The sequence below is a fragment of the Mytilus galloprovincialis genome, chromosome 10 (assembly GCF_965363235.1).
Source record: "Mytilus galloprovincialis chromosome 10, xbMytGall1.hap1.1, whole genome shotgun sequence".
Lineage (NCBI taxonomy): Eukaryota > Metazoa > Mollusca > Bivalvia > Mytilida > Mytilidae > Mytilus > Mytilus galloprovincialis.
In genome coordinates this window covers 61381369-61525547 of record NC_134847.1, presented here as the reverse complement: position 1 = coordinate 61525547, position 144179 = coordinate 61381369, and the positions used below count along the sequence as shown (strand labels likewise).

Genomic DNA, 144179 nt, shown 5'->3' with positions numbered 1-144179 from the left:
TTCAGACGAAAAGAAAACAATGAACGAAAGATTGGGGAAATGAAAAGAAAAGATACAAGGAAAAACAAGGCCGTACCATTCCCTATATATAGTTTTTTTTAACTTTTTAGTCATTTTGTCTCTGGTGGAGAGTTGTCTCATTGGCAGTCATACCACACGTCCTACTTTTATAAAAGAAAACCCATTTCATAACGTCTTATAATGTACGTATATATACCGTAGGATCGCATTGTTTCTTTTCTAAATCGATTCAAAGAATAAACAGAAAGACTTTTAAATAGAAATGTACATAACTTTCCAAGTTTTACTGGAACTACAAAAAGATTTGAAAGCAATCGAGTAGTACAGAAAAACATCACATGTTTAAAGAGAAATGCAAACGCAAAAGCAATATTCCTTGAATGTAAACAATAAACAAAAACACTGATACTGGGAAACAAGTGAAAGACCTTTGTTTGTCTTGTCCATGCATTTATTCTGTATGCATAAACTGACTCATGTCAGTTGAAATATTTTCCTAAAATTATTGTTGCATTTATATCAGGCTTCTTATGAACTAAAAAAGGAGATACTATTTTTCGCCGGTTCATTCAAAATTTCCTATCTTATTAAATATATATACGCGCTTGTCATTATTTTTTTTACACATATGTGAATCATTTATCATGTAAAAATGAAGCTGAAACGGATTTAATATACCTAGATGAACCTAGTAAAAAGCCCAAAGGCTCTAAAACTTAAATAAAAGTCAATTACTTGTCACATACGATAAAATATTGTCTAAAAATCTCCAAGAGCCCCACAGGGTCAATGTCAGTAAAATAGGGTGAACGCCCAATTAGAGAAACGAAAGTAGTAAACAACGGAATATACTTTTCAAATACTTATTATTTAGGAAAGTTTAATTATTTTATATTATCATTTTTACGTCGGCTGCTATTATTAAATGTGTTCTAATTATTTAACACTGAGATACTTAGAAATGATGTATACAGTATAGTTAACTTACAAGGAAGAAATTTATTTAACTTAAGAATTATATAGTTTTCATTTGTTTATGAGATAGCTTACATCAACCTTCCCAAATGTCATAAATTTACTAAATCTACAATAAATTTTGAACGTCATAACAAAATTAAGTTTCCCATGTAAATAAGACTGCAGCTCAAAAGCCGTAAATTATAAAAGAAATCATTAAATTATTGAAAAGGATTTTTGAAGAAGCCCCCTCCCCTCCCGAAAAAGCTAACCCCTCCTAAACAATGCTGGTGAGGACAAGACAATATTTTTGTTGATGGATGTACACACGTATAAATCTAGTTTGTAACATAATAGATAGTGTGTTGTACTAATTAATCAGACGTAATGAATTGCCCTTGACAAATCACATAATCGTATAGGTTAATTCTTACAAAACCAAGATAATGTGAAAAAGACAAATCTTCATTCAAGGAAAAAAAATGATGATTTGAAATTTTTGTTTTTAACCGGTTGTGGTTTCAAAACATGTAAAAAGCCGTTAAAACACGGGTTAAGAATACTTAACGGGGAGAAACAATAACAGGCTTTGCTATCCAAAACTGTCTCTTTCAAAATGAAACCATACTTGAAAATATTATTAAATTTAGTTTCTTTATTGTGTCCCCAAAATAATTAGATAAAATAATCGGCCTGTAATTTATTTTATGAGTTTGCAAATCTACATGTAATTATAAATACATCAGTTAATATTAATATCAAAGTGAAATAATTAGAAGAAAATGAAATATACTAGCAATAAAATTACATCCCAGCTGTTACTACGAAAATGACTTCACGGTTTAATATCAAGTTAAAACACGGCTTAGACATCTTAAATCGGTCTATAGTTTATCAATTTTATATCGTTTAAACCTCATTAACTCTGAAAACTTTACTGGTACCTAACACATAAACCTTATACCGTAGATTCATCCGTATTGTTCATACTCAGGTGACGTTAAAAAACAAATTAAACTCTCATTAACGTCCCAAGAAATTACCGATTATTATCAAAATATAAAAATAAGCAGATATTTATAAAAGTTATAAGATCAATTTTCATCATTTTTGTTATATTCATTAAAAATAAAGTTACAAGAATAAAAAGATTATTTGAAATTTTATCAACTGATTTATTTATTTTTAATTTCAGAATCTGACCACAAGCCTTCATATTGCAACAATAATAATAGGAAAATATTTTGTTCAATTATTTTATAAAATGTGTGGAATTCGTGGGTGTGTGGAGGATACGAGATTAAACATAATTCACCTTAATTTGGAGCAATTTACATCAGAAAAAATATCTGATATGAAATTGATATAAGGTGCAGTCAAGGGGTATAGTCATAGATACAGACAATTCTTTCACTTTGTTAAAAAATATTTATTATTAATGTACAGGCAACTTCAAACCCTGAACATGGACATGTAATTTTTTAAATTAATGAAAATCACAATATATTCTTACAAATCAAAGAAAAACAATAACAAAAACACACATATCAATTAGGGTCCAGTGACATTATGTCATAAGGACATTTATAAATAACTGTTCAACAGTGTAAATAAATAGTGTTACAAAAATGGAATGAAAAATATTCTCAAGTCTCTCAATTTTTTTTATAAATTAACAACCCAGCTAATAAAAAAATAACAGCACACGGAATGATAAGAGTTATCAATGGATTTGATATTCTTATTAATATCAAGCGACAAACGGTAATTGGTAGGTCAAACAAATTCTCCTTATCATAAGAATAAATTAGTCTTAAAATAATTAATGTAACATTATCAAATTACACACAATGAACAATTTGTAATTTTGTGTATTGAAATATTGTTTCATAAATTGAATTAGATTAAATGTATACTTTTGGTGTTTCCAAATTTAAACTCAATTGACTGTAATATACAGAGTAGAGTATGTTAATTTCAAAATGATAAGAAAATAAATTCTAAAAATTAATCATTCAATTATGATTTGTAAAAGGATCTAAGTACATACAGTTTTTTCGTAGGATAATTAATTGAAGTTTAAATGTCTTTAAAATCTCACTTAAACAATTTTAAAGAATCTTGTTTAATATTACCGACTTGATTTGTTGACTTTCTGGGATATATAATATAAATGCTAACTTTAAATATTTGAATTGTAAAGAGTTGATCAACTTTCTTCTTGTTTATTTAGAAAGACGATCGCATTATAATTTTTTTAATTCTTTTTGGAATAGACAGACATCAATATATAGGCACGTATTTGGTAGAATTCACAAATTGCACTAATCAGACACTTTCCATAATATTATTAAATAAAACTCCCTAAAAAGTCTACTATTATATACACATACCAAATCATTCGGAGTATTAGACAACATATTTTCTGGCCCCTTTCTTTTTTGACACCGTTAATATAAAGTTCTTATGAATATAAGAAAATGCATAATAAATGTATATGGTATACATCACCGTGTATTGAAGCGGAGGTGACACTTTCCTTTGGACGATTGAACGGCAACACTTTCTTGGTACATTGTTACGAATAAAACCTTAGGTGTTTTTCACACATAGTTTATCAGTGGGTCGGCGAATGGTTTTGTGTATTGTAATGATGAGCTTGAGGCTGTTGAAGGTGAGAGTTTAATAATTGACCAATTTCTAAGTGACCACTGGGTGACATTCCGTTTATAGACGATGCTAAAGACATACTCATACCGTTCTGGTTACCAGGGTGGTTTAGTCCATTATGACTGACTGGAGGTGACATCGGACTCCTATCACTAGAGTTTTCACCCTGATCGGAATCAGTCATTAAAAGTTCACCATTAGCTCCTACACCCGGGGGTGTCATTCGTTTCTCTTTCTGTCTTCGGTTACAAAACCAAACGCGCACAACTTCTTTTTCTAGCTGTAAAGAGTCCGCTAAGTGAAGTATTTCCTGTGCTGTAGGCTTTGGTTGTTTTACAAAATGTTGCTCCAACGCACCTTTGACTGTCACTTCAATGCTTGTGCGCTTCTTCCTTTTTCTACCCTGAGCGGCTATTTTGTCCATACTAGTAGTTGATCCCGTAGTTGAGTCAGCCTCTTCTAACCACTTTTGCAACAAAGGTTTGAGTTTACACATATTTTTAAAACTTAATTGAAGTGCTTCAAATCTACAAATTGTCGTTTGAGAAAAAACATTACCGTACAATGTCCCTAAAGCTAAGCCAACGTCTGCTTGAGTGAATCCTAACTTTATCCGTCTCTGTTTGAACTGTTTTGCAAAAGCCTCTAGATCGTCCGACGATGGTGCGTCCTCGTCCGAAGGATTGTGATGGTCCAGTTCATGTTCCGGGTCCCTCATAGCCGGGTGCATGCCATGGGGAGATAACATACCATTCATTGGCATTCCGTACCCATGATGCTGCATCTGACCACCCCCTCCATTTGACAAGTTCAGATGGGGTGAAGATAACTGTGTGTGCCAGGCATGTGGAGAATGTATCTGTTGAGGCCTATGATGTAATGTAGCTAGCTGACTTCCATCATTTCCTTGATTTTGTTTAATGTCATATTTAATGTCCCTCATCACAACAGATTCTCGCATGTCTCTCATATCCTGAAGTTGAGGCATAGCTGAATTGTTCCAAGCGTCTGTACACGGAATGCCCCATGGGTTATGGTAGTCCAACCGATGTCCATTTTGGTGCTGCGGGGGCATATATTTCATTTCCTGATATTTTAAGTCCATATCATTTCTGTGATGGTATTGAGCTTGTTGAGAAATGCCACACTGCATATTGTGAATTTGGTCTAGAGAGGATGAATTAAGTGAAGGCGGTGTGCTTGAGGCCAGATATAGTCCTGCACTAGTAGCCATATCTATTATTCTCTTTTGGTACACATTAAATTTGTTGTAATAGTTTTACACATAAGTTTCGCTGATCTGAATTGCAAAACGACTCTACTCTAACGACTCTTATGAGTTATGCATTAACCTAAACTAAAATTGTCCTATTCACGTTCGAAGTCACAGTTTCATTCCGTTGATTGATGTCCTCAGATAGGCTACTCGTGATTGGCTGAGAGGCGTGTGATTGACATTCAATGGCCGATTAAATTACCACAAGTCGTTTGAGGCGCTCTTTGATTGGCTGTTTCTATTTACCACTATCTGACAGAATACATTTGGGATCATGTTATGATCGTATAATTAAAGCATCTTAAACAAACACTTTCTTTTGTTTGTTTTCTTACAATATGAAACGACAACATATGAAATTAGATCCACTCAAAACATTAACTGGAATAATCTTTGAAATAAATAAACTGATTCACTTAAAGTCGCCTCTTGATTTAAAATTATTTTTTGTTAAATGTCATTTACTTTAATCTTTATCGCGGCATATTTTTAGATATTAAAGAAAGGACAAAATATATATATATATATATCAAAATGTTAAAATGAACAGTATAACATTTCAACGCATCAATGAATTTTTAGAAAGTTATTTGAAACTCTTTTGAGAATTTTTAATTAAACCTAGCATCGCATCTGTAGGCAATTCAGTGATGTGTATCCACGCGTAAATAGATAAGAAAACATCACCTTGATTTGACAACAACAGGATGGTACAATGTTTAAATAAAAAGGTGCGAAATGTTCAAAAATATATTTATATATGGATCATCTTAACTGGTGTTTATATCACAGCCTAAAGTCGGTAGAGTACTGTGGACTTTAACTGTGGGATAAAAAAAACTATCCAAAAGTTTAATTATAAGAGGCGACTTCAATGTTGGTCTTGCCTAAAAAGTTAATTATGTTTTTTGACAGGTATTTTAGTTTTATTTTATTCCTTTGTTGGATTGGTATCCTAATGTTTTGAGGAAAGAAATTTGATATCATTTAAAGCTGTTATTAAGAAGAGATGTACAAAAACAAAGTTTTATAGCTGTATTTTGTTTCTGTATTATTCCAATCTTGTTATTAAGTATTCTCACATTTCTTTATTTTTTATAGTGTTAAGTTAAAAATACAGTATGATAGGGTCGAATAAGAAGATATTAAAATCTATAGTGCAATACAATGCTGTGGGTATGCATTCCACTGTGTCTTTATACAATAGATGCAGCGCTTTTTTGTACAACATGACACTCAAATTTTTAGATAGATTTATGCCTCATCGACTTTATTTTAATTAATAACTCCAAAACTTTATAGCAAGTTAAATCCTAAATTAAATTCACATTAATAAACAAATTTTGAAATCACTTTAATAAAATAAAAATTAAGGAAATAAACATATTGTGTACTTTTCGAAAGAGTCTCATTTACCAAAGGTTATGAATTTAATAGGTTTATAGAATTCTAATGTTGTCTCGGGAACTGTACGTCGTATTTTGACGAAGATTTATTTACAAGAAACAGCTTGAAAAACTCCAATTTTATGCATTATCTGGATCATATTTCCCCTGCATAAATTGGTTTGATAAGGGTTTTCTAACAATACAGAATAAACAAAAATGTACGATATATTTCCCCTCGATTTTGTTAATGGGATGATTCCTTCGTTTTTAAAAGAATTTCAAATCAGAGTAGTTTGCTCTTATTGCAAAAGACTAAATTTGTCATCAGTTAACACTTCAAACAAATAAGAACAGTATACTTTTAAACTTTCTTAATTCGAAAAAGTTTTTCTTTTATCTACCTAAACTATAGATTTAAGTAATTTTCTGCACTAACGATGAATTTTAAATCCGGGGCTGCTCTATTACAAAAAAAGAGAGACTAAATCTTTTAACAGTAAGCGCATCAAACAAATTTAATTTAAGAACAGTATACGATTCAACGTTCTTAACTTAAAAAGTTTGAAATATTATATTTAACTTACTGCACTAACAATAAAAAATAGCATGGGAAAGATGGAAAGAAAAAAAAAACATTAGTAAATCCTAATATACAAATGTCATAAGAGATCGTGAATCTGGAATGGACATTTTGTGTAATGACACATTTCATTAAGACCGTAGCCCTGTGTAGTGTCAAGTAATTTCCTGGATCTTCAGCCTTAGTAAACACAAGAGACGTACGGCACGTGGTGACAGGTCGACAAATTCACAGTTTCTTCTATCAACCAATTCCATTACACAATAGAGATGTCAACCCAAATTTACAAATTGATAAGAAGATGAATTTATTTGATAGTGATGTTGTTGAATTTGGCAATCAGAAAAAAAGATAGTTTGTCCAGAAAATCTCCGGACTTTTTTTCAATTACTTTTTGTCATAATGGAAATGACAGGAAGTTAGACTGCACTGTTTTATTGTTTATCTGGTACCTTAACTTTTTTCAAGATTCTGAGTGCACGGGTTTAAGTTGGGATGTTAGTATATTTTCATAGAAATTGATCCAATATCCACCCATTTTGGTGCGAATCATATCGCTTGTCTCATATATGAATCTTTCAAATGAAAAAAGTCCATATTTAGAAGAACAAATTCTCGTTCATGTATAGCTATTCTATATGATATATATTTCGATTAATCATTTTATGATTTACATGCATATGTTTCAGCATCTGCTGAATGTATATTTAAACATATTTGCATAGGGCAAAGTCTGTATTATTGAATGGCAATATTTATTAAAAGATATTATTATTCACATTTTTTGTAGATGAACTGCACGTAACGAGAAAAAACATCTTACTGTGGGTAACGCTGTCCCAACATATTTGAAGAAGAATGTATAAGTTTAATTATCTTGTGTCTTGTCCCTCTTTTTCATATTTAAGCAAATAAAATATGTTGAAACCAACATATTTGGCATTGGAACTGAGATGTACCCGATATTGTCAACTTCATCACAATCATCTATTGAATTATATTAAGACTCTCTCTCATTATTTGTAACTGCTTTTTCTGATGATGAGGTATTCTTTTTGTTTTAACTTTTGTTTAAACTAATTTTCAGTATTTTAAAAGGGTGTAAAATAATACGTACTTTTTATTCTACAGAATTTATGAACTATATCAGGACAAATTTGAAATAATGAAATTCCACAAACATTCAGTAGAAAGGGAGAAGCAAGATCATTCGATAGTGTTTTTTTCCGTATTTTGATAGTATGTAGTTATGCTACAAGATAGTATTATAAAACGACTCTTAAATTAAAGATAATTTAAGACAACTAATACTAAAACAATTTAGCAGGAAGGGTCAATTCGGCATGCATTTACAAGAAAAGTATATCTGATTACCTTATTAATATAATCTTTCTTAAAATGTACCGTAAAATTAATTTCCAATAAAACCTATTATTCAAAGGAAAGTATAACGGTCTATTCGTGTGTTAGTGAAAGAACTGGTTATCTCAACCAAATAGAGTACTGGAAAAACAATGCTTTTGAACTCTTGATTGAAGAGAATTAATTTGTTTTAGTACGAAATTGCTCAAATGATATCATAATCGATTATTAACATGAACATAGGATCAAAGTTTGGCGTAATGAATCTAATATCCCATGCTCTCCCTTTTGTGGACAGATCGATAACGAAATATATTCAAAATTTGTATACCTTTCTTGTTTTGGAAATATTCAAAGTCAAATACAAGGTCATGCGTGCATGGTAGTTGCACTGTATACACACTTTGAACCAATTGTTATCGAGGATGGCGCTTTTTATGAGAGGTAAAAGACACAGAAAGATATGTCGATAGCGTAATAGAATATTTTTGAATAAAATATGCTTCAATCCCACTTCAGGAAATGCAGAAACTAGCTACAAAGAAAGTAAAACAACAAAGAAACAAATTTCAACAAAGGATACTCTCAGAACTCTTCCACCATAAGTTTGAAGTCCTTCTCCTTGATTTAACAATAAATTATATTTTATTCTATTAATATATTTTATTTCTAAAAAAATAAATAAATGAAAATTCAAAATAAATCATCTTTAAAGTTTTATGAATTTTATGAATATAACAAAAACAATGCTACTTTTTGTTTATTAATTCAATATATTTTACAATATTTCATAAAAGGAAAATGTTATTGGAATTTAAAAGAATCAATGACTTCAAAGAGCTACAAATTCCGCAGGTGTCCGAGAAGTTACTAGACACCTTTTAATTCTAAAACTAAAAATACAAATAAAAATAATTAATTACATAATTCATCTGCATATCGAATATATTTTGTTTTTATTTAAAACCTGAAATGAGGCATACAATAAATTTAATTTCATTATTGAGTTTGACGTGCGACAATTAACACTTGAAATCCGACTCTTTATAGGAAATAAAAGATAATACTTGTTTGAATACGAAGGTATAGTGTATCGAGTAGACCCACACAACGATTTAATTTAATGACAGAATGATCATCTTCCGTCTGACATTTGTGTAATAGAATATACTTCTTAATGTTATATTGTTCGTTTTACATTGCAATCCTAAATACGGGCCACACCGATACTAACTCTGTGCTCTGTAATTTAACTTAAGAAAAAGATGTTATTTTTTCATCATCTGGTTCAAGTCTCCATTCTTCATTACAGGGTCCGGATAGGGAGGAGTCAGGTATAGTATTTACACTGTATGAATCACAGGGACTGCACACAACCCATTACTCCCATTAATATCATCTTTAAAAATTTGAAATGTTTTGTTTGACAGTGGAGTTGAAATTAAAAATCTATTTTAATTTGAAATGTTTCATATTTGTAATACTACCACCTTGTATAGCTTACTATATATAATATATGAACTTTGTCAAAGTACGCACGGTGATCTGTAGATGTTCACAGAATTGTTCTTTGGTTTATGGATAGTTGTCTCCTTCATCGTTTTGCATTTGCGCCAACCAGCATTCCATTTTCGCAAATTTAAAAATATTTCATTTACGCTATTTTTACCGATTAACATGCGAAATATCAATATATAACTTATTTCATATGGTTTATACAGTTAATACCCTTTCATCTGCCACTTACCCCTTTTCGAACTTTTCACCACGAAAAGATGGAAACTTAAATTCGAGCAGGATACTTCTATTGGAAAAAAAACTTCTATTGGAAAAAAACAATTGACGAAAAGAATAACAACATTTATAATTCGCTTATTGTTGAAAAACGACGATGAGCAACACGGACCCAAACAAATAATTAGGGGTGAACACAGTTGCTCCTAAATTAGTATGTGAAAATGAACCATATCTAGACTTGAAAACAACCATTTTCGTCTTTCATAAGAAGCTCATGTCTCATGAAAACAAAGAGAAACGACAAGCAAAAGGCACAATAGGTTCCCATACGAATTACGGTTTATCTTATTACATAAAATAGCACTTACAATAAAGTACCAATATAAAAAAGAAGATGTGGTATGATTGCCAATGACACAGACATTAACAACTATAGGTAACCAAACACATTTGTATTTACCTCCTCATATAAGCCTCTGTGAAGTTAAAACTTATATAGAATTGATTCCTTGTTTATTTTGTATTCATACGAAATGAAATCAAAGGATGAAGCGCGGTACTTTCTAAAACACGTCACTTGCTTTCATTTCGTGTACATGTTCAAAACACTTTATTCTTATATTTACAGATCTTCAAATTAAAAATATACATGCTATCTACGTTTGAATCTGTGAGTAAATCTTTAAAAAAAACAAAAAAAAAAACACGAAATTCGTCAGAAATTGTCAAGTAAGACGAAAGTAGTATCAATCCACGCGAAATCATTTATACGTAACATAGCTGAAATTTGCATAATGAAAATGTCGATATCAAATGGAAAGCTCGTAAAATATTTATCCAATTTCAATAATTATTAACCATATATATCATAGGGTAATACATGTTTCTTCTGCATATTTCTATCAATTGTTCATATTCATACAACACGTTATATATGTTAATCGCTTTTTCAACTTATAAAAATTTGCGATTTTCTAAAACAACAAAATACACGAATAATGTCTGTACACAGTTTTGAATAAATAAATATAATCTTGGCTTGTTTTTATTAATAAACATACAGTAATCGGTAGTTTTCATACAACTTAAAAGCATATGATGGTATCATCTGATTTGTCGTTCAACCAATAAACGATCACTGTATTTATATGTATTGAACACATATCTGACTGTAAATATTTTAAAAACGACTGCGACATCGACTGTTGCTGTTTTTAATTGGCGCAATTGCAATACGCCCATTTCATTTGGAATCATACCACATCTCCTGATTTTTCTATTAAATAAGTAAATATGTAAAAGCATTTTTTTATTTAAAAGATATAAGAAGATGTGGTATGGGTGCCAATGAGACAACTCTCCATCCAAGTCACAATTTGTAAAAGAAAAACCATTATAGGTCAATACGATCTTCAACACGTAATATCCATTACAATTAATGAACCGCTAATCGTTTCCCAGATGATCGTTCTCTGAGATTTCCCATTGACTATCCATTTAGAACATGGACAATACTTTCCTTGAATTTTGAACATTTTGTTATTCTATGGTAAAACAGCAGCATAGTAACGGCATTATGCATACTTTTTATAGTGAAATGAAATTAATTAACGAGATCTATATACCTACATTTTCCATTTCCCTTTGAATCTATATTCCATTAGGTATTTAGAACTTACACATACGACGAACCCACTAAGAACATACACAATATACTATATAGACTTGACTTGCTCTACAATTAGCATATTACATAAGTAAGGCCGTTAGTTTTCTCGTTTGAATTGTTTTACATTGTCATTTCGGGACCTTTTATAGCTGACCATGCGGTATGGGCATTGCTCATTGTTGAAGGCCGTACGATGACCTATAGTTGTTGATTTCTGTTCCATTTTGTTCTCTTGTGGAGAGTTGTCTCATTGGCAATCATACCACATCTTCTTTTTTATATTCACTGTAAAAACTCCCAACCAGTGGTCCTATCATCAAAGCAGAGACATATAATACATATATAATAATTGTATTTTATGTCTCTGATCAAAATGTACCTGCATATGACGATTCATCTATACCAAACTAATTTTATTTCAATTTATATTAGTTCTCAAAATGCTCTTTGACGTTTTTTTTATACACCCGTTTACAGGACGTATTATGGTGTACCGTTATCCGTCCGTCCGTCCATCCGTCCGTCGTCAACATCTCGGACATTAACTCAAAAGTGCTCTCACCAATTTCCATGAAACTATATCTATTGAGGTAAACTCCCATTCGAATTTTATAAATTTTAGATGTTAAGTTTCCGAGTTTGGGATTTAATTTATAAAATACAGGTGGATTTTCCAGTATTTCGGACAATAACTAAAAAAATACTCTTAGCAGTTATAATGAAACTTTTGTGACTTGTTCATACCTTAGGGGAAAAAACTCCACCCCCTTATTTTAATATAAATTTGTGGTATGACATTGATGAGTTATGAAACTTAGTAGTTTAGTTGTTTATAACTGTGAAGTTAACGACAGGTGTATCATGCACTCAAGGGGCAGCTCTTTATTAAAGTAAATGTTGTCTCATGCACTCAAGGGGCAGCTCTTTATTAAAGTAAATGTTTTCTCATTACTTTGAAGAGTTCCTTGGTAAAGTTAAGTACCAAAATGGAACCTATATTGGTCAATGAGAAATAACAAAACAATCAACCAGGGACAAACATAAATAATTAACTTTTTCCTCATATTATACTGGGTTAACCAGTTAGATTGTTTTGTCGTGCATGGATATATAATATATGCAAATAAGTACGTCTAAACCAGTGACAAATTTAATGACCAGTGATGGTGAAGTAAGGCTGTATAAATACATTCTATAATTCGTCTAAATAGCATGCAGCCCAACAATGTAAGATCTGTAAATTTGCTATAATTATGTTCTTCACATATCGGGATTCGAACTCATGCTACCAAGATATCGTGGCACCAAATCGCTTGCACTATGCCCGACGCACCAGACCACTCGACCACATAGGCTCTTAAATTTGCAAGTAAGTATATATATACAGACACGTGAAAGACCTAGCCTAGAGTTAATTACTCAGTCACACCTAGCCTTTTCGACAGCAGTCGTTTTGCGGAAGAGGGCTGAGTTAATTACACAGTCCGACTTGGCCTTTAAGATAGCGACCAAGTCGTTTTACTGAAGAGAGCTAAGTTAATTACACAGACCGACTTATCCTTTTAGACAGCCACCAAGTCGTTTTGCTCAGACAGCTAAGTTTAAACACCCAGTCCAACACAGCCTCTCCGATGACGACCAAATAGTTTTTATGAAGACAACCGAGTTACAGCACTCAGTCAGACCTAGCCTTTTAGACAGTGAGAGATTCGTTTTGCTGAAGACACTGGTTTTCAGCATTCAGTCAGACCTAGCCTTTTTAACAGTGTGACTTCGAAACAGAGCACAACCAAGGCTGTTGACACGTGATTCTTTTTTTTGTTTTCAAGCTTTTTCTCGCCATGCAATATAGACTATGTAAAACATGTCAAAAATAAGTAATAGGACGCAATCTGTTTCTTGCATAAATTATAGTGAAATAAATTTATAGCTACCACATTGGTTGACCGATCAGAACCAACACAACTATCTAAGATATAAGCATACAAGGATAAACCAAACAAAAAATCTTATGTCAAAACTGCCAAAAACATTTATATTTTTATGAAGAAGTTGACATCAATTTTATTGTTATCCAAAGAGCACCTTGCCACCTTTGAAACAGCAATATGAACACTTTGCAAAAGAAACATTATGCTATTAAACATATTATCAAAATTTACAGATGAAAGAGAACATAGTTATAAACAAAACAAATCTCAAAAGCATGTAAAAAATCACACACAAACCACAGTTCGATTTTTAATCTTTGACGAGTTGTTTTTATATTAACTGTTGACATTTTATCGTTCTGACTTCTTGTAACAAATTTGGAATACCATCACGTTGCTAAGCATGCACACGACATCTTTTAGATTCTGAACCCTGTATCTTTATGACTCTGAACCATGTTTCTTTAAAATTCTGAAGCCATATTTCACAATGCAGTTGTAATGCAAACTTTACCTTGACAAGGATTATAATTAGCTATGCTCCGGTTTATACTCTGTCTGAAGGAGCTTACATTATTTAAAACTTACCGAACGTTCTCTCTGGTTGACTCGTTTGTATATAGGATTATTTAAGCTGAAATTGAGGGAGGATTCAATGAATTTTACTTGACACGGTAATATGTTTTACTCCGTCTTCACTCTGTTTGAACGGTTAACTAATTTGTTTGAACTCAATAAATTCTTGAAAATCATAAAAAAATGAAGCATATCCAGCCATGCAGATTTTAAAATAGTTCAACAAGGCAAATTGAAAACAAATATAAGAACTTTAGTCATTTTAAGGCATAGTGACTGTCTCAGTTTAGCTCTAAGCTTCGAATTTGTTGAAATGTGCTACATGTAGATTTTCTTTTGGTTGGTCTTTGATTGTAATATCATAAATATAATTTCGATGGACAAGGAAACTCTGGAGGTTAATCCATCTTATTCATAATGAATATTTACATGACTCTGACTTTGACGACAGACTTACAAACAAACTGTCACCATGTTTGTGGAAATGGTGTCGTTACAACGTTTGATTAGTAAATATTAACCTAATGTGTAATAGAAATCTCTACATTACATGTATACCTGACGTAACGGAGTGTTTTAATTAAAATTCAATTAACAAAGACATGTGCGAGAAGAACACCATGTCTCCGTTTAAGGTCAAGTTACAGCAAATGTTTTGGTAAAATTTACAAACAACTTTTGCTTGTTTAGCTTTAACGGAATATCGAAAATTAACAATTGCCTACTCGGTTGCTCTAAATGTATATATATATATGTAATCTAGCAGCATCATGTCTCGTCTGAATTTTGGCAAAAAATAAATAAATAAAAGAAAAAAAAAGAAAATAGGAAAAAGTGAGCCATGTAGAGGTGAAAAACATCTCTGCATTTTGATATCATTCAACAATTAAGTAATGCATAGTAATTAATGCTGACGTTCAGCTTGTATTATATTCATTTCGACTACGTTACAAATGTATATGTATCTAACTCTCTGTTTGATTAATATCGCTAGTAAACCGGTATTTGGTTCTGCATTTATTCATTTCCCGCGAAAAAGTTGAACGGTCAGAATTTTTGGTTTCTCCATGAGAAGTAGAAGCTACTGTTGAAATTGCCGGTCGGCTCCTGCCTGTGCATATAATATTTTTTATATAAATTTTAACAGAGCATCTTTTATTACAGCTAAAAAAAGCTGCTACCAAAAAATGACAAAAGGATTCCTCATGATATATAAGTGTCACGATATCTCAGTAGCATGGGTTCGAATCCCGGCGAGGGAAGAACAAAAAATTTGCGAAAGCAAATTTACAGATCTAACTTTGTTGGGATGATGTTTAGACGAGTTGTATATATATATATATATATATATATATGTGTGTATAGAACTTTCTGAATGTACGAGACATACAATACGTATATTTTTGCTTAATTTTCTGTTATCAATTTTAACATCGGACTCGGACTTCTTTTTAAACGAATTCATATACTGTGAGTATATTGCTGTATTTGTTAATTTCACATTGATAAGAGGTATAAGGGGAGGGTTGGAATCTCTTAAAACATAATTAACCCCGCCATGTTTATGCACTTGTGTCAAGTCAGGAGCCTATGGGCTTTGTTAATCTTTTTAAATTTTGCTTCATTTAGTGTGACGTCCATTTTGCTCAGTTACTACACATTTTGTGAAGGGGCCATGCAATATATCAGCCTTCGGGTGTGGGATTTTTCTCCCTGTGTTAAAGACCCATTGGTGGCCTTGGGCTGTTCTTTGGTCGGGTTTTTGTCTCTTTGACACATTCCCGGTTCTCATGCTCATGCAATTGTTTCCACCTGTTCTCACTCTGACTAACGTATACATCATAAAGACTTATGTCCATCTTACAGCTACTTTTAAAAGTTGTTTACTCTCTCAATATGCCTAAACATATTGGATATCTCAAGGTAAACTTCATATTCAAATTATTATGTCTACACCACGACTGAGATGTTCATCTTCCTTCATCTTATGCAGTAGACATTTATTTTTCAGTTTGTTTGATTGCCATGTGTTTGAAATAAGGGAGCAACCATGCATTCTACTTCAAGGGGTGTTATGGTTGTATTTATTTAGTGTGTTGACGCTATCAATCAAATAAATTTTTTTTTCAAAATTTAAACACTTTAAGGTAAGGCGGAAATCTGGATTAAGTATACATTGTTTTGGTCATCTGCTTGACCACAATATTTTAATCATCAAATTGGGGATCCGAAGTTTTTGATACACTATTCCTTAAGGATTTATTGGGATTTCTATGAATAATCATGTTTTGTATATTTGGGATATATAGATACATAGCAACGTTGAATATGGACACTAGGAGAGTGAGTACCAGGCACTTGATACATACACTTACCCTCCATTGTAAAACTCTGTGATACATACACTTACCCTCCATTGTAAAACTCTTTGATTGGTCCTAAGTAACATTTTGCAATTCAAAATGGTTACTATATTTCAAAACTAAATCCTGGATAAACAGTTTTTCAAGACATGGCTTTTTTGGTTTATTTTTTATTTTGTTCTCAACGTATGCGGTTTTTGCCACGAAAGTTACGTAAACAATGTTTACTTATATTTAACATTTTATAAACAACTTATGTTGTACTGCTACAACACTGCAACAGGTTAGGGTGGGGTTGGGATCCGGCTAACATGTTTAACACCGCCACATTCTGTATGTGTGTGCCTGTCTTAAGTCAGCAGCATGTAATTCAGTTTGTCGTTTATTGCTGTGTTATATATTTGTTTTTAGTTCAATTCTGTACATAAATTACAGCTGACTACGCGGTAAATGCTTTGCTCATTGTTGAAGACCGTACGGTGAAATAAAAGTTGTTAATTTCTGTGTCATTTGGTCCCTTGTGCAGAGCTGTATCATTGGTAAGCACATCACATCTTTTTTTATATAACAATATTGTTACGGGACTGACATCAATTCGGTTTTTATATAATTATAAGAATATATATTCTTTTTTGTTATCAATACTAAAATATTGAATAAAACTGCTGGTTATTTATATGATAATGTCTCTCCGTATTGTTTATGACTTTGGTGTACTTCATTCACTGCCATCAGTCTTTGATTTCGAAGGATTTGAACGTGTTATCGTTTAGTCTGACATTACTTAAACAAAAACACACTTACATACCTGAGAGTAAGTGCAGCTAGTTCATAGCCAAAACAAATTAATAAAAAAAACCTTGTATTTAAGACTAAACTATCAATCAGTACACACCCAACATCCAATGGATTTAATATAAATACGTCATCAACAGTCAAAGAAAAAAATGACCGTGTGTAATAATAAACTTTTTAAGTATCGACAATATAAAAAAGAAGATGTGGTATGATTGCCAATGAGACAACTATCCACAAAAGACCAAAATGACACAGACATTAACAATTATAGGTCACCGTACGGCCTTCAACAATGAGCAAAGCCCATACCGCATAGTGAGCTATAAAAGGCCCCGATAAGACAATGTAAAACAATTCAAACGAGAAAACTAACGGCCTTATTTATGTAAAAAAAATGAACGAAAAACAAATATGTAACACATAAACAAACGACAACCACTGAATTACAGGCTCCTGACTTGGGACAGACACATACATGCATACATAAATAATGTGGCGGGGTTAAACATGTTAGCGGGATCCCAACCCTCCCCCTAACCTGGGACAGTGGTATAACAGTACAACATAAGAACGAACTATAAAAATCAGTTGAAAAAGGTTTAACTCATCAGATAGACAAAACAAGTTGTTTTACCATGAAAGTACATTAGTAATATGAGTAATATTTAGTATGGTTTGAATTTACCGATGACAAAATCAATATTTACACCAATAAAAACAATATCCAAAGACTTAATTAGTAATACAGTATTAAATAGGTAACCGTTTAGAACAAATTTATTTAGAGGATTGATAAGTTTAACCGAATCGTTTCGAAATTACCAGGCACGGTTAACAACATCATCGTAAAATATAGGATGTGCTTTTCCTTTTCAAAGTGAAAGAAGTTTTCTACAGACACAGCCAAACTTGCAGACTAAATCTTTGCATCTAGGAAAGAATTTAGTAAAAGTTTCAACTTTGCTTGGCGAGTTTTTTTTTTAAATGACAAACCATACTGATTTACTGCGAATTTATTTTGTTAAATAATAATCATGTCTAATGCCAAAACCTTGTTTACTGGGCTAACGAAACTTCGGCCGAGAAAAATAACTTTTGATGCACAAACACTGAATTAAAACGGGAAGAATCTAGATAGAAAATGGAAACATGTTGCAAAGACCTAAAACAATACCAAAAGATCGAACAAGTTTCACGTCGACGATAGAGAGCACCATTGGACATGTTGGCAGTTTGTGGTTTATTGCGCATGACAGTAATGATTAAGAAAAAAACAGTTTAGGTTTACTAAAATGTTTTTTTTTTTAAATTCGTGTTTATTTTTTTTTTTTCTTATTATTTAATCTGATTTCTATAAAAACATATAAACAATTATCAGTTGAAGTCAAATGCAGAAATGGTTGTAGCGATAATAGTTGAGCCAATTTATCCATACATTGTAATTATTATATTAATATCAGGGAATTGAGTTTTGGTTTTGCTTTTCAATACTTGGACAAATCATGGAAGTATATATCGTCGTTAAAATACTTTCAAAGTCAAATGCACTTGTAATTGTTTTTTTTTTTTTAAACTTTTATTTTTGTAAGTGATTATTAATTGCTAGTCGAGCGAAATGCGTAAATGAGAAACATTTCGATTGAAATATCGTTATCTGTAAATACTACACGGACGTTCTTTTAAAAGAATGAAAATTTAAAGATTCATCTACATTCAAGTCCCAGCGCTTCACAGACAGTCATATAGTAAACAAACATATCATGTTTACATCAATGCTTAGGGCCTCTGTTGAAGACTTGAAGGTCCCAACTAAGTATTAGAAGAAACATATATTTGTCTCTGGTATTAGTTACACAAAACTACACAAAAAAAAAACAAACAAAAAAACAGTTAAATATCGTAATATCTCGGTCTCTAGTAGGTGTTCTACAAGTAATATTTATGTGCTTTTATTTTTAACTAGTTCTTTAACTACTATCAAGGAACTTATCATAAACCTTTGAAATTAAATATATGAAATAGTGGAATACAGTATTTTTCGAGTGTAAACAAATCTTAGATAATTTAAGATAAATTAGCTGCTTTTGATGGTTCCTTTGATTCTGTTGACAGTTTTGACTTTTCAGTTCATTACACTACACTTCCAAACAAAAATGGTTAAATCGGAATGCAAATATATTTGCTGCAACCCATTTATAGCCTTCTTCTCTAATGAGTAAGTTAAATATGATAGATACACTCGGTGAGATGATTTAAGCTGTTAATTTTCTCCTTGACAGTATTTATGTACGTTTCGGCAACAAAGTGTATCGACAGATTGTAGGCATTCCTATGAGCAATAAGTGCTTCTATAATATCAGACTTGTTTTTGTATTGTTTCTTTATCACAGTTTATGATCAAACCCAGTAAAGACGCGTCTAAATTGTAATTTTTTGTCTAAAATTTAATTGATAAATTCAACAACAATCACTGGTTATCTTGATGATATTCTTTCGTTAAATAATCAGGAATATTCTAAATATACTATTGAAATTTACCCACAGAAACTTACTTTAAATAAATAAATGTAAACGCAAAAAAAACCTGTCCTTTCCTAGATTTATTTCAGTTTAAACGGGAAACTACACACTAAAATTTAAAACAAAAGGGACGATTTTTCGTTCCTTAATGTTAATTTCCCCTTTTTGGATGGTGACATTCCTTTGCCTTTGACATCATCTTACGGTGTTGATATTTCATAACTCGTTCGCTAACATGCCCGTGTCAACCTCGTTTTTACGGAGATGTTGTTTGTAGTGACCGGAAATTTAAAAAAAAAAAGATCATAGTAAATTTATCGATCCTTTAAATAAACTAATTATAAAGGGTTACCAATTCAACACAGTGACTGCTTTTAGATCTTTGAATATTGTTTTATCAGTATTAATATTGATTTTGTTATCGGTTAGTTCACTAAAAATTATTATATGCATCTTTAATTTTTCGGTTCCTATATCTTGGCATTGCACAAGGTCAAGTTTTTCAATGACTGTTTATGTATTAGATAAAATACAAAGGTAACAAAGAAACAGTCCGGTAACAACCGTTGCCGGATAGTTTTTCTGCACGAGTAGTCAGGTCAAGGTCCGAGGCGATAGCCGAGGACCTTGACCTGACTACAAGTGCAGAAAAACTATTCGGCTGGTTGTTACCGGCCTGTTTCTTTTGTTACTTTTGTTTTTTATCTGACTTGTACGACGTTTCAAGAAAGTAATAATACATTTTGCAAGACTAAACATTTGAGAAACTTAGATAGCCATAGTGCAGTAAATGTAAGTTATAGTATAAAAAATCATTTTAAAATAAACAGGCTGTGATCTTTTTTTATGAAAAAATGCAGGATGTGCCATTCCATCCCCCACCCCCCTTAAAAAATCGTAGAAATCGCGCGTTTGTTGCCAAATACATGAATTTAATATTCAGTGGTTGGGGTCCCGGGGGTTGGAACAACCCTTTTTTGGACGATCAATGTATTTGAATGGAGACATAAAGTTGGACCCCCTGTTTTGTCCTGGATTTGGACCTGGATCCGCCACTGATATAAATTCGATATAAATATAAATGTATCAAAAGAATGAATTTCCTACTTCAAAAGTGAATGAAATGTTTATGAAAAAATGTATTTTGTCTGAATATAATATAATATATATTCAGACATATACTTTAATTTTTTTTTTAAATGCATGCTCGTCTCTAGATCTGCAATTGTTGATCGGGATTAAACACGTGTTACATTGTGATCCAATCGCAGACTATTACCGCCCAAAACTGATGACATAAGTTGATTGATTTTCTTCTAGATTTGTTGCTTACATGAACACTTTTTGTTTATAGGATCAATCGTGCATTGGTGAGGTGGTAAGGATTTTATCTTTTGATAAGATTTGATTTTAATTTACTTATTTCCTGTCTTATTTTCATTGAAATATACACGTCAGTATCATCATTTCTTTACTTTCAGCCTTGTCCAAAAAACTATTCATGTCCATATATTGAAGAAAACATTTATTTACCGAACATTTTGCTTCATAAAGGGGGCGGTATGTTCTTTTTTGAGTATATCAACTATTTCCTTTCAACGCCATCACCCAAATGTTTTTGTTTAAATTATCACTATTTACGGTATTCGGAAAATCAGGAATCATACGAAACATTTGTCATCTGCTTGACCATAATATTTTTTTTCTCATAAAATTTGGGATCAAAATATATATTTGAGGAGAAACCATACCCTCCCCCCTTTTTGAAGGTAAAAGTCTAATTCCTTAGTGTACTGGTATGAATAGTATTTTTATGGAAATGTTTGAAAAAAGATATTGATGCTAACGTAAATATTTTTTTTTCAATGAAAAGACAGGAAATAAGTCGGTGAATCAAAATGTTCAAATCTAATTGAAAGTTAAAGTGCCCATGAACTCACTGATCATGCACGAGTGATTCTATTCATAAAAAGTGTCCGTGTAACAACTAAAAAGAGTCCGTGTATCATCTAAAAAGAGTCCGTGTAACACCCGTTAATGTACTGTTTTTCTATAGCTCTGCGGGGGGCAAAGTCGTACAAGACATCTTTACACTAAATCCATTGGGTGTTAGATGTGTATTAGTCTTACTCTCAGTACTCTCAGTAATGTCTTTTCGTCCACTCTGTACTTTTGTTGGATATATTTCTATTCATATCCATCTGATGAGCTTTAAGCCTATTTAACTGATTTTTATAGTTCGTTCTTATGTTTTACTGTCACACCACTGTCCCATGTTAGGGATAGGGTTGGAACCCGCTAACATGTTTAACCTCGCCACATTATGGATGAATGGCCCAAGTCAGGAGCCTTTAATTCAGTGGTGGTCATTTGTGGCTGTGTTAAATATTTGTTTTTTCGTTCATTTAATTGTACATTGATAAGCCTGTTAGTTTTGTTGTTTAAATTGTTTTAGATTTGTGATTTCGGGGCATTTTATAGCTGACTATGCGGTTTCGGCTTTGCTCATTGTTGACAGTAACCGCTAGTTGTATATTTCTGTGTCAATTGATCTTGTGAAGAGTTGTCTCAATGGCAAGCATACCATATCTTCTTTTTCATATGATTGTAAGAGACTTTTCAAGGATATTTTCCGACCGTTATAAAAATAAGATGTTGCATTACTGCAAATGAGACATATGTCAATAAAGTTGAAGGGATAAAAATGTGAACAAAAACATGTCTCTGTATTAACATTAACAACGAGCAAAACCTATACTGAAAAGTAAGTCATATACAAAAATATTTACTGATTTATACTGTAACAACACTTATAGAACTATTGGGGTTTTGCAAAATCATCACATAGGTTTTTCCTCTTCCAATACTTAGAAATCCTATCTGGTGATGCAAGGACATCTGCAACGTGTGAAGCAGGATCTGCTTACCCTTCCAGAGCACATGAGTTTATCCCCACTTTTTGTTTAGTTTCGTATGGTTAAGACTTTAGATTTCAGTTATATGTTTTATGTACTATTGTTTTGTTTGTTGGTCTTTTCCTTTTTAGCCATGCCGTTGTCAGTTTAATTTCGACTTATGAGTTAGAATGTTCCTCTGGTTTATACACGTTTCTTAATATTTAATTTTGTATATTTGTTCGTGTTGCTTTGATCGTAGTAGTTACATTTACAAAATAAATCCGTGCCATTTAAATGCAAAAACCCAGAAGAATCACCATTGTTTGTTTAAGGTGGTACCTAACACTACATGGAGATAACTCTGTAAAATCAGCTAAATGTTTTAATTACGTTGTGTTGTTAAGGGAATATTAAGCTTCTCAATGATCAAAATAAGTGTTTGACAAACTGCTATATAACCAGTGTAATTTTTCTGATAAAACGGTTGGTTCAAATTTTTTGAATGTTTTATACTTTTGTAAAAGGGTCAAAGTAAATACTTTGTCAAAATTTTAAGAAAATTAAACGAGCCAAATTAATTTTAGTTAAAGTGTTGGGTACCACCTTAAGTCACATACATACCGATACCCCACTACTTTCATAAAAAAGCAATCATATTTTATCCTATAGTATAATCTGTCCAATTAAAAAAAATATTTGTCTTAATTCAGTAAACGTTTATCAACACCAATAACAATCTGATAAATAACATATAGATGTATTACGTGTTTTTTTTTTTTTTTTTTTTTATTATTAATACTCCTATCAATGAAAAAAACTATTCATTGCACTGACATCTGTGCCCTAAACAAAAAAGTTATGATTAGAAAAAAATGTTATATTCCATTAAAGGGAATAAAATGCCATCAGCCTTTCAGATTTGCCGGTATGACTTTTATTTTAAAAAATTGTTAGGCATTAAATATCAATTGAAACGATTTGTACGGAACGATTTGTCAAAAGCTCTGATCAAAGTAAAAGCTGTAATTTAAAATATATATCAACTCCGATTATATGGTTAAAGATTAGTAATTCATTAGGACCCGCTGGAACGTGTATAGTAACCGGAGGTCTTTGGAATAAAGGGAAATAGCAGTTATAACTATCGTATACTATGCTTGTTACATCCCAATATTAAAGTTAGCGAAACAAACAAAAACAATCAAAAGGGGGGGGGGCAAAATAATGCTGTTCTATGTTTATAAATATCCATTTTGCATACGATGGATAAATAAAATCCTTGGATGCGGGTCCGTTTCATATTAACATGAATACAGTTTTATCTATGCAGAATTTACAGAAGAAATTGCCATCATATAATTGTACTTAAAAGGGCTTATTCAGTTTATTTGATGAATTATGTTGTTTTGTAACAAATGAAACCAATTCCGAATGAAGGAAACATATTGAGAAAGCTTCACCAAATATTTTGTTAAAATCTATGTTTCATTTTATGTTATTTGATGGTAAGATAGATTCTCATACACTATATGAAATAACCATTACAAACCAGGGGCCTGGTTTTCGAAAGTATCTTATGACTAAGACATGTCTTATGATGGTCTTAGGACATGTCATAGTCGTAAGATATGTTTTCGAAAGTGTCCTAAGTTACGATTTGTCATAACTTTTGTCGTAAACTTAAGACCTCTCGCGACATGACTTATGATGGTCTTATGATTGTCAGCTAAAATTTTAATTACTTTTCATGACTTTTTTGGCATAATTTCATATTAATTGTAATAAAAATATTTGTTGCGTTTCTCGGTTAGCTAAATAGTAAAGAGTTTATTACTACGTGAATTAAAATTTGAATCTCCTGCGACATACAATTTGGAATTATTTTCTAACTTATGGTTTTGTACAATAGATAATCATATTATTTCGTTCCTTGTATATTTAATAGTACTATATTTACGTATGTGCACGGGCATTTCGTTAAGCGGGTACTCGATGTACCGAATCTAAAAAGTATTCACAGTTAAATAACAATGCATGTATGATGATACACGAAAGTTCAAGATTAAACATATATTACAAACTAAATTTAAACAAATTATGAACTCATATTTCAATTCCTTTTAGTATAAAATTTCAGGTTCATTATAATGAAAAAATAAAATATTCGTACATATTAAGAATAGTAATAACTAATATGTTCATTCATACATACATTTTCATTCTTATATTTTATACTTTTTAAACATTATTTAAAATAATAGAAAATAATGTTCACTTAAGACAGTCATAAGAGCATCATAGCTATGACTCTCTTAAGACAGCTTTGATTTACATCCTATGACATATCATATGATAGTCATAAGATGATCATAAAATATGTCCTAAGATATATCTTATGACATATCTTATGATACTTTCGAAAACCTGGGGCCGTGTCAATGAAAGTATCCTAGGACATGTCCTAAGATAGGTCTTAGGACATTATTTAGGATGGTCTTAGGACGTGTCTGAGACATGTCTTAGGATGTAAAACAAAGCTGTCTTAGGACAGTCCTAACTACGATGGTCCTAGGACCATCCTAACACATTTATTTAATTGAAAATATATGTAGAGATTTGTACAACATAGATTGAATTGTATTTTAAAACCTATATGTAAAGAGAGGGAGGATGACTCTTATATAGAAAACAATTAACGCAAAATAAAAGTTAAAGTTTTTACGGAATACTAATGAATACGTTATTAAATATGATAAAAGATATAAATGAATTTAATACGAAAAAAAAAAGTTAATGGTCACAAAACTTTGTGATATTCGTGCGGCTGCAATTTTAGTACATAAACTAGTTTTGTCCTTAGGTCCACTCGATTTCATTACATGTATCGAATCAGGATTAGGTAAAAAAGAAGTAAACTTTTCCCCATATTTGAAAATATGTTGCTTATGATGATAGTATTGTTTAGGCTTCAAAAAAGGCATCACGAAATAATTTAATATAATACAATTAAATCTTAAACAAACATTAAACAATAATTTTTTTTATTTATTTTATCTAATGATAGATTAATATTGTATTAGTATTTTTTGTATTGAGTTTATGCCATATTTGTTGTTTTTATTACGTTTTAGGACGATGTAACCTTTAGGACTATCCTAAGACACCTAATTGTATATCCTAACTTTAGGACCAAATTTAGGAAATATCTTATTTTAGGAGACTTTCGTTAACCCGACTTAGGACTAAGACGTGTCCTAAGACCATCCTAAGACATGTCTTAGTCCTAGGACAGCTTCGTTGACACGGCCCCAGGCCCCAGGAAACTTTTAAAGATCATAATAAAGGACTGAAGATTGGGTCTAAATTTTATTCCCCATTGAAGTAACAAAGATTGTAAAACATGCAAAAATCATAACTTGAAACCACAATATCACACATAACTGATTAAATAATAAACCAAACAATCAAAAAATAAATGGAAATACACTTAGATAAAAACCATCGTTGAACATTAAATACAGTGTTAAATGTATCTTTAAGGATCTTGTGATAATTCGGCAATCTGTTGCAACAGGAATAAATCTACAAAAAATACTATCTACAAAATGATCAAAGATTAATTGCCAAAATTCAGTATTATAAGCAAGTAACAGTTATATTTTATATCTAAAATACCCAACTATATAGTTATAAACAAATCAGTACAGACAAAAATGTAGCATGTTTATTTTTTCTTGTTATTATACAGTTTTCTTTCAATATTCGATCATGTATGGTACTTGCGTATTGGGTAAAATTTGGTTTACATAAAGGCAAGATGAAAGTAGGTTCAAGACACATTACAGGCGATAAATGTTTAAAATACTCTAAAGACACAATCAGCTTTATCCTTATATATTTTTTTGTAAATTTCCTTAAACCAAAACTTTCACCTCATCATTGTCAAAAGCCTCATATGGCACACTTTTAACCGTTCGCAAATATAAGCGGCACGGGACGCTTCTGCTTTTTTCCTACATGACATTTGCACTTATTCTATAATTAAACATTTGCACTTTTTAGAAAGACAAAAACATTCAACGCGTTTTCTACAAGACATTTGCGCAAGTGTCCCTAAGTGCTACAGTAAAAAGCCCATATAAACATGCACTCAGTTTCTTATGAGTGCAACAAGGTAAACTTCCTATAAGTTGCTCTTTGCAAATACAGCTCAAACCACGCCTCTTTTGGGGAGAATATTCCTAGAAAATTAATTTTGTTTACATACTGGTTCCCAGTCATGCTCTCTGTGTTCCATCTCATAGAGACATTACTTTGGAATGTTACCAGTAAATATACATGTGCATATTGTTTACATTGAAATCTGTGGTAACCCTTCATTCGAGGAAGGGATAGTTTAGAAAATTAGTGTTAGTTTAAACTCTGAAAAGTTCAGGGCACATAAACGTTGAAAATATGCCGCAAAGCCCTATATTTTGACCTTTGAAAAAAATTGTAGTGCATATGATCATTCAATTCTAGGATAAGATTTTTTCAAAACTTAATAGTAAATGTAGTACAGTTTTAGCCGTAAAAGGAGTTCCTATGGAACATTGCATTATCAATATTTACAGAAATGCAACCTGTAACCAAAACTACGGATCGGACACACGTAACGGAAAGTATAATACACCCAACCAGTTAAGACTGAGCATATAAATAAAAGTTTAACAAACTAAATTGTATATTTTATAACACTTGGAAAAAGTTATTCGTTTACGTATAATATCGATATCACATGACCCCAGTTTTGATTTGTATGCAATACTCATCATGAGTAATTAACACGTGAAAGAGAATATTACATAATTCAAAAGAGACAGGAAAATGGTAGAGGTCAAACGATCGTAGTCATCGTCTGACAGGTGTAAAAAATTAAAACTGCTTCCAATGTATATTATAACTTATATTATACTGGCTAGCAGTTGATGATACTAATTGATGGGGGAATAGCTAGAACTTGTTAAGATATTTAAATATCTCGATATTTTAACATATAATGTGGATGATCATATCATCAGAAATAAATAAGGTCAGTTTATCAGAAAAGTAGGAAACGCATATACCTAATTATATACTACTTTTTGAAAGTAAATATTTTTTCTGAAATTGCTAATTCAAATAATATATGGCTAAATTCATTGTTAGCTTTTTATTAGAAGCTGATAAACTAATAAGATGTATTTATGAAATGATGTTTTATAGCTGAATTGTTTTAACAAAATATACGTTATTAGGCGATATTCGAAATTTAATGAAATATTGTATGCTTTTAGAACACCTAATTGTCAAAAAAAAATTATGAATGAAATATGGTGTTAAGAATAAAGCGACCAAAAATATGCAGTCAGTTTTCACTTGCCTTTTCTACAAAACCCGTCCACTTTTTTTTTTACAAAAACTGTATGTCTCTTCCTGGATAAAATTGGATATCTCATTTGTCACAAGACGTCCGAAATTATCATCAACCACGCAGCCGCTAGAAAATTGTTTTAATTATTTTCTTCCTTATCTAAAATTGTGGTATGTTTCATTATAAACTATTTTCTCGTGGCTTTTAATGAAATTTTGAACTTAGGTTTGTGCATGTACAATATATCAGATGAAAGGATCATAATGAAATTTATTTGAATATTGATCTTTATAAATACAATTTTCTGCTTTTTAATTTTTGTAATTCGCACTTCACGAACCAAGATTACAAGTGTAGAGAACATGAAGGTATTCAAATTAACACTAATTTGATTGGCACTACTATTTGATATATGAACTACAGAAAGTAATATAGCTATTTTACGGAAGTATTGTAACCGTGTCCACGAGAGACTTCAAAGTGGGTTTTGCCAAAGCTACGATACTTTCTAATTGATTTTTTCTTAATTTTTACTCTGCTTATTTTAATATCAATATTTGCAATTAATAGGAGACATAATGAAATTGTGTCGGAGGTAGGAGGAGTTGGGAAATCAAATTGACAGACACCATCTTATTAGCATGCAAGTCTGGCATAATGAATAGAAAAATACAATTTGAAACACAACTATTAAAATTTTACCATAGATGTAATTTGTGGTAATTCGGTGTAGGATTTAACCTTCAAAAGAAATTATAATTAAAAAACAGCGAGCGAGCTGTACAATTTATACAAGAACGAAAATAAGCGAGCGAGCGAGCTTTTCAACTGATACATGTATAAGAAGGAAACATACTTCAGTATGACGCACAAGTATTGAAATTGAATGCTAAAACAAAAGGTTTTTAAATTTGATTTTGTGCCGCATTATAGGACATTGCGGTAGATTTTTTAATTGATTTAAGCGGTTCTTTAGTTGATTGCTACATTATTAACCATACCGATGTTTTTATCTAATTATTTTCAATAAACAATTGCATGGTGTGAAAATGTGCCGATTCTCAGTTGCTGGCCACGTTGTACTTTCTTTACACTTTTTTACATTTTACCTAAGACTTTATAATTTCCGGTTCAGTATATAGAGACAAATTTCCGCCTAAGTAATTGTTATCCTGTCGATCTATTTTTTCCAAAACCATTGTTTAATATTAAAAGTAGTTTTCTTAGATCAAAATGCCAATTTCTTGACAAACTCTTAGATACTACATTTTATTTGGAATTGATTATTTAATTGTCATTTTAGGATTTATCGAAGACCCCTGATGTGTTCTCCACTGGTTGACAATTATAGCTGAAAAATGATGTTTCAACAAAAAATTAAGAACGGTCAACTGCGGAGATAAACAAAGCTATCAACAGATAGCTCTGTTATTTAATGACACGTGTGCCGTATAATTAACAAGCACGTGGCTGGGTTATGACACGGGTAATCGGGTATGATGTAACGACCAAATTAACGTAGTCATGTGCAAAGATTTATCCAGTCACTGAAATCTATATGTGGTAAAACGGCATGTGTCATATATGGAAATAAATCCGACATACGGACCGTGGAAGAAGTATTGTTATCAAACTATAAGTAGGTGTTTTCTTTGAAGTATCTTACAATTCATCTCACCAAGCTGCGTACAACGTTAGTTGTCGGAACTCTCGTTCTTATCATTTTCTATCACTTCCACCCGTCTTAGTGAAATGCCAAGATTACCATAAATACATATATGTAAATAAAATGTAAAAAAAAGACATGTGATCCACCTAATGAAGCAGCTTATCAGACTGCACTGTAAGAGAGTAGCATACCACATCAGCGGAGTACATGTTAGCGCATTGACATTTAGAACATGTTAGCAAGAGAGAGAGAGAGAAAACAACTGGACGTTTTAGCGCCAATTTTCCACCCATTTTAGCAAAAGGTTAAATTATTAATGCTAAGTTTAGCGCAAAAAAATATTAGATTAGAATAATACACTTTAACAGAAAATATAAAAAAATATCAACGGCACGTAATATACAGCAATGAAAGTAAAACAAATTACTAAAATGCTTAAATTGTCAATGTTATAATTGAGTCTTATGTAGACGAAACGCGCGTCTGGCGTACTAAATTATAATCCTGGTACCTTTGATAACTATTATAACCCAGTAAATTTACGTTACTGGCTCTTGATATAGACCACCCCCCTTTTTGTACAAGTGGATGTGTTCGGAATTTGTTACAAAATTGAAAAACAAATTCTTCAATACTTTGTATCTAAAAATATACTGTTGTTTCACATGTCAGCCGCATTTTTATTTCCTCAGTCTGTTTTCACAATATTCATTGCCTCGATCAACCTAATTGTAAATGCAAACAACAGAAACATTAATCCAGAATAAATTTCGCTTATCGTTTTAGTATGCTGAGTTTTCTTTCGACCTAGTAGGTTTTCGCTCTTAAAATTGGACTATCGAAAATACAGGAGTTTGGATATATTCAGCACTTAACTGAGCTATAATGTCTGCGATAAAAAGTTCCCCAATAGTTATTCGCTGAAATGGCCTGTGCCCGTTTCATTTGCAGGAGTGCCTTTTATGCATCAGATTTTCTATTTTTATGGTATTTATGCAAAGATTGACCAGTTATACGGACTATATGAAGAATGTTTAATTATGCTAATTGTAAATATTCCCGGGCAATTTCTTGTATTAATTTGATAACATTCCAACATTGAAACAAAGAAAAACATACAAAGTATTTTTAAAAAATGCAGTGTTTTAAAATTCTGTTTAAAGACGGATTGAAGTGGAAACCGTACAGGCAAGACAAAATCCGAGGGGCATACCATGGTTTATTATATTTGTTTTCCAAATCGGATGACCCTATATGAGATCTAGAGTAACTTTAACAAACGATCATGCCTGATAAAAAGTACATTCAAATCTTTCACGATGTGTGCTCATTATCTGCATGTCAGTGGTTCAAGGTACAAGTATGACGTACACGAAAAATCGGAAATGTATAATAAAGGTATATTAGTATATGGATTCTAAAAAGTTAAGACTGTAATATATGAAATTTCCGTGTTTAGTAACTGTGAAAGTCTTGGTCAACAGTCTATTTTTTTCTAATATACAGTGACGTACAATACATAATAAACATGACTTTTTGTGTAAAAAAAAGTTTCAAGCTTAACTATTGTAAACCAAACTTAACATGGTAAAGGACAGAAGGACTGACAGACTCACATACTGGGACACATAATGACCCATTATATTGTATAGGCGGGACATAACATGTCTGAAAATGCAACAAAAAAAAAAGACCGACTTTACGAAGCGCGTCACCAATAAACCATGAGTTTTTGACTTTATTTATTTTCATCCGACCATCTACATACACTACTATTAACAGAAACAATGGTGAGATTTTTAAAATATATTTAACACTTACATGGAAAGATAAATGAGTCTGGGAATTAAAAAAAAAAACAAATGTCCCTTCTAAATGTTCATTTATAATCATATTAATCCAAGTAAGCATATCGCACAGCAAAAGTTACAACGGGAACAAATGACTGTTATTAGCGAGACCTTGACGGGTGATATATATTTTCTGTCCTCTTTACATTAAACTTATGCAACGTGGGAGAAAAAAGATTTTTTTTCAAGGTTTACGTGTTTCTAAAAGTAATGTTTTTTTTAAAGCATCGTGACTTAGCTTCTTAAATTTTTAATGCTTTCAATTTATCTATTTCAGAAAAGGGTAAAACTATACAACGACTGATTTATTCTATACGTATCAAATATGACAGGATATACCTTGTTTGAAGAATAGAACCATTATGAGTACTTTGTGTGCATCTGTTTGTCTTGTGGTGGTTTGGGTGCGGTTTTGTTTTGGATGAATTATAACTTTTTATTTTGAATAAAACAAATCTGAACTGCTGTAAAAAATATTTTTTTTAAAATCTGGATTTTATGTTCTTTATTGTTCTATATATATATCTTCAAAATACACTGCAAACCGTACACTTTCTATTTATGAAACAAAATTAGTACAGACACAACGCAAAAATTCATAAAAAGCAATGAAACAATGATTCACTGCTGTTCTTCACCGTAATGAAACAATGATTCACTGCTGTTCTTCACCGTAATGAAACAATGATTCACTGCTGAGAGAGAGAGAGAGAGAGAGAGAGAGAGAGAGAGAGAGAGAGAGAGAGAGAGAGAGAGAGAGAGAGAGAGAGAGAGAGAGAGAGAGAGAGAGAGAGAGAGAGAGAGAGAGAGAGAGAGAGAGAGAGAGAGAGAGAGAGAGAAAACAGAACTCTCACCTCATTGCAAGTTTAAGATGGTCCTTAGTACTAAACGTCATGCTTAGCAAACTGCCGATCATGCCACAACTTGAATAAAAGGACAAAACCATGGATTAATATCAATAAAATATATCTGGCAAAGAAATCCAACTGGTACTGTTTATCCTAACAATCACACTTATCAAACGTGCAAGTTACAAAACAAACGTTAAGACAACCACTGAGCACATAGAGATACTAAAAAGTATACGTTTAATAACTTTGCAGGAAGTAACGTATGTATAAGGAAAATAATTCTGGTAGACTATGTAAGATGTAACACAATCAACTCATTATCGGTAAAAAAAGAACATACCGGAGAGTAATACATATTAAAAACCAAATGATTCATAAGCGTAGGTAGATATCAGAAAATGAGACAACTCTCAATCCAAGTCACTATTTATAAACCATTATAGGTCAATTAAGGTACGGCCTTCAACACAGATCCTTGGCTCACACCGACAATCAAGCCATAAAGGGCCCCAAAAATTACTAGACTAGTGTAAAACCATTCAAACGGGAAAACCAACGGTCTAATCTGTGTAAATATCAAACTACGTATATAGAAAACATTTGGTAATTTTTTAATTTAAAGAAATTTTATTGAGAGTAAAAAGGATGTATGATCAAATTTTAAAATTGAGGGTATATACATACTTTTTCTCAGATATGAAGTACCTGAAATGCACTGTTTGCAGTTTGAGACTACTAGTAGCACAACATTGCGTCAAAAAAAATATTGTTACTGTAAGTGATGTTTGCACTGTCCAGTGGTCAATGTTACAAGCTTGTTTGGAACATTACCACGATATTCGAACAAATTTTTTACAATATTTCAGTAAAAGATTGTTAAAGTTCATAGTGTGACAGAATAATTTTGTTTCATTGTGTGTACATTTGTTCAAACTCGCTACCTCATTTAACATGCTTTAAAAAATATGTAACAATATTATTGAAAATTTGACAGACAGCCGGAGACAAGAAATCTAAAGGTGTGTTGTTTCTTACACGTTCTGAAAACTCCCCTGTCAAGGCAGTTCTCCTCAAAACCCAAACTGTCATCCTCGCCATGATGGTCTAACAGTACAAGTTTGTATTTTTATGGTAGGTGTCAGAACTGACAAGATAGAGACTATTAATGATGATATATTATCTATGTCAGGTTCATTCATTCTGGTTCAAAAATATGTATTACTAATCTATTATGAAAATTATGTCGAAGTTTGTGTGAAGGAAACAATATTTAACAAGTCGTATATGATATAAATTGCTCATGCAATGAATACTAAAGACAAACATGTGCATAACATACGCACCAAAGGTTATGTAACAGAAAATGTCATTCAAAGTCACACATATACTTAGATATTACCTATACATTGATCTACAATTTTATTTCAGCGCAAAAGGTGTACTCATCTTAAAGCCCCAGTCCCACTAGACCACGATCGTACCACGCTCACCGCGATCTATAAAAAATCAGATCGTGGTGAGGTCGCAGTATGAGCGGCATAAAAATGAATATTTTCGTTGCTTTCACGATGCTTCTACGTCCTCATTACGCTTCTACAACGATCCCGCTACGATTATACCACGTTTTCACCGCGCTTATAGTGCGACCTCACTACGCTTATCAAGATCTTTCTACGCTCTTCACGTTCTCACTACGACCATACCACGAGGTATCTGATAGCAACACGATCTTACCACGCTTCTACTGCGATCACAACACGTTCTTACTACGATTATACCACGTTCATACCGCGATCTTACTACGCTCTCAGCAATAACCTCAACATAGTGTTCCATATCAATACAGTTCAATTCCTTCTGTTTCTGATTAACACGTAGATTTTTCGGAAACAATACAGTCATGCCACCAAAGTCTACCAGAACACGTGGGCGTGGTGGTAGGGGTTGATGAAGAGGCAGAGGAAGCAAAATAACGAATCAAGCAGAGATATCTGACCGACCAATCCAACCTAAATAACAACCTATTCATTGCTGGTCCATAAAGCTCAAATGACGATATTTTAGTGAACGATAGCAGAGCTGACACGGATGTGTCAATAGATATAGGAAGATGTGGTATGAGTGCCAATAAAACAACTCTCTATCCAAGTTAACCATTTATAAAAGTAAATCATTATAGGCCAAGGTACGGCCTGCAACACGGAGCAAATATTTGTTTTCTTATTATAACAACTGTTTTTCAAATACAGAGTGTTTTTTTTTTTTTTCGCTTTTTTTGCTAAAGCTTAGTCATAGAAGGGGAGATAATTTGTATATCTACTTTTTGAAAAGGAATGTGTAGTAAATACACATATTTTGATTGGGAACAAGAATATGAATAACATATCCCGATTTCTCCTTTTATTTTCAGGAAGCACTCAACAAGAGCAATCTTCTTATGTTTTATTGTTCAGTTTTCTTTTTATCAAACATAATTGGTTTTTCAATGTATAATCTACTCAAAATCTGACATTTTTACACAACCTGTACCTTGAAAAAAGTTTGAGATCCATTCATTTTGTTATAATGATGAAAAAGGCAATTATACTAAAATTATGTTTGACAAAATATAAAAAATAGCAAAGCAATATTCGATGTAAAGGATTTTACTCCGTCTAACAAGATTTTTGCGCCTACTGACCTAATGACGTTTTAAAACAATCACTTTGTGTCTGCGAGGTCATACACCTCTATTGTGAGGCTACACATTAAAGGAAAACTTTTTAATTAATTATATGGTCGACAATTTCGAGATTGATGTATCATATCTAGCCGACAAGCGATTAGGTAAAGACGATAAAATTCTTTTACATTGTCTTCATTTTCAGAATAAAAAACACTAAAAGCTACATATAGTATACTTCTTATAAATTTGTTCAATATTGGAAATTTTGTGCCTTGAGTTTTCCGTTGTTTGTGCAAAACATATATACTTTGATACTTCAAAAGTTACGTTATTCTTTGTTTTACTTTTTATATTTGTTCGCTTTCAGTATATGTATTTTGATTGTTATTGTTATAGACCGTGCGTACGATTATTTGCCATATTCATTCCTTTTTCTTTTGCTTAGATTAAAAAAAAAAATATTTTGATGAGCCTCCTTGTTCATCTAAATGTTTCTATCGTAATTGGATGTATTTTTCTGAGAGATGTACGGTTGAATTAGGACAATATTCATTACACTTTTCGATCACAGAGTATGAAATTATCCACATAACCCTGCATCTGCGTGCTAAAAAATATCGATGTAATAGCGAAAAGTTTGTACATATTCTTGGAAAACGTGCAATAAAAAAATATATAAACAAACAATATGATTCAGCTACAAGAAGCCACTTTTAAAAATGGCTAGATCCGCCCTAAAAAGTAATAACATCTCTGTTGTCATAGTTTTTTTGCTTACGTAATAGCTTGTCATTTCATTGCAAAATAGATTTTTGATTCTTTTGTTTAGTCACAGATAATAATGTGAACAATGTCAATACTGGCTATCACCTCATCTGTATTCAAATTTTAATTCTTTGTAATATATTAATTTATTTATCATACCCAATTATAGTCTTTAGATCACCAAACGACAGTACGCCATCAAATATCCTATGCAAATAGTTTTTATTTTATCTTATTTTTAAATTTGTCTTTCTAAGCTTTTCTACTTCGGATTCTTGCTTAAAAAGGGGTAGAAAATAACTGTAAAACAATAAAAAACAGTCAGTCGAAAAAAACAGACAACGACATGGCCAAAAGAAAAGGACGACAAGACAAGCAGCAGTCCACAAAATAGTACAAGAACTGAAACTAATTAGCAACGCGGACCTCAGTCAAATTCAGTTGAGCTCTGTTTTACAAGTGACATTCGGTCTGTGCAAATGTTTTCGTAGTTTGAAAGATACAGATATTTTGCATTGAGCGAATATACACTAAAAACATAATAAAAATGGACGCTGGCGTTTTTCCCTTCATTTTTTGTTGGGTCTAATCCAGTTGAGCACACCAAGTGTACAAGTGTACTAAATAGACCGCATCCTCGGTTATCGTGTATATACTCTACAGACCGCATCCTCAATAAGGGAACAACCATTCAACTTCAATAGGGATGGTTTTTATCTGAGTCTGAATTTTTTTTTTTTGCGATTATTTTGTAGTTAAATGGTCGTTCCCGTAAGGTGTAAATAGACCGCTTACTTATCGTGATCAAGTGTAAAACATAAGACGAAAATAAAAGATTCATGCAATTATCTTTAGACACCATGAACTCTAACTAGATCAATCATAGAGCGTAACGGAACTTGACAAAATTTTAATGAAGTTTAAAAACGTCTTTTAGATGTTCACCCTGTCGTTAAATGACAATTTCTTATCACTTATGTAATCTTCAAAATGTCGTTTAATTACTTTTACAATTTATGAATGAACACTTTTAATTAAGAACAAGTTGCGACTAAATATAAGTTTGGAAAGACATACATCCAGTTGAATGCATTAATATTCAAACACATGTCAGTAATATCAAGGATGTTGGCTTTTAACGTCAAACGAGCCTAGAGTAAAAAGGAAGCTATAAAGGTAGCAACAAATATACTAAACTTTTTAGACAGTTTGATGTTGAAAAAGTATACACGAATTATATATATATATATATATATATATATATATATATATATACTTTTCACAATCGTCTATGAATGAATTTGTAAAATATAGCAGTTAATGTCGTTAAGAAATGAAATGACTACTTGAGTATATGCAAAACATTTTATAGAGTTATTTCCCTTGTTTAAAAAAAGACACGACAATAGTGACGATATCATATGAATATGCTTATATTTTACTTTGAAACAAAACGAGCATAGTTAAATCGCACACACATATTTTTCTGTTATTCTAATTCAATTCCTGACCGGTGGGTTATATCATATTTAATCAACGTGTAGTTTGTTTGATCTCAGTTCTTTAATGGGAAAAATTCGATTATGACGTCAAATTTTCTTGTTCTCGCCTGAAATTTCATTGTGCCCTCGTCATGCAAAAGGGCCACGATTATTCGTTCAGTGTATTATCACTTGTTTGTTACACTAATCAGGTAAGGGTGAAGGTTGGTACATATATAAAAACGTTTAAACTCGCTACATTTGTTTGCACCTGTCTTTAGTCAGTGGTTGTCATTTGATGATGTGGTTCATAAGTGTTTCTCGTTTCTCCTTTTTTGTATAGATTATATCGTTGGTTTTCTGTTTAAATGGGTTTTCTGTAGTCTTTTTGGTGTCCATTATTTCATAAATTGTGACTTGGATGGAGAGTTCAGTGTCTCATTAGCACTCATACCACATCTTCTTATATCTATCTACTAACGGCACATAGAAATAATCATTCGATGATTGAATTAGTCTTCATATCGTTTAAGGTAGATTGATGGTATACCGCCATCTTGGATTGTACAATCACAGTAAAAAATCGGTCTAGTTATTTGCCTAAATCTGCAAATTTGGAGACAGATTTGCAATTCAATTGTTAGAAGATTTTTATATTCAAAGAAAACTTGTTAATTAATTGTATTATACAAAATATTTTAACAAATATCACTTTCTTTGGTTTTAAAATCATTTTTTTCGAATGAGCCATTTAAGGGTAGATAACTCTTTTAGTACAAAATTTATACTGGGCTAATAGGATTTTTTTTTATATTTACTTGTAGCAAGAAAATAAGTTCGGTGACACCATGTTTTCTTTTTATTTTCTTAAAACATATTATGAAACCTTTCTTCTCACAATTTATTTCAAAATTCTATCTCATAGAATTTTTTTTATGCACACTAATGTGTTTTTTCATGAACAAACTAACCAAATTTTGGCAATTTTCAACAACTCATAGCTTGAAAAATAGCACGGTGACCCATACTTTTTATTTAATTTTTGAAAAGAGCATAATAAAATCTTCATTTAGGCAAATTATAAAAAAATTCTGTCTCAAAAAATATATACTGGTGATCTACCTTAAAACCATTAGAGAAACATATTCCCTCACCAAATCTCATGTTACGCAATAAGACATGTATCCACACTCAACAGGCAAACTAAGTTTTTAAAATGGTCGGCAAGCCTCGCGTTTAAATATGAATATTCAACTGTTATGAGTGGATAAATATCGTTTCACACTCGATGCAGTGGTAGAATCTTTTTATCGTCGCATACTGAATGCAACAAGACGACTAAAATGTTTCCTTTTATTTTAGTTTTAAATTTACCACGAAATTCATTCAGTCGAAACGGCATTGCTTTCTCTCGCATTTTATTTCATTTGCACAAAAAATACTAGTAACCATGAAAATTCAAATTATATTTTTTAATTTCTTGAAACAAATTATGCCTCATTTTTCTTTGTTACTGGTTAACCTCAGTGGAATAGTCATTAAATAATGTATGATCGGATTCCTAGCTGTATAACTGTGAAGAATAACCAACCATGCCTATATGATTCAAATTAAGGAATATATCTTCATCATGCAAAGCTCTAATTTCTTACCGGGATTTGATGATACTTTTTATCCTTCTTTGTTTTAAGCTCTTCATTCTTTCAATTTTTTTGGATTTTCAAATATTTTGGCATCACTGAAAACATTTTTTGTCGGAAAGCACAGCTGGTGCTGAAATATTGGTACCGTAGGCTTTATGTTATCACCATATTCCGAATTTTTAACCCATGTAGAAAGTCTTTACTAATAATTTAATACAAATTCATGGATATGTAAAACGGGGCTCAAATTTATCAGATATATATTTCTTAAAAGCAAAATTGTAATTTTTATAGAATTTTATTTGCTGACAAGAGTAAACAAGAACAACGCCGTATTGGTTCAACTTACTAGGTATTTCAATTTTAGGTTTTAAATGATGTTCAACTTCTAAATATTCGATTTGGCTTTGTAAATACTTAGATTCTAGTGCCACTACTGTGTCTAATATAGACGAAAGTTATGAATTCCAAATTATAAGCTATGTATCTTTGATGTGCGTGTGGATTTTTTGTTCAGAGTAGGGCAACATTTACGCTCTCAATGCTGTTACATTTTTTTGTGGTGACTCCTTTACTTATGTGGAATCCAAAGAGCCCTTCACCCCAGTCGAAAAATTTTGCAAAATGTACCTTTTTGATTTATAGTTTGTTTTTGTACTGGATGAACATGGAATATTTACCATTATGACGTTTGACAAACAACATTCAATCAATTAACTGACTGGACAGTCGCTATTGATACAATAATTACAACACTGGGAAAAGACAATTTGAAACATAAGAAACAGTGATTTGAGGTCTTTGACATTGTATGATGGAGTCAGAACAATAACGCTTGACTACACAAAGATGTTAACAGAGATAGAACACCAATCGACTCACATAAACCCATGGCAGTAATTAGGAGACATAGTCATCAGCCTTATCTTCTAAAAACGTCATAATACTGATTGAAATAGCTGTCGACTAATTTCTTAGCCAATCGTCTCATTGCTTTGGATAATGTCCCATCCTGTTCCGGATCTCTACTTAATCCTAACTATTACCATATATTGACCGTTTGAAAATTACAAGACAATACAACAACGGACATATTGGCGTTTGTATATTGGTGGGTGAAATCGGGCAAAAATATATAAGAGAAACAATACTGTGTTTTACTAGTGTAGATTATAAATGTCATTTTGACTAATCTGAATTTAATGGGAATGTTACAGTTCTGTAAACCATTTTGATATCTGGTAGTTGGTTGGATTACTTATACTGTCTCTATAACGTAATAGATCTAATGAGTTTTGAAGCTGATTCGAAGAATGACTTCAAATGTGATAAACACAATCTACGAGACTTATTGTAGACTACAAGGAATTTAATTTTATGTCATAAATAAAATTTTGGGGGAAAGAAGTAATGATTATACACTATGTAAATGCCCAATGTTTTATGATATTAAAGGTATCTGAAAAACACATTGCTTTGAAAATAGTTAAGAGTGCTTTGAAGTGTATATATTGTATTTGTTTGAAAAAAAAGAAGGATTCAGTTCATAATTTCAGATTTGATTAAAGTCGAGTATATTGGGAGTCTGTGTGTATGTTATTTTTGTTGTCGTCCATTTGCTTAATGCGCTTGAGCTTTTGATTTTGCCATTTGATTAGGGACATTCCGTTTTGAATTTTCCTTGGAGTTTAGTATTTTTGTGATTTTACTTTTTAGTTGAATAGTTTCTACGATTTAATTCTACCTTACGTTACACAAGCTAAAATTGTCAGGTGAAAACTACTTACTCTGGATTCATTAATTTTCGTGGGTACCAATTTCCGTGGTTTGAGGAAAACTATCATTTTCGCGGATATTCAACTTCGTGGTTTTGGAAGAGTCTCCATACATTCCTTTAAAAAATTTCCTATTCGTTGAATATTAAAATTCGTGGTTCCCTTGTAACGACGAAATCAACGAAAATTGGTATTCAACGAATTATTGTAAAAACGAAGATGTGGTATGATTGCAAATAAGACAACTCTTCACAAGATACCAAATGACACAGGAATTAAAAACTATAGGTCACCGTTCGGCGGGTAATGGTCTGTTTGTTGTTTTTACACTTAATACATTTGGCGTATGAAGAGCTTTATTGGATCTACCTTCGTAAGGAATGCAGGATGTGTGATTGTCTAAAAGGGCCGAAACAGGTGAAGAGCTATAATGCCCAAAAAGGAATCTTAAATTAATAGTCGCAAAATCAAGTATAAAGGTTAACTTTGCTTGTGGGAGTTGGAACCTTAGTTTCACAATAGTTTCTACTGGGTGTATCAAATTCAAGAATGGTTAGTTGAAAAAAAATCTGTTAAAAAGGAATAACTATTGAAGTGATAATACCCGCGAGGAAAAGAAAGAGAGAACAAAATGCGCTAGATTAATTGTATGCGCACGAAAAGTTTGGGGAAACGCCAAAGCCAAGGACGTATAGGTACCGAAACACGTCTACATAAAGAGCTATATTACAAAATAAAGGCAACAGTAATATACCGCTGTTCAAAAGTCATAAATTGATTGAGAGAAAACAAATCCTGATTACAAACTAAAACCGCGGGAAACACATCAACTATCAAAAGAACAAAACGAAACTACAGAACACTGCAGTGCAACAAAAATCAAACGACAAAGCAACATACATAGAAACGTATTATTAGATAACAACTGCCATATTCCATAAATCCAGTTTAAATATTATTTGCCTGCATGTGTTTCATATAAATTTTAAAATTAAACAACAGGGATTTTTAAGAAAGGTATGCTAATACTATTGTCAGTACCGGAGCACTGACTAATGAGACAATGATATAAGCATTGAAAATCCTGTTCAAGGTTGAATGTGTGTAACCAAGAACTAACTAAGTTACAAATCTTTTCCGTTTATTAAACAAATGAAGAGTTGGATGATTTATTATAATAATTATGAAATTACAAGCAAACAACCATTCCTCATGATGAGTTTCTACGTTTAGACGAGGGATTAATGACGAGAGGTTTATGTGGTTCTCGGCCCTATAAATAGATTAAATGACATGACAATAGTAGATTTAACAAGTTTTTAAGTCTGCCGAAAGGTTATTTTTTTTTAAGTGAATGACCATTAATTCATTGATTTATATTATTATAATAACGATTTCTATATTGACATCTTTATTTCACAAATGACCCAATAAATGAATTAAACTATAACTTTGTATAATCCATGTATTCTGAAGAGAGACCGGTCTGTTTCACAGCTATAGGCATCTCTTTTTGATGAACTGACACCCATACATTTTTCCATTTACATTATAAAGGAACATTTTTTTTCTTCAGAAAAGTTCACGTATACATTTCACTTATATTAATTATTTTTTACAACTGCGCTATCTAGTTCTGCGCGGTTAAATAGTGTGAATAACAATTATAGCAATTTGCAATTTATGTGCACCCGAAGCGCTTACACTGCGACAGTTCAAACCTAAACATTTGAGACTTTCAAAGTCAAGAGGTTGGGAGCTATATGATCAAAAATTTGACCTACAAAGAACAACGAAATTCATATTGGACCAAATGGGCCTGTCACAGGGAAGAACTCAATGTTGAACAGAAAATGACATATATTGATAAGTTATATATGTGAAAGCAGAAATACAAATATGTTTTTGTGTTTTTTTATTTTTATTTTACTGTAATTTTAGGTTACAAAAAAAAAAAGAAAATTAAACTTTATGTTTAACAATCTGTCACATATTTGTGATATCTCGTACATTTATTTCAACGCATTTCAATAATTATAAATATGACAAAAAGCCAGATTTTAGTATTTCATCAAGTATTGAAATGGATAGAATTTATTGTTGACATTTTCATTATATGTAAATAATACATCATACTCAGATATTTATCATTCCCTTATTAGATATATCATTGCATCATCAATGTTATTAGTCAATAACTTTAACCATCTTCATGCTCGATCTGGAATACATTAAAAATTCTCACATGATATCTCATATCATTAATTCGAAATAAACAAGCGATATAATTCGATCGATATTTCCAAAAACTTGGCAAAGCTACCAATGTTAATACTGGGGTATTCATATTTTTTTTTTGTTAAATGTATGCACAGTACAAAGTCTGCATTTACAATTAACCTCAGATCACAATCAATCTTCCCATTGGTTACAATGTTGTTGTTTTTCATAAAGGTCAAATTGAATTAAAAAATTTGCACCGCATCAAACATGAAATAGATTTAACTGCTGATAGACAATTATTATTTGAATACAATATGCTTGTCCCAAGACAATACACCAGTGCCTTTTTGGGAGGAGCCATATTAACATGACAATGGTAGGATTTGAATCTTGAATAAATGGCTAATTTCTACCCTACTTTCATTTTAGTCAAATCACTTCTTCACTTTCAATATTTTTTTTCACATGTTTTACTTATTTCAATATACATGCCACTGATAGGACCACTAAAATAGAAAACATTTAAAAGAAAACATGCAGTATACATAATACTTAGAAGAAATACCCCATATAATAATTGGGAGCTACATAGACCACGAACAAAGGGAATTAATTGTGGTCTGAAGCCACTTGCGGTGATACTCTTTTAAAACCTGTATATCTGATCTCATTACTCTTCGTATACACCGCTTCCTATCCAGGATGTGCATCTCAAAGTCATATATGACATTGTGGTTTGTGTTTTTTCACAAATAGAGACAAAACCGCGGGCTATTTCTGTCAAATGCTTTACATGCGTTTTAAGGTTTTATTTTGTTATCAAACACATGCTTGTTGATGCAGTCAGATTCACGTTTTGTTCTGTAGTTGTATTTGCTTGGTAGCTAGTTCATTGTCTGCCACACTTAAGCCGTCAGCATTCGTATAACTAAATACTTAAAAAGTTACTGGACAGTTTCGATGTTCGAAAGAGCAGGAGTAACTTATGAGTAGCATATCCGAGTTTGTATTGCTGAATACAAATTTGGTACCAGCAAATCATACCATGTGGTATAAAACACAAATTTAAATACAAATTTGTTTTTAACATCTTTTTCTTATTGTTCTTGTGCTGGCGGTACATATATGTGTTATATTAAAAAGAACACACTATGGTCATTTATATATATATCAATTAGTGTTTGATATTATAAGCATTTGAAGAACTATAACGAATGGCGCGATTAGATAGTTTATAAAGAACAAATATTGAATTTCGTTAGAATAAGGAACAGCCTTTGTTACAGATGAAAGAGAAAATTAACAATTATGATAAAAAATAAACGCCTTTATCATATGATATAAAACAAAAGATACAGCTGCCAAAAACAAAAGAAAATATACAAAAGTGAAGATGGCCATTCAATGAATAAGTTATAAAATGGACAGACAAAAGATTTGTGGTAAAAAAGCAGTCAAATCGGATATTTTTTATTGTAAATATGTCACTGTCACAACATTTTTATGTTTTTTATCCTTTGATGCAGTCAATTACAAAAACCGTTGATGTAACAAAAAGGATATTGACATCTATAAATACGCCTCCAAAATGAACGTAACTTATAACAGAGAGATCTATTACTAGTAGTAAAGAAAAGGGAAAACAAATAACAATGGAACAGAATACAAAATGTGCGAAGAACAGACCACACCAATTTTATATGACTGCTAAAGTCATCCTTTTATTTTTAAAATCTTACAGTAAAATTCTTAAGTTGAATGATGAATTAATGATATAAAAAATAAGGAGATGTGGTATGATTGCCAATGAAATAACACCCTACCAGACACAGAATGACATAGAAGTTATAGAATTATATGTCACTGTAGGACCTTCAACAATGAGTGAAACCCATATCGTATAGTCAGCGATAAAAGGCCCCGAAATCACAAACGTAAAACTATTCAAAAGAGAAAACCAAAGATTTATGAACCTAGCAATGAACGAAAAACGAAAAACAAGGATGATCAGTTTCATCGTACATGATGCCAACATTGTTATACTACCATGCATAATTCTCTATAAATAATACGTAAGTATGAAATGGAAGACAATGAGAATATTATCATAATATTTACATATGTTTAGTACATATATATATGTGACTTGTATTTGTTTCAGTGACATAGAGCAATGTTTATTAAATGTTTTCTGATAATGAAATCAATACGTTTTCAGTATTAATACAAGAATAGTAAAGAATAAAATATTTTGTTTACTTATAAGTCGGTGTTACATGAACTTTACCAAAATTACTGAACTCCGAGGACATTTTATAAATGAAAATCCCTGATCAAATTGCAATATCAAAACCTTAACACATCAAGTAGAGCTTTTTGCACTATCATTTCCGCACAATTTCTGAAAAAAATATTGATGAATTAAGTTAATTAGAAACGTTAAATCTTGAAAATAAAACATGTCAAGGACGAACAGACAGACAGACATAAGAATTTCTAAAAACTCCGACTCCTTCTACTGTTTAAGCTGAGGGTACACAACATATATATATATGAATGAACAAAAACAAACACAAACGAAAACTCACATAAAAGCAATGAAAGCACGCAATACTAAAAATTCGAAGGAATCATTAATAATACCAAAAAAACTTATTTTTAAACAAATAATTTATAGTATAATTAAAATGTAATTTCACTCAAATATTTTTTTTATCTACACATCATGATGACTGTCTTTTGTCAAAACATCTTAATAAATGACCAGTATAATATAAGAATTAATAAAGAAAATTAAAAAATAAACGAATTAAAGTGTACATTGTTAATATCCCATTTAATAATAATTACAAGTCATTAAAATATTTGCACCAGTACACACTGCAGACGTCGGTTTATTTATTTATTTGAAGTGAAGTATTCTGGCTTTAAATGGGTTAAAAGGCCGTAAAAGGTTTTCGCAACAATATTACAATTTATACTAGTTATGCTGGAAAAGGTATTTGGTTATCGAAGATCGCTTTGAAAATATTTTTTTAATGTACGACAATTCAATTCTTAACTAGAGGTCTTCTGCTATTGCATAATAGGCAAGTATAGACCATGGCAAACTCACGCTGTTTTTATATCGTTTCACAGTTTACAAATCAATGCATGTTTTTGCTATGCGCAAATAGAAAGTATTTCAAAATGAAAAACAAACCATGTTGGACAGTTTAATATGGTTAGTTGTTATCTTAACTTAGAACTAATAAATGCCTACGAAGTTTTCGAGATTGAGTTTTGAGTTTTAACAGACCTAAACATTATCACTCCTACTTATTTTTGCAAGATATAACAACTCAATTTATGCCTCAGACATTTTTATTTTTAAAACAAAAAGGATGTTTCACGGCTGCAACATATCACAGCTTAGCGTATGACCTTTGTGAGTATTATCCTTTTATAATTGTCAATAAATATTTTTTCAAACAGTTAAACTTTTTAATATGGCTGAATAATTATCTCTTGTTAGTTAAAACACGAATTCCCTAATAAAACAAACAAAAACAAGAACATGATCACCCGACTGCGTTCAGGAAAGTACAGAAAACTGTATGTTTATTTTACTCCTAATCCTTTTTAGATTTTCAGAAATGAAATAAATTTACACGACGTTGCAATAAGTAAATCATTGAGCCATTTTAATTAATCTACCCAGCCATCATCGACCACCCAATGTGAGAATGTTACTTTCGGGTCGTTGGATGGATCTTTCTGATGCTCAAAAGTAAAATGGTGTCCGCTCAATGTATTGTGGTTAATGCTTTAATGAGTGGTGAATGCTTGAATTATTGAGTGAATCATATTAAAATTTTTGCAATAGTGTCTTGGATGTCAGGTGTACGTGTAATTAAAACCGTGAAATTTATTCCGCGTGAGACAGCATGCCATGATGAGAAGAGATCGATCGATGGTGGCTTGTAAATTTCTGATTGATCGAAAATTAAATGAAATATTATTGGGTAATAAATGAGTTATAATTTATAATATTTGACAAAATAAATTAGAACATTATATTTGTATTATTTTTGTGATTTGGTTTTTGTTTCGAATCGAACAAAAAGAAAGAATTTTTCACCATAAAACCAACATGGTTTTGAAGTTCATTCAGTTACTAGTAAAGTGATCAAATACATGAAAAGAAAAAAAATATCAGCCTAATTGTCAGAATAAATAAATCTTTCGTATCCATCACTAACATGGAAACATAAGAAATGACATTAGAACTTCCGTAGTGACAGAAATATTAAATCTAATTCGTATAGAAGAAGTACGTTTGAGATTAATACCACAATTTTAAACTAATGAATTCGAAAACCTTGAAAAAAGCAAATTTATACATATACAAAAATACAACCAACATATATTAAAGTCTAAGAGAACTGTAGAAAGACTTATCATCATGTCTGTTGTCTGAATATAGGGATCAAAACAAGAGCAAACATATAAAGACATGTTCACATGGAATTCTATACAATTGGAAAAAGGATTGGCATACTATGCTTTACCTGAAATGGATCAAAAGTTTCATGGGACAAAAATGCATGGCAATGAAAACTGGCAAAGAATTTGAGTTATGGCTTAAATTGTCATAAGCAAACAAAAGATATCAAGAACAATACGCATCAAAGTTTAGCAACTAATAATGAAGGTGACAGGTATTAATGTCTATAACACTATGAATTGCAGGAGCTCCCGGTTGTGGGAATCTTTGTTCGTATTATAAGCAGCGGAAGCAATAGAAGCATTTGGACACGTAATTTCTGTCAAAATTAACAACTGTGTAGAACGTTTTGCAAATATTAATCAGACTAGTCGAATATATCAGAGTAATTAATCCTTGTCCAAGTGCTGATTTTGACAATGTTTGGCAAAGACATATTAATTTTTTCTCTATGATCGATAGCTTTAAAAGAATTTGAAATTTATTGTCACACATATATGAAATAATTGGTCCGCCCCAACAAATCATAACTTGTAATATTTTATGATTGATTATTGTCTTGTAAATAACGCACTCAAAACATTCAAATGAACACTTTAGTCATGATTGATGGTACTATCTGCAGCACGCTAGGTGTCGCGGTCATCAGGCGATGTGTAATAATGGATGACAATGACCCGGAAACCCCCGTACTACCAATCTGTTATTGCCGATATTCGTTTGTTTTGAATCATTTCAAAACAATTTGCTTGGATCACAATAACAATAACAGTGTACAATGTATGCACATCATTATGCTGGACGAATGATAAGTATTCCTAAACCAATAGCTAAAAACCACAATGCATTCCGAAACACTAAAACGGTTCGATTTTAATTGATGAATAAACCTCATTGCAAAGGTTGTTTTCCTTTTCAAAAGAGGAACTCTTATTAATACATGTATGAGGATAAATTGTAAAGTTGTGTAGTAAGGAGTAAATAATATCTGACAGAACATTAAAAGGGCAATACCACTCCTATAGATTATCATCAAACAAATAGTTTTAATAGAGATGTCTGTAAAACCGGAAGTAATATCAGTCCAAAACTATAAGCAGATGCTGCTTCATATTAGGTACTTATCATGTTTCATCTTTAGAATTTTTCAAAGTTTTTTTGTGAGAGTTAAAAAAATACTCTTTTGCAAATACCGATACGGGTACTGTATCTATTTTTAAAAAACTCTTTAAAAGTCATTATTTTAACAGCCGGGTATCTTTGTTGATGTGTAAATACATGGTTTACTTCAAAAAACATAAATCGTTTATCCTGACTGTTCCATTTTACCCTTATCAATACAAATAATAGATTTGTTCTTAATAAACGTAAAACGTTCTTAAAAATAACTTTCTTTTCTTTCTTTATTACTGTGAATAATGTTTCCAAAGAAAAACAGTTAAATATGCCAAAACATGATCGAAATAAATTAAGTATAGAGCTGACAGTCTATGTAGTACCCGGATTATGACCCATACCAGCATATGCTCGAGCACGTATGTCTGGGTGATATTTACTTCACGATCCTTTGATGCAACAAATAAACAACGGTTTTGTCACGCGCAAGTGAATCACGTCCTTTCGATTAGTCATCCATGACTGGGAATTATCCGATATAATTGCATGATGTCCATACCAGGTTGGCCATACCAGAGACATATGTATTATATGTCTCTGGTCATACATAGGTTATTCTCTAAATGAAAAATCCGTAAAAACGGAGCTGAAACTATTGCAACTTTTAGATTTTACTAGTTTCAAATTTTCGAGAGCCTTTTTCTAGCAAACTACACGGTATAGCTTTTTGTTTTTGTTATTAATACTCTTGTCATTTGGTCTTTGGTGAAAACTGGTAGTTTTACTCCACATCTTCTTAATTTTTATTTTGAAAAATAATATATCACACATTGCCTATAACCTTTTAGCCCTAATTCATCGGTTCAGATAAAACAATAATACACATAATATATCAGCTTGAAAGCAGGTACCCACCCATACAAATACAATGTCAAACTGTTTTATGTTTTATGCTCATAGACCTCAGAACATGGAAAGACTTGATAGTTATCAAAGGTACCAGGATTATAATTTAGTACGCCAGACGCGCGTTTCGTCTTCATAAGACTCATCAGTGACGCTCATATCAAAATATTTATCAAGCCAAACAAGTACAAAGTTGAAGAGCATTGAGGGTCAAAAACTCCAAAAAGTTGTGCCAAACTCCACCTCAACCCTGCATTTGAAAGACTCCACTTCAACCCTGCATTTCATATTAACAGTTTTGAATCTTGCAAGATACTTGTTGTTATGTGTATTTTCCACATGCATTTTGTTATTTCCGACAGTCGTCTTTCTTCTCCGAAATTTCCTTTTCACTATCTGCCCTTTTAAAGAATGTATGTTTTCGTTGGCGACGGAAGCGATGGTAGGTCAACATAGACGTTTTTCTTTTAAATGCCAAATACTATTTTAAAGAATAATGTAAGAGTTCACTCAGTAGAAATAAGCATGTAAACAGAAAACAATAATAATCATAAAAAATATCTTTTATGAAGTGAATGAGAATTCTGTTAATTAATAGTTGTTTTTGCACGAGTCACATCACAATGAAAAAAATAAAATGACGTAAAATTAATCGTCTCTTAATTACGTCAGCAGGGTAAAAATGACGGCCATGACAAGGGCAGACAACTGACATCGTTAATCTTTTCTTTGTCTCTGAAGTGAAATATAATTGTCTATTTTCTCATATTTATCATTAACGTTTTAATGGTAAGCAGAACCAAAGCTCACAAAGTAATCATATTCAGTTATAAATATAACAAGTGTATGACCTTGTTATATAGACCATAACTCTTTATAAGGAAAAACAGAAACCAAGTTTATGATAGAGAGGCTGCAAAATTAAACTTAGTATGTTGTTTATTTGAAAGCTGTTTGTTTAGCAGGAGAACATGAAATATAAAAGTGATAACTTATGTAATGGTAGGCATGCACAGACACAAACATATATCTTCAAACCCAACCACTTTTTAAGGTGTAGCTCCACTAAATCTTGCACGATCAGAAAGAAATTTGACCAGAAAGAAGAACATATTTAAAACAAAAACGTTCTTAAGCATGGGTGTAACTTTTCAAATATATTGAATATTTTGGTACCTGAAGTATCCAGTAAAAGCTAAATAACTGGTGATCAATATAGACATTTTTTACCTTTAATTTTAAATAATAATAAACTTGCAGATAGTTTAAAACGAAAGTTACCTTTTGCTTGTTTTTAAAATCTGTAAAATCTGTTTTTGGTACTTCCGTTGTTCCGGGAACAAGTAGATATAAGAAGATGTGGTATAAGTGTTAACGATACAACTCTCCATCCAAGTAACAACTTATAAAAGTAAACCCCTATAGGTCAAAATACGGTCTTCAACACGGAGCCTGAGTTCACACCGAACAACGAGCTATAAAGGGCCCCACAAATTACTACTTGTAAAACCATTCAAATGGGAAAAGCAACGGTCTAATCTATATAAAAAAACGAGAAACACTTATGAACCACGTAAACAAACGAACACTTATGATCATCAGATTCAGGACAGGTGCAAAAAATTGCAGCGGGGTTAAACGTTTAATTGGTACCAAACCTTCACCTTTTTCTGGAACAATAGCGTAACATCACAACATAGAAAGGCACACTATAGAATATGAATTGAAATTGAAATCGAAATTGAATTGCCCGGAAAGTACTCTCTTGAAATCAGTTGAGGGTATGTTGATCCCCCCCAACGAATCCATGAGGTGTTGCATGGACATGCAATGATTGTCCTCTTTTTTTTTTAACTTAAGACAAAAGATCTGTAACGGCTTGAAACTGATTAATTTAATATAGAAGCTAGGGTATAATTAACTTTTGCTTCTCCTATTGCCATCCCACTACACACACACCAATTAAACACAGAAAAAAGCACACCGACACACGTGCATCAATGTTCGACCATGATTAAACAAACTAGCATGCACACTTTAAAGGACATTTTTACTTAATATGTCTCAACAACCACACATGCCTACAACGAATACACAGCAGCTTTGACTGCAAGATATGTTTCAGCATTTTAATGTTTTCAAGCATCATGTGTAAAGCTATGAAGAAAGAAAGCTCTAAACGTCACTGTTATTTCTCTATTTATTTTCTTTTATTGTGATTTTTATTTTAATTTTTAGTATGTTCTTCAATATTACATCTGTATATGGTGTGTTGAAGATTTGAAGAAAACAGATATCATGATCACTGACATATATTGAGTTTAGACGAAAATGCTGCAAACTAAGTCAAGTGGCCGATATTTCATGCAAATTTAGGACGAAAATGAATTAACGATAGATCCTGCTGATAAGTTCTGCAAAGTAGGTCAACCGGTGTAAATAGCGGGAAAGGAGTAGGTTCAGTAAGACCCCTTTTTGGCCCAAAATTATAGCAGTTTTACAAAATTGTTAAAAGGTAAACTTTTAGTAATTTATTGGAAAGTACAATTCTCCTGCTACATAAATACGGGCTGTTTTTGACAATATAATGCACATATATCGGGTACTAGCATCATTAAGTCGTGCTAAATTACTGAAATCTTCACAATTTCAGCATTTTAGTTAAATTTTAGACGGTTTTCGTCTTAAATGAATTTGGCCGCATTTGTGTTCATTCTTAATATTGAAATTTAAAGTTGTATTTGATGATAATACATAACATATATAAAGGTTGAGGATGAACACGGATGCAGCCACTTTTATTTTTGACAAAAACCATCTGAAAAGTGACATGTTTTGGCATATTTGATAGATTTTTCATAATTAAGCTTGAATCGGAGCGTTTTTTAATGAGTAAATCAGTTAAAATATTTCACATAAATTAATTTAATCAACTGAAATAGACACTTAAGTGTTTAAAAAGTGTCCATAATCTTTCGTTAGATGAACCTGAAATTTGAGGCCAAAATCGGTCCTTACTCCTTTAGATTTTATGTCCTCATGCATTCCGACAGTATGTTTCTGAGTCTCTACATACTGACACCCACACGAAAGCTCCAATAATAAGTATGGAATTTTATTTCTTATGATAGAATTTCGGTTATTGTAACTATATTTCTACACCCAAGTTGACTTTCGGAAGATGACTTAAAACTGTGTTTTGATAGGTTTTGGGCAGATTTGGAGTATGAATTTCTTCTAGACACGAATTTATATGTTTTACCGTCAGATGCAAAGTTTTATAAATCGTGACCATTTGGACATTTTCTTCAGAGAATACAAAGTCTTTGCAGGCAAAATGTATTAATTCTTTTTAAAATTTTACATGCCATACATTCTTTTTGTGAGTTTTCTGTAACTGTTTTTGATTGATTGTCGTGACAAGAAATATTAACGTACAAAAAGACATCGATTTTTATCATTATAAACCTATGCAATGTTTCAGATGACATGGTGTTTTATATACGTATAACGTATGTTTAATCGGCTGTTTTTTCATTGATGCTAAAAAGATATAAAATATGCAAATTGCAAGCCGCGTGCAAGAGATGAAACATCAGTACAGAATATAAAAATTTGTCACTAGGTGAATAAAAATTAACAAATATTTATTAGACCTCGGGCAATTTAAAGCTTTGCATATTGTAGAGACCTCTGTCTATTATTGTAAACTGCATTTTGACCACCGGGGACTTTTGGTTTTGTGTGTCTTTGGGTTCTTGCCTCAATTTCTTTGTCACATTGATAGTGAAGATATATTGCAAATGCGGCAAGTATTAAGTTAACAAAGCTGTAAGCTTGATTTACAAGAAAATATGGTGCATTTGTCAACAACTGTTAAAGTGAATGAGTCCATTTGTCAATGAAAAATGTGAGAATACAATTTTTAAAACATATGAAATAAATGTATTTCCTTCTAGACTATCTTCATAACAATAAAATTTATTCATTCAAGAAATTATGAAAAAAGAATAAATTTTGGTTTTTAGATAAAACATCTTGAGCACGATTCCATCAATTTTAAAGTTACATGTTAATCTATTATAGTTAGAGCAACCTTGAGTACATTTTATGTTCAGACTATACTATCATTCTTTTTAGGCTTAAAATGGACGCACAGCATTTTTCACAATGCGCATGCGTTTAAAATACCAGGAAGTAACGCGTTACAGACATTTATTTTGAGGTGTTACAATGACAAATGATCTCGTAAAATTAAGACATAAAATGTAACAGGTTAAGATCTCTACTTACATCTCGTTTTCTACACCCTCCTTAAATTAATTTCTCTAATGAATTTATATCCTTGAACTTATCATTAACACAGTCTGAAGGAAAAAGAGTGCAGTTTTATAGTATCTATCCGAAAAATGCATTCGACTTCACTAAACGAGTCATACTGGCTAAAATGAAACAGAATTATTCATTTAACTCATTTTGATGCAGATTTGCTTTATTATACATTCGGTGTATTAGCAATAAAATAACAATTGAAATTTCAAATACGAAAAGAATAAATTACGGTTTCATGTATATGTATGTAGTGAATTTCTATGAATAACTGATTTGCCAAAAGGACTTAACTAAGCGAACATATGTTTACTTCAATGCGAGCTAGAAAGAATATATTCATTTATGGGAAATTCATTTAAGGTTTTTGCACTTGGAGCATTCATTTATTCCTTTTTTTGCAATAGAATTATCATATATTAATATGATTACGGTTCATTACTTATCTTAGCTAGAAAATTTCAAAATTTGATTTCTGTCATCAATTCAAATTTCATGGTAAACAATTGTGACTTACATTTTTCTATCATTCTTGAAGATGGATGTAAATAGTATTTTAATTTCAAAATTTTCCAATGACCTATAAACTAGTATTCATGTTGGTTGTGGTCATTGCCTTCAAAAATAATTGATGCGCAATTGAACTTAAAAATGAAAACATCATGTGACAATTCATTCATTTCGAAAGTAGAAAAGCACATGTGAAACATACCAGCCCCGCATCTTGAATGATATTCATTGACCATGTCGTCCTATAGTAGGACAAATCTACAGTTGCTGCATGGTTTAATCAACCTTGATACCATTCAAATTCACTGACTGATCAATTTCTGAATCAAAGGCTTCTCTGACTTTAAGTCTACTTAGATTCAAAAAGACAATGTTGCTGATCAAATAATGTCAGTATATTCCTCCAGGGCTACCACGTTTAAATTTTGCTTCAGCATATAGATATAAGAAGATGTGGCACGAGTGCCAATGAGACTACTCTCCACCCAAGTCTCAATTAATAAAAGTAAACCATTAAAGGTCAAAGTACGGTGTGGTTATTCTGATATCATGGATATACAATGTATATACAAATTACAAAACGCACTAATATCATACGTTTTCTGAACATTTTACCACATTGTAAATTCGTAAAGAAGGCCGGAAACCACAATTATGATAGATATTGACAAATTTTGAATATTGAAAAAAAAAGGAACAAATTAGAAGGACATTCTTTACAACAGCCAAATTCTTATGAGTGAAGTTCAGTATTCTTATGAGATAAAAACAATTACATTCTGGCAACAAATGCTCATCTACGGAAGCCGGTTAGTGTCAGGGTAGAGTTTTATTTTTAAGTCGTTTAACGACTTAGCTAACTTGTTATAACGACTTAGCTAATTTAACTCGTTATAACAACTTAGCTTACTCGTTATAACGACTTAGCTAAGTCGTTTTAACAACTTAGCTATCTCGTTTAAACGACTTAGCTAACTCGTTTAAACAACTTAGCTAACTTGTTTAAACAACGTAGCTTACTCGTTTAAACAATTTAGCTAACTTGTTATAACGACTAAGCATATCTATCTTGTTATAACAACTTAGCTAACTTGTTTTAACGACTTAGCTTACTCGTTTAAACAACTTAGCTAACTTGTTATAACGACTTAGCATATTTATCTTGTTATAACAACTTAGCTAACTTGTTTTAACGACTTAGCTAACTTGTTTAAACAACTTAGCTTACTCGTTTAAACAACTTAGCTAACTTGTTATAACGACTTAGCTAAGTTGTTATAACGAGATAGATTCGCTAAGTTGTTCTAACAAGTTAGCTAAGTTGTTATAACGAGTTAAATTAGCTAAGTCGTTATAACAAGTTAGCTAAGTTGTTTAAACGAGTAAGCTAAGTTGTTTAAACAAGTAAGCTAAGTTGTTTAAACGAGTTAGCTTAGTCGTTAAAACAAGTTAGCTAAGTTGTTATAACAAGATAAATATGATAAGTCGCTATAACAACTTAGCTAAGTCGTTATAACAAGTTAGCTAAGTTGTTTAAACGAGTAAGCTAAGTGTTATAAACGTGTAGTCTCATAGGATAAAAGTCCAAAGGAAAACACCACCCTACTCAGACACATTATTCCGACTCCGAACTGACCAGTCTTTGATCTCTCATGTACTATATTTTAAACAAAGAAGAAGAGAATAAAGTTCTTTATTTGACCTTGACTATACCGGTGATAAAAACCCACACCCTCATGAAGAAAATGCGAAAACCTACCACCATATCACTAATGGTTCTGTTAAACAACTAAAACATTATAAAGATACATTCAAATTTTGAAGAAAAAAAAATAGCTCTTTCATGGGAGTCACGATATTGGGCACTCTTGGATAGAGAATTAACGACCAGCACCATACACAAGAGACTAAAGTATTTCACTTTACTAAGAATTTCACCATTTATTTGACACATGGAATGTTTGTTGGGCAGTTTTTGCGGCATCTTCTATATTGTAAATATATCAGGTGGCAAAAATGGCGTTATTGGCGACACATAGTTTTTGATAACATATTATCAGAGAAAGTTTCATTTTCATCTTTTTTAAAAACTACTTACTCTGTTTTAACTCTCTTATCTAGAATGCTGTTCTGAAGGGTATTCCACAACTATTGCGCATTTGACCGCTTGAGTCAATCTGGTTCTGACTGGTAAAAAGAATCCGCTTAAACTAGTGCACTTCATAACTGTAGCTACTTTTTATTCAGGATTATTGTGCAATTACATTTGTAAGTACAAAATTTGGCTGGAGAGCGACACTCACTCTATCTAATAGGAGCCTCATTTTGTATTATATTATTTTTGCTTCCGTATCAAAATAAAACCTGCACTGCTTTACATCGTATCTCATTTTCTGGAATCTGTTCTGATTAAATGGTTCATGATACCTACATGATAGAAACAGTTAAGCACCGAGCAACCTAATATTAATTGTCTGTAAAACCAGACTATACATGAATTGTCAACCTCACTTTAGACGAACCACAAACAATAGATCTTAGCCGAATCTAAAAACGTCAACTTAGTTTATAACAAGCAGTTAAACACAATAAAAGCCCAATAAAACAAAGACAGCGCAATGCATTAATTCAACTTTATTATTTAGTAAATAAATGAAACAAAAAGGCATTTTAATAATTATATGTGCACAGTGTCTGTAACGAAGCACAACTTTGCCCTGGGCAACTATAACACGACCTTACTTGTTTTACCAGTGAGATGAATGTCGTTTTGTGCAACAAAATATGACAAAGGTATTGAAAAAGCTTTTTAAGTGAAATATGGGGAGGAGTATGTGTCATATTTTACATGTTCAAAAGTTAAATTATGGTGACAAAGCGTTACAAGTATGTCGTATCTTGAAAAAACGATATATGAAAAGTTGACAGAGTTCTTTAGTTTGTTATATAGTATTAAACTATATAGCTGAGCTGATCAGTCCCACGCAAATAATTGCATATTGCTGACCTGTGTCATTGAACAAATCATAGACATTTATTGGTTAAAATAGCGGATGTTCCGCAATTGGGTTTGTTTATTAAAACCAAAATTTAAATGATTATTCGCAATTGTTTGAAGTTGTCTATTTTTGGATCGAAAATCAAATGAAATTTCATTTTTTTGCATAAAACAATGATCATAAATATTTTTTGACTTTTTATAGTCTCTACCATATTTAAAGAATCATTTACGTAGTTAATATTAAAACACGCGTACATCCAATAGTCAGTTGGAATGTAGTTATAGTTTCATCAGTCATAACAAGTATACAGAATCATTCCTAATACCAGTAAATCATTGTATCTGTCTAGATAATATTGGAGCAAAAAGTCGCTTTTCTACAATATAGTCACTAAATTATAACAACATGATGCTAACATTGGACAAATACAATAAAAACACTTAGAATCCATGCATAAATAGTCGGAAATTGACACGTGAAATTGATCTTAGCTGCTTAACGACGTGAAGAGGACATAACGAGTTGCCCATTTGTGACAATATTTCGGACATTTTCCGGTGAATATCGTATTCTATCGGTTTAGTCTTTTTAATTATATTTTGAATGTCTGCTTTAGATTTTTTTGTCAAATAAAGATGAAATTGACAATATTTTTATAGCAATTGTCTCTGAACGTGACAGTTCCCTCAAATAAAATAACAGAAATCTGAGAGAAAACGCGTTTATTTGTCGTGATGTGTCCCATGAAAGGCTGATTAGAACAATATTTGTCTTTCCGGTTCCTCCGGAAATATGGCCCATAATTTACTAGAAGAAAGTTTATGACCACTTTTACTATGCCATTCACTAATTTATGATTTATATAGCGAGATCAGGATCTTATTTTTCAAAAACAGGAAGCAACTGATCAAACTTCCTGCAATTTTTCCTAAAAGTGAGGACTGGAGTGTTGTTCTATTGTGTCGAAATGCTGTAAGTTTTCTTGTTCAATATTTCCCTATGAAATAGTTAGAAGACATTGTGAAGGTTGGTACATATTAAAACGTTTAATGCCAAAATGCATTTGTTTGCACCTGTCCTAAGTCAGGGACCTGATGATCAGTGCACATGGTTGTCGTTTGATGATGTGGTTTATAAGTGTTACTCGTTTTTATATAAATTAGACCGTTGGTTATCCTGTTTGAATTGTCTTTCACTATAGTAATTTTTGAGGCCCTTTATAGCTTGTTGTTAGGTATGAACCAAAAGCTCCGTGTTTAAGACTGTACATTGGCCTATTATGGTTTTCTGTTATAAATTGGGACTTGGATTAAGTGTTGTCCACTCATACCACATCTTCTTATATCTATGGTTTTAATTTTTATGTGTATGTGACCATAGTTGACAATTAAGTCTTTTTATAAGTGCACTTGTTCGTAGTGGAATAACATTAAAGTCTTGACTCCCCTTCTCCTTCTGTTAATAATGGAAATTGATATGATTAAAATTTTGTAATTATTAGCATGTTTGTGAACATGAACGCACATAAAACACATACGAAATGAAATGGAAATGAAAGTCCTCTCTCCATAACAGTGGAATTTTGCTTAGATAGACTAAATAAGCTTTGTAAATAATATGTCATATAAAGCAAACATAATGGTGAAGAGCAAACAATCTTTTGTTCTGTGAACGGTATTAAAGACACTCCATATCTTTCTTTTTTAAACGAATCACTTTTACGAAGAAGACAAACAAACAAAAAAACAACACTTAATGTTCTGTCAGTCCGATCCCTCAATCAATGATTGTGCTCTTTGTCTTTTGATTTTATTTTATATTGTCTAAAAACATATTTTAAGTTGGTGTTAACACATCGAAATGAACGATAATGATTCTGGATATAAACAAACTCGGCGAATACCAAAAGGATCAACGAGTACTCCAACATACTTCTCTCCTTTGAACGTCGACGTGACACTTCCGGTTTGAGTGTTTACCCGTAACATCGGCGTTAATTGGTTTATGTGCGTTAATTAGTGGAATTAACGCTTACAAGTAGATAAAAATGAAGTTAAACTTGGCAATCAAAGCCATGCGTAATAATTGTTATTGGAAGTTTTTGTACACTGCCTTCGTCAATCATATTCTTGAGTGGATTTCAATGAGAATCGTTAAGAGAAGCCGAGTATGGATCGGTCTATGGTAGTGTAAATAAAGGTGCGACATACAAGTATTCTCAATAAAAATTGTAGACCCAGATATAATTTCTCTGTACTTAAAATGCTTGCAAAATGTACTTATATCAGTTGCAGGATGTGAATCTATTGTTATTTAAAGATTAAAAGAACACTTCATAGAGTTCTATGAACTTAATATGCTGTTTTCAATCAAACTTGCATAAGATACAGGTATAACTGGTACAATGAGGTAGCAATATTGACCCCATTATTATTATTAAAACAGTTTTTGTACTTAAACCACGGTTACATAATTACAAGAAACTGCCAATTATGTCAACGCTGGCAACGCAACTGATGTTGATATAGTCTTGAGAGTATCTGTATATATATGCAGTTCTTATTTCACACATTTTCTACACGCTATTTCACTAACTTGCAACACACATTCTTTACACTTGCATCGCATTTTCCTACACATTTGCGTCTTGTGGATAACCTTAACATTTAACAAATAAGTTGGTGCTAAAATGGATAAACCTAATAAAAAAAAGTAACGGAAGAATAAGAAAAAAAAAACATACAGATTAAACATTACAAGACGTCTCTTAGTAAGCAGCATATTATCCCATCATTAAAGAACATTTTACAGAGTCCACCGTGGCGGGGTATATCTATCCATCCCTCATCCCTAACAACAATAAAGACCGCTAGATCAAAACCCATAACAAAAAAACAACATTATATATTTATAAGACTAAATCATGTATCTAGAAACACATTTTATAGAGTCCACAGTGCAAAACGATTTTATAATCAAGAACAGTGTTTCAAAATAGAATTAGCTACTTTGGCAACAATTTTTCCCAAATTGTCTCATTCGTTGATCTACCAATGTTTTACGCTGATTTCTTTTATTTCATTTAACAAAAACACCTGTTGAAGAAGATGACACTCTTTTCAAAGAATGCCAATCTATTCTTGTTCAAACAATGACAAATGTTTTTGTTTGAAATATGAACTTCTTTTTTAAATTTGAAAGAATTAATTAAAGGTAGAACAAAACCATTCAGATTTCTTCCTGTCCAATACTGAGTCCGATCGTGGGATATTTTGAGATTTTAATAAAATCCCAAATAGATTTTTTTATCAATAATCACACCTGTTCAGGAATCCAAAGATTTAAAGAAATTAAGGACATCCTCTTTCATTGCCAAAATATAAGTTAGTGGTAGTTTTCCCACCTTGCGGCTAATTTGCCATGTATCAGAGTCAATGCCTTTAGTTATAGACCTTGCATTCAGATAGGATTACATCTAATAAAATTTATTTTTCTAACAAAGGATAAGACCATTTAAGGATAAATTATAGCTTCCCATTTTCCACGGATCAAATTGGCTCTTTGATTTGGGTTTTGATAGTAAAGCAGTGACGAAGCGTCTGTAAAGAAGTTTGGGTTACGGGTCGGTGACTTAGGTCATTCAGTTTTATTTTCTACAAAAATAAGTCTCGCTTTTTCTTGTGTTTTTAGTTTCATTTACCCACTCGACGAAACGCAGATACGATCATCTATCGTTTCTTTATTTACACAAAATTTCGTAATATTTCATTTAATAGCTTTTAATATCTGTCTAGATATCACTGTTTATTATGTTTTGGTTAATGGAAAGCATTTTTATGTTTGCCGTGTGCAGCTAGTGAAACTATCTGACTGTCATTAATTAACAAAACATTTCACGGCGTATCAAAAGGTTCGTTATTGTATTAATGATAGCGAGATTTTATAACTATAGTGCATATATGGGGATATCTGTTTGCTCAATATAATCAAGACTGTAATGTGTATTTCGTTAAAGCTAATCTTTCTTTAAAATTAGAATAAAAAAATAATCTGAAATATCCTCTCCCAGCCGGGATGGATACCCTGTAGAGGAGGCACTTATGTTATTTAAAACTATACTTCACATTTTCCATATGTAGGAAATATAAAAAATAAAAATTCAAGTAACTAAGTGTTAGAAGTGATTTATATGTTTGGATTATTATAACCTTTTTATATACACAATTGAGTTTAGTTGCTTAGGAAAAAAAATCAACCTCAGTTAAAATTTGATTTTAATTAATTTGAACATGAGTAAACTAAAAAAAGTTTTTAGTCATCAATTGGTTTACCACAGCCATATTAACATTACCAATGCTAATGAAATTCATTTTTCATGTTCATAGTCGACCCCATTGGAGGGAAAAGAAACCAAATAAATAAAAGATCAAAAATATGACCAAGTACATGTTCCAACAAACCAACAAAACAAATCATTCCCCAAACATAAAAAAATATCACAAAACCGAACAAAATACAAGTCAATTAAACAATATACAAAACAATAGAAGGCTATAAAGTTCCGCTCGAATTTTGCGGTACTGTGTTTCATTGGGGGTTTATACAGCATACTAATTTGGAAGACTTTTAAAAGATCATTTACTTATATTTTGTTAAGGTCTTAATTTTTATAATAAAAATAATGGACAAAGAAATATTTATTATAAGACCAAAATTGGGAAATGCTACTAGAAAAGCATTGCTATGAAGCTTAATATTTCGAATATTTATTTGTGAAGCTGTATTCACACATTTTGATAGAGAATACGCAGTGCAAGAGTCGTAAATTTGCGCAACCTTTTAGTTTAAACAATATTTATTCAGATAAATCAACATTAAACATATTATACAATGAAATAATTTTAAGGATTCAGAAACAAGCAATTTGCTTTTACAAATCTGTCTCCTTTTACAAATATAATACACTTATTGAACAATACATAAATATAAATACTGGCATGCTCTGTAATAAATATATGAATATGAAAAAGGAGAAAAAGGAAGAAGAAAAAAAAAAAATCCATGAGAAAAATAAAATAAAAATAATAATAAATAAACGTGAATAATTGTAATTTATACAGTGTGAAATGCTTGGGTTCCTATTGAGTGATGAGGCATTAACATCAAGGGTTAAAACGTTTACTTTTAATAATATATTTTTGCACCAAACTGAATAAAATACTATTTTGCTCATCTGAGAGTACCGTTGATCCAAAAAGCAAAGTTTTTGTGTTTACTTGGACAGGAAGAACTGAGATAGAATCTAATAGTTCATGTCTTAAATTAATGTATATAGGACAAGATAACAGAAAGTGAGTATTTGTTTCTACATCACCACAACGGCAATTTGGAGAGTCTACTAAATTACGAACGAAAAGGTGAGAATCGCAACCTTTTATAGATGTGGTATGATTTTCAATTAGACAACTTTCCACTAGAGACCCATAGCGCAATCTTAAGATTTCACTTAACATCTTACGTTGGTATGTATTTATCAGGCCTTGTATAAAGCAGACTTTACGAAATAGGCTCTGGCCATGTAAATGTGATGTTCAAGGTCGTTTAGTGACCTATAGTTACTTACATCAATTTAGACAGCAACTCGACGCTACAGATAACCAAAAGACAACTTCAGTCCTCTTTAAATAGGCAGAAACCAATTATATTTCAAGGTATAAACGCCCCATTGATATGGTTATATTTATAAATTTACTGTTTACAAACTTTAGAATTTTTTGAAAAACTAAGGCTTTTCTACCTCAGGCATAGATTACCGTAGCTGTATTTGGCTAAACTTTTCGGAATTTTGGTCCTCAGTGCTCTTCAACTTTGTACTTTATTTGGCCTTTTTAACTTTTTTGGATTCGAGCGTCACTGATGAGTCTTTTGTAGACGAAACGCGCGTCTGGCGTTTATACTAAATTATGTCCTGGTATCTATGATGAGTTTATTTGAAACACAAGTTTAATCGAAATTATTATAGATTTATTTGAAGCTGTGTTTTAATTTGATTTATTTACACGGTGTTGTTTTTCAAAGTGTGTAACCTGGCCATTTTTATATCTAGTATTGCAAAAATTTGCAAGATACGTTCCCATACCATGAAATAAACACTTTTGTAGCAAAAAAGTCATACGGGTTGGCTGTGAATCTTAATTAAATGCATGTTGACGACAAATTAATATCATATGGAGCTTTTTTTTTTAGCATCGTTTCATTAAATAGAGACAAAAACGAAGTCAAAAGAAATATATGTATGTCAACATCTATATAGTGTATTTGATTTTCGAATTCAATAGAGATATTCAAGAATATGAGACCATAGGACACCATGTCCCGCTCGCATTTCTCAATTAACATATATTTTCGCATTAATATATTCTGTGAACCACTAAAAATAGGTAGGTCAAACCCCTAATTTGACATACATCTAACAAAAAGTTAACATTATAACATTATAATGTACATGCGTACTACGTTTCAAGTTCAAGTTGACGTGACCACATGTTTATTTGATACTACCTTTAAAAAAATCTTTAAAAAGAGATATCTTGGTTTCTCATAATTGCATTTTCTTGTTAAATAATGAATTGGGATATTTTGGTAAAAACTCTACTTTAGCATATATTTTATATAACATTCACATTATAATAAACATATGGTTTAAGCGCTAACAGACATGTTTAACCCCGAAACGTTCATGATGTGCCTGTCCCAAGGTTTCGTTGGTTCATGCTTGTGAGTTATTTTTTTTTTTCGTTTGAATAGTGACACATTTTGTCATGTCAGGGACCTTTCATAGCTAACTATACGGTATTGGTGATACTTGTCTCATTGGCAATCATACTGCATCTCTTTATTTTAATATATACAATGTGTTTCAATTCAAGTTGATATAATCACATCTTTCTGGTGAGTGACCGATTTTTTAAAAAAAATCTTCGACGTGAAACACAGCAGCCTTACAGAGAGATGACGGAGGACACACAGACCGGAACTTCAAATGACCATTCTTTCGTAGACAGGCCATAGCATAGCAAACAAACTAAACTCCGAGGAAAATTAAAACAGGAAAGTCCTTAATCAAATGGCAAAATCAAAAGCCCCAACACATCAAACGAATGGATACCAACTTCATATTCCTGCTTTGGTACAGGTATTTTCTTATGTAGAAAATGATGGATTGAACCTTGCCAAACTTCTCACCCGTATGACAGTCGCATCAAATTCCATTATATTGACAACGATTCGTGACGGGGCATAACACAGCAAACAATAAAGGCAACAGTATTATACCGGTGTTCAAAAGTCATAAAACGATTTAGAGTTTAAAGAAAGAAAATCCGGGTTACAAACCAAAACACGGGAAATACACGTAAAATCACATTAGATGGTTTATTGTTGTTCCGAGCATTTTCGTCATTTTCATCTAAACACATCATTGTGCGTTTGTTTTTACTTTAGTTCTTTACAATTTTGATAAAACTTTATTTGTCCTGCTATAATAAAGTTATCAAAGTTTATAACTACACTTTGAATAGTGACCAAGGGTTGACTGGACCTCCAGTATTACAACCCAAATTGCATGGGATTTATAATTATATGGCAACGTCCGGTCAATAGGGGATGTTGATGCATCACGATGGAAACCATGCACGCTGACCGTTAAAACACTTCGCAACATCTGTCTGTTTGAGGGTCCGTTAGTAGTCCTCTGCAAGGCAAATTTTCAGACCATATCTTATACCATTAAAATATAACAGTCATAACCTCCGGCTGTAATAAACAGTGATTAACTTTATTGAATCTACATATTGTTTTTAAAATTATTTATTTGTCTTCGTTGTAAATTTTCATAAAATGGGTCTCAAGCAATCCAATGATTTACCTTAAAAGCTTCAGGTTTGAAACATCAGCCATATACTTTAATCATCTCTTAAATTTTAGTATGATATCGATTGTCACATTTTAATCGTCAAATTATGCAACACTACTTTTAAAGCAATAGCCCCAAATATTTTCCTTGTGTAAAATTGAAAAAAAACACGTTGGAAGGGAAGTAACTCGACGTAGAAATTGACCAAAATATGGATGTTGTTTGTTTTGTTGACCACTGTTAACATTTTAAGATAAAAAAAAAAAAAAAAACAGTACAAAAGAACCAAAAGTGATCCAAAATTATTTGTGAGCTAATTTTGGCATTTCAGAACACAGTTAAAAATATAAAAAGCAAGTTGATTTAATCCAAATAATGAACATTTAAAAACTTAATAAAGATACCAGGATATTTCTTTGATGTTATATGTTGCACTTCTGTAAATACAGAAAATTAAATTTATCATAGGAACTCCTTTAATAATTATAATTAACACTGCCATTAAAGCGTGAGGTTTGTTTGTCATGCCACAAAACCAGGTCCAACCCACCATTTTTTCATAAAATGCCCTGTACCAAGTCAGGAAAATGGCCATTGTTACATCATAGTTCGTTTCTGTGTGTGTTACATTTCGGTGTTGTGTCTCTGTTGTGTCGTTGTTCTCTTATATTTGATACGTTTCCCTCAGTTTTAGTTTGTAACCCGGATTTGTTTTTTTTTCTCTATCGATTTATGAATTTTGAACAGCGGTATACTACTGTTGCCTTTATTTAATGGCTAAACTTGTGCAATTTTTACTATGCAGTTTCATAAAAATTATATCCTCAAGAGAACAAATGATATACACTACTAATTTTTAAAAGACCCAAAGCATAGAGCTGTGTGGCATATTTTCAACATTAATTTGCCCCGAAATTTTAAGATATTTAACTTGTACTTAATTTTTACACTACCCCTCATTTCACTTTGAATCTTCCTCAGAATTTAATATCGCCGCTATTCATGTGTATTTATACTCATTTTCTTCCTCCGGAACAAGTTACCTTAGCTGTATTTGGAAAAACTTTTAGGAAGTTTGGTTCTCAATGCTCTTCAACTTCGTGCTTTGGCATTTTTAACTTTTTTTATTCGAGTGTCACTGATGAGTCTTTTTGAAGACGAAACGCGCCTCTGGTAGCATTCCAAGTTTATGTCTTTATGGGATAAACATAAAGATACAGATCATTCCTTTGAACCAGTGTGTCAACAAACATAATATATTTTTATATTAAATATCTTCCCAAAACAGTTCGTGAAACTGATGTATTTAAAACAAAGTAAGTACAAGGCAAATTCAAAAAGTACAAATTATTAAACTAAAAAAAATCAAATGTTGTCAACCAACGAAACAAATGAGAAACAACTGTAATTTTTTTCTGTATTGTATCTGTAAGAACATGCATACCAGAGAAACGCAAAAACAAAGAATAAAATAGTCTACACAACATGCAAACTTATCATAACTATCATGTAATCTCGAACTGTATACAATTATTTTCACAATATTCAAATCAAGAGATAGTGTATGGAATCTACTTTTGTGTAATTCGGAAAAGCAAGAACAAGGCCTGATGTATGAAATCTTTCCTGATGTTATTCAAATATGCCGAACTACTGACTAGTGAAAGGAGGCTACTATGATATAATAAAAGCTGCAGCATTGACTGTTGGATGAATACTAACCAGTTGTATTCAAGCATACCAAACTAAAGACCTGCGTTTAAATCAGACGTTACGGTATAGTTGATTGATGCAAAAGTAGTGTTTTTAGATGTCGATTAGTGTATGGATGATACTTTGATGTAAATCAAACATGTCAAAAAGAGGGTACATGTATGAATACTACCCTGAAGTATCTGCAACATGCCTAAACACAGGGTGGTGGATGGATGCTACCATAAAGTAATTCAAACATGTCGTACCTGGGCTAATGTAGGGCTAATATATGAGTTCTGCCTTATGTAATGTAATTGAAATATGAAAAACAAGTACTGGTGGATGAATGCTACCCTTTTAACATGTAGAAAAATTGACTTTTGTACAAATGAAACATTCACCCAATTCTTCATGCCAATGGAGAAGCTATTGTAAATATTTAATCCTGAGGCGATTCAAATATTCTAAGCAAATGATAGTGTAAAGATGCCAAACTGATATTATTCATAGATGCCAAGGCAAGGTAAATTGTTGAATACTATTCTTATAGATTTTAAACATGACGAGGCAAACATTAATTTTGTGTATGAATACAACCCGAATGTATTCCTAACATAATGCAGAAGGTAGTGTATAAACGATAGATTGATGTAATTCTAACACACCAAAGTCCGGACTACTGTGTTGATGCCACCCGGTTATTATCCAAACATGCCCAAGCAGGTGTATGAAACTACTCTGGCGTAATTAAAGTATACCAATGCACGGAATACTGTGTGTATGCCATCCGGTTATTATCAAAACATGCAGGTTTAGAAACTATCTTGGTGTAATTGAAACATGACGAAGGAAGAACTTGATGTTATATGCTATTTGGGACTTTAAAGATGGCGACGCACGCACTAGTTTATGTATGTATCTCTATTGTTGTTTAACTCAACTGACTTAGAGGGTTTGACATGGATACTCACCTGATTTTTTTAAACATACCAAAACACGGACTACTAAATGGATGCAATCAAGTTGTTAATGAACCTTAACAAGAAGTTGTATGAACCTACTAGAGTATCCTGGTCTAGTTAAAACATGACGAAACATGGGCTAGTGTATGGAAACTATCAACACAAGCATAAATACAGCTAATGGTATGGATGCTACGTTGAAATAACTCATTCATTATAATGTAAGTGCTATTTTATGGAAGCCTATCTGATTTTATTCAAACATTAGAAAGAAAGAGCTAGTTCAAGTTTCGTCCCCTTGATTTAAACCAAACATGTCGAAACAGGGTGTAGTAGATTGATACCTGGCAAGTCGTATCAAGGGATGGTTGAATCAAAAAATTTAAAATTGCTAAAGATATTGGAAGGAGTCTAACAATCAAAGTGTTTCTCGTTTCTCGTTTTTTTATATAGATTATACCGGTGGTTTTACATCTCAGTTTTACATTATATAATTAAATAAGAGTAACCTTATACCGACCATTTATTGTGACTACGTTATCTTATTTTACAGTATCAACAGAAAAAAAATCCTCGTTTAAAACTCATGATTTGGTTTGCTGTACTGTTTTTTGATTGTGCAAAAGGCCACGTTGTCTCAAACAACAACTCATAAACTATAAATGTAATCTCTTTATCACTCAAAAATCTTTGTTGATTTATAAATCATACTGTTTCGAGCTCGTTTCACATTCACATGATCGTGAACGGGTCAATTTTATCTGATACCTTATTTTCAAATTCTGAAAAAGTTTTTAAATATACATATGCTTAGACAGTTTAATACTATAAATTATTAATATAGATAATTAATTGTGGACTATTTCAAATTTTGAATAGACTATATAACAAACTTAATAACTCTTTTTTCATATCTTCCATGTAATATTTCTAATACTTAGACAGTAAAGTAACGCAACCTATTGTATAAAGGTAAATATTTGTTATATTGAATTATAGATATTGACAATTAATAGATCGATATCAATTTATGCTATATTTAAATGTTACATGTCATGCTTAAAAATAGACTAAAAATACACAACAAAGGTAAGCAGTAATGTAGTTTGTATTCGAACATCATTATGATTTTGTCTGATTGGGTTACACGTATACTGCAGTATTTTGGTATGTATTAATTTGGAATTTTTCTTAATTATATTATGGCCTTTCATTATTAGTTTTTGTTTTGATTTTATATTATTATTGTATTATGGTTTACACTGCTCCGTTTGTTCAACCATACGTGAGGAAATTGGTTTCCGTTCCCTAACTTCAATTTTCCGTAACCAACTTTTTATGAAGCTTATACAAAAGAGATGATTTCAGCTTTCCAATTGTGAACTTTCCATTTCTAAGTAGCAACATTCCAGCAGCACCTGCATACGGGGTATATATCTCCCAATTGATACGATATTCCCGTGCTTGTATTTCCTATCATGATTTTCTTGATAGAGGGTTGCTGCTCACAAGGAAGCTATTAAACCAAGAGTTCCAAATGGTGAAGTTGAAATCATCCCTTCGTAAATTTTACGGACGCCATCACGAGTTGGTTGACCGTTATGGAATAACCGTTTCACAAATGATATCGGATATGTTCCTTAAGTCGAAACTACAATTCCCTTCCCTTTCATGAATGTGACCTAACGAATAAGACTATTTACCGGATTTGTTATCGCATAAGCAACACGACGGGTGCCGCATGTGGAGCAGGATCTGATTACCCTTCCGGAGCACCTGAGATCACCCCTAGTTTTTTGGTGGAGTTCGTGTTGTTTATTCTTTAGTTTTCTATGTTGTGTAGTGTGTGCTGTTGTTTGTTTGTCTTTTTCATTTTTAGCCATGGCGTTGTCAGTTTGTTTTAGATTTATGAGTTTGACTGTCCCTTTGGTATCTTTCGTCCCTCTTTTATACACAATACCGACATAATACATAAAACTGGGACATAATGCTCATTACCACAAAACACAAGTCAAGTTCGATTTGTATGGCGTCACTCTCCCTGTCCTCGATTTTTGTCCCTTTGTAAATGGAAAAAAATCGCTAGTTTACCCTTTCCACACTCTTACTTCTCTGTGCATTAAGTTAATGTGCTAATTTTCACCATCAAGTTCGAACTTGAGTTGCATCAATTTCATCGTTCTTATGGTATGTCCATTTTTAAATGTAAAATTACCTACTAGTAATATACATATCAACTCTTGCATATTAACAATATTTGTCCAATATGGACGCATTCTTCTTTTATTTTGTTTGATAAGATATAAAGTGCACATTGTTCACCGCCATTTTTGCAAGGTATTGGAACTCGGAAAATAAATGATCTGGCAAACCCAGCAAACTATAATAATTCAACCATGAAACAATTAATGATGCATCGCCTTACACTTTATTATTCACAATCACAACTATTTGCGTTTACCATTGCAGGTTTTATCAACAGGAAATGCAACTTGCTTATCCTCGGACTACACGACTCAGGAAAATCTACTCTCCTGAGTCGGCTTAAGTATGGTCGTCTAGTTCAACATTCACCAACAAATTATCCCTGTAAGTTGTACATATATAAGAAGTTTGCCGCTTTCTCTATTAATCTGTATCAGTGATTGTAATGTTATAAAACAGACATACACATTGATAAAATGGATTTCAATCTGTAATCCACGGACCGATTGTTTTTTATTTTCATTAAGTTTTTTTATGATTTAATGTTCATGGTGACGTTTGTATGACTCAAAATACATTCAGGAACTGTCATCAAAAAGGATCGCAACGGACTTTAACTGAAATGAAGAGGAACACATGTTCAACAGTGTAAAGAAGTTAATTGTGATTAGAAAGACTGTGTGTTTTGTTTTAGATTAGGGTTCTCCAGTTGGAAATTGGCTCTACATGATGAATATACTTATTATTTATAACATAAAAAGGATAATATGAATAAAAAAGTATTTGACAGTACAACATACTTCATCAGCACCAATACCCATATCATTGGACAACAGACATACAGCAACAAATAACACAAGAGTCAGATCAAACTTGTATTTTATTAATTAAATTTATTTTTGTAGGGTATGAAGAGTTTACCATTGATAACGTGACATTCACAGGGTATGATATAGGAGGTCACATATTAGGTAATTATCATTGCGTAGCAAAAATCTGTCAAATAAAATATACAAATGAAAATTAAAAATCTTAAAAAGAGAGAAAATAGACGGATCAACAGCAAATGTTTCAAATCTTTGGACTGATCCGGCCGGAATTTGAACCATCGAGTTAAGGCTCTCGAAGCGAGACCATTACAACGTGACCACACATGCGGTTAAGAGACGAATGATTACAAGGCTATACTAAAAAAGAACTAATATGTCGAGATCGAATGAACTTTTTTTACAAAACACTACTTAAAAAAGTAAAAACTGAGCACAAAAATTAAAAACAATAAACAACAATAACTGAGGTTGGTTTCACTTGCCTCGGAATAGAAATCAGATATTGTGCTCAATAGGGAAGTACACACTCGGTGATGACAAAATCGAGAACAAAAATTGGGTGGTCATCTGTGATGTGATTTTCCAGCCAAGTAGAACAAACTGCATGTTAAACCATAAAAGTTATGTTATTTTATTTTGTAATTTTGTAGCTGTGGTGTAAACATCAGCCTTTTTTAATGCCATTAATTGGGTTTTGTTTTCTGTTTTATATTTCAAGTTGATTATCAAATAGATGTTATAAACCTTTTTTTTAAACATATTATTACCCTAATGAAATACTGGATATTCGTAATCTATGTCTCACAATGTGAACGGACTCCAGCTCGGTTCACAAAAAAAAAAAAAAAAAAAATCCGCTATAAAAGAAAAAGCATAGGAAAACAGAATGACAAAACCGCAATTAATTTTTACGGTTATGAAATATACATTTCAGTCACTCGAGGAATCGCAAATCATTTTCATGTCGTTGAATCAAAAATTTGATGCTTAAATGTTTCGAACAATTCAATGAAAATTCTACCTATCGAAGAACAATCAATTGTTATGATCTAAGACTTATTACAGCACTACGTTTCTGGAGAAGATACATAACAGCAGTTGAAGGTATAGTGTTCGTTGTTGATGCGTCAAACTCACACTCACTACCAGAGGCTAGACAAGAATTAAATGTAAGTAAATAAATACTAGTTTATATGCATGAAATATAAGTTCCAGATTAATAGTGACTTGGTAAACATCAAAAGTAAGTAACGGAATACTTCTTCAAGCACATGGAACAACAAGGTGGTAATACACTCATTATATTTGAATTTAGACACAGTGCTTACAAACAAAGTCAGAAACTCGACTGTCACCAAACAATGAAAAATAAAATATTTTATAACAGCTAATTTCAATCAAACCATACCCATCAATACCTTATTACTGCCTTCTTTTTCTTGTGATACTGTCAATTTATAGTATGACTAAAGAGACATACATTTCATTTCAGTGATCTTGAACGCCAAACAATTCTTTTGAAGAGATGATAAATCACAACAACAAAAATTGGACCAATGCATGGGAAGACACATTACTTTTGAAATAAATTAAGACTAATGTAAAATTTCAAGCTTTCATTTTATTCAGAGTCTCCTAACAGATGAAGATGTGTATGATGTACCGGTTCTTGTTCTTGGTAACAAAGTAGACAAAACAGGTTGCTATGGTAAAGAACAGCTTATCAAGGAGCTTGGAATATATCAACGTCAATCTATTACTGTAGGTTCATGTAACTAGGAAATTAAAATTATGAAGATGATCGCATTTATGAAAACGTTATGATAACTATCATTAATATGAAAATATAAGCACCGATGTTTTCTGTATGCACGATTAAATATTTTGAGCAAGCAAATCATAATAACAGACACAAATAAAGAAAGAAGTAAAATCACAAAAATAATGAACTCCTAGGAAAATTCAAAAAGGAAAGTCTATAATCAAATGGCAAAATCAAAAGCTTAAACACATCAAACAATGATTAACAACTGTCATATTCCTGACTTTGTACAGTCATTTTCGTATGTAGAAAATGGTGGATTGAACCTGGTTTGATAGCAGAAACGTCTCAAAGAAAATATAGGCTCACATACACATTTTAAGTATTTCGAAAAGAAAGGCAATACAATTTTAATTATTTTCATAATATTTTAAAAGTTTCATGTTCAAAGATAAAATGATAACATAAGTGAGAAAACAGGAACTTTTCAATCAAACAAGCACACACACAAATATAAATAAAACAAGAAAGTAAATTCAACATTTTATCTATTCATTCCTTTCTTATTATTTTAACAAATATCAAATATGTTAGTATTTTTGTCCATCTGATGAGTTAAGCCTTTTTCAACTGATTTTTATAGTTTGTTCTTATTTTGTACTCCTATACCCCTGTCCCAGGTTAGGGGAGGGTTGGGATCCCGCCAACATGTTTAACCCCGCCACATTATGTATGTGCCTGTCCCAAGTCAGGAGCCTGTAATTCAGTGGTTGTCGTTTGTTTTTGTGTTACATATTTGTTTTTCGTTTTTTTTTTTATATAAATAAGGCTGTTAGTTTTCTCGTTTGAATTTTTTTACATTGTCTTATCGGGGCCTTTTATAGCTGACTATGCGGTATGGGCTTTGCTCATTGTTGAAGGCCGTACGGTGACCCATAGTTGTTAATGGCTGTGTCATTTTGGTCTTTTGTGGATAGTGGTCTCATTGGCAATCATACCACATCTTCTTTTTTATACTGATCTACAAAATGAATATCAAACAAGCATAAAACAATCAACTATGATACAAATAACTATAAGTTAAACAAATAGATGTGAAAATTTTATTAAACTTGTTACAAACACTTTAAAGTGAACGTGTCAGCTAATTTAACGCGCATTTTCGACTCTTTCAAATTCGAAAAGTATGTAACTGACAAAAAATGTATATATTTTAGGTAAAGTTAACCCTTGCCGTTTTGATAGTTATGTATAGGCTTGTTTAAAAATACAAATTTGGAACATTTGTCGTTATAATTCAGGCTATCAATTTACCGAAAAGAATATCATTTAGATACTTTAGTCCTAAAATAAATTAAAACAAAAGCATAAAACAAACGGACAAAAAAAAAAAAAAAAAAAAAAAAACACGAGAAAATTGTGACAAATATGTTAGGAGAGTGATTAGTGATAAAAATATTTCAACCAATTTGAGATGATTCACTTATAGTTAACGTTGTCTCATTCATATTCTGATAAGTAAATCGCTGTAAAAATTCTTCATTTAAAGGTAAATACAGAAGACAAATCCAGTAAAAGACCATGTACCTTAATAATGAGTAGTGTTGTACAACAGATTGGATATGGTGATGGTTTGAAATGGATGTCAACACAAATCAAAGAAAAAGACCGTATAAATAAGAATTCAAACACGACTTGATAGCAGTGCCTCAGTGGCGGAATAGTTCATCTACTGCATAAATAGCATGTTACCTGGGACTTACTTAGTAAATATCAATTAACCAGGATAGTCATCTAGTGAACAACTGGTACCCACATGTAATTTAACCTCGAGAATTTAACCAATCTAACCAGTAGATAGATGATACCCTGATTTAATTATACTTTAAGATGTACAGGTCTATTGTTGCTATCAATATGTATTTCGAATACCCGAATGCTATTTCCACTTGCAAAAGCAAGAGATTGTGTTCGGATGCAACCCTGATGTAATTCAGACACAATGAAACACTGAATGGAGAATGGTTGTTACTCTGATGTAATTTACATATGCAGAAATGCAGACTAGTGTTGGATGCTACTCTTATGTAATTCAAGCATGCCTTCATATTTGTATAATTCTGATGTAATCACACATGTAGAAACCCGGGCTTAAATGTGACGTGGATGGTAATTTACAAGTTTTGGTTTTCATACACCCAAGACGCAGATTCATGTGGGTACTACCCTGATGTTATTGAAACACGCTAAACATGGTCTGATGGATGTATCATTCGAAGATTAAAATCAAATGTGGTGAAACATGGACTCTCAATTGGTACTAACATCATATAACTCGAACATGTCAAAACGCAGGCATGTGAATGGTTGTTACGTTGTTGATGGAAAAATTCCAAAGCACATGATAATGTAATTATTACTTTGGGTCAAAGGAGAACTAAATAATAAGAAGGAAGTTGTAACTTTTGACGGACACATTTAGGGTTGTCAAGCTTTTTCTTGCCTTCTTTGTTAATCACTTGTTTTGAGAACGGGAAATAAAGAGTGTAACAAGAATTATGTTTACGTTTAATCGAGTAATATTTGGTTGTTAATTCAGCCTGCATTTATCAGAAACATAAAAAAAAAACACTCTTAATTTGATCTTTATAAACGTGGTAACTGACAACCCAATAAATAGACGACCTTATCTGTAGTTGCAATACCATCGAAATTTTGGTATGTCGATACTTTTCAACTTTGGTCTTTGCGTTTGGCCTTTTAAACATTTAGATTCGTGGTTCAATGATGAGCATTTGCTTTGATGAACCGTACGTCTTGCGTACACATTTTTAATTCGGATATCCATATTGAGTTTATTGTTCAAGTATGACTTAAATAGTCCGAGAAAATATTTCAAAAATTTAGACGTTTTAGTGCTACTCTTCTTTGTCTTCAAAACCTTTGCTTTTCATTTTGACCAAACTTTACCTCACATATTCCTCATAGTGTATCACAGCATCTTTGAGACATTCTCCATTTTAATACTGTTCAGGAAGTGATCCAAATGATTTGTAAGCTAACCTTGTTATCTCAGAAGACTTTTCACAAGTTGATTCAATCCCAATCATGGACATATAAAAACTCAATAAAGGTACCAGGGTATGATACTGTAAGTGCCATTACCTTGACTAAAGCAAAAATAAAAATAGGTGATGAGAATATTGTATGAATACTGCTTTTGATGTGGTTATAGTTATCAACGGTACCAGACTTATAACTTGATACTCCAGACGCGCGTTTCGTCTCTATAAGACTTATCAGTAAAGCTCATATCAAAATAAATAGAACGTCAAAACAAGTACAAAGTCGAAGAGCTTTAAGGACCCAACATTCCAAAAAATTGTGCCAAATACGGCTACGGTTACGGTAATCTATAAAAGCAACAGTAGTATACCGCTGTTTGAAACTCGTAAATCGACAGAAAAAAAATTTAAAACAAATCCGGGTTACAAACTAAAACTGAGGGAAACGTATTAAATATAAATATGCCTGGGACAAGAAAATACTCTTGCAAGCAGTAAATTTGTGATAATGACCACATATAATCGATGTTCACGTCAACACCGCAGTGCGTACTACTCGGCTGCTGATACCCTTAGAGGACGAAACGTCCACCTTCAGTGGCATCGTCCCGCTGGTTTAGATATTTATCGGAGGTACCAGGCTTATAATTTGATACATAAAGGCAACAGTAGTATACCGCTGTTTAAAACTCGTAAATCTATGGACAAAAAACAAAAACGGTTTAACAAACTAAAACTGAGGGAAACACATTAAATTTAAGAGGAGAACAACGACACAACATTAAAATGTAACACACACAGCAACGGACTAAGCATTAGACAAAATCCGATGTGAATAACCAATATAACATCAAAACCAAATACATGAATTTGGGATAGAAAAGTACCGTCACACGTCAGACGCGCGTTTCGTCTACATAAATGAGGGGCGAAAGATCCCAAAGGGACATTTAAGTTCATAGTTCGAAAATAAACTGACAACGCCAAGGCTGAAAAATACAAATATAAACAGACAAACAACAGCACACAGACAACATAAAAAACTAAGGACGTACCCCACCAAAACTTGAGGGTAATCTCGGGTGCTTCGAAAGATTAAGCAGATCCTGCTCTACATGTGGCACCCGTTGTGTTGCTCATGTTATTACAAACGTTATAAAAAGTTTAATTCGGTAGGTCACATTTGTAGTGAAAAGGTAAGTGAATTGTAGGTACGACATAAGGAACATATCCGATACCATCTGTAAAATGGTTATTCCATAACTGTCAAGCAATTCATGATGACGTCCGTAAAACTTATAAAGAAATGATTTCAACTTCACTATTCGGAACTCTTGGTTTAATTGCTTCCTTATGAACAGCAACCATCTATCAAGGAAATCATGATAGGAAAAACAAGCCCGGAGAACCAGTTGGGAGATATAAACTTCGAATGCAGGCGCTGATGAAATGTTGCTTCATAGAAATGTTGCTTCATAGAAATGGAAAGTTCACAATTAGGAAGCTGAGATCATTTGTTTTGTCGATAAGTTTTATTTTCCAACCCAACCTCATTGTCAATTTCTAGATGTAAGTCAAGATATGAGACAGACTTGACTGTATCTGTTGTATCCATTATTTCTAGTTCGATGGGATAGATGCGTTCAACATAGTCATCAAAATTTTATTTAGTGAGAGAACATCATATCTATAGTGGAAAGTAAAGTTAAAGGATATTGCTAAATTCTTTTGTTTGGATTTAAAGTCTTGTGTATTTCTAACACATCAAAACATGGTTTTGAGGATGGATACTTTCAGAGAGAAAATTTCAACCAGTATTGGTAGCACCAAATGGTTGTAAATAGTCTCTGAAATGTCAGGTTTAATTTAGGACGTAAGAAAAACAAGTACTAGTGAATATGTCATACTTTTATGTAATTCAAACATACATAAACACAAGCTAGCGCATGGATGCTATTCAGATATAATTGAACTATGGCGGTATGACTGTATACATTAAATAAAAGCATTCTTCAAAGATACAAGGGTAAATATTATGCACGCAAGACGCGAGTTTCGTCTACAAAAGACATTTCTGTTAAAATGATTCTCTAAATACAAATGAAAGTTGACTATAAAATGACAATGAGAGTAACCTTATGTCGATCATTTATTGTGACTACATTGTCCTTTTTTATAATATAAACAAAAAAGTGTTCTTTTTAAAATTCATGTTTTGTTATACCGTAAATAAACTCATCATAGATACCTGGATTTTTTTGTATTTGCGCCAGACTCATCAGTGACTCTCGAACAAAAATGTCAAAAGCCAAATACGAAGTTGAAGAGCATTGCGGACCAAACATTCCTAAAAGATTTACCAAATATAACTGAGATAATCTATTCCTGATGTAGAAAAGCCTTAGTATTTCATGGTGGAAATAATTATTGTAAACATTTAATTTATAATGTCCATATCAATGATAAATCGTGTCGACACAGATGTGCTGACTATTTGGCTGGTGATACTCTAGGTGACTATCAACTCCACCAGACTGAGTAATGCTCTTTGTTAATATTGTAAACGAATTTTACCTGGAACCTTATATTCAAAATTAATCTGAAAAAGTACTAGTTAAAATATATATGTGCTCAGACAGTTTAAGACTTCATGAATATTAAATGATCTTAAACTGTGGACTATTTCAAATTTTAAATAAACTGCTACACAAAATTAATATCTTTTTTTTTTAAATCTTTCATGTAATATGCCTCATACTTAAACAGTATTAAAGTAACTCCACCTATTCATATATAAAAGGTAAAGATTTTCTCTCGAGAATTATTAATATTGACCATTACCAGATCGATATCCATTCGTACTTTATTTAAATGTCACATGTCATACTTAAAAATAAACTAAAAAGTACACACCAAAGGTAAACAATTAACAAAGCACATAAACAAAAAAAAAATAATTGAAGGTGATTTTAGTTTATTGAATTGTTTCCCTGTCTATATTTATCAAAGATACTAGGGATTTTGTTAATAGCAAAATAAATATACCTATTGTGAAATTTAAAAGCAACGATTTGTCGTCGTGTAATAGACGTGTATTATACATATTGATCATTGCCAGCGTGGATACCGTTACATGTTTAAAATGACGGACATCTAAAAATAGAACAAGAAATAGTATATATATATAAAGAATACAAAAATTAACTTAACCATTAATTGTGTGTAAGCAAAGAAATCTTAATAATGTTTTTGTTTGACTGGTTTATAACTGTATTGCAGTATTTCGGTAGGTTTATTATAATTTTTAAATATTAACATTTGTGTATCACAATACTATAAGTTATCATAAATTATTCATCTAATATAATAGCAAATTTGGTCTTAATTAATCCAAACTTTGGAATATAAATGAGCTGACTTATTGCTATCGTTCACTGTAATGTACGGGTGAATTTTTAGTATGCATATTAAAAGAAAATAAAAAAATATGCATACAAAGTTAACGTCATAAGACAAATCGTGTAAAACAGTTACTAGTATACTAAAAGATTAGCTGTGAAAAAAGAAAAGCACGCAGTACATAAAAAGGGGAACTAGTTTTTTGTGATTATTATATGAAAACACATGCTAAAACTTTAATGATTAATTTAGCGTAAAATGGATTTTATACTTCAATATATATATAATGAACACATAAGAAGAGATGGGGGAGGGGGGGGGGGTTACTCCGTATACTTTTAAAAACTGTTAAGTTGATGTATTAATTGTTTATTTTGTAAAGACAACACCGTTTGATTACTTTAAATTCAAATTGTGGCGTGAATTTTCAATGGGATTGATAGTGAACTAACGAACAAGTCAGATTATAAAACATGCTATTTCAGGATTTGTTAAAATGCAAATTCAATGAATGTGAGTTTTAGATAATTCATGAATCACAATAAGAAAAATATGACAAACTGAATTGATATAGATATTATCCAACCATATAACAGTAGACGAAAATATATTTCACTTGAGTTCGCAGAATACAATATTAATTACGTTTCCGATTATAGGTTTCATGAACAAGAAATGCAAATTGCTCATCATAGGACTAGATAATGCAGGAAAATCAACCCTTCTATCGAAGATAAAAGATGGGCGTCTTGTGCAACATCCACCGACAAATCAACCATGTAAGTTGAATATATATACACAGTATTGCTTAGGATGATTCTGTCATTTTGTTATGTTTTTGTGTAATTACACCAAACATAAAATTCGATATTGTAAAGTTCAGGACAATGCTACCTGTTAGCTGTACAACTTTCATATACACTGAGAGTTCATTGGAAAAAACGGTTATGAAAAATAATGTTGTATTCATTTACTTAAAGTGTGATTCCAAAGCTTTCATTGGTTACCTGTCGAGTCTAAGGAAGACTCAGGGTAGATACTTTGGTAACCTTGTGTACTTTATTTTTCTGTTTTAACACGAACACATACGGTTATGTAGATATAAAAAGTCAAATGTCAGGCCAAACATTCATCAATACAGTCCAAGTTAACATACTAAATATCAATAAAATTAAATGCAACTAATTTAAAATGATTTTAACACAACATATTTAAAAAAACATCAGAAAAGACTTATTCAAGATAAACTTTAATAATAATTAATAGGATATACCAATGATGCAGAAGTAACTGTAGATCAGCATACGAAATTAAAAAATGAGCAAAACCAATATCACAAAGCATGCTGTAAAAGGTTCAGTCGACCATACGGTATGGGTTTTCGCCATTGTTGAAGGCCTTACTGTTGTCTAGTATTCTAAGATCAACTTATTTGAACTTTGGTGGAAATGAGTCTCATTGGCAATCATACCACATCACCTTACTATTTTTTTTTATATCAGATAGTGCAAATATAGTTCTAACCATTCAAACGATAAAAACTAACGGTTCGACCTATGTTCAAAACATACAGCCACAAACAATAGCCACTAACTACAGACTTATATCTTAAGATATGCATCTCTAAAATATAACATTGCTTCGATTAGACCGTCTTAATCTTCTTGCATGATATATGTTTTTCAATTTATTTATAATAGGGTCAGAAGAGCTTATGGTGGGTAAAGTGACTTTCCAAGCATACGATTTAGGAGGACATGCATCAGGTAATTACAACACAGTAAAACCATTATCATTATCAAATAAAAACCATTGAAAACATACATATATTTACAGGCATCTGAATCTAGAATTGGTTTATGTATTTAAGGATTGAAGGTTTAAGGAAGAAGAAAGAAAACGATAGAGCTAAATCACCAGAGTTGCCAAAATGAATACTCAAATTTCAGATATATATGAATCAGATGTCAAATAAAAAAGCCTGTTTAATAAAAAAGCGTTTTCTCTTTCTATCGCTATACTGGGCAATTATAATACTTTTTAAATGTTCAACATTGAGTAGTTGCTAATAATAGTCTTATATAATTGTGGTATTTATTTAAACAGCACGACGAGTTTGGAGGACATATTTTCCAGCAGTTGATGGTATAGTGTTTATAGTTGACGGTTGTGACATTGAAAGACTTCCTGAGGCTAGAGCAGAAATAACTGTAAGTTATCTAATGCTGAAACACATTAAAAACCCAGCGAAAAAAAAATCAGTGAGATGAATAATATTACCACATACAATCCCGTGTTAATAAAGAACTAAAATGCTTACAATAATTAACAATCTAACATTTTAAACTTGATCTGACTTTTTCTGAAACATATCAAAAAGAATTTGTATCTTTTCACATAGCATAGAGGGTCCTAAGAAACTGTTGTTACAGTAGAGGCCATTAGACATAACACAGGAAGACGAGAACCTGTTGTTAAGTGGTTGTCGAATGCTGATGTAAATGATTAGTGTTTCACGTTTCTCGTTTTTCCTATAGATAAGACCGTTGTTTTTTTTTTCAGTTTAAATTGTTTTACACCGGTTTTTTCTGGACCCCTTATACCTTGCTGTTCGATGTGAGAAGAGGCTCTGTGTTGAAGACCGTACTTTGACATATAATCGTTTACTTTTTACACGTTATGACTTGGATGGAGAGCTATCTCTTGGCTCTCGTACTAAATCTTCTTATTTCTTTATAAAACTCTGTTTGCCGATTTTCCAAAACTCGTACATTAAAAGAAGAGAGAAAAAATCGGAGGAAATTGCATGATTTTCAGTCGACGTTAGGCCGAGTCAACTGATAGATTTAGTTAGTAATTGTGGATATTCATTATAAATAATGAGTGTATGAACATTGGAAATACATTTTAAATGTTTTATGATATTTTATGAGCGTTTGAATCCGCCAAAACAGGAATGATTTAACGAGAACATTTATAATTAATGTAGAAAAATAGTTAATTATTATAATCATGATAATCAAGTTAACTTTTTATTCAGGGTATTCTAACAGATGAAATGGTGTCCGATGTACCGATCCTTATACTTGGTAATAAAATAGACAAACGTGGTTGCTATGGTAAAGAACAACTTATCCAAGAGCTTGGAATAAATATGTACTTATCAGAAAACGTAAGTTTGAGTTTGATATAACAGTAAGGATGATAAAACAGACAGAAAAAAATAGGTGTCTTCACGTTTTTTTGTGATCTGTCATTGACGTACATTAGGTTTCTTATTTATATTCGTGGGGTGCCAATTTTCGAGGATTTGGTGGATGGGCAGGGAAAGCATTAAAAAGACCCATCATAGAAATAAAGGCAACAGTAGTATACCGCTGGTCAAACTCATAAATCCATGGACAAAAAACAAAATCGGGGTAACAAACTAAAACTGAGGAAAACGTATTAAATATAAGAGGAGAACAACGACACAACACTACAATGTAACACACACAGAAACGGACCAAGCATAGAAATTAGGATTAAAATTTTATATTTGCGCCAGACATGCGTTCCGTCTACAAATGACTCATCAGTGACGCTCGATTAAAAAAAAGTTTAAAAGGTCAAATAAAGCACAAAGTTGAAGAGCGTGAGGATCAAAAATTCTTCATATGGCAAAATTTGGGGTAATTTGCTAATTTGCATAGCGGCAATTTAGCCTTTTCATGATGGCAGTCATTACAATAGGATTATATAAGCCCCTTAGATAAAAATGCCAATATGCCAATACTTATGTCGAATGAACAATTTGTTCGCATATAGGTGAATTGTACATGTTTTAGGCTTCTGTCCGTGTACAAATGAACATTGCCTACTCTGAAATCTTTCGGCCTTTTTAGTTTAAAAATCGTAAGCGTAACCATAGTATAATTGCTATATAAGATCAAATAAAATGACGGAAAATCGTAAAATAGCAAGATTCAGAACAGAAATACATATGCAAGAAGATATTGTTCATGATTTGTTCGCATCTAAGGAAACACCTTGTAGGTTTAATTTTTAAAGTAAAATAACTTTTAACTTACATGCTTTCTTAAGTTTTCGGCCAAATTCTTGTAAAAATATGATGATTTCAATCTTCCTATTTCTTAAAAAGTCAAATTTGAAGCATTTTCCCTTAGAATTACACAGAATTTTTATAAATATCCACCAAAGGGAGTTTTGAAGATACATTAGTTTTAGACACACGACGGAAAAGGACTGGATTATCCGTAAAACTAAAATACATTATATTTTTAATCTTTAGCTAAGGGAAGTAATTTGATCAAAAGGGACAAAGTCACATAGTGCAAATCATTTGAATAAAGTACCTTTGATTTTGCCATATGAGTAAAAGTTATGCCAAATATAGTTTACTTTAAAAATACTCAACTACAGCATACATTTTTTAAAACTTATCCTTGTCTCATCTAAGTTCTGTCTAGTGAAGCAAATAAATTCGCAAATTCTCCATTCAGGTAAATACAGAAGATAAATCCAGCACCACCAGACCATGTACCTTAGTAATGAGTAGTGTTGTACAACAGATTGGATATGGTGATGGCTTTAGATGGATGGCCAAACATATACAGGAAAATGATCGAACTAACTGATCAGACCATGTACCTTAATAATGTTGTTCAACATATTGGATATGGTGATGGCTTAAGACGGATGGCCAAACATATACAAGACAACTATCGAACTAAATGACAGGACACAGATATTACATACTGTTTCCGACAACCATTTGTTCAGAATCCATGATCATAAAAATGTATATTTTATCATTATTTATCATCCTCATTTGTATATATGTATTGTTGATTCATGAAATCGTATTATTTATTTGTTAACTTTTTACACTATTGTATTTATTTTTATCTGTTTTGTTGGTAATGAAAAATAAATATGGTATATATATTTTGTTTTAATATTGTTTCAATCTAGTTGTTACATGTAGCGTTTAAAGAAGTTGCACACAAATGTTTAGAACGGAATATGAACCAACTTATTGTTGGTATGCTACCTAATAATCCTTTATGTCTCCATTAATGACCTGATGCCATTTATGCAGATGAGACAACTCTCCACAAGAGACCAAATGACACAGAAATTAACAACTATATGTCACCGTATGGCCTTATGTCGTTACTACAATTCCGTTCCCTTTTCACGAATGTGACCTATCGAATTAATGAATTCGTTTTTTTGTTTTTCACTGTTGGCATACGTTGTCTTACTCCTGTTGAAATGCATTGAGATGTTATATTAGTAAAAGGAATCATGATATAGAGCGTAGATGTAAGTTTAAGAATGCACGATTGAAGAATAAAAGATATATTCAAGACGACAAGCATATAAATGTAAACAAATGTCAATAGAATTTAAAAAAAAAATGACAAGCTAGGGTGTTCTGACAAACCAAATGATGTCCTATTTACTGTTTTTAACTCACCTGACCAGAAAGACCATGTGACCGTTTCTCATTACTTGCCGTTCGTCGTCTGTAGTCGTCCGTCAAATTTAACAAAGATTATCTCCTCCGAAACTACTGAGCCAAATTTGACAAATCTAAGTCACAATTATCAGTGGTGTATATGGGAAGCTGTACATGCACCTTTGACCTTGTGAGTAATCTCATGTGTTAAAAGTTCTTGCTATTTAAGTGAAATAATTCAAAAAATGAGTGAATTGAGTCTCCAAAACACATTTTATGATAAAATTGTCTTGAAATAGGACTCTGCCATGAATATTCAGTTGACAGAACAAGCCATACTAAAAAAGGGGGGGGGGGCTTTTTCTCTTTATTTCTTATATTCTGCTATGATAGAACATTTTCCTAGGAAATACTTAAATAAATAGTTATAATTAGATGAATTTATTTTTAATGCTGTAACAACAAATTATTTACTAAAAGAGACGCCTTTTATGTCCCTCTTTGGAACGCGGCGTAAATTTAATTTTTACGTCAGGACTTATTGAAACCTCCTTGGAGACAGTAAACTTTTATATGGTTTGTTCATTCCGCTAAAATGCTTCAATTACTCATTTCTCATAACATTTCTACCATAACTGAGTGAAAGGTACCCCATTACTTTTATTTTTTGGCCTGAAAATTTGAAATTTTGAGGAAATGAGAGATATAAATTAACCAAATAAAGGCAACAGTAGTATACCGCTGTTCAAACTCATAAATCCATGGACAAAAAACAAAATCGGGGTAACAAACTAAAACTGACGGAAACGCATAAATATAAGAGGAGAACAACGACACAACACTACAATGTAACTAACACACACAGAAACGGACCAAGCATCAGACAAAATCCCACGAGAATAACAAATATAACATCAAAACCAAATACATGAATTTGGGATAGACAAGTACCGTGACACGTCTTATCGCAATGTCAATTTACACTCAAAAATAAGAGAAAACAAACGACGCAACGTTAAATTGTAACACACACAGAAACGAACTATAATATAACAATGGCCATATTCCTGACTTGGTACAGGACATTTTTAAAAAATGGTGGGTTGAACCTGGTTTTGTGGCATGCCAAACCTCGCACTTTAATGGCAATGTTAAATATAACATAGAAATGACAACATAATGTTACAGGACTACAATACAAATAAATAGGAAAACGTATTAGACAAAGAAACACATGATTTATAATGAATAACAAAAAGCATCAGGTTTAAAATTTAATACGCCAAAAACGCGCCTCGTCCACACAAGACTCACCAGTGACGCCCAGATATAAAAGATCGAAAGCGAAAAAAAGTACAAAGTTGTACAGCACTGAAGATCAAAAGTTGAAAAAGGTTGTGTCAAATACAGCTAAGTTTGTATGCTTGGGATAAGAACATCCTAATTATTTAGAACAATTAATGCTATTGCAAACAGTAAATTTTATCAAATGAATATAACAGATATACATAATGAAACTGAAGTATTAACTCATTACATAAAACAAACACGAATACATAATGAATGACCAACACAGAATAGACACACCCGACTCAGTCCAGGCCTCAACGCAGTAAATTATGAAAATGACGTCACATACGACGGTGAAAAGGCATTAAAAATTACGTCACATACGATGGTGAAAAGGCATTAAAAATTTGAACATATGAAATTTCTGAAACAACAGAAAAATTACGTCACATATGAAAAACTATATCTCAAAAGTAAGATAGAATTAGGATTGATTAAAGATTAAAATAGAACAAAAGAGACCTTATAAAGAAAACAAAGAGGTCCATTAGTGGTATTTATCTTCCAAAAATCATCTTGTGTATCATATTCAACTGTCTGTAGGCAGATAAGATAGATATTTGATCATTTATTGGTCCACACTCTATTCTATCTTGATGCGGCTTGGTTTGGATTTGTCGAAGAAATTTTGCTCGAATCGCTGTAGATGTCGTCTTTCATTATACTAGATTTTTCTCAAACTATTGAACTGCTTATGACAAAACTTAACAGAAATGCTTGAAATAACTAGTATTACAAAGGAAAAAAGTCACATTCAGTTTATTGAACAAAAATGTCTTCTTTAGGTGTAATACCACCAAATCATGGTACGTCACATCCGGTTGTATACGAAAGTAGGTCGAAAAAAAAAATATTCCCTTGAATTTGACAGTTGTAGGTAATTAATCCTACATTTAATTGCAGTAAACCCATTTCTGTGTCATAAACATATGTTTTGGGTATTTCAAAACACTATTTTTTTTTTATTTGGGATTTCTATAGAAAATTTTGTAATCTTGAGGTTACATGGTGACTAAACCTTGTACACAGATAAAATAAGGGGAGAAATTTAATTGGTTAACTTCCAATGATGGTTATTTTCTTATATGCAATGAAATGTTATGTGATTTTTTTTCTATAGAACTGAACAGGATAAAACTTTACTCATGCCAAGTATTTCTTTATCAGTGTACAAGGTTTAGTCACCATGTAACCTCAAGATTACAAAATTTTCTATAGAAATCCCAAATAAAAAATAATAGTGTTTTGAAATACCCAAGACATATGTTTATGACACAGAAATGGTTTTACTGCAATTAAATGTAGGATTAATTACCTACAACTGTCAAATTCAAGGGAATATTTTTTTCGACCTACTTTCGTATACAACCGGATGTGACGTACCATGATTTGGTGGTATTACACCTATATAGTTGAAATACTGTGTCCGATGACCCCGCTTGGCAACAAACATAACCGTCATGGCAAAAAATAGAGAATAGGGGTGAAATATATCGTTTGTCCATTATCTTGAAAACCACTACAGACAGAGGAAATCTGACAAATGTTAAAATGTTTTAAATGATGAGATGCCAGGTTTAATTTAGGACGTAAGAAAAACTAGTACTAGTGAATATATCATACTTTTATGTAATTCAAACATACATAAACACAAGCTAGCGCATGGATGCTATTCAGATATAATTAAACTATGGCGGTAACATGGGTTAAAAAATAGATGATCCATAAGTAAATCTAAATTGCAGACTGTATACATTAAATAAAAGCATTCTTCAAAGATACAAGGGTAAATATTATGCACGCAAGACGCGAGTTTCGTCTACAAAAGACGTTTGTTGTTGAAATGATTCTCTAAATACAAATGACAGTTGACTTTATAAAATGACAATAAGAGTAACCTTATGTCGATCATTTATTGTGGTTACATTGTCCGTTTTACAATATAAACAAAAAAATATTCTTTTTAAAATTCATGTTTTGGTATACCGTAAATAAACTCATCATAGATACCTGGATTTTTTTGTAATTGCGCCAGACTCATCAGTGACTCTCGAATAAAAATGTCAAAAAGCCAAATACGAAGTTAAAGGGCATTGCGGACCAAACATTCCTAAAAGATTTGCCAAATAATGGTGATATAATCTATTCCTGATGTAGAAAAGCCTTAGTATTTCATGGTGGAAATGTTAATTATTGTAAACAGTTAATTTATAATTATGTCCATATCAATGATAAATGATGTGCTGACTATTGGGCTGGTTATACTCTAGTTGAATTAAAACTCCACTAGTAATGCTCTTTGTTAATATTGTAAACGAATTTTACCTTGAACCTATATTCAAAATTAATCTGAAAAAGTTAAAATAAATATGTGCTCAGACAGTTTAAGACTTCATGAATATTAAATGATCTTGAATTGTGGACTATTTCAAATTTTAGATAAACTATTAAACAAAATTAATAACTTTTTTTTAAAAATCTTTCATGTAATATGTCTCATACTTAAACAGTATTCAAGTAACTCCACCTATTCATATATAAAAGGTAAAGATTTTCTGTCCAGAATTATTAATATTGACCATTACTAGATTGATATCCATTCATACTATATTTAAATGTCACATGTCATACTTAAAAATAGACTAAAAATACACACCAAAGGTAAACAATTATGTATTTAGTATAACATGGAACATCAAAATGATTTTGTTTGATTGGTTTACGAGTATACTGCAGTATTTTGGTATGTATTTAAATTATCTTAGATTATATTATGGCCTTTCATTATTAGTTTTTGTTTTGTTTTTTTGTCAATAGTCTGGAAATTGGATTCCGTCACCTTACCTCATTTTGCCAAATGTTATGAAACTGATACACAATACTTATTACCAACAATCAAATTTCAAATTTGGGTGTCATCACCCTCACCATTCTTGAGTTATGTCCCTTCATAAATGAAATAAATAAAATGCTGAATTTAACATTTCCGCACTTGCTCGAACTTTGCTTTGTCACAACCAAATGTGCTGAAACTGGTGCATAATTCTTACTACCGCCAAACATGAATAAAGTATAATTTGGATTGCGTAACTTTCACTGTTATTTTTTTTTGTCCCTTTGTAAATGGTAAAAAATATGAGTTTGCCCTTTTCTCACTCTTACTTTTCTTTGAATCAACCAAATGTAATCAAATTGATATAAAATGGTTTTTACAATCAAACACTGATTAAGTTCGAATTTGGATGGCATCAATTACATTGTTCTTGTGTTACGTTCCTTTTTAAAAGGATAACTACCTATAAGATATTGACTCTTCTATATTAACAAGGTGGGGCATCTTTGTCCAATGGATACATTCTTATTTTATTTTGTCAAATAAGATATGAGGTTTATATTGTTTACCGCAATTTTTGTAAGGGATTGAAACTTTGAAAATAAATGAGCTGGCAAACAATTTATATTAATTCAACCATGAATTGATATATTAATATTATTATTTTAAACAATGAAACAATCAATAATGCCTGACCTTACAATTGAATATACAAAATCACATTTATTAACTTTACCATTACAGGGTTTATCAACAAGAAATACAACTTGCTTATTCTAGGACTTCATAACGCAGGTAAATCTACTCTCCTGAGTCAGCTGAGTCAGCTGAAGGATGGTCGTCTAGTTCAACATACACCAACAAACTACACTTACCCCTGTAAGTTTACATATATAAGTAGTGTTCCACTTTTTCTGTCAATCAGCGATTTGGGTGATATAAAAGAAAACCAGACACTGTGGATTCATTTGTTTTCGTGGGTACCAATTTTCGTGGATAAGGGAAAACTTGGATGTTCGTGGATATTTAATTTCGTGGTTTTGATGCAGTCTTCCTATAAGCCCATAGCAAATTTGTCATTCGTGGAACATTTAATTTCGTGGTTTACCTGTAACCACGAAACCCACGAAAATTGGTATCCAACGAAAATTAATGAATCCACAGCATACAAAATGATAGAGTGGATTTCAAAACTGAAGATCTGATCAAGATAAAACATATTTGTATAGTTCGCGTTTGGTGTGATTCATACGTAATTAAAGAATTGACTTGTCCTCTTATCTTAGGGTAAATGCATATTTCTATTTTATTCTGTTGAGTAACATTGTTAAAGAGTACTTAGGCCACACCAATTTAATTTCTTGTTCTACGGATTTTTGGACTCCAAAATTTGGGGCGAGCGAGCGATTTGAAAATTTTAATAAAAAAATATTTAATTTGAAAATTTTTGAGGCGAAGCTTGAAAAGTAAAGGCGAGCGATTATAATTTTTTTTTGTAAACATAAAATAGTAGGTTTTGACAATATTAAAACTTGATTTATCACTTGTACTTTGACATTTCTTTAATTTCTGCAGTATTTTTTCCCTGTTCACCAAGAAATAATTAAATCTGGTCTATGTATGTGTAACTGACAATTAGACAATTCTCAATCAAAGTCATAATCAGTTTTGGGGCAACCCCTTAATGTTATAAATATCCCTTTTACATGTTTTATGAAGGATCAATATAAAATATAATATATTTGTTTGTACAAAAGGGCTCATATTTTCTCAAAGAACTATATATCTATCTGGTATTAAATGGTCAAAACATGTCCAAGAATTTTTGTAATATTCCTGGACTTTAACCATGTTAACACATTTACTTTAACAGTTTAATATTATTCAAAATAAGTGGACCCCTCTTTTAGAAAAAGTTGTTTAACATATGATGTAACTTTCCTTTTTTTGAGTACAAAATTCTAAGTTTTCAAAGGTTTTGTATAGAAGAACTATACAAATCCTTGGTATTTCTATTTTCTTTTCGACATCAGTAAAATGACCCCTTGTCTGAGGGAGGGTTGTTCTCAACCTGATAATAACAAACACAGGTCAAAGTACGGCCTTTTACACAGGGCTTTGATACAGACCAAACAGCAAGCTAAAAAGGACCCCAAAATTATTAGCGTACACAATTCGAACAGGAAAACCAACGATCTAATTTATATATCCGAACCGGAAAATACCAATGAACCACATCAACAAATGATAAGGCAACAACCATTTTCTTATCTGGGGGTGGGGGGGGGGCCTGGGATTTTTTATTATGTTCATAATTTTTTTTTCAGAACCTTCCTCCGATAAATGGATAAATGCTCTTATGGAAAGCAAAAAATTTTTTCTCATAATGTGGAACAGAAATACATTTTTTTTTCTCAAAACCATAAAATTTACATAAAATTCATTTTAATTTTTTAATTGATGTAAAATGTAAAGTGCATGGCTCTGTCTGTATCCTGGCATTGGCTGTTGTCTCTGTTGTTTTTTTAGCCCACTTTCTACATTATGATATTCTCTGAGTCTGTCATACAGGTACCACAGTCCTTGAATTTTAATACTGCAATTGAAGTGGCCACCATTGCCATATGTAATGGCAAAGAGTGAGTAGCTCCAAATTATAAACATCCACTGTTTCCAACTATGATAATTGACATTCCATTGAAAAAAGAGGTAGAAAGAACGATACAGAATGATACAAAGGAAAATACTACCGGTATACAAGTCTGTGTCATACACAATCAGGGCTACTTTAAAAGACTGTTTTAATATGATACCATATCTATCCCTGTTATAAAATGACCATATCATGTTTATAATAGTTGCTGTTTTAAGTATGTCTTAATGTAGTAGCATACATGCGGGAGATTTGGAATGCTTTTAAATATTTCTGGATCAAACACTATTACAGGAAATTACAAAAAGTAATAAGGTATAAATATAAGTCTTAGCTTAATCTGTAGACTGGACAGATGTTTATAATCTGCTGTTCCACTGTCTCAACTGTTGTTATTTTCACTATTCTCAAATTCAGCAGTGCAAATTTTTTTTTTCAAGCAGGTGACAGCATAATTTTTTTTTCAGCTACAGTGCAAAACATAATTTTTTTTTCGTTCAGCTAGGCCATCAAAATATTTTTTTCAAAAAAATCCCAGGCCCCCCCCCCCCCCCCCCCCCCCCCCCCCCAGATAAGAAAATGGTTGTTGCCTAACTGCTGAACGACAGGCCACTGAATCAATCAGGACAGGTGCATAAACATGCAGCGGCTATGGATAGTTTGTTTCGCCAGCATACAATATAATTGCAGTTGAAGGCAAATCCTTCAGAAGTTCTTTGTACTTTATTCTAACAACGAACATTTTTTTGATAGGGAATATAAGTAAGGGGGAAAGAAACCAATTTTTTGTTCTTTACAGGTATTCCCGCTGTTATAAATTTACATCGGAACACTCTCACTTTTGAAAAATAGGTTTCATGCTAAAACAAATATTCTCACAGATATTTACACAGTGTTGTGGGGTGCTTTTATGTTTAAAATCGTTATATACAGGTTAGACTGTGATTTTAAAAACAAATGTTGATATCTTTTTATAATATTTACAAAAAAAAAACGGTGCGGGAAATGGACATGATTACATTTCCGGATGCGGGAAGCGGGAATATAAAAAAAATAAAAATATTCTGTTTTGAAAAAAATAGGTGCGGGCGGGTCCGTCGAACAGGAGTCAAATTGGTGTGGCCTTATATTGTTAATATGGAATTACATTACACAATACACGTGTTTTCAATGTCAATGTGAAGGAATATTTAAAACATTGACAGAAGCACAACTTGTATGGAGCACAAACATAATGAATTATTAAAAAATTACGACCCCGCCGAGGTAGAGAGGACATTATGTTTTAGCCTTTTCTGCCTGTACATCCTTCCGTATGTCCCAATATTAGTTTAAGTTCTCTAACTAAAGTTTGCCTCGATCAAATGTAACGAAACTTGTACAGAATGCTTATAACCACCAAACACACATAAAGTTCGAATATGAGTGGCGTTTCAGTTATTTAGATCCCGAATACACTCATGAACTGTCATACAAAAGAACTCGATCCACTTTAATTGAAATAAGAAAGAAGACCTGTAAAACAGTACAAAAAAGGTTGATAATGATAAGAGAGGCTGGATTTTTCAGACGGTTGCTTTCTAGTTTGAAATTGTGCCCTTGATGATTACATAATAAACTTATTATATAAAACATTAGAAGGATAACAGGAATCACCAATAATATTCGACAGTACATCAGATTAAATAAAACATGATCAAAATAGTGTGTTATGTAATTCGCCGTTTCAGAATCTAATGCATTATGGTTTATACAAGGAAAAGCGTACACCACAACGTTGTGATTAGTTAAAAACGTTCTAAACAATTGAAAGGCAACCAATGACGTAACGTTATATTCATTTTGGTGTAACAACAATGAGATTAACCATAGTCCTCTAGTTTCTGAAAAAGACGAATTCATTTTGTAGGTTATGAAGAGTTTACAATTGGTAACGTGACATTCAAAGGGTATGAAGTAGGAGCACATATAGGTAGTTATAACCCAAATAAATCTTATGTGGGGTCTAAGATAACAGGAAGGTTAAACCAATCCTAATCAACTAGTAGCAACCGCCGTGTAGCTAATGGAAAGTGAAAATAGGGTGATACGTAGCGTTCGATGAAGAAAAGAGGACATGATTGTAGCTACGAAATTATACGATCACAAGCGGAAGATAAATGGATGGTTGTTTTACGTTTAGTGGCAATTATGATGCATATTCAGGACGGAACATAAATATAAACTATTAACGCTGCTATGAACTAGCAGAGAGACAACGTATACTAAAGAGACATTCAAACTTATAAGTCGAAAATAAACTGACAACGCCATGGCAAAAAAGAAAAAAAAGAAAAGACAAATAACAGTATAAGATCAGTATAAGAACTCAGTACAAGAGTAAACATTTATTATAGTACACAATAGACTGATCAACACGAACCCCATTAATAACCGTGCATGATATAGGGTGATCTGGATGGTTGAGCAGTTCCTGCTCCACATTTGGCACCTATCGTGTTTCTCCGTTATCGGAGAAGCAGCTAATCTTTGGTTTAACCCTCGATAATATGCTATCAAAGCGAGACTGCTACCACGAGACCACCAAGATGGTTAAGAGGCGAAAGATACCAAGACCATATTAAAAACAAACAAATAGGACGAAAGTCAATGACAAACCATGGCAAAAAAATAAGATAACGAAAAGACGAAAATGTTTACAAGCACTACATAAAAAACGTAAGACTGAGCAAAAACGAAAACCCCGCAAAACGGAAGGTCGATTTCAGGTACTCTGGAATAGAAATCAGATCATGTGACACTAGTCGCACGCCATCGTGTTGCGATGATGTAAACAAGCGGACACATTCGTGGTCATCGGTGATAGGTTTTTTCCAGACAACTGAAACGAAAAATAAAATGTTTAAGCACAAAAGTATTTCATGCCCCCATATTGGCTGAGGCGGCATTAAGTATTACCCTTGTCCGTATGTCCTTCCGTACGTCCCATAATTAATTTTTGCTGTTTTAATATAGTTTGCCTTAACCAAATAATATGAAACTTATACACAATGCTAATTACCACAAAACACAGATCAAGTTCGAATCTTGGTGGCGTCACTTTTACCGTTCTAGAGTTTTGTCCCTCCACAAATGGAAATTTTGTTGTCTTTTTTTTTTGGTTTCCGTTCTTTAACTTAAGCTTATCTCAGCTAAATGTTATGAAATCTATACACAGGCTTTTAACCACAAATCACTGATCAAGTTAAAATTTTGGTGGCGTCACGTATACCGTTCTAGAGTTATGCCCCTCTACAAATGAAATATTGCTGAATTTTTTGTTTCCGTTCTCTATTTTTAGTTTGCCTAAACGAAGTGTAATGAAACTTATACACAATGTTAATTACCACAAAACACAAACCAAAATTTCGATTTTGGTGGTGTCACTTTCACCGTTCTAGAGTTATGCCCTCTCAAAATAGAAAAAATGCAAAATTTTTCGTTTCCGTTCTCGAACTTAAGTTTGCCTCAACTTAGTGTTATGAAACGTATACCTAATGCCTGTTACAACAAAACTCAGATCAAGTACAAATGTGGGTATCGTCATTTTACAGATTTTGAGTCTGTTCCTTTATAACATTATATGCAAGCGGGGGCATCATATGTGTTCCCTTTAAACACATTCTCCGTTTGTTTATCATTGCATTTTGTAATTTTGTAACTGCACAGTAAATATCAGCCTTTTCTTTGATGGATTAAATTGGTAACTTCTTACTTTTTTTAAATTTAATTTTGTTATTGAGTAGACGAAATAAACCTGCTAAAACAAATTATTTATTCATGAACAGTCAATTCTTGTGATCCAAGAATTAGAACAGCATTAAGTTTGTTTAGAAGAGACATCCCAGCAGCTGAAGGTATAGTGTTCGTTGTTGATGCTTCAAACTCTCAGTCACTACCACAGGCTAGACAAGAATTAAATGTAAGTAATAAAATACTTTATCATATGTATGACAAATAAATTCCACACTACTAGCTCCATGGCAAAAATTTAAAATAAGCAACGTAATACTACTTGTAGCACATGGAAAACAAGGTTGCTGACTTGGTAATATATTCGTAATATTAAAATTTAAACACAATAAAAATAAAGACTTTATTCATTTAAAATCTAGAATATCGACTGTCTTCAAACAATAAAGGCAGAACACGAAGATTCATAAGAATTGCCCTTTTTGGTTATTGGTGTCGTGCGGTTAAAGTGCCCCACGTAACTCTCAATATTTCACATAACTATTTTCAAATAAATGTATTTTGTGTAAAATCTGTCCTAGACAAATTTGAATCTTTTGTCAAGGCTTTAATGAATTTATTCTAGTACAACTGTACAACTAAAGTCAAGTGTTGTAACATTAAAAGTATCTACTGTAGTGCACCAGACTCATCCTTTTGAAAATATTTGTCCCGTCAATCAATGATAATGAGGGCCAAATAAATATGTTGAAGAGATGACAAAATCACAAAAGTCAAACAGTTAAGACAAACATTGACAAAAAATCATGAGCTATGCATCGGAAAGAAACATTCCTAAATTCAAAATAACTTAAGACTAATGTAATGTTATTCAGAATATCCTAACAGATGAAAATGTGTCTGATGTACCGATTCTAGTTCTTGGTAACAAAACAGACAACAGAGGTTGCTATGGAAAAGAACAACTTACCAAGGAGCTTGGAATCGACAAATATTTATCTAATAATGTAAGTTCTCGTATCGATGATAATGAAAACAAGATTATGAAAGGAATCGATATCATTATTAAAATGTTAATTAACTATGGATAGTATGAAAAAATGATGTTTTCGGCTATTTCAAATTCATAAACTATGATACTGTTAAAAGTGTATTATATCTCCAGCAAAGTGTACCCTGGACGTTTTAGAAATTATGTAGAGACTTTTGTTGTTTATTTACAAATATTTGGCAAATTGATCGCTATGATTCAGATTTTACCGAAAGAAGATAATTCTAAATACTTTATACAGATATAAGAAGATGTGGAATAAGTCCCAATGACAACTCTCAGTCTAAGTCACAATTTGTAAAAGCAAATCATTATAGGTCAAAGTACGGTCATTAACACTTAGCCTTGAGTCACACCGAATAGCAAGCAAGAAAGGACCCCAAAAATGACTTATTACAAATTTAGGTCAAAAACCTAAAACAAACGGACAAAACAAACCTCTATACGTTATGAGTCTGATCACTCTGCATACCTAATTTTACTTTGGCATAGTACCAGTGTATATAAAGTGCGAATCCAGCTAGTTCATTTTTACTGTTATATGCGGGTATGTCTATTGTAGAATAAAGGATCATGGGAAAACTGTATTTGTTTATGTTTTGAAAATATCAAGTTAAGTGATTTGAAGATAAGTTTTAACATATTTTCATTGTGATATGTCTTTATAATATACAAACATAGCATTAAAGTTCAAATAAGTGTTATAAAAGCATCATAATATAGCATATCGATTATTGAAAGCGATCCATTTTAGCTATAGATGCGATGAATTATCACTGTTAGTGCAGTCATTATTAATGTAGAATTTTCAAAGATGCGAGGAATTTTTATTGTAGAATTATGTGATAAATGCACTTGCAACAAACGAAAAAACTTAGTTGATGACTTTAGGATTTATGATACATGTATTTTCAAATTGAAATACAAACTCCTCATTCATTCTTCATCAAATATATAGCTTTTCAAACTTGTAACAAAAGCGATTCTCAAAATGAAAAATTCATTTCCGCGAATGGATACTACCGCAGAGGTAAAACCATACACATTTGGGTTATTGTACACGAAATGATTGCTACAATTAATTTTTGTTGATTTTAGACCCTTTGGAACTCTATGTGGGCTGTTTCAGCAACTAGACAAAAAATCCCCAAACTAGATACACAGTTAGATTCAGCATGTCAACGAATCCCAAATATCTATATTAAAGGACTTTTGTCTTTAAATTTGGACCCCTCAAAATTGAAAAAGGGACCAAAAATATAAAAAAAATGCATGCATCGGATACATTTGTTATTGAAGGCATGGCTGTAACAATAGGATTGATATACACAAATATCTTATTCTGGGGGTCTCATTGGGGGGGGGGGGGGGGGGGGGGTTCTGATCCCGGATCCCGCTTACTGTTTTGGCAGTTCCCGTATTCCGCTTATTGTTTTGGCTGATTCCTGTGTCCCGCTAGACTTCATTTCTCGTTTTTCACGACACAATCATTTGACTTTCACCTGTCACGCTTGCAAAAAATCGGCAATCCGGCGTCACGCTTATACCAAAATGCGACCCACTATTTTACTCTATTCTGAATCATATTAAGCCCATTATACATATATTAAAAATGTAGTGTGGATTTTTTTATACCTTTTTATCCCGTCTCGTTTCGTTTTTGAGCCATATATAGATGTCGTATGTGACAATGAGACAACTCTCCATCCGAGTCACAATTTATAAAAGTAGACCATTATACGTAAACATACGGTCTTCAACATGGAGTCTTGGCTCACACCGAACAGCAAGTTATAAATGGCGCCAGTGTAAAACCTTTTAAACGGGAAAACAAAGATTCAATCTATATCAAGATGTACGTAATTAGTGGTGAAGTGTCATGGAAATGGATAAAAAAAAATAAGGATAAAGATCCCTATACGCTTTATAAGAAACTAAATGGAATACATTTGAAATAAATGTTATTTCTATTGAATTTATTAGAGTGTTTTAAAACCAAACTTTCCTCCGTAAGTTAAATTTTATCAAATCTTTCTCTTACTTTATCTATTGTTTGAGCAAGTCGGCTAAATTAAGGCCTTACAGCTAATTTCATAATGCATGCAAAGCAAAACTTTGGTTGGCTTGCTTGCTTTGTTTGTTTAATGGTTTATACAAACTTTGTAAATAAGATTGACATTTTTAAACAATATGATTAGGCATATGATAGTTTAACCTGTATTTTTAATATTTGAATTAAATTGGGTGTTATCATAACGATTATCCAATAAAAGAAAAACAAGCAAGTCAACTAAAGTCTTGCTCTACATGCTTAAAGAAATGAGCTGTAATAGATAAAAAAATAAATAAAAAATTATACAGTGAAAATGCACCGCATATACAGTACTAATGATTCGCTCCACAGTAAAAATGAAAGAATAGTATCATTATTCGACAGTAAACATGACTAGCATTACGAAATCATCATAGTGGAATTTAGTTAAATATGAAGAAACTGAATGACAAAACATATTCTACGTTATACAACTTTATTAATTGTATTAAAATGTATATTTTGTACTGCAACAACATCTTACCTGTTAGTTATAAAGCACCTGCACGATCTGTTCGTGAAATGTCATAAATATTCACCTATTTTGGTATATATTTCAAAGCTGGATGGCTTTAGGCGCGATAAAACCCCGCTCGCATCTCTTACTTTGTTTTATTAGTATTATGTATTTCTGAACATATACATTTTAACTAATTTTCTTCATTTTCTTCGAAAGTAAAAAAAAGTTCGTCTGTTTATTTATCATTCTACATTAGACATTTATGGCATATACAGTAAAAATGATATTTTAGGATCCGCACTTTACATACACTGTAGTACATTGTGTAATGAAGTAAATAGTTATTTGTAACATAACCTTTCTTAGAAATCGTTCTCTTGCATTATGGTACTTGTAAACGTTAGATACCAACAGTACAACAAAAATGTTTCAACTAATTCAAGTATATTTACTCTTACAATTAGCTGTGTCTCAATCTTACCTGTTCAGTAAATGGCCGTAACAATTTTTTTTTAAAGGAAAATACAGAGGACGAATTCAGCATCAGACCATGTACCTTAGTAATGAGTAGTCTTTTACACCAAACAGGATATGGTGATGGTTTGAAATGGATGGCAACACAAATCAATAAAAAAAATTGAAAAAGTAACAATTCCACCACAGTAACAGGGGCCTCGGTTACCGATTCTATGTAGTTCATCTAGTGTACCAATATCACGTGACACTGACATGACAGCTGCGTCCTGTACCAATATCACATGACACTGACATGGCAGTTGTGTCTGATTAAAACATTAATTTACTAGGATCGTCGGCTATTCTATCGAAAGTTTGTTGTTCTTTCCGGGCACACTGGCTTCCTCCACCAATAAAAACTGACCGAAAGTGGCGTTAAAAACCTACGATCAATCAATTCATCAATCCTATATATATTTTCATTTCTTCATACATCATGATCATAAATCTTTATCATTTAGTTATCTGTTTATTCACACAATAGAATTATTTGTTACTGTCATTTATTTTGTATACATTGTTTTTATTTGCTTTATATATCTGTTATGCTTGGTCCGTTTCTGTGTGTGTTACATTGTAGTGTTGTGTCGTTGTTCTCCTCTTATATTTAATACGTTTTCCTCAGTTTTAGTTTGTTACCCCGATTTTGTTTTTTGTCCATGGATTTATGAGTTTGAAAAGCGGTATACTACTGTTGCCTTTATTTGCTACTGAAGAATAAATGTTTATGACTTTAAGCGTTTCTTTATATTACTAGTAGTTGTATTGAAAGGTTTGTGTTTAAATAATTCCATTTTAATAAGAACTAACAGCTAGATCTCGACAAAGCCGTTATATAGATGGCTTAATTCAAATTGTGGTCACTTTATAGTGGTCTAATAAATATTGCTTACATGAGCTCCATTTGAACTTTGATGGATAGTTGTCTCATTGGCAATCATACCACATCTCCTTATTTTGATAACGTATTTTGCTCAAATCCTGTGTGTTCTGTGTCTTGTAGTGCCATTAAGGTTTTGTCTAGATTTGAGAGATGCACCCCTGTAATTATTTGAATGATAAAATCTCCAAATAGTGTGTTCATTAAAAGTCTCCAAATATTTTAACTTGATAGTAAAAATAACATGTTATAATAGTCCACATAACACACGCGTAATAGGAAGAAAGACACCAGTTGATTTTCTTTATTTTTATTTGATAGGTGTTTTTCATGTTTGAAAATGTTGATATTTTGTTAAAACAACAATTAAACCGTACCAGAACAGGCGTTTCATCAGCAACACTAGAATCAAAACCAGTTAAAATGCAAAATAAAGAACGAAGAGTTGAAAAGCATTGAGGACCTAAACTATCGGTTATGTTAATTCCTTATGTCGTAGCTATAATCCCCTTGACCTTGACCTACCGAATTAGACTATTTACCGGGTTTGTAATAACATATGAGCAAAACGACAGGTGCCACATGTAGAGCAGGATCTGCTTACCCTTCTGGAGCACCTGAGATCACTCTCAGTTTTTGGTGGGGTTCGTGATGATTAGTCTTTAGTTTTCTATGTTATGTATTATGTTCTATTACTACTTGTCTGTTTGTTTTTTTCTTTTTTAGCCATGGCGTTTGCAGTTTATTTTGGATCTATGAATTTGACTGTCCCTCTGGTATATTTTGTCCCTCATTTATAAAATAAGTTGCCTTCTACAAACCATGCAAACTGAATGTAACTTTCTCAACCACAAAGTGAATTGTCTTTGAAACGTGCATGTTTTTGTCTATCCAGGCTTTTCAAAAAAAAAAAAAAAAAAAATAAAAAAAAAGAGTTGAAAGTTTTTGTGTAGGTCGCCGGTTATTGCATGGTGGGTTCGGCGATTATGTTGCTTAGTTTTATTTTTTATGGTTGTGTTTTGTAGACTAATTGTTTGTGTTCTGGTAGTTTTTTTTTCGTTTTTTTACCCGGCCTGGAGTTTTCAATTTGTTTTCAACTTTTTATACTATCCTTTTTCACTTCCGCCTCTCTCTAAGAGTTGTATCATTGAAATACAAACGTATAATTTTTAGACTATTCTGTTAGCCCTCTGTTTGGTATATATTTTTTCATGCATCGTTTTGACAAATCGTTCCTGACGTATATACATGAGGTTGATACAAAACAATATTTACAAGACACAAGAAACAATACATGCACGTTCTACTGAAATTTGCTAAACCATTAGAAAAGTTGCGACACATTTTTCTGCATTTCTACAAATTAATCTTATTGATGATACTCCAGGTTAAAAATATTTCAAACATTTTACACTCAATTTTAAACTGTATATTTGTAAAACAATAATTTGTTCCGCAATGTTTAAAAGCCATTTAATTTATATCAAATTCGTCTACACCAAAATTTGACTTAAACTCACATATTTCTTGTATATTTAAATTACAAAAAGTATAGTTGCATACTACTCCTCCTTATTTTCATACAAACTTAGAAATAGTTTACTTCTCAATCTATTTTAAGTAACGTACTATATCTGATCTATAAATAGATATTATAACACGTAAACACGGTTGATAACAATAAATAAATCTAGGTGATTTTAGTTTTTTGAAATGTAATCTAATTTCCTTATAGTTCATATCTACTATTGAAAGAAAATACCTATTGAGAAATTTAAAAGCAACGATTTGTCGTCGTGTATTTTACGTGTATTATACATATACTAGATCATTGCTAGTCTCGATCACCCAGACGCATTATTATGCATTAATATAGTTAGATTTGTAAAATTCAAGCCTCTGGGTAACCGAGACTAGGGGTAAATTCAGTAAATAAATATACGTCATCAGGGACCGCCCATTTAGGGGAGAGCTTTCTCTTCTTCTTCTTCTTCTTCCAGGTAAGGAACCGAATTCAAATCTTGAATGTATGAGGTCCCGCGAAAACTAACGCAATGTCGGACAACACAGAAAGTTTTCTCTTGGCTATTTGCAGGATAAAACGTTCTCTATATATATACAATTAAAACTATGTACAGGATGTTACTGTCTAAATTTTAGCAGAGCATGCCTTCAGGGCAGCTCTGAATCCATCAACTGTGTCAGCTGATGTTGCGGATGTTGGCAGTTGGTTCCAGTCTCTAATGGTCCTTGGAAAAAATGATTGTCCGAAGGCGTCTGTTGTGGCCCTTTCTTGGAAGAAGCGGTTTTTACCTCTGGTCCGGCTATCGTTTGGTGTTAGATATTAATGCCTATCTATGTCTATCAGATCATGTTGGATTTTGAATAGCATGCATAGCCTATTTTGTTTCCTGCGGTCTTCGAGGCTTTCCCATTTTAAAGATGTTACCATTTTTGTTACACAGCCAGGTGTGCGGTCTGTGTAGTTGTTGTTAACAAATCTAGCTGCTCTTTTCTGTACCTGCTCGATTGCTTTTATTTTAGCCTGTTTCGTAGGGTCCCATACTGTGCTAGCATACTCAACTGAAGGTCTTACTATTGTTGAATATGCTGCTGCTTTGACCGGTTTAGTGCAATCTTTTAGGTTACGTCGTATGAAGCCTAGTGTTTTGTTTCCTTTTCCCACTATGTTGTCGATGTGTCTGTCTCAGGTTAGATTATTGCTGATAGTAACTCCTAGGTATTTACTAGCTTCAACAGTGTCCAGTGTGTGTCCGTGTAATTTGTAATTAGTTGGTATTACAGGACGGTTCTTGGGTTGTATTCTAATTACAATGCATTTTTTTGCATTGAAGCTCATTTGCCACTTATCTTCCCAATCCTCTAATGATGTGAGATCTTTCTGTAGTAGGTCACTTTCTGCTTGGTTACTGATGGTTTGATAGAGGAGGCTGTCGTCAGCAAAAAGTTTGGTCTCTGATGATGTTGCTGTTTCTGGCATGTCGTTTATGTAGGCCAGGAACAGTAGGGGTCCAAGGACTGTTCCTTGAGGAACACCAGAGAGTACTGGTACTTGTTCAGAGACAGCTCCTTCTAGAATAACGCTTTGCATTCTGTTTTGTAGGAATGATCTTATCCACCTGTTTGCTTTAGGATTTACTCCGTAGTACTCAAGTTTATGTAGTAGGCGATGGTGTGGCACTTTATCAAACGCTTTAGCAAAATCTAGTAGTATGATATCTACCTGGCTGTTACCTTTTAATTTCGATGCAATATCATGAATGGTGATGATGAGTTGGGATTCGCAAGATCGTCGTTTGCGGAATCCATGCTGTGCATTTGTGAGAATTTTGTATTTGTCGAAATGGTCCATTACGCTGCTGTGTACAATGTGTTCTAGGACTTTGCATGTAATGGAGGTAAGTGAAACAGGCCTGTAGTTTGATGCTAAGTGTCTTTCATCCTTTTTGAAGAGTGGGACTACATTTGCATCTTTCCAGTCTTGAGGGACTTCTCCGGTGTTGAGGGATGCTTGGTACAGTTCTGTAAGAATTGGAGCAAGTTGGTCTGCTGCTGTCTTTAGTATACAGGATGGTATAGCATCTGGTCCAGTAGCCTTATGTGGTTTCAGGTTCTTCAATAATTTATGAACTCCTTTTACATTGATTTGTATGTCAGCCATGGTGGTATATGGACTTTTCCCTTTATTTGGGAAGTTGTTCAGGTTCTCTTTTGTAGATACGGACTGGAATTGGTCGTTAAGAATATTAGCTTTGCTTTTGTTGTCGCTTTGGAGGAATCCCATTTTGTTCTTCAATGGTGCTACTCCTGTCCATTCCTGACCTTTGCTTTTAATATAGGACCAGAATTTCTTGGAGTTGTCCTTGTAGTTGGAGCTGACTTCTTCCATGTATTTCTTATTGGCTTGTCGTATTTCCCATTGTACTTCTTGTCGTAGTCTCTTGTATCTGTCTTGGTCTCTTTTCTTTTTGGTTTTCCTAGCTTTCTTGTGAGCTTTTTGTTTTTGGTTGATCTTGCGTCTTATTGCTGTGTTCATCCATGGGTGGGTGTGTCTACCTTGAGTCATTTTTGTTGGTACTCGCTTCTCAATGGTTTTTTGAATTTCTGATTTGAAGCTTTGCCACATGGATTCTACAGTTCTGTTGCAGGTGTTTTTAAAAGATGTCTTGAATGTTTCGAGGTCTTCCTTTATCTTATATATATCTGATTTTTTCCACAGGTATATCTTTCTTTTAACTGGTTTGGGTTTTAAAGGTTTACATGCTATATCAAGTAAGACAATGTCATGGTCGCTGTTTCCTATTGATGGTAATGGTTTACATCTTAGTTTGAATGATGGATGAGAGGTAAGTATTAAATCCAAGGTGTTTTCTTTGCGTGTTGGGAAATCTACGATTTGTTCTAAACCATTATCAGCTACGGTGTCTAAAAAAGCTTGACTGGTTCTTGTGGGTACTGTCTATGTGTGATGGTCTGTTCTTGCCAATTTATATCTGGTAGGTTGAAGTCACCTCCAATCAAGAAGATGTTTTTTTGATGTTTTGATTTGATGGTACTTATTTCCTCTTTAACTGTATTAAGGTAGGTGTCATCTGTTTTATCTGGAGGGCGATAAAATGCACCAATAAGCATTTTCTTTTTCCCTTCTAACGCGATTGTACCAGTTAATAGTTCTATCTCACCGCTTTTTGTTATGTTCCCTAGTTGTAATGTTTGTTTGGCTGCTATCAAAACTCCCCCATGTGGGTCTTTGGGACGATCCCTTCACTCAATATCATATTTAAGGTAATCAGGGAAAATTTCACTTGATTTAATGTTTGGATCTAGCCATGTTTCTGTGCCTATTATTATGTCCGGATCAGTTGACTCTATGATTGCCTCCAGAAGTTTACCCTTTTTTCTTAGACTCTGGAAGTTGATGTTCAGCAGTCTTAGTTGTTTCTTAGGGGTTGGTTTCGTTTTGGCTGGTTTAGGCGATGATGTCATGATCGGTATATCTGTACTGAATGATGTTGTGTTGAAAGATGGTGAGTTAATGCTTGATCCTGATGTTGATGGTATGGATGAATCTGATATACTGTCTAGCATAACACTGAAGTCATATGCTCTTCTGATTGGTAGATAATGTTTGTAATAAATATTTTTTGGCAGATGGATCAAAACTAGAGTTGAAAAAAAATAAAAAATAAATGCTGAATGTACTAATTTTTTTTTACTACAGGTTTGAAAAGTAATGGGGGTCAGTATAGGAATTCAGTGCGAATCTTCATTGTTTGTAAACAAGGCCATGTGAATGCCCAAAAATGCCGCATGACCCTATGTTTTTATTAGTGCAAAAGATAGGGCTACATTTGTACTTTCATGAATGTAATATGAAAGTTTCCAATTTCTAAAGGTAAATCAGGTATAAATTTAATTCCATACATAGATTAGCATTAAAGTCAATGGGAGATTTTTTACTGAATTTACCCCTATAGGAAAATATGCACTCTTTCACTGTACTTGTCCAAGGCCACACAATAATCCACAAACTCATTTCCTGTAAATTTTAATGTAATGGAAGGATTTTGGAACCATTTGAAGTTGTTTTTTACACAAATTTCTATCTTAGCCGCGGCTATTCAGGATGCACTGAGTGTACTGTGAGAGGAAGCATGGGGTATATGTTAAAAATCAGTTTTTGTGTGCAGATTGAAAGAAACAATAGAAATGACACTTTAGAGTTATGATATCAATGAAAGGCACAAATATCCTCCCCATTTACATCACATTTTGCACATATTTCTCCTCATAATATATATAAAATCATATGAAAAAATGGACTACCTCCCTTTGACATAGTGATTTTTTTTAGCTGTGTTCCCCATGTTAAGTTGTAGAACAAGTGGTAAATAAGCACTTTTCTAGTATTTTAACACTCAAATAATCTGACCGCATGAAGATATTCATTTATTTTCACATAACGCATTGCGATTCTTTATTTAAAAACTATACTAGACAACTTTTCATGATTACATGTCCTTCATCTAGGAAACTAGTGTTGAAATGTTTGTAATTGGATTTTTTTGTTAAATAATTGCTTTTAAATATTCTAAATTGTTACTTTAATTTTCCAAATGCAAAGTTTGGTTCTATTTAGACTTATTTATTCATATTTGGCACTTTTTTCTACTTCAGTTTTGGCTGTCTAGTTTTGGCGAAGAATCCATCCTGATGTTGGGGTAACAGGAATTTCTGCAGAGTGATTGTCAATGACATTTTGTGAAATTTACAAGTAATTAAAACACAGATTTAGTATAATGAAACATAATTGTTGTTTTATTTGGTATCAAACTGCTTTAAAAAGCCTTTAAAAAGTCCTTGTGTGCTCTTTTCAGGGTATTTAATCAAAAACTTCCATATAAGGAAAAATTTAACTAAGAGTACACCAAGTCTTTAGTTTCTAGGTGTGCTTGCAATACTGGTCAAAGCAAACACAGAAAACAATTCATATTTATAAAACATAGTATTTTACACCATTCTTTTAAAAACAGTCAATGTGCAACTTTATATACCAAATATACATTGGCCGCAGTATGGGCTGTAGTATAAATTTTGCTCTATCTTTACAAACTCAGCATTTATGAATGTTGTATTGAAACTGGAACTTGAAAATTGGATTCCTTACATGTTTATTACAAAAAAAGTGGGAAAAGAAGTAAAAAAGTCCCTTATAGGGGTAAATTCAGTAAATAAATATACGTCATCAGGGACCGCCCATTTAGGGGAGAGCTTTCTGTATAACACTGAAGTCATATGCTCTTCTGATTGGTAGATAATGTTTGTAATAAATATTTTTTGGCAGATGGATCAAAACTAGAGTTGAAAATAAATAAAAAATAAATGCTGAATGTACTAACTTTTTTTACTACAGGTTTGAAAAGTAATGGGGGTCAGTATAGGAATTCAGTGCGAATCTTCATTGTTTGTAAACAAGGCCATGTGAATGCCCAAAAATGCCGCATGACCCTATGTTTTTATTAGTGCAAAAGATAGGGCTACATTTGTACTTTCATGAATGTAATATGAAAGTTTCCAATTTCTAAAGGTAAATCAGGTATAAATTTAATTCCATACATAGATTAGCATTAAAGTCAATGGGAGATTTTTTACTGAATTTACCCCACTAGATCATTGCTACCGTGGATACCGTTACATGTTTGGACTGACGGATATATCTAAAAATAGAACAAGAAATTGTATATTTATAATGAATATGAACATAAACTAAATCATTAATTGTATGTAAGCAAAGAAATCTTCAAAATGTTTTTGTTTGACTGGTTTATAACTATATTGCAGTATTTCGGTAGGTTTATTTTTAATTTTTATATTGTTATATTTTTATATCATAAGTTATTACATAATTCCTTTAATATAATATCCTATTTGGTCTTTATTGATAAAACTTTTGAACACACATGAGCTCAATTTGAATTTAAAATAAAACATCATAAGACAAATCGTTTAAAACGGTTATGTTGAAACATTCGCTGTATTAATAGAATGGCACACAGTACAATTCAGTACATAAAAAGGGGACTGGTTTTGGGTGATTATTATATGAAAGCACATGCTAACACTTTTCATTTATTTGGCGTTCGTAAATGTATCGCATATTGAATACTATGCATACTGAAAAAAGGAAGGAAAAAGGGGGTATTTACACAACATATACATGATATATTTTTGGTAACTGTTGAGAGGGTGTTAGATTATTTATTGTGTATAGAAAGCTTCGTTTTTGAACCCGTTTACATTTTTCTCGGAGTTCAGTATTTTTGTGATTTTACTTTTTACAATTAAATTATTGCGTGAATTTTGAATAGGATTAATAATTAACAGATTGATGTATGACATTTCAAAATATGATCAATATATTAAGAGTTTTAATGAAGCAAAAACCTATCGCAATTATATAATATGTCTGAATTAACAGCGTTGGTATCATTTTCAATAAATTTTAACTTTGATTTATAGAATATTTACATCGACATACATGTATCATTAACGCAATTAATGAAAACAACAAATTTGAATGTAGCTCTCATTAGGAACGCGGCTTAAAGATGTGCGAGAATTTTTAAATACTTGAGGATTAATAAGACAGAAAGGAATTCAAACAGACTAGCCAACACAAATGTTAGGTCAACATTGTCGCAAAGGCAAATAGAGACTTTACATTGACAAATACATAACAATGTGCTTGTTCGTTAATTAACATTATGATTATCTGTTCTGTCTGTCAAGCTTTAAAAAAAAACAGTACTGTACAGTTGATGTAGAATGAGTGTGCATAAGAAAACTATATAGATGGTATACAACAGTATAACAGTAAACGAAAAATGGCTTTTCAACTAAGTTCGCAAAATACAATATTAATTAAGTTTCCGGTTGTAGGTTTCATGAACAAGAAATGCAAATTGCTCATCATTGGACTAGATAACGCTGGAAAATCAACTCTTCTATCGAAGATAAAAGATGGGCGTCTTGTGCAATATCCACCAACAAATCAACCATGTAAGTTGTTTTTATATACTAGTACACAGTACGGCTTAGGATGTTAAGCCAACATAAAATTGGATATTGTAACGTTCAATAATATGCTACCTGTTAATCGTACACATATTCATATACAACGAGGGTTCAATGTATAAACGATTATAAAACATAATATTCGTTTTGTAGGTTAGTTCCCAATAACTCATTTATTACTTGTCGAGTCTAAGGACGATTCAGGGCAGATACTTTGGTAACCCTGTGTTATGTATAAGTTTTGAAATTTGTTACAAGCACATGCAGGTTGCTTTGAAGTAAACTATATTTTTCTGTCTTAATACATAATCAAACGGTTGTGTAGATAAACAAATAGAAATAAGAAGATGTGGTATGAGTGCCAATGAAAATCAATTTCAAATGTCAGGACAAACATTCTGCAAAACAGTTAAGTTAACATACTAAACATTAATAAAACTAAATACAATTAAAAAAGTTCACAAATATCTAGATCAGCATACAACCCTAAACAATGAGCAAAATACATACCACAAAACACTCTATCAAATGTTCAGATATGACAAATATAGATTAATTTAGACGGTAAAAACTAACGGCCTGATTTGTGTTCGAAACATGTGTGAATGCTGTTGATGTGAGCCAAGGCTTCGTGTTGAAGACCATACTTTGACCTATACTGGTTTACTTTTACAAATTGTGACTTGGATGGAGATTTGTCTCATTGACATTCATACCACATCTTATCGTGTCTATGCTATACAGCAACAAACAAAAACCAGCAATAACAGGCTACTGAATGTAGCATTGCTTTGTTTAGACTATCGAAATCCTCTTGCATTGACAATATAATAAAAATTATATATGTTTTTTAATTTATTTATAAACCAGGGTCAGAGGAGCTCACGATGGGTAAAGTGACTTGTCAAGCGTACGATCTAGGAGGACATGCATCAGGTAATTACAACACAGTAAAACCACTATCATTGTCAAATAAAACCATTGAAAAAAATATTTATATCCACAGGCATCTGAAACTTCAATTGGTTTTATGTATTTAAGGGTTGAAGATTTAAGGAAGAAGAAAAACGATAGAGGTAAACCAGCATATCTGCCAAAATGAATACTCAATTTTAAGATGTATGAAATTCAGATGTCAAATGAAGAAAGCATGTTGAATAAAAAGCGCTTTCTGTTCCTATCGCTTTACTGGGCAATCATTCAATAAAAAATGATTTGTAAGTGTTCAACATTGTGTAGTTGCTTATAATGGTAGTTGTATAAAATTTTGGTATTTATTTTACCAGCACGACGAAAAGTTTGGAGGACATATTTCCCAGCAGTTGATGGTATAGTGTTTATGGTTGATGGTTGTGACATTGAAAGACTACCAGAGGCTAGAGAAGAAATAACTGTAAGTCATGTAATGCTGAAACACGTGTAAAGCCCAGCGTAAAAGTCAGTGAAATGGATAATATAAGCACGTAAAATCCAGTGTTTACAAAGATCTGAAATGCTTACAATAATTAACAATCTAACACTTTAACTTGTCTTTTTCTGAAAAATGTGTATATCTTTTCACATAGCACGGAGGGTCCTAAGAAACTGTTGTTACAGTAGAGGCCAGTAAACATAACGCAGTAAGTCGGGAACCTGTTGTGATTGTCGTTTGTTGATGTGGTTAATAATTGTTTTACGTTTCTCGTTTTTTATATAGATTAGACCGTTAGTTGTTCTGTTGAAATAATTTTCTGGGCCCATTGTTTTTCTTATTATTCAACAACAGTATTGCACACTGTTAACAATTACTCCACTGATACAGCTATCTCAGTGAAGGTCCCTGTTTCATTAGTACCCATTGTAGCTTGAACAACTTCGGTATGAGCAAAGGATTCGTGTTGAAGACCGTACTTTGACCTATACTGTTTTCCTTTTCACACATTATGACTTGTATGGAGAGCTGTCTCTTTGCTTATATACCAAATCTTCTTATTTGTATATAAAGCTCTGTTTGCAAATGTGAAAAATCTCGTACTTCAGAAAAAAAAAGCAGCAAAAAAGGAATTGCATAAGTTCAAGTCGACGTAAGACCAAGTCAACAGATAGCTTTAATTAATAATTGTGGATATTCATTATAAAAAGTGAGTGTATGAACATAGAAAATACACTTTGAATGTCTTATAATATTTTATCAGCGTTTGAATCCCCATAAAAAGATATAATTTTACGCGAAAAAGTCATTTTTTAAGCAAAAAAAAAAAAAAAATAGTTAATTATAATAATCAGGTTAACTTTTTATTCAGGGTATTCTTACAGATGAAATAGTATCCGATGTACCAATCCTTATACTTGGTAACAAAATAGACAGACATGGTTGCTATGGTAAAGAACAACTTATACAAGAGCTTGGAATAAACATGTACTTATCGGAAAACGTAAGTTTGAAAAACTGATATTACAGTAGGCATGATAAAACAGAAAGCCAAGGGGTCATAAAGTTTTGTTTGAACTCTCATTGACGTACCTTAGAATTCTTATTAATATTCGTGGAGTACCAATTTTCGACGATTTGGTTGATGGGCAGGAAAAGCATTAACCTTAATACTCAATTACAGTATATTTTCTTAAACTTTTCTTTTTTCTCATTTATATCCTGTCAAGTAAAACAAATAAATTTGACCTATAATGTTTTTTTTTTGACAAATTGTGACTTGGATGGAGATTTGTCTCATTAGCACTCATGCCACATCTTCTTGAATCTAAGTTCACAAATTCTCCATTTATAGGTAAATACAGAAGATAAATCCAGCACCAGACCATGTACCTTAGTAATGAGTAGTGTTGTACAACAGATTGGATATGTTGATGGCTTTAGATGGATGGTCAAACAGATACAGAAAAATGATCGAACTAACTGACAGAACGCAGACAATAGAGTCTGTTTGAAAAAAAAACTCATTTGTTCAGAATGCATGATCATAAAAATGTATATTTTATCATAAATTATCATCCTTATTTGTATATCAGTATTGTTGATTTACGAAATCGTATCATTTATTTGTTAATTGTTTACATAATTGTATTTATTTTTATCTGTTTTGTTGGTAAGGGTACAACCATTTGATATTCGGGGGGGGGGGGGGGGGGGCAGGTTTTGAAAATAAATAACTCAGTCTTGATAATCACAAAAAGAAATGGTTTGTTCTGTGGTAGTTTGAAAATAAATTACCTGACTTTCAATGTATTGAAAATAAATAACTCAGCAGGTCTAATCGAAAGTATAAGATAGCACCAGATTCTTTATTAATTCATTGCCCCCCCCCCCCAAAAAAAAAAAAATCGGGAAGCACTTCCCATTTTTTTAATAATAAAAGAATAAGTGTTATTTAAATAAATAATACATGAAATGTCTGAAAATTTGAGGTATATTGTCTCAGGAAACCTTACCTCTCTTTTATTTTAACAGGGCCGTAACTACATTGAGGCAAATGCCTCTTGTAGGACATTTCAAAACCAAACGCTTGTATACATATCAAATTGTGTTCACAGCGAGTGTCTTGCAAGAAGCAAGTTCTGTTTCCTTTCAGACTTAGCCCTGATTTTTCGGGAACAATGTTTCTTATTTATTTGTCTTTTGCTCATTGTTTGCCCTTCTGTATTCTGTCAGTGTTGCATTCCTTTTGAAATATAGTAATTTTGTTATGAACTTGATCCTGACTTTAAAAAAAAAACAGCAGCCACAGACTTAACTATGTGAATTCTAATTTTGCTTTATCATGCACATTGGTCTTTTGATGTTGTACCTAGAAACTTAAGTCTTACACTGAATTTATACATTTTGCTTTGAGACCAAAAGACTGTAAAAAAATGACTAAATGAAAACTTGCATTTTCAGATTATGAAAGGGTCTTCGGAACACACAGAAAGCATGATTTTGCATCATTTGTTCTATAGCTTCTTGGGCCTTCAGTGGCTCCAAAACCCTTCAATTTTTTTTATGTATGTATGCAATACATGTATATGCAGTTGGGAATATAAAAGATTCATTTCTGCAGAGCATGATCATCAATTCTGATTAAATGGTACATACTGACTTGACTATACATTATTTATTACAAAACAAATCATTTAAAAATTGTGTGTCTTCGAATATGATAAATATAGTTGTGAAACTGAATAATCAGTCCCTTGCTTTAATGAAAATGAAAAATCTTGCTTCAATAGTGCAGAAAATGAATAATCGGTCCTGTTGGCTTACAAAAATAAATAACCGATCACCCCCCTCCCCCCCGAATATCAAATTGTCGTCCCCTAATAAAAAATAAACATGGTATATATATTTTGTTTTATTATTATAGTTACGTGTAACGTTTGAAGAAGTTGCACACAAATGTTTAGAACGGAAAATGAATCAACTTATTGTTGGTATGGTATTCTATTTAGTTATTCCAAGGATGTCTCTATCAATGACCGGATGCCATTTATGCAAAAGCCTTTTGGTATTCATCACATTTCCCGAACCTTCATTTATTACCCTTTCTTTTCAAAACTTCGTTTTCTGTTCAATTTATGTTTGGAAACCACTGGTACAAACCCCCATTCAAACAAATACAATCTTACAGCTTTCATTTTGGTGGATATTTCAAGTCACAAACTTTTCAAACCAGTTTGCATTGGAAAAGATGAAAAAAAAAAGATCCTGCCTTTAATTTTTCTTTTGACAACAGAGATGCTGAAGCGTCAACTTGGGCTTTGTCCTTCAACATAAATTAGTGCAATCGAAAATACCTCCCATGTTTAAAGATAAGACAGTACCAATCATTTCTTATTCTTATACCAAACCAATTGAAACTAATATGTTAAATTACAAACACGAGTTGCAGGATCTCAACATTGACGACTTCAAGTCTAAATCTCCAAATTGCACCTATGCTAGTTCCTCATTCATATATAATACGACTGGCCATGTTATTATTTGTAACCTGAACTTTGTCAATAACACGTCCCTGCGGAATGTGTTATCTAAAGGTTCAAAATATCGTGAGCCTAAATCCATCAATTGGAAACACAACTTCCAATTACTGATGGATTCTATCGAAAATTATGCCAGACAATGGGTTAAACATAAGAAAGAAGACGTAGATACTCTTTTCATAATTATTAAAGCTGTGTGGTCGTTGATACATATCAGAATTAAGAAACTGAATTGATATATTAATATCCTCGCGATGTCAATCTTTAAAGACCCAATTGTTACAAAACACTTGTCTTACCTTCATGACAAATATGTTGTTGTTTCCGTGGATAAAGCCCCAAACAACACATTTTTATGTGTAAATCACATTACATAAACTGCTTGATAAATGCAGAGGGTATTGACAATTCACTTGGAAACTCTATATATACACCCACGACACTTACTAAAGAGGAAATCCTGATAATCATATTTATGTTCTATGTTTCTATGGAATTTTAATGAAGTACTGGATATTTCATCACTGTATCGGTTACATAAACTACATAAGTGTCCACACAAACAACGTTATATTGCTGAGTCTTCCAAGTGCTCAACAAAACCTCTTTCTAAATTACTTACATCAAATACATCAGCATTCAAAGCTGAGCTTCAAAATTATTGTAAAACTGTATATTTAAGAAGTGGCGAGAATCAAATGTTGATATTAAAAAATCCAAAGATAAAAAAAGTAAATCACAAAAAAACTGGACTCCGAGGAAAATTTAAAACGGAAAGTCCCTAATCAATGGCAAAATCAAAAGCTCAAAAACATCAAACAAATGGATAACAGCTGTCACATTTCTGACTTGGTACAGGCATTTTGTTATGTAGAAAATGGTGGATTGAACCTGGTTTAATAAACAACCTAAGACTCTTTCATCTGGCAATAGTATTTAAACATTTGACTTTTCTACACTTTACACATGTATTCCCCATTCATATCCAAAAGACAATTTGCAAGAGTTGGTATTGCCTTGTTATATAAAAAAGAATGGCCAGAGTAGATACAAGTATCTTGTCTTAGAGAGGGATTAATCCTACCTTGTAAACAAACTCTGATTCAATCAAAAACTTATCTGAAACTTACATTATCAAGATGCCTGATTTTATTATTGACAATACATTTGTCACGTTGATGGCGGACGTGTTTTTCAACAAACTATCGGCATTGCATTGGGACCCAACTGTGCCCTCTTCTTGCCGACTTGTTCCTTTATTCTTATGAGGCTAACTTCATACAGGAACCTTTTAAGAGGAACGAAATAAAGTTATCAGTATTCCTTAACTTTACTTTCCGCTATAAAGATGCTGTTCTCTCGCTAAATAATTCAAAGTTTGGGGACTTTATTGAACTCATCTATTCCATCGCCTCATATCTTGACTAACACCTCGAAATTGACAATGGGGGTTAGGCGAAATCAAAACTTTACGACAAAACAATTAATTTCAGCTTCTCATTTGTGAACTCTCCATTTCTATATATATGTAGAAATATTCCAGCAGCCCCTGCATCCGACGAAGTATATATCTTCTAATTGATATGATATTCCCGGGTTTGAATTTCCTTGATAGAGGGTTGCTGATCACAAGGTAATTATTTAACCCAGAGTTCCAATTGGTGACGTTGAAATCATCCCTTGGTAAAGTTTACGGACACCATCACGAGTTGGTAGACCGTTATGGAATATCAGTTCCACAGATGAGACAAATCTCTACAAGAGTCCAACTGACACAGAAATTGACTATAGGTAACCGTACGGCCTTGTACCCTTACTACAATCCCGTATTCTTTTCACAAATAAATGTACCCAAAACGAAGTCTGGCATTCAAAGTTTAATTTTGGTATTTTTGATAATTTGTTTTTCATTGTTGGCATATGTTGACAAGCATAATGTAAACAAATGCAAATAAAATAATTTAAAAAGAAGACAGGTTAAAGTATTCGGACAAACCAAAATGGTGTCATATGTACTGCTTTTAGCTCACCTGATCAGAAGGTTCATGTACTTAGCCACAATTATCATTAGGGTATATTGTTTATTAACTATGTACGATGACCCTGCTTGCCATAAAAACATGGCCAACATGGCATAAATCGAACATAGAGGGAAAATGTATGTTTCGTTTATATAATTATTATCTTGAAAACCACTTCAGATAGTGGAAATCTGACAAGTGCTAAAATGTTTCTGATGATGAAATCTTCCCAATGGCTATTTATATCTAATCTATCAAACGACTTTTTACAAGACTTATTACCATTAATTAAACAACACATTTTACAATATTTTAAAATTTGCCTTTTATTTCTGAAATTATAATAGATAGCAAGAAACTTTAAAATGCACAAATTATCATCAAAACAAGACTAACAAATAAATCAAATGATCTAAATCGTCAGTCGACACCCCTCTAAAGTGATTATTCTTTAATGAGTTTTTTCCCATTTCTTATGCATTTTTGTAATTCTTTTAGATAGATAAAAATCCTCAAAAAAGTAAACTTGATAAGCAAGACATCTACAAATAAGTCACATGATAAAATTTGATAGTTTTTTTCTTATTGAAGTTATTGCCCTTTATTTATTATGTTCCCCTTTTTGTATTTTTGCCTTTTATCTTGAAAGCTGTTTTAAAAAGATCAGGATCTTGCATTTTAAAAAAGATCAGCAAGACAAGATATACTATTATGTCATGGCTGAAATCTTCAGTCTACCTCTTATTGGTCTCTAATTGGGAAGTTTTACCACTTTTCGGGTGTTTTGTTTGTTTGATATACTTGTAGTTTCGAACTCATTAGTAAAATAGTTTTATAATCTCTGGTAAAAAACCCGGATGAATTAAATAGATACATCAATAGCACATATAATTTATTCTGCTTATTGTGTGAACTTCATTCTTCATAGTTGCCCAGAGAAACACTTTACATTGCTACATATGATGTTATCAAAGTTTAGAATCCAATCAATTATATACAAAAAATATAAGAAATATTCTGGAATGAAAATAAAGAATACTAAACCCAGAACGTGGAGGATTGTGCCTGATATTCATATGATGAAGACATAATCTTTCAATCAGTTTAATTGTAGTCTGGAGCTGGCATGTCAGTTAACTGCTAGTAGTCTGTTGTTATTTATGTATTATTGTCATTTTGTTTATTTTCTTTGGTTACATCTTCTGACATCAGACTCGGGCTTCTCTTGAACGGAATTTAAATGTGCGTATTGTTATGCGTTTACTTTTCTGCATTGGCTAGAGGTATATGGGGAGGGTTGAGATCTCATAAACATATTTAACCCCGCCGCATTTTTGCGCCTGTCCCAAGTCAGGAGCCTCTGGCCTTTGTTAGTCTTGTATTATGTTTAATTTTAGTTTCTTGTGTACAATATGGAGTTTAGTATGGCGTTCATTATTACTGAACTAGTATATATTTTTGTTTAGGGGCCAGCTGAAGGATGCCTCCGGGTGTGGGAATTTCACACCGCATTGAAGACATGGTGGTGACCTTCTGCTGTTGTTTGTTCTATGTTCGTGTTGTTGTCTCTTTGACACATTCTCCATTTTCATTCTCAATTTTATATATGATTAAAAATATAGATGTTAAGTTCAGAAAAAAGAAAATTGTTTGTTGTGTACAGATATATCTTTCTTGGTTTTAAATCTGATAGACTTTTGTAAGTATTTTTAAATAATCTAATTCATAAATAAGTTACTACATACAGCTGCCTCTGTGATCTCGTGATAGCTTTCCCGACTCGAGTTTAATGTTGCTGGAGGTGGATTCAATTGAACAGAAAGACCTATCATAAAATAAATGATAACCGAAAAGACATTATCTTCGCTGGCTAAGGGTTACGATTCACTTCTCTCATCTGTACCCTTGGCAGATGAAGAGAGAATTTTGGATCCATTAGGTAATGGTTTTCATTGGTTGCAGTCATTCAATGCGTCTATAACTTGACCCCGTGTAAATTTAGAAAATGTAGGTAAATACTTGCCACGTGCTGATTGTGCAACAAGTCTTTGCGACCAAAAAAATACGACGATGTTTAGTGACAATTTGAAAGTTCTTAATCAACTAATAGATGTTCTTGTGTATGTTTTCTTGCATGTTGGACTTTCAATTTATTTTTTCGTTTCCTCCTTCTCCGGGTTGATAAACTCTAGACGTTATAAATGTGTTCACCTCCACACTGAAGTGAGTTCAAGTGCTACCATTGGTCAATAATAATAAAGTCGGAATGGGCGTGACTTTAATGAACTGATAAATGGCGCAACATTGTTATCACAATTTTTGACTTCATCTGCCACGGGTGGAGAGGAGGAGAATGAATCGTAACCTTTGGCTATGGAAGTTAAAAAGACACATAAGAGACTACAAACAATAGCAAAGAGCCTCTGATTGAACAACACCCGATGTTGAGTTCAGATGATAAATTGTGGAAAGCAGTTTGTGTTCCAGTAGTTTCATTGTCACAATGTATTGAAAAACAATTACTAAATGAATAGAGGTAAAATAGGGTGTCGCCTTTTTTTCATTCACATAAAATCCACGAATATTGTTTTATACCACCAAGGGATAATGGCAAGCGTAGTTTATTTTGTACTCATTTCAAGATCTTTTGGGGGGTATATGGTGATTAAAATCGGAAAAAAGTCAGTTCGGATCAACTGTTCTTCATGACTTTCGGCTCTGAAATTTTCCATCATTGCACGTCTGCCAGGCAAAATTAAATTTAATTTCGTAGCAGATACGGTAAATATTGACCTTAGGTAGCATTCCACAGTTAGGTGTGTAGTTTTGCATATTGTCCCCTTTGGGTTTTTCAAGAATGAGAGCTAGTGTGCAATAAATTCATTTTTGGATAGCTGAAGATTAAAATAGACATCATAGTTGGCTTATAAGAACATCAAGATTATTTAATGTATTTAATATGGTTTTCTGTTTGACAGTCTGTATTTTCATATCCGTAACACATATTGGTTCGGCATTTGTTGCTATGCTTTTTTTAATGATCAATTTGTAGATTAATGTCAACAGTTTCAGAAAAGGTATCACTCAAAAGCATAGAAATTCTGGTTTGAATAAAAGTTTTGGGGAATATGTGACATTTTCATTCCCTTTTTTGCAATATTTTATGGTAAATAGATGCAGAATGTTGCAATGGATACACTAAAAAGGAATTATAGTTCTACTTTTTAACTTTTGAAACTCAAATTTATGGAAAATACTGATTACATACATATGCGCATATATATGACACAAACAGTTGGATTAATGTTTAAGACATCCAGGAATAGAAGATTATTTAACATTTTGTGGTTCATTTTAATTTTATATTCTAACTGAAGAGTGCTACCTTACACTGAAACACTTTGTGATACACATTTCCTTGACGCTCTCAGCAATTTAACAAGATATCTTTGCAGGTCAAGAGCTTTTCCTTTCAGGCAACCGCAGCAATTTAACAAAAATTAAACCAAGGTTCTAATAGAATGGTGCAAACAAGATTTTTCAGAAAAAAAAACACATGTGATCAACATTGGTAACTAAGCAACAAATGAATTAAGATTTCAGTTTTAAAAGGTGTAAACGAGATAATTTGCCGATCGGAGGGATGTGGATTATTTTTCCATCTGTATTTAATCCAAACTGAAAATTAAAATTGAGAATGGAAATGAGGATGTGTCAAAGAGACAACAACCCGACCATAGAGAAGACAGCAGCAGAAGGTCACCAACAGGTCTTCAATCCAACGAGAAATTCTCGCACCCGGAGGCGTCCTTCAGCTGGCCCCTAAACAAATATATACTAGTTCAGTGATAATGAACACCATACTAAACTCCAAATTGTACACAAGAAACTGAAAGTTAAAATAATACAAGACTAACAAAGGCCAGAGGCTCCTGACTTGGGACAGGCGCAAAAATGCGGCGGGGTTAAACATGTTTGTGAGATCTCAACCCTCCCCTTTACCTCTAGCCAATGCAGAAAAGTAAATTTGTAGGTTCGTTTACTTTGACCTCAATAAACCAGATACCAATTACATAACTTTGTAATTTGTAAGTATAATAGTATATAATATAGAGATATAATATACAAGTTTGATGACAATGAAAGCTGTATTACACAACGTTCACATCCCGTATTAGACACGGACCCTTTGATTTTCCATGGAATGGGGCTGGGATTGTCATGCGCACCTGGATTTTTTTAATCATTCAATGTTTTTCCTATGTGTTCAAAATTTTGTTCAAAGATTTTTTGTGGGATTGGCACAACTGCTAGAAGTGCTAGACAAACAGGGTCAGGATATCTTTTTGTAAAAAATCCCAGTCAGTTTCTACTCTATATATGTCACCAATTAAAGGTATTTATAAACACACTATTTTGATCAATGCAATCCATCCAGGGTGTAACAATGACATATCCTATGATTAGATCACAAAAGCCATTAGTTTCTGTCGAGAAGACTTTTCTTCTGTGTGTCATATTGAGTGGTGGTACTGTGATTTAAGATCTTAATATCGCCTTAACCAACATTATATATCTTTAAATTATGAACCAAAGTATATTTCGCAGGTATCTTAACAGTAACTTATTCATAAACTGTCATGTCTAATTAGACATCTACCTTATCTTCCTCATGAACCAAATGAGAAATCGAAATCAAAACCGATATGTAAACCACTGCTAGTACATGAAGTAATGAAAGTAAAATAACTTCCCGCAGCTTGGTGCATATGTTAAAATTCCCTTCCTATCACATTTGTATATTTTGCATTGAGGCTGATGCTGTCAAATAACATTACTGTTTCAATATTTATAAAGCAAGCGTTTTAAGACAAATATCCTAAGAATTAAGGTATTTCATTAAAAAGTTAAAGCACAAAAATACTGAACTCAGAGGAAAATTTAATCGGAAAGTCCATAATCACATGGCAAAACTAAACGACAAAACACATAAAAACGAATGGACAAGAACTGTCAGAACCTGACATTACCCATTCCTTAAGCATAAGACAATTACGATTCTATATTTTATTAATATTCTAATGTTTGCAATCACAATGACCATCAATGCAGTGTGGCATACCATGACCATGTGGACAATGATGACCATGACAGTCAGCTTGGTCCATGCAACCTATAAAAACCAAATATAAGTAAATATTCATATGCAGTTTTCATTGTATTTCTTTTACTGTTATAACTTTAAGGTAGATTCACTCTTTCCGCCATCTTGGATTGTAAAATAGCAATTCACAATCGGTCTAGTTCATTGTCTAAATCTGCAAATTTTGAGACAGATTTGCAATTTGAGTGTATGAATATTATTTTTTATAAAGAAAAATTAGTGATGTATTGCACAATATAAAATGATTCAACAAATAACACATCTTTTTGGTTTTAAGAATCGACTTTTCTGCCATTGAATGGAAGACAACTCTTATAGTAAAACTTCTATACTGGACTGAAAGTGAATTTTTCATTTTTTTACTTATAGAAGAAAACAAGATCGGTGACACCATTTGTTCTATTTATTTTATTTAAGACTATTGTAAAACATATCTTCTCATACTTTGTTTCAAAATTTTATCTAGCAATAGATTTTTTTTCTCACCAAAAATGTGTTTTTGCATGAAAAATCTATGTATCTTGAAAAATAGCACGTTGGTCCATACTTTTGATTGTCTTATTAAGAAAACAAAAGCATGATTTAATCTTCAATTGGGCAACGGTATAAGAAAATTGTATATAAGAAAATATTTACCGACGGTGTACCAAAAGACATTCATGCAATCCATAATATTCACGTTTATACAATAAATAATTAAGGTATAATATAAATATGATTGTTTTGTTTTTTAAGTTTAATGTCACTTTCAGTCCCATTGGCTATATCGTGAAGGTCCGGTGTTGTCTTATTGGTAGAGGATGTCAAAATGCACGGAGAAAACTTCCGACCTTCGAAAGGAACACTTGCAATCCTTGTCAATTAAGATTTGTATCGAAGCAAATGTGGGCAAACATATGCTTAATTACCTAAAAGGAAGTCGGTTTATGAATATATGTTGCATATTAACGGAAAGCAATTCGTTAGTGCAAAAAAAAAACAGGTTTAATGATACTAGCAATCAGGGACTTCCTATACTATATATGTATAAACTGTCCCTGCTGTATCTCCTAATCCTATATAGAAGTGAAACTACTTACAAATTCTGACGTAAATTACAAGAAATTTTTTTGGTTTGCTCTCTAATATTTCAAAAAAATAGTCATAATTCAGTAATGCGTAATTATTTTCAAAACTTACTCAACAGACGTTATTTTAATATGTTATTTCAATCATATACTAGTATTATAATACATTTTCTTCTTGTAATAAGGCGATCCAAATAGGAATAATTCAATTTACCTCCGGGTCCGCCTCCACCGCCTCCACATGTACAAACTCCATGTTGGCACTCTACCATGCCTCCAGAGCTGCAGGTTTCCATTGTGCAGTCACTGGCCATTTGGCAGTTCTCTGCATATACTGCAGCTAAAAAAGAAAAATAAATCGTCATATTTGATGTTCGATAAAACGTTCTAAAATAGACTCTCATTACAACAATTCATTGTGGTACATCAACATGACGTAAATTATATACATTTCAATATTTTAAAAGACATTGAAGATTAAACAGGACATTTCTGTAGGCATACCTTGTTAGAAAAGTCGATAAAATCTTCAAGAAAGTATGTCTATTCTCACTTTGTCACTTTTTTTACCATGAAACTAAGTTCTAGCATATCTCATAAGTTAAGTTTCAAATATTTGTTTTATTTATCTATTGGTCAAAGTAATTATTTTTTCTCCTTAGTGTTTCACGGCATTTTAAAGTATTTTACTGCATTTCAAAGTATTTTAATTCGTTTCAAAGTAGTGTATTCCTTTATCAAATTCTTTATTATTGTGAAACCTTTGAATTGATAAAGACAGCAGTAGTGTACCGCTGTTCAAAAGTCATTATCCGATTAGAGAAATCCAATCCGGGTTACAAACTAAATCTGAGAGAAACACATCGACTTTAAAAGTGAAATAATGGAAGAACAGAAACACTGAAGTGCAACAAAAACAGAGCCAATTCAACAAACGTAGACACGAACTATTTGATAACAACTGCCATATTCCTGACTTGGTACGGAATATTTCAAGAAATAAATAGAGGGGATAAACTTGGTTTTGTAGCTAGATAATCCTCTCACTTGTATGACAGTCGCATGAAATTCCATTATATTGACAACGATATGTGACATCATATGTAAAATGTCAAAAATAGGGTTTCAATCTAACATAATCCTAAAGTGATTATATATATAGATGACGGAAATCTGTTGCATTTAGACACTTAAAACAGTTTATTTTAAATAATAAACGACATGCTATTTAATATTACAATGGAATGTATCGACGTCAAATATATAATGCATATTAATTTATTTATAAGAAATTTTCTAATTGTTAATTTTTGCATTAAAAATCTTATTTTCATATATTTGATGGATACATTTTTATGAAAAACCTGCTAATTTATTAAAAGTATCAGACCTTGTTGTTTGGTTACAAATAAAATTTTCGAGTATGGAGAATATGAAAGAAAAACAAGTTATCAAAACATGCATATAGATGTTCCGTTATTTTTTCGTAGATCAGATCTAGGAATAATGAAAAGAAATTTAATTACAATTGATACAATAAGTTATACGACACTTATTTAAAAACATAATGCTTGTAACTATGTCTAGAAGTACCAATAAATATCAAGAATTAATATCATGATTTGTTTTCCATTTTCCTGCCCATGAGTACAAGTGAAATGAGCATACTGATGACGACATTGACAAAATTATAACTCTTTTAAATATAAAATTAAATTCCAGAAATAATTGTATGTATTAATGTGTGTTAAATCTTTACACAAAAACTTACCAATTAGAACAACGAAACACAGAATTGTAACTTTCATGTTGATGGTTTGATAACAGAACAAGTTGTGATCAGTTTATATAAGGACTATTTTGATAAGAAGTTAAATAAAAATTCCGGTAAATGACTGACATCATTCTCACCAAAGTCGAAACACGTGAAACAAGTCCCGACATAACGACAGCTGTTCATTATTATGCTTATTTTATCGTGCTCAGGTTATCAGACGTATGGTGTTGATTTTGTCGTCAGTAAATAGGCCACTACTTTCACTAAACTTAACATAGACACGTCTAGATTTAACATATATCTCGAAATAAAGGCAACAGAACTGTTCAATTGTCATAAATCGATTAAGCGAAAACAAATCCAGGTCACAAACCATGACCGTGGGAAACACATCAACTAAATGAGGAAAACAACGGAAAAAAGTAACACTGAACTGCTACAAATCAAACACCAACATACATAGAAACGCACTAATTTATAAAATAAATTTAAAAAAGAGAACGGTGATTTCCTTAGGCAGCGTCCTACAGTAGTGTTTTTAAATCTCAACTCGTTTGATACGCTCGTGTCTGTTCTTTAGTAACGTTTTACGTTTTAATAAGTGTAATTTATGTAGAACTAGTAAAATGGTAGTAATTGCGAGCCCTCTCAGATCTGTATTGAGTGTTGTTGGTTTTTTGTTGTTGTTTTTTTGGGGGGGGAGGGGGGGAGGGGTATAAATATTTTATTATATGTATTTCTTTTTGAATTCTTCTGATGAGTTAAGATTTTTACAACTGATTTTTGTAGTTTCTTCTTTTGTTGTACTTTTACACCCCTGTTCCAGGTTTTGGTAGGGGTGAGCAGTCATAAATATGTTTAAGCTGCCACATTCTTTAAGTGCCTGTCGCAAAGCAGAAGCATGTTGTTCAGTGGTTGCCATTGGTTCATGTTTGTCATATTGTTTTTCGTAAACTGTTTTGTTATAAATTAGGATGTTAGTTTTCTCGTTTGAATTGTTTCAAACTATTCATGCCCTTTTATAGCCGACCAGACGGCAGACGTTTTTCTCATTGTTTAAGTCGCAGTGTTTCCTATGAAAGCTTGCATGCATTTCATTTGAACTTTGGTGGATAGTTGTCATTGTCAATCATACCACATCTCAGTTTAGTAAATGCCCATGTATTTATATTTAAAGAAAGCGATGTAAAGCTTTTTTTAATTGAACATTTTGAATTATTACGAAAATTTGTAATTTATAAACTATATCCCATTGATGAATCACAGCTGTCATTGGTGAAACAGTTGTGTTAACAGTCATGTATTGCCATCGGTTTTCCGAATGGTAAGGTGCCCATTCGTGAAAGTCAGTTTGTTATGACGTTTCCTTTTCCTTCCTATTGTAATCTATTATATACATGGGTAAGATTATCTTAAATATTTCGAAAAGTTTTGTAAACAGTTTTTTATAATTATGACCATATCAATCATAATTCATGTCAAGCTGACTACTCGGTTGTTGATACCCTCGGGGGGATAACCTCCACCAGCCGTGGAATCGACAAAGTGGTTGTGTCTGTATATGTATGGGTACGTCGTAGTTACCAATTGTGGCTTTTATACAACCGGAGTGAAGGCGCTGTCGATTTACTGACATTTCGCGAGAGCAGATGTAAAGCCCTCTACACTTGTTGCGCGCACAATAGTGTCTTCTAGATGGTTCCAGTTAATAATAGTGGACATAAAAAATAAGTTTGAATGTTACGGTGTTTAACTGGTACGAATGTCAAAACACCTAGTATTGTTTCTCACTTGTTTTTCAATTATGTTAGTTGCTTGATAATTGTCAAACTTTTTAGCTGTGATGGTTCGTCTTGCTGATTGGAGGAAGTCGTCTGGATCAAGAGCAGGATACCATCATTAAAATTGTGTACGACATCTTAGTCAATTTATTCCTATTGATACCGTAACTCCAAATAAAATCTTTTATTTAGTGCTGAGGAAGTTTTACAACATCAATGTCTACAGTCACTCTTAATGCTATTAAAAAGAGGAAAATAAAACAAACCAAAATTTCAACATTTTGCCAAAATCAGCAATTAACTCATACTTATGAAATTGAATTCAATATTTGTCAGTAAACTTCCACAGCAGTAAGGCACATACTAATTCACTTTTGTGTGTGTGTGAAGGGGGGTTGAGCTAACTAAAGATAGATTGTCTGATTCAAAATCTATTGAACTTTTTTCCATTCAAAATTAGGAGGAAATACATTTAAGAGATTGAAGTTCCAAAAATACCTGTCATTTAAAACAAAAATTGTTCGTTCCAATAAAACAAACATGCGTCCCAAATTTACCCCCCCCCCCTTTTCCTTCGCCGCATTTAATGTCAATTTGTATTACATTTTGGGTTAATAAGACTACATAAACTGTTTCTATAACACAGTAATGTTGACTTTTTTTAAAAATAAATTAACAAATAAATTGATATGTAAATTCATTTATAACATAATGATTTTGTTATATTCTGATGTTTCTTCCTTATACATGTAATTAAATTTACATTTTTGATGTAAAGTGTTTGTACACTTAACCCGAACAAGGCCTACACTGAATATCGATTGAATGTTATCAAAATCTGATTCAAACTACTGTTACATCTAAACATTGATTTTGAATAAATTGGGACGTCAGTAGAGTTAAGTTGATGTTTCGATGACACACTATGAATGTGAAGACGACAAAACTTAGGTCTTGTCCTGCTAATAATTTTTGCCATCAAAATTTTCTCCGAATCAATTGTCATGGTTTTCAAGATCATAGGCAAAAAACAGTAGGTAGATCTCATAATTCATAACATTTCCGTCCCTTTTAGTTCTTCTCATTTTACAGAATTTTCCAAATTAATAGATACAACTAGCCTTTTAACCCTATGTTCTAATTTTAGCCATGTCAGCCATGTTGGTTGACAAGTGGAAAACTACATAACCTGATGATGATTGCGGCGAATTTTGGTTTAATTTTACCGAGTAACTTCAGAGTAGACGCGTTTTGTAAAAGATAACGGACGTTGATTGATTACGGACACCAAGTTATTAAAAAGCTCACAGGGCCTTTTGAACATGGGAGCTTAAAAATGAGAAAATTCATTATTAAAATCGTTCGATCATCGGAGCAAAGCACCATCTTCACTTATTCATTGCGTCTATAACGTTTTGAGCCTTTGTTGATGGAAACGTTAAGAAATATTCCGAGTTTAAATATATAATTCTACATCAATTTATTTGATTTGAACATAGGTAAACCATCTTTGCCTTAGTTCAAATACCCCATACTCTTTCAAAACATGATTATTTACCATTGATTGACCAACTGACCATTCAGATCAACTGTTATCCCTTAACATTACCGTTACCGTTGGCTGAAACATACGAAATATATGATTCTACTAATGTCGGCACTCACATGTACCATCAAATCTGGTCTTGCTCCTTTTTAATTTCTTGGGATTCTCTCATTTTTGTTTGTTACCTTGGTTTGTTTTCTCAATCGATTTATGAGACGTGAACATCAATACACTACCAGTGACTACTGTTGTCTAAATAGAGCAAAAAATAGCAGGATACAGTTGTGTTGTTTTATGAACACTTTATACCACAGCATACAAAACATGTTTATAATAAACTTATTCATTGAAGAGTTTGTTTATAGTTTGGACAACATTTCATTCTGTTAAACAGACTCAAATTTCACACTGCAAATATCGTTTGTTTCAGTAGCAAAAGGAAATTATGTACGAAAATAAATGCTTATTTACTTATATAGCAAATATACTGTCGCAATATCAAGCTAAGTAATGACAAGGGATTGACCAACCAATTCGAAAACATTATTAACTGAAGGGTTACTGTGATCAAGCAATGTTATCAATTAACTAGAACTTTTTCTTTCTTCTGGCAAATTATCCTAAGATGCTATGATTGGATATAATGGACTCATAAATCCTAAGTTACGTCCGGTCTTTATAAAGACGATAAATCCGATGTCTTGTGTAAAGGCAGCGCAACAACTATTTGACGGTCTGTATTTTAGTTTATTTGACTATATGACTAGAGAAGTATAAAGTGTATTCAATCTAGGCTAATGGAACTCGCATTTGCAGTGTCCGTTCACACAATAAGCCACATGTAATGGTCCACATATACCACGTGTATGGCACTCTTCTCTTGTAATGCAGCCTGTTCAACAAAAGATGGTATTTCAACTTGTATTTATTAAAAAAATATTATTGCGTTTACAGTAACAATAATTTCAAAGTTAAATGAAATGACAGATCTAAGATGTCAAGATTGTTACAAACATCAAATGTTTGAGTTAGGAACAAAATTTCTATATGTTATATTATTATTTTACATCTGAACGTTTCTCAAAAATGTGGTCTGTATTATGTTTAAGAATGCGAATCGTGTGAACTTGAATTGTACTCATACGGGTTTACGACTGAAAGTAATACGTCACACGTTGTACACTCGCACAATCGCTGTAAGCTATCCAATGATGGATGGAGTCTCTGTATCTCAGATAAGTAGCCATACAACATCAATTGATGTGTATCTAGACTGTATGGTGTGCTACATATGATTTATGTTATTCATCTCGTTGCATTGCTATATAATTTAACATATACCCCCTACTTTTTTTTGTTCATTTTCTGCATCATTGAATCTTCAACACATCGAGAAAATATTGCACCCGGAGGTGGTCTTCAGCTGGCCCCTTAACAAAAATGTGTATTAGTTCAGTGAAAATGGTCGCTATCAAATATAATAGTCGATAACAAAACGTTTTTGCTTCGAAAACGAGCATGGTGAAATACAAATGTCTTTCTGATTAAACATTTTGTTGAAGACCGACTCTTCGCTTTCTCGAATTCTTTAGGATATATTCCTCTGTTTAAGATATCAACAATAAAGGTATATTTGTTTCACTGTAGAAAAACATTTTACTATAAGATGAATCTTACCATGTCCCGTATTTGGAGCACACGTGCATATCGTATTTACACATGCCAATGATCCTTGTTTACAGCAAACAGTTGAACACTCTGAATTTGACCCACCGGGACAGTCCTCTGCACATGCTGCAGCTGCTAAATAGACAAAAAACTTACAACTAACACATAATACATAAAGGGTATAACAAGATTTACCACATGGACAGATTAGCGATTCCTCTAAACAATACAAAAACTAAGAACAACACATTCTTCGGAGACCCAATATTAGTAGTTCTGGTTAGAAATGTAGTTTGGTAAAGACAAGCAAATAAACATCCGACCCCCCTTACCTATCTAAACCCCAAATCGTGTTTGTAAAGCATACAATAAAAAAAATACGGTCCAGATATACCACCTACTTGAGAAAAAAGAATTGCTATGAACATAATTATGAACCTCTGAAAATGAACATATTCTATCATGTTTAAGATTTCATGTAATAACTTGCATGATGATTATGTGATATTTGTACTCGTAACTAAAATAGAAAAAATAATCGATCTTAACAACTTTAAAATTTCGAATAGTTATATTGAAATAAGTTTGTTTGTATTTATTTGTTTGAATAAAGGAGAAGCACAGAATAAGTCAAAGCTCTATAGATCAACAAGAGTCTAAATAATATGAAACATGTACGATTTAGACTCATGCATATGCCTGTATTGTACCGGAGGTTCAGAAGAAACCCGAGTTTGAAAAAGTTAATAAATTAAACGTTATAATTAATTCGCATATTCAGAAATGTATAGTCCTACTTACATAATAGAACGACTATACTGAGTATAACAACCTTCATTTTGTATTAGATATTCAACTTTCTGCTTATTATTATCTCTTGAAAGGTCACAGAACGTTCAAATCTGATCTTTCCTGTTTCGTGCACTTTTGAGTTCATACAATAAATAAATTAAAACCGTTACCAACTATTACCATGTATACAAAAAATTGATTATGATGTTAAATTAGCTGTGCCTGTCCAATTCTCTTAGATATGTTATTAGTCTAAATAGCACATGTTGAGATGGTCGTTAAGATAAATACATTACATTGTGTGCTAGTGACCTAATACGAATTATTTTGTTCAGTAAATTCCATATTGGGTGAGAGTATAGCCTTATATATCGTATTTGGTTACACTTTGAAATTTAAAAAAATGAAAGGAACGGGTCTCGTGTGGTATGTTTCAGTGATGTATACAACAACTGCCTTCTCTGTTTAGTAATCGATTACAAATAATCGCGATGAGAAACCGTAGTACAAATACACTATTGATAAACGTGAATAATTGACTACTGGACAAAACAAGTTCAAAATAAAGTATCACAAAGAACGTGTTTTAATATTCTCAGTACACCTATTATTAGTCGGAAATCTTATCAGTAATGTATTGGACCCTAGTCCGACAATAATTATTATGATATAAAAATGAAAATATCAAGATGATGCTCATTACTAACCAAACAGCAAGAAAATGAAGGTCGTTCTGTGTTTCGCATTAGTTTTCCTTGGTACGTAATTATTTAATTGTAGCTAAAAGCAGACATTTACTTCATACCAGCTTTGATAAATCTTATTAAATAAGCCACGTGTAGTGTTATATCTCCGCCAATGAAGGGGGATGGGGTAGACGGGTAAATAATAATGTACATCTCCGTCAATCCGTATATCCGTCCGCAACACTTAACTTTTGATTTTGGGAAAATAATTAAAAAAACCTTGACTACATATTTGAAATTTGAACATAGTGTTGAACCATAACAAATACAGGTCAAATTTCATTTTGACTGTGTTTAACCGATATGTGCCTGTGAGTTATCTGAAAGATCTTTAATTTCAAAATGAAAATAATAGTTTCACTTTACAAAATCGTTTCTGTTAATAGATTTAATTAAAACTTACCAAGTTCATTTTTGACAGTGTATGAATTTATCAATTAAGAGTATACCCCTTTTAAAATCTTTGAAAATTGGTTTTGTTTCTGTGTTCCAACTAAGATACTTCTTGAAAGAGTTCTTTTAGTTTAAAACAAAATGGTATGATCCATAAATAAATTCGATTTTGACAGTATTAGCCTTTAATATTTAAAGAGTATGCCGCTTATTAATTCTTAAATCAAAATTTTCTTTGGTTCCTAGATAATGAATAAATAACCATTACATGGACATTAATGTGTTCATCGTTTTAAAAAATCGTTTTGAATTTAAACACAGCATAATTGACAATAATACAAACATGCCTAGTATTAAAAATCGATTTTAACAAAATAGTCAATTCTGTTCAAGAGTATGCTGTGGTTTGGGTATCTGTTATCCTTGATCTCACGATTCTAGTTTCAGTTTTTCAAATCTAAGAAAAAATTCCAAATAATAATTTAAGATGGCGAACGTTTCTTATACGTTAAGTACATGGAATTCTGTTTTGAACAGACATATTCGTTTACTGGCATATGAACACTTTTAAGTATCACTATTGGATACATGTACCCATAAGCAAAGAGACAATGATAGTTTACAGGTTGAATAGGTACCATTCGATCAGTTTCCGACAATTTCAAGAGAATAGCCAAAAAGGATTACATTCAGCATTAAATAGTAGAATCATTATTATGAATCAGTCTAAATATTTACTTGTCAGGAACACGTAGAATATATGAAAATAAAAAGAATTTCACCTTACTTGACTTCACATTTTTTTCGAACGCTTTATCCGAGTGTGACACAATTGTGATAACTTTTAATATTATATCACTTAGTTTAAACGATTTGATGTGTTCACTAAACTGTAGGTTATGCAATATCATATTAATTTGTTTCTCCAACAACATCTTTTGGGAAATCATATTTGTATTTAAGACAAAACACTATTTTAGAATTTACCAAAAAATTATATCCTCTTCATTTTATAGTAACAGTTTACGCAGAGAACTGTAAACAAGCAACGGACTGCTCTCTGACACAGTGTTCTCAAGGATCATTGGCTTGTATTGACCACAGTTGTACATGTGCAACCAATACCGGCAACGGTAAGATATAAGAATATTTCATTCATTTAATAAATAAATCAAACAAAGCCAGTTTAAGGTAGCACAATACAAAGATTTTATACCTTCAATCGCCAGTTTTAAAATGCTGTAACTTTCTTTATAGTGCTTGAACATTTATAAAAGTGGTATTTATGGACAGCTTAAAGATTACTCTTTCAAATGAATGCAATGTTAATATTATACAACAATTATGTAATCAATTATAATGTTAACTGTGTCTGCAAAATTTAACACAAAATTTCCAATTGCAATTGAAAATAGCTTCTTCATGGATACCTCGAGAGGGTTGATTTTATTATAAGTTGTTCCTAGAGCCATTATCTACAAAAGCATGTCTCAGATTTCGGATAGACTGTATATAATCAAACATTATATACTTTTATTTGGTAAGGATGTTTACACTTATTACAGATTTATGAGATAATGGATTACGATAGAGATAATTTGAGACATTATTTTGTAGCTCCTGCTGTGTTGATTAAGATTTCGTTAACATTTCCTGTATAGTTATAGAGATGAGTGGAAGCTAAATTCATTCAAATGAACTGACCAAGATTGTGGCATTAATTGCATAATAATTGATTACATAATGATTGCATAACAATAATACTGCATTCATTTAAAAGATAAATCTTTTATCTATCTATATATACCTCTTTCATTAATTTATAAGCAGTTTTAAGAAAGTAACGACATTTTAAAATTTGGAGATTGGAAGTTAAAAAATCTTTGTATTGTGCTACCTTAACATGTATGAAGCAGTTACTCTATAATAGATTCTACTCTAATTAAAAAATCTCAAAACAATTATAAAAACAAAATCTGTAATACAAAACTATATTGATTTCTTACAAAATTAATGCCATATCAAAATTGATTGTTGTAATGTAGAGTAATGAAGTGGAATATGTGAAACCAATACAGGACTTTGTCCATGAATTCTTCACTCTATAGTATTAATTTGAATATTTTGTCATATCTTCTAAAGCAAAACAAAGAAGAAAGCGTAACATGTATTTTATCCTTTATTCATATTCTCAACTATAGATATCTCAGATATAATTGATATTTCACTTATTATGTACTCTGGTGATTTTTTTTTTAAACAGTTGGAAAACCTATTTGCTTATAAAAATGGTACTATTTACATGTAAAAAACTTCTACTTCTAGCTTGTACCACACGTGATGACTGTCACCAACATTGTCAAAAGCATGGAGGACGAGCACATTGTGTCGATGGAAGTTGTAGGTGCCAACACTAAAAAGTTTAAATAAATATTCGATCTTTAATATATTTATAGTTGTTTTATACAATGTTTATATGCAAATTGTGTTCCATTTGTTACAGTAATATCTCTTGGAATTTGAATGACAAGTATTCATTACTTTCTACTGCACTCGCTATTATGTTGACTGCTATGGAATATAACTGACACAGATAACCACCAGAATGTTCCACTTGCCCAAGTTATAATCCTAACCACCATTCCTTGTTTATGAATTATGACGATAGGACTTTTATTGATGTTCAAATATCGTAAATCGTTAAAAAAGTGTAAACCAAAGCAAAACATGAAAACTGAGGGAATCACAGGAACCCCAAAAGAAGCAACAGGGTGAGCGTATCCTGCTATATAGATAGTGCCCACCATGTGAATTCTCACTCCGTCAAAACGTCAAAGCCTTACATACAACAAAATTGGTCGAATACAGCCCTTGGATGGTGTAAACTTCTCCAAAAAACGTGTATGGTGTAATGGTGTATGGCATATGGTGTAATGGTGTAAGGTGTATGGTGCTATGGTGTATGGTGTAAGGGGGATGGTGTAATGGTGTTTGAGGAATAATGTGATGTGTAACGTGCGATAGGGAATGGTGTGAATGATGGTGTACAACATTTCATTGGTTGATATAGAAGTTCTTTTAATTTTAATTTTTCGAATTGTAAACATAAACAATAATAATAATCTTAATATTTGAAATTTGATTGCATTATGGGTAATTTAGGATCGTGTAGATAGAATGGGCAATGGTGCAGGGTGTAATGTGTAAGGTGTATGGTGCAAAGGTGTAACGTGTATGGTGTAATGGAACAAGGTGTATGGTGTAATGGTGTATGGTGTATTGTGTAATGGTGTATGGTGTTAGTGGGAAAAGAGGGACGAAAGATACCAAAGGGACAGTCAAACTCATAAATCCAAAACAAACTGACAACGCCATGGCCAAAAATGAAAAAGACAAACAGAAAAACAATAGTACACATGACACAACATAGAAAACTAAAGAATAAACAACACGAACCCCTCCAAAAACTAGGGGTGATCTCGGGTGCTCCGGAAGGGGAAGTTTACACCATCCAAGGACTGTAACAGTTCAATTAACTACAATCTAAAGATTGTCGACCGCAAATACGATATCACAAGTGACTTGAGACACCGATACAGCGTATTGGTCAATCAATTAATATTTGTGAAAGTGACCGTGAATTAAGCCAAATGTAGTTTTACCGATGTTCAAGTTTCGTTAACCGATTAGGAAGAGACGTAGCAAGGTAATAAACACAAAAAAAAACCAGAGTAATCGCATGAACCCCAAAAGCAGCTGCGACATAAAAAGCATCGTCTGCTTTGCATGCATCAACGTCAATGCGAATCCAAACTCATGTATGTGGTATAATTCCCAATGAGACAACTCTCCACAAAGTCCTGTATTTGGATAATATCATCTAATGCGTACTAGTATTTGTCTTTTTGGATTAAATCAGGGTTTATATCTAGCAAATTATTTGTGCTAAAAAATCCGTTCATACTGGTATTAGGGTCGTCTTAATCTTGCAATGAGGTGAGGGTTTCATTCGATTTTAGCTCAACGGGGCAATAAGTGTTGCTGAACGAGGCACTGACAGTCAATAATTAGTTGGCATATTATTTGTCTATTAATAAACTGACTTTTCCATTTTTCCTGACCAATTTTAGATATAATAAGATTCTTCAGTATTTGAAATTGTGATTTTCTTATATCATTAAATGCCGAGCATCTAGTGAGTACATGGAGAAGAGTCTCATCTTCCAATCTGCATATAGGACAAGTTGGATCCAGCTCAGACTGATTGAATTTCACTTTATGGATTTGTAGAGTATATGTTCCTGTTGCCATTCGGGCTTTTGTTACTGCCTGTTTAACTTGTTTAACAGAGTTAGATTTGGTATCCCATATATTATGCGTTTTCCCTATTCCCATAATGTCAAATGCAAGTTTATTCAAAGTTGTTTTTAAGTTGCAGTTCTCTCTTAATTTGGAAGTCCAATATGAATTGATTGATGTTTTGACAAGTTTTTTCCAATCTAGTTTATTGAAATGGCCGTTCATTATTTCACTGAATGAAGGTAATTGGTACATAGTGAGTACGTCTTGTATTTTAACAAAGAAGCTAGTTGGTTTTCCACTTATGTGTTGTCTACGAGCTATTTCTCTGATAGACATGTTATCACTCATAGCAATTAATGGAATGTAGGAGACTTAACTGTCGTTTGTGGATTTCTGCGGCAACTGGAAGAGCGCCAACTAAGAGATATACTGCTGAGGTAGCTGTTCTATTTGGTAAGGACTGGAGGTGTTTTAGTGTGCTTAGATGGAAGCTGCAGAGTGAGACCATGTCCTTGTTTTGGATATGTATAGTTTCAAGTCCATACAATAATCTTGGGATGACATATATTTGATAAATTTTGACGGATGTTCTAGGATTTAACCCATTTGTTCCATGGATTCCACTTTTAATCAATGAGTATAAAGTTCGCCTATCCAATGTTATTCTTTCGTCAACATTAATTTTACTGTCATCAGAAGTAGTTCTCTTCAGACCAAGGTGTGTGGTCTCAGAATTGATATCTATATCATTTTGTCCAAGTTTAAGACTGTCTAAATTATTATTGAAGTTCTCTGATGTTACCTTAGTAATATTTTTGATAGGATCTTTACAGGATGTATTTGAAATCTATGGTCTCCAGCATATGTATACACGGTGTCCAACATTTCTTGCATTTCTGTATGATCATATGAGAGTAAGACGATATCGTCAGCACATGTAGGGCATCCTGCGTAGGTGTTCCCGATCGAGATACCAATTCCATGTTTTTCTAGATTGCATAGTAGCTCATTGATATATTGTTTATAGAGATGATTGGATAAGACCCCACCTTGTCTTACGCCCTGTTCAATCCTAAAGCTAAAGCTTTGATCTCCTTGCCATTTCACAGTAGATGTTATATCCTCATATAGATCTTCGATTATGTCCCAGAACTGAATATCCATGCCAAGAAAATACATTTTGTCCAATAATATTTGATGGTTAACAACATCGAATGCTTTTTGGCTATCAAGAGTCGTAATAAATAGTAATTTGTTCTTTCCTGTAATTTCAGAGCACAATTCAGATAGAATAAGTGAGGCCATATTTGAGGAGAACCCTTCAGTAAATCCAAACTGCATATTAGATTGATTCATGTTGCGTATTTTAGCTTTTTCTATAAGTACATATTCAACAACTTTGCCATGGATAGACGTGACAGTGATGCCTCTGTAGTTTTCTGTATACATCGCATTTTTTCCTTTCTTCAGGACAGGTGTAATTACTCCAGTCTTAAATGACTTTGCTACTTTGCCTTCTTCCAGAATTTGTTTTAAAATGGTTTGGTAAGCAATAAGTGCTTCATCTCCAGTATGTTTTATATGTTCTGCTCTTATCCCATATTCATCTGCTGTCTTGCCATTTTTGAGTTTTAGTATAGCTTTCTTTATTTCATCCTTGGATACATCAATTTTCCTTTTTCTTTCTGACTTTGAGACTTTCTTGATAATATCATATCTTCTTTGGCTATTTTGCATTAATTGATCATTAAATTCTGGTTGGTTTTGTGGGGTGGCTAGTTCCTTAAAATATTCAACAAAGATTTGTCTTTGTTCATTTGAGGTTGAAGCTATTTGTTCCTTTTTCATAATATATTCTGGTACAGAGGATTTTACCGTTGACTGATTTCGTTTTAATAGCTGAAAGAAGGTTTTGTCATTCGGGTCGTGCTTTAGTTTGTCAAAAAACTGTTGTCGTTCAATGGCGATTTCATTTCTCTGTTGTTGTCTTAGTATACGCTTTGCTTCTTTCTTAGTAAGAAATAGCTTGTGATTGTTTCTTGGACGTCCTGCCAAATCCCATTCTCTATGTTTGTTTTTGCTTTTTCTTATCAGCTGCAGAACAGTTGGAGATGCTTTTCTTTTGAATCCGTTAAGTCTAATGCGCTTTTTTGGTACGACAGATTCAGCTGTTTTATGTAGAATTAAGGTAAGATCTTGCAATTTCTCATCGACAGAAAAATTGGTCCAGTTGATTTGTGAAATTGCTAGTAGGTCTTTAAACGTTGATTGATATCGTTTTTTATCTACTTTGTCCCACAGCAGCTTGTATGAAGTTGTATTTTTCTTTTTCCTATTTTGCTGTTTAGCATCAAGTTCCTTTGTTGTTATGGCTTTTACTGGCAGATGTGTAGAGGAATTTATAGGACTTTGCTGGATAACCATTGTTGTTTCAAGAATGTCATTGTTTGATGTAATATAATCAATTTGAGACGAAGATCTGCCATCATTATGATAAAAAGTTTGATTGCTCTTCATGTCACGATGGATAATCATATTGTTTTTCTTTATAAACTTTTTAAATTTTGCATCATGGCTGTTATTCCTATCATTTAGATATGTACCATTCATATCTCCACAGACTAGTACTGAATGGGTGTCTTCATATTTGTCTACTATTGATTGTAAAATATCTAGGTGTTCTTGATATTCAAAATCTGAATTTGCCTTTTTAGTTGGCATGTAGGCATTTACTAAGCATATGGGTTTGTTGTTTGATAAAATTTCGACAGCAATTATTCTATTATTTCCATCATCTAGTTTTTTAACAAAGGGGCTCCATTCCGTTGGCCATAAAATCGAAACTCCACCACGACCTCTTGGAATTTGAAAATTGGTTATTTGATCGTTAAAGTCATGTCATCTTGTAAAATGATCCATTTGTGGTACTGCTTTATCAATAAAGTCTTGTTCAAATGTCCAGAGCCAGTGTTCCTGTATACATAAGAAATTTTGTTGTTTTAAAAGTTCTTTCAAGTATTCCAAATTTGATTTAATGCCCTCAATGTTGAATGTTGTTACGCCTATAATCTGTGGACTGTTTCTAACAATATTGTGTCCTGATTTGGTGGAACTTTTTTGAGGCTTGGGATGGTTAAAAAAGAGTTTGATATTTGGTGCTTATTGTTAGCTTGCTTTGTCTTTATGTGCTTTATAGCGCTTCTCAGATCGTTGGATTTGTTGGTCCCAGTGTTTCTATTGTGTTGTATGCCTCTCTTATCTTGCCATTTTGTTTCGTTGTCATTGGTTATATTAGTTGGTCCATGTGCTGTAGTATACTTGGTACTTTCTGAAATGCAAAATGGTTTACTTCAACTCGCCTGCTCACAGCAGATATATGTTATAGAAGAGGGACGAAAGATACCAAAGGGACAGCCAAACTCATAAATCTAAAACAAACTGACAACGCCATGGCTAAAAATGAAAAAGACAAACAGAAAAACAATAGTACACATGACACAACATAGAAAACTAAAATATAAACAAAACGAACCCCACCAAAAACTAGGGGTGATCTCAGGTGCTCCGGAAGGGTAAGCAGATCCTGCTCCACATGTGGCACCCGTCGTGTTGCTTATGTGATTACAAATCCGGTAAATAGTCTAATTCGGTAGGTCACATTCATGAAAGGGATTGTAGTTACGACGTAAGGAACATATCCGATATCATTTGTGAAACGGTTATTCCATAACGGTCAACCAACTCGTGATGGCGTCCGTAAAATTTACGAAGGGATGATTTCAACTTCACCATTTGGAACTCTTGGTTTAATAGCTTCCTTGTGAGCAGTAACCCTCTATCAAGAAAATCATGATAGGAAATGCAAGCACGGGAATATCGTATCAATTGGGAGATATATACCCCGTATGTAGGTGCTGCTGGAATGTTGCTACTTAGAAATGGAAAGTTCACAATTGGAAAGCTGAAATCATCTCTTTTGTCGTAAAGTTTTGTTTTCAACCGACCCTCATTGTCAATTTCTAGATGTAAGTCAAGATATGAAGCCGACTTAACTGTATCTGTAGTATCCTTTATCTCCAATTCGATGGGATAGATGCGTTGCACATAGTCACCAAATTTTGAATTGTTTAGTGAAAGGACGTCATCTATATAGCGGAAAGTAGAGTTAAAGGATATTGCTAACTTCTTATCTTTCTTCCTAAGAAGTTCCTGCATGAAGTCAGCCTCATAATAATAAAGAAACAAGTCGGCAAGTAGAGGGGCACAGTTTGTTCCCATTGGGATGCCGACAGTCTGTTGAAAAACACGTCCTCCGAACGTTACAAATATGTTGTCAATCAAGAAATCAAGCATCTTGATAATATCGGTTTCAGAGAATTTTTTGTTTGAATCAGAGTGATTCTTTACAAAGTATGATTTATCCCTCCCTAAGACAAGATACTTGTATCTACGTTGGCCATTCTTTTTTATGAAGCAAAGTAATACCAACTCTTTCAATTTGTCTTTTAGTTTGGAATGTGGAATACTTGTGTAAAGAGTAAAAAAAGTCAAATGTTTTAATACTGTTACAAGATGAAAGAGAGTTAGATTGTATGTACTCTAAAAGATCTTTGGAATTTTTAAGTATCCACATCTGATTCACACCTCCTCTAGAATAGGCAGTTTCACAATAACTTTGAAGCCCGTCTTTGATTGCTGATAAAATAGATGTTAATAATTTAGAAAGAGGTTTCGTGGAGCACTTGGAAGACCCAGCAATATATCGTTGTTTGTAAGGACACTTGTGTAGTTTAGGTATCCAATACAGTGATGGAAAATCCAGTTCTTCATCTTTGGTTGAAATACCAAAGGAACAAAGAACAGACCTATGATTATCCAGGATTTCCTCTTTGGTAAGTGTCGTGAGGGTATATGTTGAGTTTCCAAGTGAATTGTCTATACCTAATTCGTTTATCAAGCAATTAATGTAGTGACTTTTACAGACAAAAACGATGTTATTTGGGGCTTTGTCTGCGGGGACAACAACATATTTATCATGGAGGTTGGATAAGTGTTTAGCAACATTTGGGTCTTTAAAGATTGACGGAGCATGGGCATTGATGGACCCATTCAGTTTCGTGATTCTTATTTGTATTAACGACCTCAATCCATTCGGATAGAGTGTCTACGTCTTCCTTTTCACGTTTAGCCCATTGCCTGGCATAATCCTCCACTGAGTCCATCAAAATTTTAAAGTTGTATTTCCAATTGATGGATTTAGGCTCACGATATTTCGGACCTTTCGATAACACATTTCGTAGAGAAGTGTTATTAACAATGTTAAGGTCACCGGTTATAACGTGGCCAGCAGGATTATAGCCCATTGCCTGGCATAATCCTCCACTGAGTCCATCAAAATTTTAAAGTTGTATTTTCAATTGATGGATTTAGGCTCACGATATTTCGGACCTTTCGATAACACATTTCGTAGAGAAGTGTTATTAACTGTTAAGGTCACCGGTTATAACGTGGCCAGCAGGATTATAGCCCATTGCCTGGCATAATCCTCCACTGAGTCCATCAAAATTTTAAAGTTGTATTTCCAATTGATGGATTTAGGCTCACGATATTTCGGACCTTTCGATAACACATTTCGTAGAGAAGTGTTATTAACAATGTTAAGGTCACCGGTAATAGTTATAGCATTCATAATATTTCCAATACTTATATAGTGAGAAAAACATGCCCATCTGAATTTTTATTAGAGTATAAATGACATTAACAATTATGGTTGAAAATATGTTAATTTTTACTCAAAGTATGTCACATAACCAAATATCTAGCATATTGGTTACATAGGGTAAATCACTTTTTCTTCATATTGCATGATTCTTAGGTGGAGTCATACTTAAATGCTTTAATCGTATTAAGCGAAGAAAAATTTGATGTACAAGTGTTTCGTATTTTTTTTTCTTTTTCTATTTCATTTGAGTTTAAATATTTTCAAAACATCATATCCTACAGATCCGGAAATTTGTTTTTTGTACATATGCTTTTTCTGCAACTTGCATCCTTTTTCTCCTGTTCAAGAACGGTAGTTACAGAATTCTTGTTAATATGAATTGTGGCTCAAGCAATTTTCTACATAGTTAAGTTGAAACAGCATCGGTTAAGGAACACAATAAGCTAAAAGTAAAGATAGATCATGGAGCTCCTATTTTGAGCTTTTTTCGTTTAAAACAATGGCGGGAAAATGCTGACTCAAACTTATACTTTACATTTTCATTGATTTTATTTGGTTCTCAAATCGAAAGATATTAAATAAATCAAGAGTCTGGTTAAGTTTTGGAAAATGACCTTTGATGTGCTACTGAAGTCTTCTATGAAAAGAAAAACAGGCGAAATTATGAAAAATATTGTACTCTGTATCGTTGGATAAAAAACAAGGAGACCGAACATCTGACACAAATTTCCAAAACCTCACCTAAGTATATCTTTAAAAAAACGTTTTCTTTTTTCTTACCATAACGACATTGGAGTTTTGGGTTGTAAAAAAGTTGTTAAGTAAAATGCGTTTTTTTTTATTAACCATGAAGAAAATAAAGCCCCTCAATTTATTTTTGATCCTTTTTTTGATAGATATACCTACTAGCTTCATCGATAATATTGACAAATGAAAAGAATATAGGTATATTTATAGTAAATGTGTAATTCAACAATGTGGTATGTTTCATGAACAGGGCGGCGTATGTCTCTATAATGCTCGTTTGAATTTTACATCGGATATTTCTTTAATGTACTTATTGACATATCATAGTTTGATGTATTTACCAATTCAATGTTCACTTTATATCTGTATTCAGAGGCAGTGTGACTGTACATCGACACGTCCGCTTCAAACTTTCCGACTTATTTATCGTTAATGGTGTTACCAAATTGTGGCGATTAAGGTACAGTTTATCTTAATGCGATCAGAATTCTTGAGAATATAGCGAACAATCAAACCAAATCAACTCAAATGTATATAAAGTTGGTTAAAACGCATATAATATATCTCTACTACTTTGTTCCATCAATATGAATGTTAGGCTGCGTTCAGTATCGTAGCTGCTAAGTAGTGCTACGTAGATTTTGAATATTGAACGTGTAGCTATAGACTAGCTGCTACATAGATATTGATAGCAGCTACATAGCCGCTACGTACTGCTAAGATATTGAACTCAACCCAGATCAACGGCCATCTGATATACTTTGTCCCTTTTTAAAGGTAAAATTATAGTTTATTAAAGGTATCTGATAGTCCAACCACTAAAATACAACGGATACAATAATTAAATGACGTCAAAGGAATGTTTCAATCAGTTTGATTGAAGTCTGAAGCTGGCATGTCAGTAACTGCTAATAATCCTGTGTTAATTTATGTATCATTGTTATTTTGCTTAATTTCTTTTGTTACCTATTCTGACATGGACTCGGACTGAAACTGACTGTTACTGTACGTATTGCTATATGTTTCGTTATTAAACAATGGATAGAACTATAGGTGAGGGTTGAGATTTAACAAAACATGTTTAACCCCTGCCGCATTTATGCCCCTGTCTTAAGTCAGCAGCTTCTGGTGAAATTCTTTTTTATTAAATAACATAATTTTAGTGAAAAAATGTATGTTTTTGCTGTATATAAATCTTGTTTAAAAAAACAAACATTGTTGATTTGTTCATAAAGTTGAAACAGAAAATCTTCATAATAATCAAGTCAAATGTCATTTTAAAAAAATGGGTCAATGTTATCGTTTTCCAGTTAAATCAGTTGAAAATGTTTCCTTTCCTAATATATTACAGTTTGACGTAACGATACATGTACAGGGAAGAACGTTGCTAACGTTAATTGTTATTTTTGTGCATCATAAGTGGGACGAAAGATACCAAAATGACAGTCAAACTCATAGATTGAAAATAAACTGACAACGTCATGGCTAAAATAAAAAGACAAACAGACAAATAATAGTACAGAAGACATTTTGGAAGTAGATTATATATATATATTAGTTTTTGTATAAAAATACAAAAGATTATTCTCTCAAGATCATCGTTGTGGTATGAATTCTGAATGAAATCCATGTAGCTTATTTGGGGCAGCTAATTTGCATTTATACTCTTATTCCGCGATATTATTAATATTATTAGGCATATTCTAATTTGATAATGGTATAGAAAGCCTGATAATTTCATTCATATTATGCTTCATATCTCGTGTAAATATACTAAATATGTTGCTTTAAAAATTTTGGTCTACCGACAAGTTCATAAATTCAAACCAAAAATGTATGTTTCGTATATTTGTATAGACCATGTAGACCAATAGAATTATTATATATTACATATATATGTACCAGATTTGTACCAGCAATACGCTTCAGTCGAAGTCAAAGGCATACCATTTAATTTTAAACATTGGATTGGTTGGATTTACCAGAACTATATCTTGTATACATGCAGCTGTTAAATAAATTGGGTACATAATGTATATAAATCAGTAAACGTAATACCTGCGACTTTTGTTGCAGAAAACTCGATATAGGGATAGTGATCTGGCGGCAGGGGTGGCTACGGCAGCTGCGTTAGCTAACTTCTAAAAATCTTTATATTTTAGAAGGTGGAAGACCTGGATGCTTCATACTTTGCATATGGATGCCTCATGTTACGCAGTTTCCGTCAGTCACATGTCCAATGTCCTTGGCCTCATTGTCATGGTTCAGTGACCACTTGAAAAAAAGTTAAGATTTTTGGAAATGTTAAATTCTCTCTTACTATAAGTAATTGGATAACTATATTTGGTATGTGCGTACCTTGCAAGGTCCTCATGGCCGTCAGGCAGTTTTCACTTGACCTTGACCTCATTTCATGGATCAGTGAACAAGGTTAAGTTTTGGTGGTCAAGTCCATATCTCAGATACTATAAGCAATAGGTCTGGTATATTCGGTGTATGGAAGGACTGTAAGGTGTACATGTCCAACTTGCAGTTGACATCTGACCTTGACCTCATTTTCATGTTTTAGTGGTCAAAGTTAAGTTTTTTTAGTTTTCGTCTTTTTTTCTAATACTATATGCAATAGGTCAACT

At 32.3% G+C, this 144179-nt stretch overlaps 6 protein-coding genes and 1 long non-coding RNA gene across 10 annotated transcripts; 4 read left to right on the top strand and 3 right to left on the bottom strand.

The window, feature by feature from the left end:
• Positions 1-2392: 2392 nt before the first annotated feature.
• On the bottom strand, positions 2393-5035 carry LOC143048055 (POU domain, class 3, transcription factor 4-like). Its single transcript, XM_076221490.1, has one exon. The coding sequence runs from the start codon at positions 4880-4882 to the stop codon at positions 3596-3598; it is 1287 nt and encodes a 428-aa protein (XP_076077605.1). The 5' UTR covers positions 4883-5035; the 3' UTR covers positions 2393-3595.
• Positions 5036-68066: 63031 nt separating this feature from the next.
• Positions 68067-75333, top strand: LOC143048054 (uncharacterized). 2 transcript variants are annotated; one of them, XR_012969725.1, is made up of 6 exons: positions 68067-68201; positions 70450-70569; positions 71091-71156; positions 72081-72184; positions 72645-72776; positions 74327-75333. XR_012969725.1 is itself a non-coding variant. In XM_076221489.1 (6 exons), the coding sequence occupies exons 1-6, from the start codon at positions 69105-69107 to the stop codon at positions 74474-74476; spliced, it is 615 nt and encodes a 204-aa protein (XP_076077604.1). In that variant the 5' UTR covers positions 69047-69104; the 3' UTR covers positions 74477-75333. The 2 variants fall into 2 exon arrangements, 1 of the variants encoding a protein (XP_076077604.1); XM_076221489.1 differs by lacking the exon at positions 68067-68201 and adding an exon at positions 69047-69147.
• A 3654-nt stretch (positions 75334-78987) lies between these two features.
• LOC143048051 (small COPII coat GTPase SAR1-like) lies at positions 78988-84188 on the top strand. The gene is made up of 6 exons (XM_076221486.1): positions 78988-79128; positions 79901-80020; positions 80942-81007; positions 81348-81451; positions 82282-82413; positions 83744-84188. Exons 1-6 carry the CDS (start codon positions 79086-79088, stop codon positions 83876-83878), a joined length of 600 nt encoding a protein of 199 aa, XP_076077601.1. The 5' UTR covers positions 78988-79085; the 3' UTR covers positions 83879-84188.
• Positions 84189-88705: 4517 nt separating this feature from the next.
• LOC143048050 (small COPII coat GTPase SAR1-like) lies at positions 88706-100129 on the top strand. Of its 2 annotated transcripts, XM_076221484.1 has the most exons (6): positions 88706-88798; positions 89633-89767; positions 93451-93513; positions 95369-95502; positions 96149-96280; positions 99395-100129. In XM_076221484.1, exons 1-6 carry the CDS (start codon positions 88756-88758, stop codon positions 99515-99517), a joined length of 630 nt encoding a protein of 209 aa, XP_076077599.1. In that variant the 5' UTR covers positions 88706-88755; the 3' UTR covers positions 99518-100129. The 2 variants fall into 2 exon arrangements, with proteins under 2 accessions (XP_076077599.1, XP_076077600.1); XM_076221485.1 differs by lacking the exon at positions 93451-93513.
• Positions 100130-106454: 6325 nt separating this feature from the next.
• On the top strand, positions 106455-112189 carry LOC143048052 (uncharacterized). 2 transcript variants are annotated; one of them, XM_076221488.1, is made up of 6 exons: positions 106455-106567; positions 108733-108852; positions 109738-109803; positions 110154-110260; positions 111150-111281; positions 111633-112189. In XM_076221488.1, exons 2-6 carry the CDS (start codon positions 108738-108740, stop codon positions 111762-111764), a joined length of 552 nt encoding a protein of 183 aa, XP_076077603.1. In that variant the 5' UTR covers positions 106455-106567; positions 108733-108737; the 3' UTR covers positions 111765-112189. The 2 variants fall into 2 exon arrangements, with proteins under 2 accessions (XP_076077603.1, XP_076077602.1); XM_076221487.1 differs by lacking the exon at positions 106455-106567 and adding an exon at positions 107204-107641.
• An 8704-nt stretch (positions 112190-120893) lies between these two features.
• LOC143048048 (uncharacterized) lies at positions 120894-124002 on the bottom strand. The gene is made up of 3 exons (XM_076221483.1): positions 123844-124002; positions 122287-122412; positions 120894-121014 (listed from the first exon to the last, which is right to left on the bottom strand). The coding sequence occupies exons 1-3, from the start codon at positions 123878-123880 to the stop codon at positions 120920-120922; spliced, it is 258 nt and encodes an 85-aa protein (XP_076077598.1). The 5' UTR covers positions 123881-124002; the 3' UTR covers positions 120894-120919.
• Positions 124003-127902: 3900 nt separating this feature from the next.
• On the bottom strand, positions 127903-133094 carry LOC143048049 (uncharacterized). The gene is made up of 4 exons (XR_012969724.1): positions 133078-133094; positions 129646-129768; positions 128854-128979; positions 127903-128068 (listed from the first exon to the last, which is right to left on the bottom strand). It is a non-coding gene; the product is annotated as an uncharacterized LOC143048049 (long non-coding RNA).
• Between the last annotated feature and the right edge of the window lie 11085 nt (positions 133095-144179).

Coding starts and splice junctions, on each gene's coding strand:
- LOC143048050 (XM_076221484.1), top strand. CDS start 88,756: ATGATTTTGTTTGATTGGTTTACGAGTATACTGCAGTATTTTG. Junction 93,514..95,368: donor TGAAGTAGGAGCACATATAG/GTAGTTATAACC, acceptor ATTCATGAACAG/TCAATTCTTGTGATCCAAGA. Junction 95,503..96,148: donor AGGCTAGACAAGAATTAAAT/GTAAGTAATAAA, acceptor AATGTTATTCAG/AATATCCTAACAGATGAAAA.
- LOC143048052 (XM_076221487.1), top strand. CDS start 107,599: ATGTTTTTGTTTGACTGGTTTATAACTATATTGCAGTATTTCG. Junction 107,642..108,732: donor AACTATATTGCAGTATTTCG/GTAGGTTTATTT, acceptor TTCCGGTTGTAG/GTTTCATGAACAAGAAATGC. Junction 109,804..110,153: donor TCTAGGAGGACATGCATCAG/GTAATTACAACA, acceptor TTATTTTACCAG/CACGACGAAAAGTTTGGAGG.
- LOC143048054 (XM_076221489.1), top strand. CDS start 69,105: ATGATTTTGTCTGATTGGGTTACACGTATACTGCAGTATTTTG. Junction 71,157..72,080: donor TATAGGAGGTCACATATTAG/GTAATTATCATT, acceptor GACTTATTACAG/CACTACGTTTCTGGAGAAGA. Junction 72,777..74,326: donor ATCAACGTCAATCTATTACT/GTAGGTTCATGT, acceptor CTTCATTTAAAG/GTAAATACAGAAGACAAATC.
- LOC143048048 (XM_076221483.1), bottom strand. CDS start 123,880: ATGAAAGTTACAATTCTGTGTTTCGTTGTTCTAATTG. Junction 122,413..123,843: donor GTGTTTCGTTGTTCTAATTG/GTAAGTTTTTGT, acceptor TTTCTTTTTTAG/CTGCAGTATATGCAGAGAAC. Junction 121,015..122,286: donor CGGTGGAGGCGGACCCGGAG/GTAAATTGAATT, acceptor TGGTTTTTATAG/GTTGCATGGACCAAGCTGAC.
- LOC143048055 (XM_076221490.1), bottom strand. CDS start 4,882: ATGGCTACTAGTGCAGGACTATATCTGGCCTCAAGCACACCGCCTTCA.
- LOC143048051 (XM_076221486.1), top strand. CDS start 79,086: ATGTTTTTGTTTGACTGGTTTATAACTGTATTGCAGTATTTCG. Junction 79,129..79,900: donor AACTGTATTGCAGTATTTCG/GTAGGTTTATTA, acceptor TTCCGATTATAG/GTTTCATGAACAAGAAATGC. Junction 80,021..80,941: donor TCCACCGACAAATCAACCAT/GTAAGTTGAATA, acceptor TATTTATAATAG/GGTCAGAAGAGCTTATGGTG.